Source organism: Delphinapterus leucas, chromosome 8 (assembly GCF_059928025.1).
Source record: "Delphinapterus leucas isolate spDelLeu-1000000601 "Yukka" chromosome 8, BTC_Dleu_Yukka2, whole genome shotgun sequence".
Lineage (NCBI taxonomy): Eukaryota > Metazoa > Chordata > Mammalia > Artiodactyla > Monodontidae > Delphinapterus > Delphinapterus leucas.
The window spans coordinates 57,264,273-57,395,000 of NC_143136.1; the positions used below are offsets into that span (position 1 = coordinate 57,264,273).

The window sequence follows — 130,728 nt, forward strand, 5'->3', positions numbered from 1 at the left end:
AATATTATTGTAAAAAATACTGTGCAACATAAACTTCTGTGTTAATTTATTAATTAAGATTATAGAAGAGAATCACAGTTGGTTACACTTAGTAAAGTCAAAACTAAATCAGCTAATCTTTTGCCAGTTGCTTCTTCTGCAGTCCTTCTGCCTCCCCATACCCAAAGGCCCGCACGGTTTTCCCTGTGGTTCAGCAACCAGTACCCTTGTTCAGAACAATTACATGCAATATTTTTGGGCCCCCAAAAGATGTCACTCTTCGGTGCTTTAGAATCCATGATATCTTGTATTTGGAAAGGCTCTAAGTACCTGTGGGTTACCCAGTGCTGAGGTGTCGCTGAGCACTTTCGTTGCCCATTCTCTCTATTAACTTAACTGTATTCCCTTTATCTTCAAAGATCCAATTAGAAGACTGCTTTTATGAAGCTTAATTTGATAATATACAAGATACAAATGCATGCACTTTTTGAACAAATTGTAGATACCCACATCACAAAAGCTAAATTTATGTATATGAATGTACCCCTAGCAACAGAAATACACATTTTCATTTGTTTGTTTGTTTTTTTCCCACAGTAGTGGTGATAGCTGCTAGCTAAGTCATTCATACTTGTCCAAATACTCTTTTTGATCGTATGTGTGAAGCCACTGAAAATGATCCAGCACCTTTAACGCTTTACCTTGTGTCTTAGATTAGGTTTCCTAGAAGCAGATCATCAGATGAGGATTCATGTTCAAGTGATTTATTAAGAAAGTACTCTTGGGGGAAACCAAGAAGGGGATGTGGAAAGCAGGACAGGAAAGAGAAGACATCCAAGCAAGGATGACTCTCAGGCCAACTCCCATAGAGAGTAGCTTCAGCCTGTGCTTACATGGGAACTCTGAAATGTAAGTTATGCCTCAGAATCATCCTGACAGCAGAGGGTAAGGGGGCTGGTCTTTCATACTCTTGCACTCATCAGTTCCCCCTGGGTGAGGTAGAGTGGGGGGAGGTAAATTCCTAGAACTTTCCAATGCTCCTAGAGCATCTTCTGAGAAACAGTCCAGTGTTTGACATTGGAAGCAGAAACACATAAAGAGGTAAAACGGGATCTGAGGCTATTGGGGAGAAACATCGTGGAAGGAAGGGGTACTTACGGAGTTTGGGATTGACATGTACACATTGCTATATTTAAAAAGGATAACCAACAAGGACCTACTGTATAGCACAGGGAACTCTGCTCAATGTTATGTGGCAGCCTGGATGGGAGGGGAGTCTGGGGGAGTATGGATACATGTACATGTATGGCTGAGTCGCTTTGCTGTGCACCTGAAACTATCACAACATGGTTAATCAGCTATACTCCAATATAAAAAATATATATATATATATTTGCCTTGAAATATTTTTTATTAAATATAATCATGTATATGCATTGCATTGATAGGCAATTTTCCATTTTAATCGATTCTTTATTTTTTGAATTTGTTACAACTCAATGAAAATCTGAAAATATTTTCTTTTTCTCTTTGTCCTGGGAAATAAAAAATTCTTTATATTAAAAAAAAACCCCAAATCTACATTTTAAAAATATTTATTTGGCTGCATCAGGTCTTCACTGCGTCATGTGGGATCTTTTGTTGCATTGAGCAGGCTCTTCATTGTGGCGCGTGGGCTTCTCTTTAGTTGTGGTACGAGGGCTCCAGAGCGGGTGGGCTCAGTAGTTGGCAGCCCTTGGTAGTTGCAGCACACGAGCTTAGTAGCCCCATGGCATGTGGGGTCTCAGTTCCCTGACCAGGGATCGAACTTGCATCTGCATTGGAAGGTGGATTCTTAACCACTGGACCACCAGGGAAGTCTCAACGTTGACAGTGTTTGCAGCTCCCTATTTGGGCCCCCTGAAATCCATTCTCCTCTTCTTCATGGGCACATGTCTAGCCAGTCTCTCTTGCCAAGTGTGGCCCTGTAACTGTGTTCTCTTCATTGGAAAGGAGTGCAAGTGATGTGTGCCATTTCTGGGCCTGGGATAGCTTCATCCATACTGTCTTTCTCCTCTCTGCTGGCTGGAACTCTGGGTCACCCAGCTTATACTATAAAGATAGTGACAATGACCTAACGTTTGATGATGCAACATGATGGAAGGACTGGCATCCCTGAATGGCTTTATGGAGCAGAACTTCTTGATGACAAAGCAGTCAGGGTGGACTTTTGGTAAGAAACAAACCTCTTCTTCAAACCACTGAATTATTGTTGGGTCTCTATCACAGCAGCCTAGCTTTTTTCTAATTCATACAAGGTGCTTTATTCTTATCATAGCGTTATATTATATTACATTATAGATCCATTTTTAATTGCTTATTCTTGATTTCTTCTATTAGAATATATATTATATGAGAGCAGGAGATCTGCCTATCTTTTTCTTGCTGGCACAAAATATTCAATATTACTTATTTAGTGAATAAACAAAAGTGTTGTTACCTTATCCTACAATAATTAAAAATTTAAAAACCACATTACAATTAAAGAACTTACTATAATGTTAAATTAGGGGTGATATAGAACAAATGGAAAGAGTTTAATGATGGGCTTCCCTGGTGGCACAGTGGTTAAGAATCTACCTGCTGATGCAGGGGACATGGGTTCGAGCCCTGGTCCAGGAAGATCCCACATGCCATGGAGCAACTAAGCCCCGTGCACCACAACTACTGAGCCTGCATTCTAGAGCCCGCCAGTCACAATGTGAGCCCACGTGCCACAACTACTGAAGCCCGCGTGCCTACAGCCCATGCTCCACAACAAGAGAAGCCACCGCAATGACAAGCCCGCGCACCACAACGAAGCAACTAGAGAAAGCCCACGTGCAGCAACGAAGACCCAATGCAGCTAAAAAATAAAAAAAAAAATTTTTAAAAAGAGTTTAATGAAAAGTAAGCCAAATGGTTAATGAGACAAAATAGTGATATAGAGATAAAATATTGATATGTTAAAAATGGATAGAAGATAAATTGTGTAAACTTGAAAAAACAAGGCTGAAGGGCACCTTGTTAACTGTCTTTGCCTATTGGAAAGGTGATTATAAAGAGGTTGCTGACCAACTGTTTTCCATGTCTGCAGAGGAAAAACTAGCAGGAAAGAGCTTAAACTAACCTGACAGTAATAGTGATTAAACATTAGAAAAGGCTCCAGAGTAATACTGTAGAATCTCTGTCCCTGGTGAATTTTAAGGACAAACCATCTGTCTTAGACATTTCAGGCAGAGGCTTGCAGGAAGAGAGAGGTCTGGATTAAATGACTCCGCAAGCTGGCTCCTTTTCAATTCCAGGAGTCCGTGCCACTATACAGGTTATCAGGGGATCTGGCAGTGACATCTTTCACTCCAGTGACCAGCCGGATTGATTAATTGGCATCTCTTATCTGTAACTTGAGAGAGCTATTTCTCTGGTTGAGGATGATTGGGTGGGTGGAAAGTAGGGAGTAAGAAGACTGATTCCCCCCCACCCCGCCAAAAAAGATATTAAAAATACTAAGTATTTCCATACTATCAATACAAACTAACTAGAAAAGTTCTAAGATTTTTGATACATTTCAAGTGCTAGATTTTACTTAGTAAGACTAACTTCTATAACAATGATTAAAAGATAATGGTAGGGCTTCCCTGGTGGCGCAGTGGTTGAGAGTCCGCCTGCCGATGCAGGGGACACAGGTTTGTGCCCCAGTCTGGGAAGATCCCACATGCTGCAGAGCGGCTGGGCCCATGAACCATGGCCTCTGAGCCTGTGCGTCCGGAGCCTGTGCTCCTCAATGGGAAAGGCCACAACAGTGAGAGGCCTGCATACCGCAAAAAAAAAAAAAAAAAAAAAAGATAATGGTATACTACTATATATGAAATAGATAACTAATAAAGACCTACTGTATAGCACAGGGAACTCTACTCAATGCTCTGTAATGACCTATATGGGAAAAGAATCTAAAAAAGAGTGGATATATGTATATGCATATAACTGATTCACTTTGCTATACAGCAGAAACTAACACAACATTGTAAATCAACTACACTCCGATAAAACTTTTAAAAAATTAAAAAAAGAAAGAGAATGGTTTAATGCCAACAGTGAAATGACATAGAACAGAGGGAAACGTTACTATTGACATTCATTTATAATGTTTTTTTACATTGGTGTTACAACTTTAGCAACAATGTAAGAATGTTATTTATGGATACTGCATTAAAATTTATACTATACTTATGTTACTCATCAATAATCATGTTAGAAGGTCCCTAAAAGACAAGCTTTCATTAGAAGAGGGATTTTCTAAGTCTTAGAAGTTTACTTTTTATTACTGAATAATATCACAGCTATTGTTTTGAAGGAAAACATTTTTTATTGGTTTTTGGGTTTTTTTTTTTTGCATTTGTCATGGAATTGTGAAAAGCAATTCAAATTGAGCATTTATATACTGTGGGGATTTCCAACTTTACTAATAGATAATCTCAGTGAAATTTCACATCTTTGTTACAATCCAAAGATAAAGTTTTGAATTCTTCCAGAAAAGGTGGAAAAACTCTGCTTTTATATTCTAAAGTGTTGTAATGTTTTTATTTATTTATTTATCTATCTATCTATTTATTTTAATGGTAGCTGTTATAAAGCTACAACTCAGTAGGAGGGTTTTTTATTGCTTTTCATTGAAAGGAAAAATATCTAGTCAAATTTGGAAGGAAATATTGACTACTCTTTACATAATGAGCCTTGAAAGTAAATGTTGCTCTTAAACACATGAAGTGATGATCCACCACCCTCATAATTAGAAAAAATACAAAACTATGATGAGATACCATTTTTAAAAATTGAAGAATAGTTGATTTACAATGTTGTGAGATACCATTTTTTAAAACTATCATACTGTCAAAAAAATTTTTTTTAAATGGCTTTCCAATCTGGCTTCAACCTTTTATTTTTTTTTAATTTATTTATTTATGTTTGCTGTGTTGGGTCTTCGTTTCTGTGCGAGGGCTTTCTCTAGTTGTGGCAAGCGCGGGCCACTCTTCATCGCGGTGCGCGGGCCTCTCACTGTCGCGACCTCTCTTGTGGAGCACAGGTTCCAGACGCGCAGGCTCAGTAGTTATGGCTCACGGGCCTAGTTGCTCCGCGGCATGTGGGATCCTCCCAGACCAGGGCTCGAACACGTGTCCCCTGCATTGGCAGGCAGACTCTCAACCACTGCACCACCAGGGAAGCCCTTAGACTCTCCTTATACTTTCTACGTGGGCTATAATTATGGGTTATAATTAATATTTATAATATGAAAACACACCTCAAAACAATTTTAAAATATCACCCTATGTAAAGACCACAAGTTATTCTTTTCTCCTTCACCTTTAAAGTATGAGGTCCTTGAAGCCAGGGATCCTGTACTCTTTCACCTAGAAGGATAGAATGGGAAAAAAATACACTTAAAAATTATTATTTTAATTATAAAAGTAATATGTGCCATGCATATTTCAAATTTGGCGGTTATGTTAGAATTGACCTTAAGCAAGTACAGATTTATGCTTTCACCAACAGTGTATGAGAGTACACATTACAGAGCATATCTCAAGTAGACTATCTGAAGTGTTTTACTCCATCACCTCAGAGAAATAGTCATAAATAAATTTGGCTAAATAATTTAGATGGAAAATAAGAACAACTTACTGTATATAGGTAGAATTCCTAAAGGAAACATAAGATCTCTGAAGTACTCTGAAATGAGTCATTTTGCAAAAGGTTGAGAGTGAAATTTAAATAGCTTCAGTGTAGGAAAAAATGGAGTAGATCATTCTAGAGTGAGGTTATCTGTAATAGAAATTGATTTCCAAAACAGTAACCTACTTTTCAATAGAGCAAACAATATTTCTAAGGTAAAACAAAGATAATTTGTTCATAATCATCTATTGTGGAGGGCTAAGGTTTGATGCTAGAAAAATTAATACTGGAGGTATTGAAATATGGCATCTGTAAAAACAACTGAATATAAAGAGAATAATTTAAATGCTATGCATAGTTATAAAAAATAATCTTCCAAATTCTTCCATCAAGTTTTGATCACCAGTTCCAATGTGAGTCATATTGGAGCCTAACGCAAAGGAAAAATCAGTAGTACTGATCCCATCGTTAAAAAAATTTTTGATATTTTGTTCATTATGGATTTTTTTGCACTGATTTTTTTAAAAATATTGAATTTATATTGATTACTGAGTTTTTTGACACCTCCCTATAGTTTGGACCTAAGGCAAATGTCTCACTCACTTCATCCTAGTTCCAGTTCTTTTGATCACCCAAATAATAAAATAATGCTAAAAGAAGAGAAACAAATAATTTAAAGCCTCTCTTAAGCACCATTTTCTCAATGTTTCCAATATTCTATGCAGAGATATTAAAATGAGAAAAAATAGAATTGATGAAATTGCTAAATTTTAAAAAATTCTTACAAGTCAGCAATGTATATATATTTTATCTGTATGTTATATATGAAGAAATTGAGGCTCAAAGAAGTTAGTACTTTGGTTGTGACACACAAAGAACATGAAGCCCAGCCAAGATTGAAACCCTCTATCTGTCTTTTATCAGAACCCAAATTCTTTCCAATACACTGGGTTCTTTCTCAGGGAATTAATGACATTTGAATTAAGCTGTGAAAGAAGAGTAGGGATTTGCTAGGAGTAGAAGAAGAGATAATACATTTCAGGCAGTTGGGGAAATTGTGGATAAAGCCTGGAAGTAATGTCCAGAGGCAGATTTACCAAGAAGCTAAGGAGGTTGATGTGTCATGACTCCTTGGAAGAAAATGTTAATAAAGCTTCTTGATAGGGACTCTAATGACGTGCTCCCCAAATTATTTATTTTCACAAAATTTGCCCAAGTGAGATATTTTAACTCCAACCAGTGAAGACTGCTGTGTCTTTCCTTTCTGGCTTTCCCTTCATCACACTTCCCCTTGTGTTAGGTGGCTTTGCAATTGCTTAGGCAGTTTTGGGATCCAGCTTAGAGGTAGTTGATTTGGAGATATGCTATTTTAGGTTTAGTGGGATATATTTACGTGGTTCACAGCCACTCCTATGGTTATTGCTAAGCACTCAGGGTAAGAATAACCTCTCAGCATACTTCAATTGCCTGTTCTACCTGCTCACTTGGCATGGTGGTATGAAGGTGCAAGGCCAGAGGCTAACACAAGATGAGTGGTACCTGGATGGTGGGAATAGGCTGTTAGTGGAGGAGAAACAAGGTTTGCAACATATGGAGCTAGAAGATAGTCTGTGGAAAATTCTTTCAATCATCAGATGAGTAAAATTATAAGTGGAAAATTGAGTTCTCATGAAGAGAGTATCCTTTTGGAAGCAAAAAATTTAAACTGAAGATTCACAAAAGCTTCAAAATATCAAAAACTTTCTTATTAGCTTGGAATGTATACTAAAACTGCCAAAATCATGAAGAAAAGAAAGCACTCATTAGAGCCAAGAAAATTTAGATGATTAAAATGACAACAGAAGAGATAAAGATTATGAGAATCAGGGCACTCCCAAAGAGGAAATGAAAAAGCAGGAGAAATAGAAAATAGTCAAGCAAAATACAATCTGTATAGTCAACAAAGGTTCGCAGCAGTTTCATGTTGATGACTTCATTGACCTTAATAAGGACTGTGGTCTTTTATTATGGCCCTATTGCAAAAAGTAATAATGTCATTCAGTACTTTAATTAAAGAAAATTTTTTCCTTCAAAATTGTGATTCCAATAACATTTATACAGAATCAAACAGAACATAAAAAGGGCAAGAGAGATGTTTCTCAAAAAGATATTTTGAAAAAAAAAGTTTTAAATAGTCATACTCTTATGAGATTCTAGCTAGTTTATGCCAAGGCAAAAAGAAGATCATAAACATTGTTTTGTTTGTAAATTATTTTCAACAAGACAGACATTACTTACACGGGATGGGTTTTCAGACTAAACGAATATATCGAAAGCCCTCAAAAGCTGTGACTATTCTATGGAGCACAAGACAACTATCTTTTCTTAGATTACCCATAAATCAAAAAACAGCTGAGTAAGAACATTCCATATTATTTTGAAAAGCTGAAAAGAGTAGTTGAGGTTATTGCATTTTTAAGGGAACTTTCAGAGGTCATGATGAAACAATAATCATGATTCAACTAACAGAAATTTAATGGGAATCCTAGAAATAATTGTTAAATTTAATTAATTTTTGCATGAGAACTTGGAAAAATGCCCAAAATAGGAAAAAAAAGTAACAGTTTGTGAAGAATGAATAGAAGTAATGGGAAAATATTTATATAATGGAAGGGTTAACAGATAAATAAACCAGAAACCAAATACTACTCCGTTAGTTGGCCATTATTGTGCTCTACTGCTGTTATTGAAAACTCTACGTATAGTTTTAAATTTTTTCACTGACTGAAAACCAGCTTGTGGCTTTATCCAACAGTGTAAAATAACTTTTGGAAATAGTAACCTGTGGTTGAAAACATTCATGGAGTGTTGTCCAACAAAGGTGAGGAAAAGGGCTCCCAGCAGCCTTTAAAGAATGTTAATAAGTGTGCAGGATATACACCACATGCAGCTCATTCCTTTAATCTGGTAAGAGAAAAAGCTGCTTCACAGTTGTTAACCACCTCGGCATTTTACAACAGTTATTTTCATTTCAGGTTCCTCTCACAAATGGAGTATTTTACATAAACATATCAACATGGATTTAAAAAAAAGTCTAAGAGTAATATAATGGGTTATCCATCATAAAGCTGTTCAAGCTTTACAACATGGGTCAAGGATATTTTACAGACGCTAAAATATATTTTCAAAGATTTGGAAGAAAAACCCCAACACACAAGAAAAACCAAAAATCTTATTCAAAAAATTGACAACCAGCAAATACATCATTATAACTGTAATACAGAAAGACACTTTGAAATGCTTCTATATTTAAGAAATTGCAATCACCTTATTTGAATTACATAAAGGGGACCATCTTTCTTCATCTTTAAATCTATTTATAAAGAACTGAGAAAAAATTCAGATAAAAAAAAATTCAGATAATTCACCAGGCTTCCCTAGTGGCCCAGTGGTTAAGAATCCACCTGCCAATGCAGGGGACGTGGGTTCGAGCCGTGGTCTGGGAAGATCCCACATGCTGTGGGTCAACTAAGCCCGTGCGCCACAACTACTGAGCCTTCGCTCTAGAGCCCACGAGGCACAACTACTGAGCCCATGTGCCACAACTACGGAAGCCCGCACATCTAGAGCCTGTGATCCGCAACAAGAGAAGCCACCTTAATGAGAGGCCTGCGCACCACAACGAAGAGTAGCCCTTGCTCACTGCAACTGAAAAGAAAGCCTGAGCACAGCAACTAAGACCTAATGAAGCCAAAAATAAATAAATTTATTAAAAAAATTAATGGAATATGAAACAAAAGTGGAAAAGGTAAGCAATTAAATTAATAGAAATTGTTCTGACATCAAGAAGTATTTGCAACAAAAAAGGTGTCAAATCATCACCAAAAGCAGGAATTCACTAAAGGAAGAGATACATTTCAAATAGAAGTGATGAGTAGGCTCTTGGATAGTTTGATAATGCAGTTAATGAGAGGAAGGGATCATATGAACACACTGGAAAACGATTTAAAACTCTTTTTGATTAGACACAAAATGATTACTTTGAAAAAAGTAATATAAAACTCATAATGTGCTATTACAACAAGGACATCAAGAATGAGTAATAACTGCTATTGATTCAAAGAATATTTTCAATTACTGCACAAAGAGACATGAAAACCCTGACATCTTACAATGCCTATATGAAAAAACTAACAATCTGATAGTAATTTTCCCACACTTGACAGCCATTCTTAAGATTCACATATCGGGCTTCCCTGGTGGCACAGCAGTTAAGAATCTGCCTGCCAATGAGGGGGCCTGGGTTCGAGCCCTGGTCTGGGAAGATCCCACATGCCACAGAGCAACTAAGCCCATGAGCCACAACTACTGAGCCCTCGTGTCACAACTACTGAAGCCCACATGCCTAGAGCCCATGTTCTGCAACAGGAGAAGCCACTGCAATAAGAAGCACGCATACCGCAATGAAGAGTAGCCCCCGCTCGCCGCAACTAGAGAAAGCCTGTGTGCAGCAACGAAGACCCAACACAGCCAAAAATAAATAAATAAATAAATTTATTTTAAAAAATAGTACCAAAGCCATGAAATAGTTATAAATCTAACAAAAATATGCAGGATCTATATGCTGAAAACTATAAAATAATGATGAAAGAAATCAAAGATCTAAATAGATGGAGAAATACTCTGTCCTTGGATTAGAAGACTCAATATTGTTAATATGCCAATTTTCCTCAAAATAATATATATATTCAATGCAATCCCAATAAAAATTACAGCAAAATTTTTTCTATAAACTGATACATTTACTTAAAACTTCATATAGAACTAGGATAGCCAAAACAATTTTTAAAAAGAGCAAAGTTGGAGGACTCACACCACCTCATTTACTTACTGTAAAGGTAGAGTAGTCAAGATGGTGTGGTAAACAGCAAAAATATAGAAAGAAGAGGGAGCCCAGAAATAGACACACAAATATATAGTGAACTGATTCTTGACAGAAGTGCAAAGGCAATTCAATGGAAAAAAGATAATCTTTTTAACAGTTGGTGCTGAAACTCTTTGACATCTATATGCAAAGAAAATTTTTAAAATGAACTTCAACTCATATCTCACACGTTATATATAAAATTAACTCACTATGGATCATAGACCTAAAAGCAAAACCTTAAAGCATAAAACTTGTTGATGAAAACTTAGGAGAAAATTTTTGTGATCTTGGGTTAGATAAAGATTTCTTAGATATGATACTAAAGGCACAACCCATAAAAGAAAAAAAATGATAAATTCCCTTCATTAAAATTAAGAACTCATTCCTTTTGCAAGACACTTAAGAGAATGAATAGACAGGCCACAGACTGGGAGAAATATTTGAAAGCCACATATCTGAAAAGGAATACCCAGAATTTATAAAGAATGCCCAAAACTCATTAATAAAAAGACAATGTCATTTAAAGATGCGCAAATTTTTTGAACAGATAATTTCCTGAGTATGACCTATTTGGTGAATGAAGAGAAAACTGTACACCTGCTGTGTCCACAAAGGTAGCACATGGAGATGGTGTGCGCCCTGAGTACACTGCACAGGAAGTTGGCCTTTATCTTGGAGAGAAATATTGGGTCTGATTTCAGTATTGCCATAGCATTGGGACTTTCCTAGAACATATGTATATATAAAGAAAACTACTGCTTTTGAATATATAGTCTAAAGTGAAGTTCCTTTTACATTATAGCTAAAAAATATTCTTAAGCTTTTAAGTTGTTCACAATTCAGCTGCATACAGAGTTGCATGGAATCTTATTTATATATACATATGTTATAGATGGAATAATTTGGCTTGAACAAGAAGTTTGGTTCAGTATCTACTGTTTGGGAAAATTAGCTCTTAAACTTTATAAGAAATGAATTGTATAGTTAGGATTTCCAGTTGTCTAATTTCAGAGGTTTGTCAAGCAAATCAATCCTACGTTTTTTCTCATGTATTGGTTCATGCCTCACAGTGGCAAGTCTTTTCTTCTATCTTTATCTTCAGTTTTTTCTCCTTCCTCATTTCTTAGACCCTTGTCTTTCATTTCTCACATCTCTTTTTCATTCTTCCTTCGAGCTTTTGCAATCTTTTTTCAAATCCCTGGCATTTCCCAATTCTCTGTTTTTATGACATCTTTTTTTTTTATACCCAGTCTCCCATTGGTGATCACTTGTAAATCATCATGACTTAATATTTTTCCTGTTAGCTACTGCCTACACATGTTTTACTAAGCTCCTCAGGCCAGAAAATTTGTCTTCCATATTTTATGCTTTGTAAAATCCCATGTACTCTTATGACTCCTATTAACAATAAATCTCAGTATGAATTAGCTAAAGCTACATCTTCCTTGTTTTATGTGTAAGCTTTACATGCATACAAGTGAAGACTCAAGTTTCATTAGCTCCCTGATTTGTCATGTGTGTCATTATTTTTCAGGTAGCATTAGAATGCCATCTTTTAGAATTACTGGGCAGCAAGCCAATAATTTATTTTAGCTTAGTTTATATATATATTTTTCCAGAACAAGCAAAGTTTTTTTTTTTTCGTTTTAAGAAGGAAATGTTTCTTTCTTTTTCAGTAACTAAATTGAGCTCACATGGAACTATCTACATGCCAGGATACTTTGTGTTCTAATTTTAAATTATGCCTTTCAGACACAAATGGTCTCTGGAATTATGCATTATTTATGATAATGGATGAATTTTTAATGTTAGACTTGATAAATGTCAATCTTTATTTTCAGTTATTTCACAGCAATCTAGCCTTTAATCTTTCTTCACTTTTTTATTAGGACATGGGAACTACATTTAGCATGCATTTGCTTCCAGAGCATGGGCTGGACGAATCTAAATGTGAAGTGAGCAAACAGGTTGAGGAGCTGCAGTGTTCCTTCTGCTGCACCGCAAGCTCTTGGCTTTTGTTGCTGTGCTTTCCCCGCCTTGTCATCCCTCTCCTCCCAAGTACTATCAATCTACCAAACCCAGCTTCAGAGGCAGGTGAGAGTAGCTTCAAGTGCCACCTTCAGTAGATATATGTGCATTTTTAGTCTGGATTCTAAAAGGTGAAGTGATCTCAGCTATAGGACTTGAGTAGTGTGACCTCCCTGGTATCATCCTACTTCGAGTAAAGGCTTACTTGATGAGCCAAAAAGATTTTTGCTTAATAAGAAAGGTGTGTATTAATTTTCTTTTGCTGCCATAACACATTACTGAAACACTTGCATCTTAAAACAACACTCATTTATTATCTCGCAGTTCTGTAGATCAGAAATCCAGGCATGTTGTGGCTCATCTCGAGTAATGGCATGTGGTTAGCCTGGTGCGGGGCCCAGGCACGGCAGTATCTGCCTCCTGCGTCCCCCAAGGATGCACAAGCACAGCCTGGGGCTAGAAAGGCCACTCTAGAGGCTGGTTCTGGACGGAACCTGGTCCCCTCCTGGTCCACACGTGCGTCCTCCAACCTGAACATGCCCTTCAAGGCCCAGTTCCTGGAGCTCGGGGTTGCCTCTTTTACATCCGTAAAAGGCCTTCACAGCAGGACTATTGTTTTACTGGCTAACCAGGGGATGGGAATCTTGGAGGGCCATCTTTAGAATTCTACCTATTATAACGTATGAGACTCATATGATGAAAATGAAAAAAATTTTTGGAAAATACGTGAGGACACTTGAACAAATGTAGAGTTATACAACATTCCAGAAAGGGAAGGCTCATGTGGAAGGATATTATTCTCCCTGAAATTAATACATACAGTTAAAGAAATTTTAATAAAAATCTATAGCGACATCCACATGGATGAATCTTAACTTTGATTAAAAATATTCAAGACGTGAAAAAAACCTTACTCTATGATTCTATTTACATAGAGTTGAAAGACAGGCATAAGCTATATTGTTTGAGTAATTAGTCGATAAAACTATAAAGAAAAGCAAGAAAGTGAATATGTTAATAATCATGACAGTGGTTATTAACCCTAGGTACTTGGGGGTTATAAGGGAAGGGGCACTTTGGGGCCTTTTGGGATGTTGATAATGTTCTACTTTCTGACCCAGTGGGGGTTACATGAGTGTTTAGGTTATATTCTGTTTCATGAACTATTCTGTGTGTTTGCTGTAGTTCCCATCACAAAAAATATTTTTAGAGGCTTCCCTGGCCGTCCAGTGGTTGAGGCTCCACACTTCCACTGCAGAGAGTGTGGAGTGTGGGTTCGATCCCTGGTAAGGGAACTAATATCCCGCATGCCACGTGGCACAGCCAAAAAAAAAAAAAAATTCTAATCTTCTCTTTTCCCCCCATACTTTCTGATTCTTCCTCTACATCTACAGTACCTCACAGAGAAATAGAGATGTTACAGTGACACTAACAATTCAGTCTTTAAAAACAAAACGCTTACAAAGTAGGTTCTTGAGAATAAAAAAAACTTTGCTGAGAGTGAAACATAGCATTTGAACGTATTTCTCTCCCAACCCTGGCCAGATTAGCTAAAAGAAACCTCTGAACTGGGAGGGGTATATGGAGCATGACACGCACAACACCTTCCCCTGGAAGGGAAGGATGAGGTTTGATAGGAGTGGCAGAAAAAGAGAGCATCGGAATAGGCTGAGCACCATTTCAATGGACAGGGCGGGAGGCCTGGGCTAGAAGCCAGGAAAGCTGTTATCATACCAGCCTGCCAGGGCTGCCTGCTGCCTACATTTGCATCATACAACAAAGGACACCAGCTCTCCTCTGAACTGCCTGGTGGAGGGCCTAGGACACCTCTGCCATAGATGGTGAAATCTTGGACAACCTGGTACTGTACCATCTTCCTTTCTCCAGTCCTCCCATCCCTAGAGATTTTAGTCTGCAGGGCCCAAGAGTCTATATTTTAATAAGCACTTAGGATAACTCTCATGCAGGGGGCCTCTGGCACTGGAGTACCATTGCCCAGAGAAAATCACTGAGAGGAAGAATCACCGGTGGCACTTGTTAAAAAATCCAAATTTTGAGGCTTCATACTAGACATGCATAATCAGAATCTATAGGGTATAAGCCTGAGAACTTGTTTTCTTCAAAATGAAGTCCCCAGGTAATTTGAAAGGAAGTTTGGGAAACAGCTCTAGAGACTTCTTTTTCTTTCGTTTTTCCACAATATTTATAATATTTGCATTTTGAAAAAATAAGCACCTTGTGGAAAAGAACATATTACAAACCGTAAAATACTTTTTCTCTGGCCCAGACTTCTCCTCAGTGCTGCAGACCCATAGATGTTTACATGACATCTCTCCTTGAAGTCCCGAAAACATCTGAGACTCAACATGTTTCAATTGAAATCATCATCTTCCCCCAAATCCGACTCTCCTTCAGTGTTCCCCACACCTCAGTGAGCATTGTTATCCACCCACTGGGCCTGCCAGAAATCCCATCATTTCTGACTCCTTCCTCTCCCTCAATCCCCATTCATTCCACTCTGCCTTATCTAAATCCATTCCCAAGACCTCCTATTTCACTTCCTAAATCGTTCCATTTTCTGCACTCGTCTCCATCTCCTTGTGCCCATCCCAGTCCACTTGAACTACTTACTACCAACGCTAACCATGACCCATAGGTCCTAACTGGTCCAAGGCTGATCCTGTTCATGTTCCCACACTGCATCTGGAATGATCTTTTCAAAACACAGATCTGATCAGGTCATATCCCTTCCCCACTTTGCTCTGAAGAAAAAGATGAAGGTTCTCAGTATGGCCAACCAAGTCCTGCTTAGTTTGGTCTCCCTGCAAACTATGCTCTAGCCACAATGGCCTCCTTTCAGTCCCTCGGGTTTGCACTGTTCACTCCTGACAAAATACACGATGTTCCCTGTTTCCTTTCCTCCTTTCTTGTCTCTCAGCCTTCAGATCTCTCTTCCAGGAGACCTCCTCAAGCATGCCTTACCTAACTTTTCTGACCAGATCAGTGAGTGACCCTAATGTAAGCTCTCAGAGCACCTATCTCTTGCAACTTTCATTTATTTATCTAAATAAATGTGGCTCACTTATTTGTTGAATTAGATATTTTCGAATTCCTTTGCCTAGAATAGTTTGTTTCCTTGCTCATCTTCTCTCATTTGATTTCACTTCCTTAGAACCTATTCCAGAACAATTTTTAGGGTGAATATTTGGACTCAACTGAAGAACCACCTTCATTGGCTTTCCCACATCCCCTCTGGCTCTTGTTGCCTAATGATTTTCCAATCTTTTGAAATTTGCCTCTATCACAACACTTATTTACCTTATATTGTATTTTTGTTGTTGTTGTTTTCTTGAAGGTTTCTCTCACTAGCATCAGTTGCTTTAGGACAGCTGTTTTACTTATCTCTGTATCCCTAGCACTTAACACAGGGTCTTGTCCTCAGTAAATATTTGGAATGACCGTTGTAGCTTGTAGTACAGCCATATAGTGCATATGCTGATTTCTCTGCTTCTAATGTCTTCCCTCACTGTGCCTACAAACTCTTACCACTTGGTAGAGGCAGTGTTAGCATTACCTTCAACGATATATGTATAATTTTTCTACTTTTCAGTTTCTTCATTTGAATACTGATACCTTAAAACGTTGCTGGGAGGATTAAAAAAGTTAATTATTTAATACTCTTCTCTCTCCCCTTGCCAGGCCAAATCTCTTCTCTTGTAGATCAATTACCTAGGGAATTTTGTCTCAGGGTTAGGTTTTTGGAATCTCTTGCACCCAGTTAGCTCTTTCCTGTTTCCCTCTCCTGTTTTTGTCCCCTTTACAGTAGATCTTGATGGCTCAATTAAAACTAGAGAACAGGGACTTCCCTGGTGGCACAGTGGATAAGACTCTGCACTCCCAATGCAGGGGGCCTGGGTTCGATCCCTGGTCAGGGAACTAGATCTCTCATGCATGCCGCAAATAAGGAGCCTGCGTGCTGTAACTAAGGAGGCTGTGAGCCACAACTAAGATCTGGTGCAACCAAATAAATAAATATTTTAAAACCCCAAAAAACTAGAGAACAAATCATTAGCAAGTAGAAAACATTTCTTCCTTGTTCTCTTAGGAAAAGAGATTGTCCTGAGGTGAGGAGATTCATCTGCAAAACTGCACAGGCCTTTTTTTTTTTTTTTTTTAACATATACATGTATCTTTTTCAAATTCTTTTCACATTTAGGTTGTTATATAATATTGAGCAGAGTTCCCTGTGCTATACAGTAGGTCCTTGTTGGTTATCCATTTTAAATATAGTAGTGTGTACATGTCAATCCCAAACTCCCTAGCTATCCCTCCCCCCCCCAACCCTTCCCCCTGGTAACCATTAGTTTGGCCTTTAAGTCTTGCACAGGCCTTTTTTTTTTTTTTTTAAAAAAAAACAACAACTTTGAAAAAGCAAAGGCTGAAAAAACAAAATGATTAAATTTCCATACCAGAATAGGTGAAATGTTTCTTTTCATTTTCTTTTAGATTTGTAAAGTGTCTGACCCAGAGTACCAGAAAAAACTTTGGTTCCCTTCCCTTCTTTTCAAGTTTACAAAGCTATAACTAAAGATTTTAGCAGTTAAGCAACTCTACAGTGAATTATCTGGTAGCTTCCAGTATAATAAATTATTCTTACCAACTAGATACTATGCTCACTTTCTTTTCTTACTTTACCTGTTTGGTTGTCAAAGTTTAAACGTAGCATATTAAAACGATTATACTCTTTAAATACTATGGACACTTTTCATTATTTTAAAATGTGTATGTAACTAAATAAAATAGAAAAATGTTTGCACACAGGGGTAAAATGGGACAAAAGCTTTTACTGAGGTTTCTCTACCCTTCTCCAACATTACCTTGTGTGGTTCAAGTACCATTTGTTATTTAGACTTGTCATTCCCAGTTGACTAGGAGATTTAACACTCTTTAGCCAATGTTTCAAATCTGAGGCAAATAAAACCTAGGTGGTTTATTCGTGGGCCTAGTACCAGGACCTGTGAAGGGAGTGTTCTTAAGGTAAGAGATAGAAAACTCAGCTTATGTTGTTATCCACAAGTTTGAAATCAACATCCTTGGACATTCGACGTTTACCACACAATGGTAAGCGCCCAGATATCAAATGACCCTTTTTGGCGTCCAAGAGTCATAAAAGCCTCAAGCACTCCTGGAGTCTAGGCTGAATTTCTCCACTGGCTTGTTTGGGAACCCGTCTCTTTTAATCGGTGTAGCATTAACTCGCTCTGCTGCCGGCTGGATGGCAGCTGGTCGGGCACTCTTCAGGGCGGACTCCTTTCCAGGTGCATCCATCTCCACCCAAGCGCACTCTTCTCTCCCGCGGCAGTCTAGGACCATCAGGACCAATTTCGGGGTTTTCTTTCGCCTGTAAGACTTGGCAGAACGGGCTCTAAAAGAAAAGAAGGAGGCAGAGGAGGAGTAAGAAGTAACTGTACTGTTAAAGAGTCATAATAAATGACAGTCCACCTGTGAGACGCGAAGACGAGCACCCTATTTTGCCGCGGAAGCCACAGAGACAGAAGTCCTCGGGCCAACCGCCGGCCTCGCCCCTCAGCTGCCCGCCCCGGTCACGGTTACGTGACGGGGGAGCGCCGCGCGCCGGCTGCGGCGCCGATTGGCCGGCGGCGGGAGCGCGGGGTTTGATGGGAAGTTGGCTGAGCCCATCGCTCTGTCAGTGGCGGCTGCTGCCTGCTCCGGAGGCGGGCTGCGCTGTGGCGGCCGAAGCTGGCAGAGCTGGGCGCCAGCGCCGGGCTTTGCCCGCTTCTACTTGAAGGTAGAGGGGTCAAAATGAGGGCCGTTGGAAGGGTTCGGCAGAGGGGAGATGCGCTGAGCTTTTCCCTGGGAAATACGCTTCGGGTTCCCCCGCTTGCCTCTCCCGGGCGCCTCCGCCCCATGCCGAGTGGCCTACGAGCTCTGCGGCGGCGGCTAGTTGAGCTCCTGCCCGGCTGCGTGCTGATCCTTTCTCGCCCCCTGATCCCCTTGGTTTCCCAGCACAGTGGCAGGGGTGGCTCTGGAGTGCTGGAGACCCCTTTCTGTTTCCCGAGGGGAGTTGGTTCCCCAGCCTTTTCTTGGAGATTCGGGGCGGGGAAGGGGGGCAGTGACTGGGTTGAGCTGAGCATCGTCTCTTTGGCCCACCTCCCTGTTCGGTCGAAGGGTCAGAAAGTCTTGCACTAAGCCATCGCTTTGAGTGGGTTCTACCCTTGTCGTCTTTTGCTGAGTTGTGCGGAGGCACCACGAGTTGGTGAGATCGGGAGGGACCGAAAACTGTCAGTGTCACGCTTCTCGGCCCAGGCGTGTGGGCGTGGATTGTATGCTGCTTAGAGAAGCCTCTCTTCGGCTGTAGTCCTTTTTTGAGCAATGGTGGGGTGGAGGGAAGGGCCAGATTGCGTGGGTGTCATAGGCATGGCAGAAGGAGAAGAGCAAATCTAAACTACATCATAGTTTTAATTCTTGAATACAGTGTAAGGGGATTGAGAGAGAGTTGGGATTGGTGCACGCAGTTTTGCTGATGGTGCCCTCACTCTACTAAGTAAAATTTGTGACTCACTGAATTTTCCATGTTCCGCTTTTCCCAGTAGGCTTCTGGTTTGTGGTGCCTAGTGTCGACTTTCTTCTCCTTTCTCAGTGGCCTGGGTGTCACCATTGACAAAATTGTCACCACACAAAATTCAACAGCTTGTGTGGATGTGAGTAAACTTGGTTTTAGGCATATGTTCAAACTGGCAGGGAATGCTAATCTCTTGTCTTCAACAGCCCCCGTAGTTTCATTTTAGGAGGACTAAGTTGATTTTCAACACATTTTTTTAAACATTTAAAATTAGAATTTCAAGTTTCTCCGTCATCTACTGGCATCAACCCATTGCTGTTAAAAACCTTAGTGTTTACATATTATTAACTTGAAAGAATAAAAAAAGGAAGAAATTATATGGCTTACAACAGGTATGATTTATAGGAGAAATCTTTACAATCAAATAGTCATTTTTGGGTAGTATTTAGTTCAGAATGAGCATTGACTTACCATGAAGACCAGAACTTAATCGTTGTATAATAAAAGTGCTTTTAGAGATGTACTTCTTTTCAGTAATTTTATTTTTGAGCAGTAAATGTGGTAGTTTGGAATATTTCAGAATTGTCTTTTCTGTTAGGATATTTGAAAGTTAGAGTTATAGAACAAACACTTTTAATCTCAAATTGAATTGTCCAGTGTGTTATAGAGGTACTGTTGATGGTGACAATAGTTTCTACTTAAGTTTGGAACTTGATAAACATAAAACTAAACTTCCTTTGCTGTTAAAGTTTATTTTAATGTAAGAGTCTTCAGAGTATTTTGTTTTATTTTTTATACTGGAGAAAATGAGAGCAATACAATTTCAGTTAAAATACAAACTAACTTTATTTTCCAATTTTCAAATTATGAAACAGTTTCTTTATAAGAAGTTAGAAAGAAATGTGTTCCATATGAGAAGTATTGCCGTACTACATGTGCTTTCTGGTAATAGTAGTAATAATGTCTATAATTTATTATACACTTATTATTTCATTACCAAGTGATATATAATTTCATTTAACTCATGCAGCAATTCTGTGAAGCGTAGATGTAGATATTTTCACCGCTTTACAAATGCTGAACTGAGGCTTAGAGAGTTTAGTTTATACAAGATCACGTAGCTAGTATGTGGTTGAGTCATATTTTGAATCAAGACCTTTTTTATTCCATTATTTCAATATGACTTGAAGTAAGCTCAAAATTTAAGAATAACACATCCCAAGATTTCAAATTCTGACACCTAAACCTGAGTGTGAATAGCAGTTAATAGAAAACATTCAAATAATATGGTGGGTGTTATTATTTAGTGAAAAACACATTAGATGCACCCAGCTCTTAAGGTCATGTCAGGTCCCATAGTGATAGCAGAGTGGAAAGAGACTCTTTATACACGTTCACGGAAGATTTCTTGGAACAGGCCACTTGAGATTGAACCATCTGTCCACTCAAGAGCAAGCAAATTGATTTATGCTTCAGAAAGAAATGCTAGTTATTTGATTCCCATGTATTTTCCATGTGTTGAAAGGAAGCAGAGATGGACTAGAAAAGGGCAGCAACCACAGCAGTAAAAAGAACCATTTGTATTGAGAAATTAGTATGTGTCAGGCACTGTTGTAAGTACTTTAGAATACATTATGTTGTTTAAGCTTTTCAACATTTGAGAGGGTTCTTAACTATCGCTCTTTTGCAGATGAAGATAATGAGTAACTTGAGAGGTTAATTTATTTATTTGCCCAAGGTTTCGTAGTAATGGGCCACAGGAATTGGAGTTAAGATGTTCAGGTGGCAAGGAGGGAAAAAGTGTTTGGAAATAGAAGAGGTATGAAATTAAAGTTGTAGAGAAATAGTTGATTTATTTAATTTTGTTATGCTTTCGTATCTGTTGGAAAGTACTACTTATACATGTGTATTATAGTAAATCAGGCTTCCCTAACAAATACCAGAATTTGATAGAAAAAAAGTTGGGACAATGAGGGTTGATTGGCTTTTTGATTATGAACCTGAAAGGATGAATATGGCATTTAATGACTATTACCATAGTGTGTTGTTCTAGAGGACAAATTTAGAAGCACAGTTCTCTGCTTCAGGGATCTTATGTAATTTGTTTCATTAACATCAAAACAATTCTCCAAGCAAATAATTGATGTCAAAGTTGGTATTAATTGTAATATTATGCATACATTTCATATTACATGAATTTTAAAAGTGCAGTAAACAAGTAGAGGCAGTACTTGCAGACTTCTAGCACCAGTTCTGCCCCTAGCTGGACCTGCATGATTTTGGCATGTCATTTAGCTTCTCTTCCATGCAGATTTAAGCATTCAGATTTAAGCAAATGAAGGAATTGGGCTACATGATAAACTGTACTAACCCTGTGTCTTATGTTTATAACTTTCCACTTCAGTAGCTCTGTTTACCAGCTATTTGAGAATGTCTGAGGTGCTTTTATATGTTTTATATATAAATATTCCAATCTAATCTACAGAAAGACTTAATTTCTGATTTTGAGTTATTAGAAGTAACTTGTTGCTTTTTTTTGCCTTTTTTATTGAGCTATAATTGATTTACAATATCATATAAGTTTCAGGTGTATAACATAGTGATTTACAATTTTTAAAGATTATACTCCATTTATAGTTATAAATGTTGGCTATATTCCCTGTGCTGTACAATATATCCTTCTAACTTATTTGTTTTATACATAGTAGTTTTATCTCTTAAGCCACTACCGCTAACTTGTTGCTTTTTAAAAAATCAAAACTAAAATACTGGGTCTGGCTCTGTTACTTACTGTCTTTGGGAACTTAGCAAATTACTTCACTTCTGTAGACTCAGTTTTGCCATTTGTAAAATAGAGTGATGGTAGTATCTAAATGATAAAATTCATGAAAAGCATTTGTTTTAGGGCCTGCTAGAAGATTAAGTCCTTTCCAAGTGTTTAAATGATATTATTGTTATTACTTTCAAATATTAAAAATTCTGATTTGTGAGCTATAAACTGTTTCAAACCAAAATGTGTAGGTCAGTTGTGTACAAAACACTGTGCTATACACCATACATAGTGGTGTATAGCACATGCATTCATCGTATACATGGGATAATGTATACTTTGAGAATATACAGGGCTTCCCTGGTGGCGCAGTGGTTGAGAGTCCGCCTGCCAATGCAGGGGACACGGGTTCATGCCCCGGTCCGGGAAGATCCCACATGCCGCGGAGCGGCTGGGCCCGTGGGCCATGGCCGCTGAGCCTGCGCGTCCGGAGCCTGTGCTCCGCAATGGGAGAGGCCACAGCAGTGAGAGGCCCGCATACAGGAAAAAAAAAAAAAAAAGAAAATATACAAGTTAAGTGGTTCATCTGAATCTTCCCTTCCCAGCCACCTTTCTTGGTGATTTTTAGCATCTTAAGGTTTTAAGATCTATTTAATGTCTTAACTCAGAAATTTATACTTTTATTCATTAAAGTTCCTGGATTTCCTACAACCACACTTTAGAAATTTGAATACTGATTTACTATTGAAGGATTAATAATATTTAGATTGCAACTTAAATGTGGCTTATAACATTGATTACATTTATAAACTTCAGAAGTTTTCAGTACAGATTATAGGTATTTCTGTTGGTAAAAATCACTTTGTGTGTTTCATAATTAGACTTTTTGTTACTTCTCTAACCAAGAAAGTTCAAGATAGGCATGCCTGATGCTAATTTCAACCTAAAAATAGTATTGCAGAGTGAATGTACTTACTTTGTACTGGCATTATTTTGTGATTACATTTATGAGTTTAAAAAAATGTAAGAATTATGGCCTAACTTTTTTTAGGTGGAAATGAAGCAGTTTTATACATTGGTAGTATATAACTGTAACCTGGTAAAACTATGTAAGTTTGAAAATATACTTTCACTATTTCAGTTTAAAAGAATTAAAAATTATATAACTTGACTGGTAAATTGATTTAGGATATAATATTGCTGATACATTTTTATATGTATGGTAATATTTAATACATTTAAGAGTCATAGAAAAACAACTAAAAAAAGGGGATATGAGATACAACTAGCTGACATGACAGTTTAACTTGAGGGACTTAGACACAATTTCAGAAAGAAATGTTTATTTGGGTGTTGAACAGTAGTGAACAGACCAGAAGTCTGAAGATAGAGTGGCTTTGGGTAATGTTTCTTCTGAGCTATTGGGTGAATCACTAAACTTCTTTCCACTTAATTTTCTTGTCTGTAAAATGGTAATAATAAAGGCTATCCTGTGAAAAGTGGTAGTATTATTAACTTTAATATACAGAAAAGAAAATTATGGCTCAGAAACATTGAATGATATGCTCACTGTCACAGGTAACCTTATAACCCTTATTTTCTTACTCAAAATCCTGTTGGCTTTCTATTATTGTAAGGTGATATTATTCTAAACATTGTAGAGCACCCCTAATTCCAAATAACTAGTTTAGTTGGAAGACAGCTGAATGATAGAAATGTACTACAGCAGAATATTTCTTAGAAGAACAATATAGGGGACCTACTTTAAGGAACAGAAAATTGCAAAGTGGTATGAATATACACTTTTAAAATGCCTTGCTACTTAAAAAGTCTTTCCAGCTTTATTTTCACTTTTAAATATGTTTTGGCTTGGAAGAAAGGAATTTTTAAAAGGTGGGCTGTCTGCAAGACTGTTTGAATTAAAATTCCACATAAGTGGAGTCCAAATAAATTAATATTTTATAGTATTTTTGGGTAGTATTGCAACATCTAAATTTGATAGTGAATATGCTGTATATTTAACTTAAGTTTTAAAAATAATTGCTTTATTTCTAGCTGTGAATTCCTTTGGACAACTGATGATATTTATCATTGTGCCCAGTTTCTACAAATAAAAAAATGGGTGGATTATTTTCTCGATGGAGGGTAAGTTACTTTTCTTTACAGCCAGTTCTTAGTCTAATATAAAAGTGTCACATAAAGCTATTTGTAAGGGTCTCCTTTGTGGTGTAGACTTGAGGAGTAGTTTAATATTATCCCTAACTCTATTTAATTTTTGTTCTTTCTTCTCTTATGAATTATTTTTTTATTTGGACTTTAATGGTTCTACTTGCTATATAGGTGTCTGATGTCTCTGTTTAACAGAATTATTTCACGTTGACCTATGAATTATTTTTATTTCTCTGTTTATACATTTGTGTACAAATGGTTATCTTTTCTTGTTTTCATACTGCCTAAATTTCAATCTTACTTGAAAGATAGTTGAATTTAAGTATTCTATACAATATTTATGTTTTTATAGGATGTATCTTTTTGCTTAAAGCTTGTCACAAATATTTACTAAAGTCACACTAGGTATACTTTTAGGAATTAATAGGTTAAACAAAATTAAAAATATAGTTTGATTTTATTGGCTAAGTCTTTAGAGGAAGTATCTCAAATTTAGAGCTGTAAAATATAAAATATTCTGGTCAATGCTCTTCTCTAATATAAGAGGAGGTAATGTAGTCTAGGACAACTACTTTGCTTATTTCTTGACTCCTTTTTACCATAACAATGGAGTCTAGCAATACTTGGTACACAATTTAGTTTTTGACCTATTGCTGGAGATGCTTTGTTTTGGATTGGCATTACATTGACACCCTCCACCCACCTTTAAAACCTTATTAAAGTTCTGCCTGAGAATCAAATTTATCTGTTCTTCCTTTGTCTTTCTTGTTAGGTTGAACCATATGAAACTGCCAGTTTTGACTACATAAACAGCAATTGCATATGGTTCAACCTAATATTAACAACACCTGTTGGCCCTACAATGCATTGATAATCATTACCCTCTTAGATGGTTGAGTATATAATTGGTAATTACTTTTTTCAAATGTTGTATGAGGCATTTTGGCTGGTTTTTATTCTAGGTGATATAAAAAATATCTTTGACAAACAAGCTCTGCAATAGTGAAGTATTCTTAGATGCCGTTTAAAAATCTGATATTCAGAAAAGTACTTTAGGAATTCAGAATGAAGGTAGCCTATTGATTTTTGACCTCCAGAGTCCTAAGTGAACTTTTAGCAATAGTAAATCAGACCATATTTAGTCTTGAATTTTTAAATAGAATTTATAATTATAATAGTTTAATAGAATTATTATAGAATTAATAATTTATAATAGCTTAATAGAATTCTTTTGAATAATCATATCTAAGAAAATTTTTCTTGGAGGAAAATTTAAACAAATTTTCTCTCAGTAAAAGTATGTTCTATTGGGGTTGGTTAAGGATGGTAAAAATTGAGCTATCAGAGTTGAAAGTACTTCTAGAACTAAAAATTTAAGTTAAGTAGGTACATCTTATTTCTTATTTCTTTAGTCTTGTGTAATTTTGTTTATAGTTATAATTTTTATTTAAGTCTAAATCTCATTTGTAAAAAGACAGGAATACATATTGCTTAATAACATTGAAAAAACTTAATTTTGGATTAAAATGTTCTTGTATGATTATATAAGTCAAAGTGTTTCTAAGTTAGCGATAACAGGTTTTAATGCTGTCTCTTATTTCTGTTTCTATAACAGACAAAACCTTCAACTGTAGAGGTTCTGGAAAATATAGATAAGGTATGTTCTTTGGCTCTGGGGTGTTTTAATTCATTTTAGGTGTTACATAAATATTATTTTAGTACATATTACTTTGGAGACTAGATCTGGTATGGGAATTTAGAGGTGATATAGAGTAAGCCTGAGAACTTCAATGTTAAAATCCAAAGTCTATCAGTGACCTAAGAAGTCTGTGTCAGGTAATAGTGAATGTTAGAATGAAATTTGATCTACAGCATGGTGTAAATCAATGTTACAGATAGGACAAAGTAGATTATAAAATAGTCTGCAACTATTTGTATCAGTTTGCAAACTTCACAGCTTTTTATACTTTCTATCATAAAAAAATGGTTATTCTTTGAGAATATTGAGAGTGATGAATGGATTGAAAGAATCTAGTATGGGTCACTGTTTCAATTTTTATTCTTTTTATAGTCAGTTTTTTTTTTTTAGGCCTTATACAGGGAGAATTATTACTTGTTTGATTTAACAAAGACTATTGATGCCAATTTTATACCTCTGATCTTTGCTAATTTGATAGGTTATCAAACATTATTTTTAAATATCTTAATTTTTAATTTAAAAAAGATTTGTCAAATCATAATAGACATTTTTCATATGTTTTGACTTCATTTAAAATTTTCTTTTTCATATTATGTTCTGTTTAAAATATTAAGGTATTATGTTTCATTGAATTTTTAAGAGTTCTTTATAACCTCTCTGTCATGTAAAAATTTTTTTACCATTTTAATTTCTTTATGAATTTGATTTAATAATACATAATAACTATCTCTTCACAGGAAATTCAAGCATTGGAAGAATTTAGGGAAAAAAATCAGAGATTACAAAAATTATGGGTTGGAAGATTAATTCTCTACTCTTCAATTCTCTATCTGTTTACATGTTTAATTGTATACTTATGGTACCTTCCCGATGAACTTACAGCAAGACTTGCCATGACACTCCCATTTTTTGCTTTCCCATTAATGTAAGTAAAATGTTCTTTTTGTTGACTTTTCCTCTTCCTGACTAGATAGTTTTAATATAGTCAGTTTCTTTTTATTATGAAATAATAATGTTGCAGAGTGAATAAATTTGCATTTTTTTGCAGTTTGAAAACTGTTTCTTTAAAAAGTAGAACAATTGTTTTAAACCTTTATTTATAATCCAACATACTTGAAGAATATGACCCAGTGACATTAGTAATAATGGCTCTGTACAGTAATCTTTTGTGATTCTCTAACACATGTTCATGCTCCCTAGGAGTATTGGGCATGGAGTAGGCATTTCAGATTGTGGGTAGTGGCAAGTGAGGAAGGACTTGTAAAACAAAAAGGACATCTGCCCCATGTTGAATGTATTCCATTCATCCCACCCTTCCCCTCTTTTTAGTAACTGCTATAAAGCAATTGACCCTTACTACAGAAATATTTTGTAATACAGCACTTTACGGGAGGTGTGAATTGAGATGAGAATGATTGCGAATTTTGAGAGAAAGTTGAATGAAAAATTTGTTCATTCAATCAACAAACATTTATAGGTACCAATTGTGTGCATGTTGGATTATAATGGTGTATGGTACACAAAAATACAGAACCTTTGACTGTAGATCTTAGACTGCATACATTAAATTAAGTAATAAGTATAATGAATATTATAATGGGTCCTTAACACAGTCTGGAGTGGACATGGGAGTCAGGGAAGGGCCTTTGTATTCTTTACTACTGTTGCCACAAATTTAGTGACTTAACACCCATTTATTATATCACAGGTGTGGAGGTCAGAAGTCCAGGTAGTTTGACTGGGTTTTTTGCTTAGGGTCTTGCAGGCTTAAATCATAGTTATTAGCTGGCCTGGAGTCTCTGGGGGCGGAGAATCTGCTTCCAGGCTCAAACAGGGTGTTGGCTGACTTCTGCTGTATCTCTCTGATTTCCTATTTTGCCCTTGGCTGAGAGAAACCTCTGTTTATAAGGGCTTAACTGATGGTATTAGACCCACCAGGATAATCTAGGTTAATCTGCCTATCTTAAAATCAACTGAGTAGTAATTATATCTGCAAAGTCCCTTCATAGTAGTACCTAGATTACTGTTTGATAATATAACCAGAGAATGGAAATCTTGGGGAGAGAGAGGGGGATATCTTTAGAATTCTGCCTACCACAGTCTTCCTGAGGAAGTGATTTTTGAGTTTGAGACCTGAAGGATGAGTTATGTGTAGCAAGGGTGGTGTGACATGGTAGGTAGTGTTTTAGGCAGAAGGAAGAGCATATTTGAAGACTCTGAAGGAGGATAGAGCATGGTAGGTTTAAAGAATTGAAAGAAGGCCAAAGACTGGATTATGGAGAAAAGTCTGGATAGTTAGACGAAGGATATTTCTTGTGGGCCTTATAGTCCATGATAAGGATTTTAGGTTTTAATCTAAGAATAGTGGGAAGCCACTGAAGATTTTTAAGGAGTATGACATGATCATATCATCTTGAAGATACCACTGAGGCTACAGCATGGAGAGTAAATTAGAGGGGAGTAAGAATGGATCTGGAGCAGCAAGTTAGAAGGTTATTGTAGTTGTCTAGGGGAGAAACGATTGATGGTGATTTGCACTTGAGTGGTGGTCGCAGCATTGAAGAGAAACAGATGGGCTGAATGAAGTGGATGGGTTGAAGAGATTTAAGAGGTAGAATTGAGGTAATATGGAGAGGCTCTTGGTGATTGGTTAAATGTGGGGTGAAGAGGAAGAATTGCATCAAGGATAAAATTCAAGTTCATGGCTTGGGAAATTTGGTTGATGGTAGCATCATTCATCTAAATAGGGAACAACATGAGGAGGAGCAGGTAGTTGACCCACTGAGACCAAAATACCTATGGTCTATCCAGATAGAGCTGCCAAGTGGGATGGTTAAGTATGACTATGAAGCTCAGGAGAGAAATTTGAATGGGAGATATAAATTTAGGATTTGGCAGCTTATAAATATTAGTCAAAGCCATCATCTGTTCATTCAGTAGATATTTGGCACCTGTGTTAGGTTTTGGGCTAGCCTGTTGTGATTGAGAAAGTAGGGAGCTTACATTCAGTTGGGATTGGACAGACAAAAAACGAGACAAGTAAACAAACATAGTTAATTTAGAGAGAGATAAGTGCAATGAAGAAAATAAACAGGTGATGTGATAGAGAAGAATAGGATGCTTTAGGATGGTCCTGGAAGGCCTCTTTTGAGGAAGTATTTGAATTGAGAACTAAAGTATGAGAAAGAACCAGTATGGAAGGAGTTGGAATATATGGAAGAGTATTTATATATACAGTGTGTAATAGCACATATATCCATAGAGAGATATAGGAAAGGATTATCCTCAAAATAATAATGGTAATTTTCTCAGGTGTTGGAATTTTAAGTAGTCGTTTCTTTCCATGTGCTTTTTTTTGGTATTGTTAGAATTTTTTCCATCAGTGTGTTCTTCAAATTAAAAAAAAAAAAATTCCAAGAAGAAAGAACGGAAAATGCAAAGTCTGTGAAGTAGGAGAGAGCGTGACTTACGCGAGGGTCAAAAACATAGGTATATCTGGAGTGTGATGGAGAGGAAGAGTGATGTAAGGTGAGCTTGCACAATCTAGGTCATGGAGGGTCACAGAGAGGAGTCTGAATTTTATTTTGGGTGAAATGGAAAGAGTGTAAAGGTTTTAGTAGAAGAATGGCATGATGAGATCTAAGAAGATCATGTGTGATGTTTTATGGAGATGGAGTAAGAGGAGGACAAGAATAGAAACCAGGAGATCAGCTAGGAGGCTGTTGTAGAAGTTTAATAAAAAATGAAGACGGATTGGACTGCCCAGTGGCAGAAGAGATGAACAGATGATTTGGAAATATTTTGGAAGTAAAACTGAGACAACTTGATGGGAGGAAATGGAAGGTAAGGGAAAAGGAGGAATCAGGGTGATGCTTAGGTTTTTTGGTTTGACATTGGTGGGTGGGGTAGGATCTTTTTCATTGGGACTACTATAGTAAACATTTTTGGTTTAGTCTTTAGGAACTCCTGGTGCTGATACAATTTTAACTTTATATGTAGGTAAAGAGCCAAAAATCAAGTATATGCATATTACAAAATAATTGTCTCTGCCATTTAAAAAATGTTTCTTCTCTTTTGAAATCTTTTGGAATGCTTCTTATCCCAGGTGTAGTCTCAGATTTCATAATGCAGAGCCCCTTTCCCTTGTTAACCTTCTATTTTTTTTTTTATGAAAAGAAGGGAGAAAAATTTAGAAAGGGAATAAGTGTGAGATGTTTAGTTGATTTAAATGTCTTTAAATCCTTAAAAAAACTCCATTTGACATCCATTTCCATATCAAAATTGATTTTCTGATTATAGAAGATTTTAATCTAGTTGTAAAAGAATACCTGACAGGGAACTCTCTGTGCTAATTCTAATGCCTAAGCACAGATTGTGATTGGCTATTGTGACTCAGAAGATTTTTTTTGTTTGTTTTTTTGCACATAAATCGTATACTAATTGTTTTTAAAAGTATAAAAAACTGGGGCTTCCCTGGTGGCGCAGTGGTTGAGAGTCCACCTGCCGATGCAGGGGACACGCGTTCGTGCCCTGGTCCGGGAAGATCCCACATGCCGCGGAGTGGCTGGGCCCGTGAGCCATGGCCACTGAGCCTGCGCGTCCGGAGCCTGTGCTCCGCAACGGGAGAGGCCACAGCAGTGAGAGGCCCGTGTACCGCAAAAAAAAAAAAAGTAAAAAAACTTAGTTTCTTTAAAAATGTTTTTTATTTCTTCAGTTTGATCTTTCCACTCTTTTGAGTGTGAAGCTTTGTTATCCTTACTGTGTCCTTCTGCCTGTTCTGCATCACCTGCATCTAGTATTTCTTGGCTTGTTAAGCTTCAGAGCCATTTCTCACTTTGTCTCATTCACATCTGTGACCTGGTTCTCAACTGCTGCAGTTTCTATTTCAGTGAGCTGTTGTTCACTTTTGGAAGCATAGACCAGTTATCCAACAAAGAATAGAATTGTCCTACTGATTGATGACAATCAAAAAAGCATGAAATAGAATACAACAACATGAGAGTGGATGTCGTGGTGAACAGAAAGAAGACTTACCACAGGACATTGCCTTTTGTGTGTAATGTGAGCTCTTGCTCAAGCTTACCCCTGGACTTTTTTTCTTTGGAAACAAAGTTTTGATGTCTAGACCAGGGTTTGCTTAAAGAAATGGAGGCAGAAGGAGCAAGAAAAGGTATTGCTTTACTCATCACTGTCTACATTAATTATAAAGTTTGGAAATCTACCTGATAATGACAAAAAGCGACTGTTGTCTCTGCATTTCCAGTTTCCCAAATGCTTTTACTGGCAGAGAGGTCATGGATTCAGGACTGAGCATATATTGCCTAATCATAACTATTCCCAAATTATCTTTTTTGGTAGAATATCAATACCTGAGAAGATTTGAGATTTTATTTTGTCTTCTTTTTAGGATGTAATAGGGAGGAACTTGGTGAGATTCCAGTCTATTGGTTTTCTGCTTTTCAGATTTGATAATATATTTATATCTCTCTGATCTTTTCAACTGTTACTGAAACTGAAATTATGGTGAACTGATTTCGTAGGAATTATTAAGATTGTGCTCCATAGTGAGGGAAGGTTTGGTTTACATTAAATTTTTGTATTTCTGCATTATGCTGGCAGATAGGCATTACCTTGGGAGTTGGCTCATTTTCTAAGAAGGAACAACCATAAACTTTGTCTCTACCCTTAACTGACTCTGCAAGCAATCTTACAAACTTTTATTCCTGGATACCTTATTCTTACAAATAATAACTTTCTAGAAATTCCATTCTCTATAAGGTCATTTCAGAGACCAATTAGCATAAAATGTTAACCTTCCCAGAGGGTTTCGCCATATTTTCTTTCTGTGTTTATGTGTGTTTTCCTCTTAAAATGAGATTTGAGGGGAAAAAATTTAAGCAAAGGAACTGAGGAAGGTGGTTTTGTCTCCTGTTTCCTTCCTCCTGTTTTTTGTTTTCTTGCTTTTCTACTTGAATTGAAAGCTGTTTGAGGTTAGAGCTTTGACTTTATACAATTTTTTTTTTTTTTTTCTGCACTACGCAGCATGTGGGATCTTAGTTCCCAACCAGGGATTGAACCCGGGCCCCCTTCATTGGAAGGCAGAGCCTTAACCACTGGACTGTCAGGGAATGCCTCCTTCCCACTTCTCCTCCTCCCAACCAGTTTGTGGTATATATTTCCTCAATCCAGCTAGGCAGCTAACAGACATAATTTGTAGCCTTTTCAGGAAAGTTAAAAGTTTGTTTCATGGCACTCTAATAAATACAAAGTATCTCCCATCAACTATAGTTGGCTCTTAAAGGAGAAGATATCTGAACATCTCTTGATATTTACTCAAGGGGAGTATTTACTCTTAGTTTTTGTAGGTAAGAAAATCATTTTGCAAGCATCCCTTTTATAATCATATTAAAATACAGATATTCACTTGATATAATTCTGTACTTAAAAAATTATGTACTGAGACATAATTAAGAGACAAATCCTATTCTTGGATGGGAAGACAAATCCTATTCTGAGATTAGTTCTCCCTAAATTAATCTAAAAATGTGTGATCACAATAAAAATACTAACAATACTTTAAAAATCTTGGCACACTTATTCCATAATTTTTAATGGAAAAATAAGCACATAAGAATAGTCTTGAAAAGTCTAAAAAAGGAGTGGAATGAGAAGCAGAGGTCTACCAGGCATCAAATGCATTGTAAAACTTCATTAATTAAAAGTTTGATAGTGTCTAAATAGAGACACAGACCAAAGGAAGAGATACAAGAATCCAGAAATAAATCCCAAACGGAATTTTTATTATATATGGTTTTTATATATGATAAAGATAGCATTTCAAATCATTGGGGGAAAACAGTATTGAGTTATATCTCTCCTCCACCCAAATAATAAAAATAAATAAATAAAGCTTGTTCCTTATACCAAAATAAATCATTGTTACTTGTCTAAATGTGAAGGTAATTCTCCCTAAAGCCTTTGATGGTTAAATAAACTGACAAAATTGTCAACATAGTTATAAATATTGAGACCTGTAATCTTTTCATTTTTAGCTTTATATATTGTTAAGTCTCATCTTAAAAACATTTCAATAAATTGGATTGGGCTTGTATAGTTGTTGGAAAGAAAGCACTTAAATTTGGCAGAAAGGACGAAATAAGTAAAAATTCCTTTTTATATGAAGGTTGGTGAAAAATCATCAGAGGTTTATGGAATGTTAATCCTTTAGTAAAAGTGAGGAAGGGTTTATTATATTGATTGGGTTTTAGGTATTCTGCTACATTTTAACTTTTAGCATTTTTAACTTTAGTACAGTAAAAACACTTAGTATTAAGGATTTAAAATGTTTACTGAATCTAAAGTATGATTCTGTTTTATTGAGGCTCCAGTTATTCCTGTTAGAACACCTTTATAATTTTATAGTGCAAGTCACTGGATAATATTTAACAGAAATTCATGCTGTACTTACATTTCACATAGCATCAGTTTCATTCAGAAAAGAGCAACAGGAATGATTACATGAATGTGCGTTAGGATATTTAGTATGTCTTAGAACTGATAGTATATATGAATTTATCGATTTTCTATACTAATTTTGTATTCAACTATAATAATTGTCTGATTGTTTCTAATAAGTTTTTTAGTTGATTCTTTGAGAGTTTCTAAGTATGCAATCATATTATTTGTAAATAGCAATAATTTTACCACCTCCTTTCAGATATTTTGACTCCTTTCAGATTTTTTTTTCCTCTTTGGTAATTGTATTGGCTAATACTTTCAGGACAATGTTAAGTTACAGAGAAAATAGTCAACATCCTTAACTTGTTCCTTGGGAATGCTTCTAATGTTTCCCCATTGGGCATTATCCTGACTTTTGGATTGAGACAGGTATATTTTATGTTAAGGAACCTTCTAGCTATTTATATTTTATTTAGTTTTTTTTTTTATATCAAGAAAGATTGTTGAATTTTGTTAAATGCTGTTTCATCATCTATGGAGATAGCCGTGTGATTTTTCATCTCTTGATAATGATAGATTATATTAAATATTGAAATCAAATGTTGAAATCTTGAATTCTAGGAAAATTTCTACTTTCTTAGTTGTAGTCATTTTATAAGAACATCAGGAAGCTTTCCTTTCTTTTTTAATGCTCTGGAACAGTTTTAATAGTACTAGCATTATCTGTCCTTTACAGGTTTAGTAGTATTCCATTTGAAATCTTTTGGGCTTGGTGTTTTTTATAGAGGGTAGCTCTTAACAACTTCTAAAATTCAACAGTAGTTCATTTTTTAGGCTTTCTGTCTCTTCCAAGGTTAGTTTTGTTAACCATTCTACAGTTTTAAAGTGTATTTGCATAGTGTTGTAATAGCAGTAATCATTGTCTCATTGATTTTTAAAATTTTCTTTGTAGCTATGATTATTGCTTCCTTATTATCTCTTATTTTGTATATTTGTAATTCTTTTCTGATTGTTTTTATTAGCTGTTTCTTCCAAAGAACCAGCTTAAAAAATTACTTCTTTTTATTACTTCTTTTTTTTTCCATAGGCTTACTTTATTCTTGTAACTCAAAATGGATGCTTTAATGTATTTATTTTCATTTTTATTTCTTAACACAATACACCACACATGTATTTGAGGCCATGGTATTTTTATGACTGCTTTAGTTTTATCCCACAGGTCTTGATAGGTAGTGATATGTATTTACTTTGGTTATTTTTAAAACTTCATTACATTTTTTAAAAGTTTTTTTTTAAGTTTTTATAATCTAAGAGTTATTTCCAGGTGGCAATGTGTGTTTGTATGTTTGTTTTTTTGGCTTAGTTACTATTTCTAGTTTTATTATATTGCTTTCAGAGAATGTTGTTTAATAATATTTCTACTTCTTTGGTTTTATTGAGACCTGTTTTGGTGGCATGCTATTTGATCAGTTGCTGTGTTCCATGAACACTTGAAGATATATATATATATTTTTTTCAGAGTTTAATATTACCATTGTAAACTACCTTACTGTGTTATATAGGTCTTCTGTATCCTAATAACAGTGTATTTCTACTTTTCCCTATATTTCCTTTAGTTTTGCTTTATGAATGTTATGCTTTTCTATTTGATGAGTAAATATTCTTGTAATATCTTCATTGTAGGCACATCCTTTAAAAAAATACTTTTTAATCTTGAAATAATTATAGATTCACAGGGAATTGGAGAAAACAGATGTACAAGCAGGTCCTGTGTACCCTTCACCTAGCCTTCCCCAGTGGTAACATCTTGCATGACTACAATTAAATATCACAACAGGAAATAGACACTGGTTCAATTCATAGAGCATATTCAGATTTCACTAGTTTTCCATACACTCATTTGTGTGTATGTGTTTTATATTTCTATGCAGTTTTATCATATGTGTAGCTTCATGTAAGTACCCCACAATTTAGATCCAGAATTGTTCACGGAGTTCCTTTTTGCTACCCCTTTGCAGTCATACCAACCCTCTTCCACATGCCCCATTCCTAACCCCTTCCACCCCATCTGTTTTCCATCTCTATAATTTTATTTCAAGAATGTTATAAAATGGGATCACATAGTATGTAACCTTTTGAAGTTGGCTTTTTAAACTCAGCATATTCTTGAGATACATCCAAGATGTTAAGTGTAACAGTAATTACTTTTTATTGCTGAGTAGTATTTCATGGCATTAATGTAGCACAGTTTGTTTAGCCATACACCTGTTAAAGGACATTAGGATGGTTTCCAGTTTCTGGCTCTAACAAATGAGACTGCCATGAATATTTGTGTACAGGTTTTTGTCTGAATGTAAGTTTTTATTTCTCTGGGGTATATGCCCAAGAGTGTAATTTCTGAGGCGCTTGTAAGTACATGTTTACTTTTATAAGAAACTGCTAAACCTTTTTTCAGAGTAGAGGTACCATTTTATATTTCCACTAGTGATGTTTGAGTGATCTTGTTTCTCTGCATCCTTGGCAACATTTGGTATTATCACTATTTTGTGATTTGATCATTCTGATAGGTGTGTATTGATAGCTCATTGTGGTTTTAATTTTCATTTCCCTGATGGCTGTGATGCTGAACATCTTTTCATGTGCTTATTTTCCATCTGTATCTTTTCTTCATTGAAATGTCTATTCAGGTCTGCTGTCTAATTTTCTAATTGGATAATTAGTCTTTTTACTGTTGAGTTTTGAGAGTTCTTTATATATTGTAGATACAAGTTCTTTGCTGGATATATGGTTTGCAGATATTTTTTTTCAGTCTGTAATTTAGGTTTTCATCCTTATAAAGGGTTTTTCACAGAGCCAAATTTATTATTTAAATTTTTCCTTTTATGGATTGTGCTTTTGTTGTTAAGAACCCCTCTGTATCTATAGGTCCTAAAGACTTTCTTCTTTGTTTTTTTGCTATGCTTTTTTCCTTCTAACATTTTACATTTAAGTTCATAAGCCATTTTGAGCCAATTTTTTATATAAGATGTGAGGTTCACATTGAGATCCATCCTTCCTTCCTTCCTTCCTTCCTTCCTTCCTTCCTTCCTTCCTTCCTTTCTTTCTTTCTTCCTCCCTCCCTCCCTCCCTCCCTCCCTCTCTCTCTCTCTCTCTCTCTCCCTCTCTCCCTCTCTCCCTCTCTCTCTCTCTCTCTCCCTCTCTCCCTCTCTCCCTCCCTCCCTCTCTCTCTCTCTTTCTTTCTTCTGCCTGTGGATGTGCAGTTGCTCCAGCTCTATTTGTTGGAAAGAAACTGCATCCTTTTTAATACTATAAAATGACCTTCTTTTTCTAGTTTAAAGCTTTTTTTGGTGGGGGTGTAGTCTTGAATTCAGTCTTGTGGCATATTAAGATCACAACCTTTATTTTGTGTGTATTTGCCTACTATATTTTTTTGCCCATTGTTTTATTTTCAACCTTCAAAAACAGTTTTAGGTGTCAGTTTACATTATAGGGTTGGTTTTTATTTTATGATCCAGTCTGAAAGTCTTTTTCTTTTGCTCTAGTGAGTTTAGCTCATTTACATTCATTGAGATGAAAGATGTTGGTCTAAGTTTTGAAACTAATTTTCTATTTTGCTTTTGGTTTTTATACCTTAAATAGAAAATCTCTAGCTATGTGGTATGTTTACTTTGCTTTGGCCCAGTTATTTGTAAGAGGTTTATGTGAGAGTATAGAGGCAAGTCTTCCTACATTTAGGCTATCTAGAATTTTCCTTACGATCCAGGATTTAGTATGTTAGTTTGTTCAGCTTTTATCTTTCTCCAGCCAACAGGGTTAGGCAACTGTGTATAAAATTTTTCATAGTACAAAACTTTTCTCCCCTGCTGCCATAGAAACAGAATATTCTTTGTAAATAGGGCATTTCTGAGTGATTTCTCTTTAAGCCCTGCCTTTTCAGTTTCATTGTTGGAACCAAACTTAGGAGTTTCTGCCTGTAGCGTGTGTATCTTATTCTCACTGTAATAAACATGAGTTTTAGGCTTTGCACTTTGAGAAGTTTATCTTCCTACCTTTTAGTGAGATAAGCAGTTTTCCTTCTCTGCTTTTACTCTTTTGAGCCCTTGCATGATCTCCATTGTTTTGGAGAACACTTCCACATATTTTGAGGGTTGAGTTTTAGCTTATCTTAATTTTATCAGAAAAGGAATTTGTGTTTTTGTTTTTGTATCCTTGCTGTTTGGATGATTTCTACGAAGAGAAGGGGGAAATGGAGATTATGCCAGTATTCTCAAAGTAGGAGTCAATAGTAATATCTTTAATATCTTCACAAAACATGTTGCTGTATTTTCATAAATTATATTTAATTATTGGGAGAGCAACATCTTTGTTGGGATAAGTAGAACACATATTCCTGAAGTACTTTAATTCTTTTCCTAAATTTTATTTTAAAGAATTATGTAAAAGAATTTCATTTAATTTAGCCTTAAGGAATAACTAACTCTATTATATTCTACCTTTTCAAGTCTTGAAGGCTTGACACTTAGAAATGTGTATTATTTGATAGCTCATTTTCTCCACCAGTAGTTCTGATAAAAACCAAAAGAAGAATTTGTTGTGCACAAAGGGAAGTTAGTGAGTTTTATTGTGAAGTAAGGGAGTATATTTCCATTCGTGTACTTTTTACACTTCGAAAATTATATATGCTTTAAAAAAATATACCATTTAAGAAAATTTACTGATTTTCTTCAGAATTTTAGTCATTATCTCTGCAACTCCTTCTCTTGTGTTCTCAGTTTTCTTTCCCTATACTTTTTTTCCTAAATCATCTCTCTCAGCTTGCCACTGTTTCAGGGGGTTTGCAATGGGGAAATATTATGGGACTTTTCTACTGTTGTAGGATCATTTAGGGTTGTGAGCTGTATGTTTAACCTCTTTTCTCATCTCCCTTCCCTTGGTAAGGACAATGACCAGTGTCTTCTTTTTAGTGCTTAGATAGTTGTCCAAGTACCATGTAGGAATCTGGTACTGGTTATTTTGGTATTTTCATATCATAAAAATAAATCATCACCATGTAAAAACATGTAGGGGCTTCACTGGTGGCACAATGGTTAAGAACCCGCCTGCCAATGCAGGGGGCATGGGTTGGAGCCCTGGTCCAGGAAGATCCCACATGCCAAGGAGCAACTAAGCCTGTGCGCCACAACTACTGAGCCTGCACTCTAGAACCCATGAGCCACAACTACTGAGCCCATGCACCACAACTACTGAAGCCCGTGTGCCTAGAGCCTGTCTTCCACAGCAAGAGGAGCCACTGCAATGAGAAGCCTGCGCACCACAACAAAGAGTAACCCCCGCTCACTGCAACTAGAGAAAGCCCGCGTGCAGCAACGAAGACCCAACGCAGCCAAAAATAAATAAATAAACAAACAAACAACCCCCAAAACATGTACAAGTTATCTATTGCTATGTAACAAGTTGCCCCAGAGCTTAGTAGCTTAAAACAACAAATGTTTATTCTCTCTCACAGTTCTTCAGGGACAGAATATGGGAGCAGCTTAGCTGATGATTCTGGCCCAGGGTCTTTTTTCATATATAAATTGCAGTTAAGCTATTGGCTGGGCCTATAGTCATCTCAAGGCTTACCTAAGGCTGGAGAATTTACTTCTAAGCTCACACATGCAGTTGTTGGCAGGCATCAGCTCCTCACTGGCTGTTTGCCAGAGACCTCGGTTCCTCACCAAATGGGCTTTTCTGTGGAGTTCCTTGAATGTCCTCATGTCATAGCAGCTTCTCTCAGAGCGAATAATCCAAGAGAGAGAAAGAAAGCAAGTGGAAGAAGAGGCCTGAGATGGAAACTGCATATTTTTATAACCTAATCTTGAAGTGACATGCTATTGGTCACACAGACCAACACTGTTGAGAGAGAACTACATAAAGTTATGAATACCAGGAGACAGGGTTCACTGGTGATGACCTTGCAGGCTAATTCCTAAGAATAGCAATGAAATATTTCAGAGTGAAGAACTAATTTTCATACCTATTATCTGAATTTGCATTTAGATACAATGTATTTCTTTTATAAAATGATGGATAATGTTTGTATACTTATTCGGCCATGCTCTATGGAGAAGGGATTTTTGTTTTATTTACATTGAATTTAAGAGATGACCTGGACAAGTTTGTGATTAGGATCATTCTTTGATTTTCTTTTAATTCTTTTAGTATCATTTGACGACTTACTAATGCAAGGCCTAAAGAATTACCTTCATAAAATCTTTGAAAGGCGATGTTTAGCTAAATTTACTTATCAGTTATTTACTTGATGGTAAGATTTTATTTTTTTCTCCAGATAGCTTATCCTATTTAGTAGAGAAGATCCCTCTAATATTAAATAACAGGGAAAGGGCTTCCCTGGTGGTGCAGTGGTTGAGAGTCCGCCTGCCGATACAGGGGACACGGGTTCGTGCCCTGGTCTGGGAAGATCCCACATGCTGCGGAGCGGCTGGGCCTGTGAGCCGTGGCTGCTGAGCCTGCGTGTCCGGAGCCTGTGCTTCGTGATGGGAGAGGCCACAACAGTGAGAGGCCCACGTACCGCAAAAAAAAAAAAAAAAAAACCAGGGAAGGAGTAGCAACTTACATTTGTATAATGGTTTGGATTTGTAAAACATGTTTTTCCCTAACGTATGGGAATAGATAAAGTTTTAGAGTTGATGCTTACCTAGTAAGAAGGAATTTTTAAATTTGTTCTTAATCTTTTGGAGGATTCATAGACTCCTTTGAGAATGATGAGGGTAATGGTCTCTCCAGAGAAATGCACTTATGCACACAAAGGCAATTTCACAATTTGGAGGGACTCTCAGGAGGTCCATGGATTTTAGATTGAGAACTCCTTTGAAAGCACAGGTAAACTTCTGGTGGATTCTGAAAGAAAAGAGTGCTTTTTGATTTTCAAAATACAAAGGGATACAATGTCCCTAACTCTAATTGGAAATGTGTGTTTGTTTTCATTTTATGTGGCTTCTAATTCATGTATCCTAATGATGGTTTTTGTTTTTGAATTTTGCTTGTTCTGTAGCATCTGGAGCATAAGAACGGTGCTTATTTTCTTCTTTTCCAAGAGAACAGAAAGAAATAGTAAGTTTAATTTTGAAGTTTTTATAAATACATTAAAAAACCCATCTTATGGTACATTAGTTTGTAATTGAATAACAGGTTGTGAAATGGTATATTGAAATGACAACGTGGTAAATATTGAAGAGCTGTTTACTGTAAAGTATAAGAAAGGTTATGAATGATCAAACTGGTTCTGTTTTTCTGTTGTGTTATTTCTGTCTTGTCCATTTAGAATTTTTTTTTACACAATACACAAAACAATTCATTTCTTTAAATGAAGAGAAATTATATTTATTAAATTATCTGTATAGAAAACATGTTATTATGGAGTAAAATATAGTTAAACATCTTTTGATTTATTCTATTAATTGCATCATTCTCTTCAGGCTCACAGCCCCTAGGCTTTTGTTTTTATTGTATGTAAATACAATATGTATGTAAATTATGACAATTTTCCTGTATTCTGTGTATGTGCAGATTTTAAAGACATTCAGGTCTTAAAACTATGAGTTCTAATTAACCCAAGATATGCAAATTTCATTTTAAATGAACTTTACATGTGTTTTTTTTTCTTGTTTTAACTTTTCATTATTGAATATTTCAAGCATATACAAAAGTAGACTGAATAGTATAATGAACACTCATATTACCTATCACACAACCTAAACAATCATCAACTCCTGGTCAATCTTATTTCATTTTTACCCCCACCCACTTCTCCATCTCTGTTATTTTGAAGTATATCCCAGATATATCTATCCATAATGTACTTAAAAAATGTGTAAACAATGTACATTATTATACTTAAAAAAGAATTCTTAAAATTATAGAATATTAAATATAAAAATAATAAATTTCCAGTTATCTTACAAATGTCATTTGCTTTAAAAAATATTTTGTTTGTTTGACTTAGGATCCAAGCAAGGTTCACACAGATACATGACTTTCAAACTGCCCTCCTCATGTATAACTTATCTTTGACCCAGTTAAGGTTCTGTGATCTAGACCAATGACCATCCCTTTTAGACACCCTTGACTCCTTTGCCTCTCTTTCCCATTCTGCTTGTCTGGCAAACCATACCTTGTTTAAATACAGTTATATGCTTAATCTGTGACTGGAGAAACCATATCCTGGTTAAAGACATTTATGTGCTTAGTCTATATGTGCATCAGGAAAACTAAATTTGTTAGAGGAAAATCATACAACATGCTGACTAGACTCACTTTAAATCTATGATTGCAAATACCAAATGTACACTCAACACTGCTACAAAACCCTATTATAGTTCCCTAGTAAATTTACTTTTTTCTCTTTGAGAGTATTATTTGACACTGTATTTCTCCTCAAATCACTACTACCCACCACCATACCAAAACCCCAAAACCAAAACCAAACCAAACCAAAATAAAACCAACCAACCAAATCAAAATTCAGAAGCCACAAATAAACAAAACTTCACAAAATCTACCTGGCCACTCTGACCTGATAGTCTCACTTCATGAAGAAAATAGATGTAAGCAGGTGAGCGCTATCTTCACCACCAAAAACATAGAGTTAGCCCCATCTGTTACTCAGTATGCTGTCATCCATCATGGTAATTTGGAAGACTGACCTTGATCCCATCTCTGGCTAAGCCTTTCATTTATGCTCTGGATTCTAGATACTCTGACCATTTCATGAACTTTGCTCTTATAGTTATCCCTACCTGCATCTCTTTTGCATTATCTATTTGTATTGGCTTGTCCCTATTTGGCATATAATCCTGTCTCAATACAATCATCTGGGGGAAAAATCCCATCCTGACTCCGTATTCCCTTTAATTTACAATGCATTTCTCCCTCCCCTTCAAAGTTCTCTCATTTTTACCTCCAAAATTATCTTGAAAATGACCACTTATAACTTTCTTTACTACTACTACAATTCTAATTCAGGTCATCATCATCTGTTGCTGGCACTATTGCAGTGGTTTCCTAACTAGTCTATTTTTAAGGTATAAATCAGGTCTTGTATCTCTCCTACTTAAATTCTTCTAGTGGCTTCCCATTGCAACCAGAGTAAAATCTGACCTTAACCCCAACTTTCTGGCTTATGTCTACTTCTCTAACTTCATCTCTTTCCCCTCTCCTTTTTTCACCTTTGCTCCAGCCACACTAGCCATCTTTTTGTCCTACAAATAAGGTTAAGTCCTCTAAACCTCAGTTTGCTAGTTTATAAACTAGAAACAAATATTTGTTTTGGCAAGACTGTTATGAGTTTTAACTGATAATATTATGTGTGAAAGCATATAAAAATTGTAAAGTGTTACAGACATGTGGGCTGATGGTACTGATTTTTCTTTTCCAATTCCTATTATTTTTTGTTTTTCTTGCCTTTAAAATTTTACTTGCCTTGTTTAATGGGTTAGGACCCAGTATAATATTGAGTTGAAGTGGGAATAGCAGGTGTCTTTGTCTAGCACCTGATTTTGGTGCAAAAGCTTTTAATTTTTACCATCAAGTATGATGTTTGCTGTGGTTTTAAAAAATATTGATACTTTTAATCAGATTAGAGAAATTAAGCTTATGGCATTGTTTCCAGTGATATTTAGTAATATAGTAGATGCTGGGAAGACAGGAAGAAGTTTAAAACAAATATGATCTTGGACCTCATGGAACCAACAAAATAGTGAAAAATATAAGAAAATTTATTTTAAAAGAGCCCTTGGAAACACTTCTCTAAGGAAAATGTGTGAATATTTTGACTTGCAAGTAGGCACATTAGGACATGCTTATTATATAAAGGAGATTTTTGCTTTAAATTTTTATTTTACAGATCCTTTCATTAAAAAAAATTGTACGAATTCATTTGCATAGGTATTGCATGTAGATAAAATAGACTTCATAAGAGATTGTCTTGCAGTTTTATACTTCTTTTTAGCATAAAGTTAGGTACCATATATATTTATGTGTGTGTATATATATATGTACATATATATATTTTTTAAGTCTGAAGCTACTGATCATGTCTTGCTTTTTGTTCTGTTAGTTGTATTTCCTTTGTTTTACAAGTTGAACCTAGTATAGATTCAAGTAAGGATTGGCAAACTACAGCCTGTGAGCCAAGTCCTGCCCACCACCTTGTACATCTCATGAGCTAACTAACAATGGTTTTTACATTTTTAAATTATTGAAAAAATTCAAAGAGTAATATTTTGTGACATGTTAAATTTGAATGAAGTTCAAATTTCTGTTTTATTGGAACACAGCCACGTCCATTCATTTATATGTTATCTGTAGCTGCTTTCATTCAATGATGGCAGAATTGAGTAGTTGTGACAGACTGTATGGTGCTCTCAACATTTCAGCCTATGGTAGGATGCACAACAAATCACAGTGACACTGTTATAACTTGACAGCATTTCACGTGCCATGTATATTGCTGTATTGTGACTATTTTATTTATTATTACCAGTGTACACTCATTATGTAAAAACAAGAAGAGAAAATTGGACTTTGAATGTTGCACTTTTTTTTTTTTTTTTTTTTTTTTACGGTACGCAGGCCTCTCACTGTTGTGGCCTCTCCTGTTGCAGAGCACAGGCTCCGGATGCGCAGGCTCAGCGGCCATGGCTCACGGGCCCAGCCGCTCCGCGGCATGTGGGATCTTCCCGGACCGGGGCACGAACCCCTGTCCCCTGCATCGGCAGGCGGACTCTCAACCACTGTGCCACCAGGGAAGCCCTGAATGTTGCACTTTTAAGGCACAATGGATTGTGGACTATTTTATTATCAAAACACAAAGCATTGTGCTTATTATGCAATGCCATTATAAATGTACTAAAAGAATACAAATATACATTGACTATCATGCTACGTACTCATCATGATACTCCCAATGCACAGAAAAGCAATGTTAGAAAAATTAGAACTTTTGTTTTTTTTTTTGTTTTTTTGCGGTACACGGGCCTCTCACTGCTGTGGCCTCTCCCGTTGCGGAGCACAGCTCCGGACGCGCAGGCTCAGCGGCCATGGCTCACGGGCCCAGCCGCTCCGCGGCATGTGGGATCCTCCTGGACCGGGGCACCAACCCGTGTCCCCTGCATCGTCAGGCGCCACCAGGGAAGTCCTTAGAACATTTTAAATGGAATATCTCATCATAGCAGAATTTCTTCATAAAAATAAAAAGTGAAAATGGAACTTAAAAGTAAGTTTCTGAGTGGCTTATTTGTGAAGCAAAGAAAGCTATTTACCAATGGTGAGTTAATTAAATTGTGTAATTGCAGCAGCTGAAAAAATGTGTTTAGAGAAAATACTTGCTTGGCTAGTAGCCTTTTTAGCAAGAACAATTGCTTGAAGAATTAAGAACACTGGAAGCAACATAATTAACTTAAAAACAAGATCATTTAAAAAAAATTATTTCAAGTGATTGTCATTGGCTCTTTTTTTTGGTTTTTTGGCCATGCTGCGAGGCTTACAGGATCTTAGTTCCCTGACCAGGGCTTGAACACGGGCCATCACAGTGAAAGTGCCGAGTCCTAACCACTGGAGTGCCAGGGAATTCCCTGTCATTGACTCTTGATGAGTTGACAGATGTTACTGATACAGCTCAATTGTAATTTATTTCAGAAGTCAGTACTGAACTTGAAATGACTAAAGAATTAGCCTCTGTCAACAGTCTGTGTAGAACACTCTGGGAGAGAATATTTTTAAAGAAGTTGAAAAAACACTAATTTAGTACAACCTGAAGTGGAATCTACTGAGATGTATTTACAACTATTGGTGGTAAAAATATGTGTGAAGCAGAAAGAGGCTTAGTGGATTAATTTACAAAGCTCATGAAACTGTAAGGTGTTTAAATTCTGTGGTTATCCACTGTGTTATTCAACAGCAATGGACTTAATCATCATCAATTATGTGAACTTTTATCAGAAATACAAGCAGTTGGATGGATTAGTAGTAGTAGTAAACTTTTATTGTGATGTTTTGAGCTCAGAGCCAAGACTAAAATGTTTCTGAATGAGAAGAACCACCTTCAACCATTATGAATGAACTGCTTTGGAAATTAGATTTTGCTGCAGACTTGATAATGGTTCTTAATGAATTCAACCTAAGAGTACGAGACAAGACAGTCTTTATATGTGAAACCTATACTGCTATAAAGTGATTTAGAAAAGCAAATAACAATTTGCTTTTGATGACGAAAGGTAATTTTTTAAAAAGTGCTATGAGAAGTTAAGAAACAACATCTCCATTCCCACCCCGATTTGCAGCAGATACATTATCTGAGCTCAAACTGCGATTCCAGCAGTGTTTTTCAGACCTCATGCAAGTACAAAGGAAATTTCCGTATTTCAAAATCCATTTAACTGGAAGTGATTAATTTGCAATGACATGATAAAAGGCAAACATCAAGAGAAGAATCTAAAGAATTTTATAAATGCCTTTCACACAATGAATATGCTCAATTGAAATCATGTGATTGTGGATTGATTTCAATATTTAGCAGCACCTATCTGTGAAAAAAATTTTTCAGAAATAAAATGTGTGAAATCTCATTACAGATAAACTAACAGATTGACATTTGTGATCAATTTTGAGGATGGGGGACACTAATTTTGAATCTCAAGTGAAATGTTATCCCCCACCTACCCCTGCAGATTCCATTCCTTTTATTGGTAGACCTATGTTACAAAAAATTGAACTCAATTATTATAATATTTGAATTATGTCAATGAAAGTTTTGTGGAAATTTGTTTACTCCTTTAAAAGTGCTCACCTAATTTTGCCTTTTGGCCCATAAAGCCTAAAATATTTACTATCTGGCCCTTTATAGAAAAAGTTTGCTGATCTCTGCATTAAAGGTTAGATATTTGGCTTGGTCTTATCTAACTAAAGATGACTATTCTCTTTAAAGAGGTCAGCAGTTTTTTTCCCCTTTCAGTAATAAGTCTGCTAGAACACTTTGAAAAAAATATATAGTAAAATCATCTTTTCATAAGTTTGTATTTCTTTGGATTTTTACGTAAATAGTACTTTTGAATTGGGTATTCAGATGTTTGCTACTCCAGAACTTCAATGAAAAGATAATTTTATTTGTAAATTTAATTAAACATTAAGAACAATTATTTGAATTCTATTTGGTAAAATGTTTAAATCAAGTTATAAGTCTTTGCATCTGGAATAGTATTCTTATTTATACTAGTTCAGTATTTCTAGGGAAAAACTAGAAATCTAAAATAAATGTGTAAAGCAGATATTGACATTCATAAATTATATCATTTGAAATGATTCTTTATGTTCTACCAATGCAACCTAACTAAACAGGCAAATCTTGGAAAAGTTTAATTTTGAAAAGTAATTAGTATCCTCTTCCTTTCCAAGTCCCTCTTCAGGTATATAATACTATAGATTTTCAAAGGTTTCTTTATTAGTGCTCAATATCTTGAAGATCAAATAACTTAATAAAATATGTACTTCTTTATTCATAAATAAAGAGAACATTTTTATTACCAATGTATAAAAAAATAATTGGTTTTAATTTTGTAAATTAATGTGGGTGGGATGTTGAAGGAGAAATAATAAAAAGTAATATTTCTGAAAACATTTAAAAAATATGTATCTTTTAAAATTTGGAAACGTGTTTTATTCTATGTAAAGTCCATTTTTCCACTCCTGAGCTTGTAATATCTAATATAAGCAAACATATAAAATATATATGGGTAAAAATTGAGATGACTTCTGTCTGTACACATCTGTGAGAAATTCTAAAATGAGACTGTTTTCTTGCAGTTGCTTAATGTATATCATTTGACATGATTTTTTTTCTTGTATCTTAATATCTGATTTAGTTTTGGTTTAAATCTTGTTTTCTAGATGAAGCATTGGATGATTTAAAATCCCAGAAGAAAAAAATAGTAAGTTAACTTTTATTTAAGTTAATTTATATAAAACTAATAAATTCAGAACTGAATAATTAATGGTTTATATGTTGTAAGTAATGACTCTCCAAGGAACAAGTATGTTTTTAGATAACAGTTTAATGGTGAAGCTAAGCTGTGAATATTTTTGCTAGTTAATAATGATCGACAGGAAAAAGTAGTTAGATGAACTTTTGAGAGTCTGAGTGCCTATGTCAGTTGGAAGCTGAGAAGTAAGTAAATGAATCATTTTGGAGGACTAAATGAGGCAGAGTGGTAAAAAGTGGGTATCCAGATTTATTATTAGGGCCAAAAAAACACCAAACATCATATGTCAGTTCTCAGATTTTCTTGACATAATAAAGCGAGGAGAGAGGGAATCAAGAAGATTGGTTGTAAAAAACAAATTTAACATGCAGAAAAAAAAAAGGGCCAAAGAAAACTGGGGAGAGAGAAAGAGAGTATTTTTTCTTTGGTTTCTTTCATTTTCTATCAGCAGTTCTGATCACATGGGTGTCTGTTGTGGGGCCAGTTAAATGCATCCTTCAGATGGGTTGGAAAGAGGAGGATCAAGAGAGAGGAAGGACTCTAGATGTTTAGAGGTTGATATGTAATAGTTTTTTGGGGGTTTTTTTGCGGTACGTGGGCCTCTCACTGTTGTGGCCTCTCCCGTTGCGGAGCACAGGCTCCGGACGGGCAGGCTCAGCGGCCATGGCTCACGGGCCCAGCCGCTCCATGGCATGTGGGATCTTCCCGGACCGGGGCACGAACCCATGTCCCCAGCATCGGCAGACGGACTCCCAACCACTGCACCACCAGGGAAGCCCTGTAATAGTTTTTAATAAGTGGGTTGAACTTGGTGTTTGGCTTGAATTTACATATACTTTTTTCATGTAATTATTTTTGAAGTATAAAAATGATAATTGATAGGAGTATCATGTTATATGGAAACTTAATGAAATTTGATCAGATGCAAAATCAATTTAATGTATTTTAGTCTGACATAATGAGTAACAATTATGGATGAAACTAATAAAAATTATGAAGGTTAAGATTAATATTAAAAATTGTTCTGTGAATTGGTAAGAAAAGACACGGTCCTGAGGGATTTAAGTACCTGAAAAATAAAGAAACCTTAGTTCTGAAAGGATTCCTTATCTTTTTTATTTGATGCCTCTTCAGTATTCTGTGAGGTATTTATCAAAATTGCATTGAGGGCTTCCCTGGTGGCGCAGTGGTTGAGAGTCTGCCGTTGCAGAGGACATGGGTTCGTGCCCCGGTCCAGGAAGATCCCACATGCTGTGGAGCAGCTAGGCCTGTGAGCCATGGCCGCTGGGCTTGTGCGTCTGGAGCCTGTGTTCCGCAATGGGAGAGGCCACAACAGTGAGAGGCCCGCGTACCGCAAAAAAAAAAAAAAAAAAAATCGCATTGATATTTTTGATGGTCCTAAATTGAAACGTAGAAATGTTTCCATTGTATCTTATTATATTTCTGGCATTCTACACATTATGGAACAGCCAGAAATTCAAAGTGAGGAAATACTGATGGTTCTCAATAATATAGAAGTTGTGATATGATTGGTTTGGTTTGCTGATGTGATAAAAATAGAAGAGCTGGTAGCCAAGCCTCACTTGTTGTACCAAAATGGAGAAATATTGATTAAAGTAGATAAGACAAGGAGGAAGACAAAAGAAAAAAGAGAGAGAAAAAAAGGAGAAAATAAAAAAATTCTAAGTGATGAGAAGCTGATTCAATGTCAGTGGCATCACATGAACAGAAAACAGAATCTTAGAGAACATATGATTGGTGAAGAACTCTCAGTAGAGTAACAGAACAGACTTAGAAAATTCTTTGACAGGACAAACCAAGCTATTTACTTCTTTAATAGCCCTTGATGGAATCACAACATAAACGCTGCTCCATCTAGGTCTGACAGTTGGGAAACTCAGTTCAAGGTTCAATAGTTTTGTATATCTAAATGGTTCATGAGACATCAATATTACAGAATACTTCAGTATGGCATTTCTCTTGCAATGTATAATTAAAGAAAAATAAGTTGGCTGCTTTAACTCATTTTGTTAATTAGGGAACACAATTTGCATTGACTTGATTGTTTCTGGTTTCAGTACTGTTGCTGTTGGGAACTAGTCCCTTGCCTTTATTGCTCAAGCCCTTAACAGAGCTGCTTTGTTTGCGTTATACTTTGTTTAGAACAATAGGTGTTAAGGGTGAATTTGTAAGGAGTACAATGCTAGCTAATGATTGTACTGGTAATGAGAGGAAAAAGAAGGGACATTACTTTTGAGCAAAAGCAAAATGTAATCAAAACTGATTTTGTTCCTTGATGTTTAACTCTACATTTATAGCTTTAAAAATGATGGCAGGAAGAATAGCCATTAGTTTAAAAGTACCCAACTCCTAACCCTTCTCTTTCACTAAAAAAATGAATGTAAATTGTATTTACTACTTGAGGTGTCATTAAAGGTGGTTTCCTCAGGGATGCCTCTCTTTAATCTGGATAGATTTGTAATGTAATTTGTAATTTGTCAAAGTGTAATTTGTAACAATAAACATGAATTATCAATTAATTAAAAAGTTAAATTACTTAGAAAGGAAAATGAGTGACAATGTTTTAAATGTTTTAAAACAATGTTTTAAATCTAAGAACTTAATGTAAGTATTTACTTACTAAAATAAAGCTAGGAATTAATCTTTAGTTACCAAAAAAACCTCCCAAGTCTGGTTGTGTACATTTTGCCACTCACATTTTTTTTTTTTAACTTTTAGTTTAAAACATGTCACTATTCAATAGATAATCGCTTTGTATCCATGAGCATCCCATCAAAACAGTTCAAAATCAAAATCCATCAAAACTCGAGTCAAAATGACCTCTTTAAGTGGCTTCATGAAAATGCTGTGCTTTTTTCAGAATAGTACAGGTGTTTCTCTGTGGTAATTCCTTTCTGGCATTTCTCAGGCAATTTATATTTTTCCAAGTCCTGAGGAAAATTGGTTGAGAAATTGGGAACCTGGGAAAGAATTATTATAATTCTCTGAGAATTAAAACTTAACAATCACTACAAATGTTACTGGTTCAAAAGAATACACTAGTGTCAGTAGAAAGCAAGAGCAAGAAATGCTGACATGCTGAGCTGTAGGTTAATGTGCACATTTTAGGCAACAGGACAGGAGCACATAGAGGAGAAGTGGCACAATCTAATTAGTCAGTCTTGCTTTTGTGGCCGTAAGTCTGTTTTATGGGCCCTGTCTCTTATTAATGGTGACTTATTCTTACAAATAAATGTTAATAAGTTTATATATATAGAATACTGTATACAAAATCCTGTGAGTGATATTCCATGAAATAAATTTTGGAAGCAAAATAAGTCCTTAAATTGGCAATTTTAGCATGTGATTCTGTGTGGGGCTGTTAACCTCACTAGAAGTTTCATGTTACATTTTTATATTACCCAGTAATATCTGCTGGTGTTTTCCAGTGTTTGAATACTCACTGTAGGCTACAGATCTTTGTAAATACTTTAACAGAAGAAATGCTGAGAGAGATGTTATTGTTATTGTAGAATACTCCTATGTAAAGTCAGAAAATGATTTAAAATCTGAATTAGTAAAAAAATATTGATTTCAATAGCAAAACAAAATCAGGATAAGCAGACAGTATTTTCATCATTTTAAAAATATGAGTTTAAATAATGCAACATGTACCCTAAAGCTGTGAATTGAAGATTCTTTTAATAATTTGACCAAAGTCAGCACAAAACACAAGACATTTTTCTACATCTGGAATATTTGTTATGAAACAAGGATCAAGAGTATTGGATAGGGCTTCCCTGGTGGCACAGTGGTTGAGAGTCTGCCTGCCGATGCAGGGGACGTGGGTTTGTGCCCCGGTCTGGGAAGATCCCACATGCCGCGGAGCGGCTGGGCCCGTGAGCCATGGCCGCTGAGCCTGCGCGTCCGGAGCCTGTGCTCCACAATGGGAGAGGCCACAGCAGTGAGGGGCCCGCGTACTGCAAAAAAAAAAAAAAAAAAAAAAAAAAAGTATTGGATAGGGCAATTAATGCTTTGTGTGTTTTAAAATTTTATTTCAAGAGTTATAATTTAAATATTGTATAATTATCTTTCAAAATTAAAAAAATTGATGTTTATTTTGTGTTAGTGTTCCCTTCTTTTAGTATTCTCTGTGATGAAATTCTATATCAGGTAGAAATAATTTTTATATGTTCTCAAAATATATAATCTTGCCAAAATAATGTTGATTCATAATAAATAAGCAACCATGTGTTTATTATTCTTTTTTATTTTTATTTCTTTAATTTATTTATTTTATTTTTAAAATTTTGGCTGTGTTGGGTGTTCATTGCTGCACGCTAGCTTTCTCTAGTTGCGGCGAGCAGGGGCTACTCTTGTGGTGCGCGGGCTTCTCGTTGCGGTGGCTTCTCTTGTTGCAGAGCACGGGCTCTAGGCGCACGGGCTTCAGTTGTTGCAGCACACAGGCTCAGTAGTTATGGCGCACAGGCTTAGTTGCTCTGTGGCATGTGGAATCTTCCCGGACCAGGGCTCGAACCCGTGTCCCCTGCATTGGCAGGTGGGTTCTTAACCACTGCACCACTAGGGAAGTCCCTATTATTCTCTTTTTTAAATAAAAAACTTTTAAACTTTTAGTATACTCATATCACAGAAAAATAATTCACTCTTTGTTACATCATTCATTATTATTTGAAATATGTAAAATATTAGGAAGAATACAGAGTAATTTGTAATTTAGGGAATTCTGAGAATTCAATTTCTCATTCCTGAATCCTGATATTAATACGGTGGGTATTTGAAAACACTGCTTGTTTCAGATCCACTCTGAATAACTGAGGTATCATTGAAGATTATGCGTTTTTGTGTTAGGTACTGTTATAGACTCTCCTACGTTATTTAAATTGCATAACAGTGCTACAAGAAAGTGTTAATGTTTATGCTCTACAAAAGGAGAAACTGAGACTAACAGACCTGCTCAGTCTTTCTACAGCTAATTAACAATGGAGATGTACTTTGAACCCAGATCTTTTCTGATGTCATGGTTTCAAGTTTGTATTCTTCCCACTGATCAGATGTCTCCCTATTTATAAAACAAATTATTCACTTAAAATGTAGTAGGAATATATGTGTTAATTAAGCTATTACGTGAAAAAAGAATTTTTCAAAGTAAATGCAAAAGAAAAAGAGAATGGATTTGTATCTTTTGCTTTTTAAAATGTTTTTATTTAAGATACTTTACATGTACATAGACATAAACGTGAATACTTGCTGAATGATGTACTAGGAATGGCAATCGTTTAATAAAATGGCATTTCAGTTTTGACTTTTGTGTATTGTTTTAAAGATCACAGTTGTATCTAATCTTCTTTTTAAACCTACCAATAGTCTTACTCTAGAATTGTGCTGTACAAGTCAGTAGCCACTAGACCCATGTAGCTTTTAAAGTTTACATTATTTAAAGTGGAATAAAAGTAGCTACAGTTGGGTTCCTCAGTTGCACAAGCAATATTTTAAGGGATCATTTATCATATATGGCATTGTAGCTACTCTATTGTGCAGATATAAACCACTTCCATCATTACATGTAGTTCTATTTTTACAGCACTGGTCTGGACCATCAAAAATTAATTTGTAGAGATCAGGGATTCAGTTCTTTGCTGTTTCATGTAGATTATGTTGATTTGGGGATAGATTCTATCATGCCCTCTCTCTGTCCCCATCCCAAGTTTTTCCCCAACCCTAAAGTAGTAATGTTACAAACATTTTCTTTACATCAGAAATTTAAACTTGCTTGTTTGAGAATTTATCATAATTTTGAAATAATTAGAAAAATATTTTAGTTTCACTAAACCAAGGTTAGTAAATCATTCATCTAAGCACTTCTTAAGTGTTATATTGAGATTTTAATGAGGAATCTATTAACTATTGTGGCAGCATATTTTAAATTGTATTTTAATTTGGTAAATGTTCTCTGCTTTGCATTTTAAAATAAATGTCCTTTGGAATAAACATGACATTTAATGAATCTAAGTGGCTCTCAGTGGTCACTGAGAAGGAGAAGGTCCTCTTCCAAGTTTTGCAAAAGCATTTTTATTCTATATATTAGCTATTTGTCACAACTATGACTGTCTTGTACTAAAGTTAAACTTTTTCTGATATTGGGCTGTAACTGCTAAAATGATACTTTACTAGTGATTACTTTTTAAATTAAACCCACATATTAAGCCATAAAGTGACTTGAGTGCATTGTAAATAAAATTCTATAATAATGAAGTGCTTTAATTACAGTCCCTAGTGTGAGCATAGAACTCAGTAAAATCTTTACTTAAATTCTTATTATGTTCAGTTTTTCCCTCTAAAGTTGTTTGAATCTAAGTAAAAAATGGGGAGCTTCAGCTTTTAAAGTCATTTGAGCAAATTCCGTGAGAGAGCATGGCTGTTCTCCCAGTTAAGTGAGTTTTCACTGCATTTTGCAGCAAGCTAATTGCTTCTGCTAATAAATAATCTAAAATCGATGCTGACAGCAGCTAATTGGCACAGAGATTTTATTTTGTAAAGCTCTTGGCTAACGACCTTCTTTAAATTAATAGCATTAAGTGCTAGGAGGAAATAAATCTGAGGAATTGCCTGTCATTTGCTTGTCATGTCTAATAACTTCCAATAATGATGGCTGATAGATTTTTGCACATTCCATTATTGAAGTTGGTGCATGTAATTATTCTCCTCATTATATGTAAACAATTAGCAATATTTGGTATTTCCTTGCAGTAAAGCTGTTAAATACAAGTAACATATTAGAGGTTAGAAGCCATTTTAAAATCTGGATTTTAATTATTTGAATGTGGAAGTCTTTCGTGCTATCTGGGTATATTATGTGCTGTTTATTTTAAGCCTTGCAGTTGAATACTTTTTGAATAGGACTTATAAAAGCAAGTCGTGTATGTGTGTTTTAAAATGTGACAACTTGTGGAAATTTTTGTTTGCAGCTTGAAGAAGTCATGGAAAAAGAAACTTATAAAACAGCTAAATTAATTCTTGAAAGGTTTGATCCAGACTCAAAGAAAGCAAAGGTAAGGCTGTAATAGCACTACTATTTTATTTTAAATCGCACATTGTAGTAGGTCACTGTAATAACATTATTGTATTTGACAGGAGTTGGAGCCGCCATCTGCTGGAGCAACTATAACTGCAAGACCTGGACAAGGTAAATAACTTTGTAGAAACTCCTGCTGCTGTTGGAAAGATCCATATTTATCCAAGTGAGTTCAAAAGTGTGATAGAGGTGTGAAAAACTTATGTAGGATGCTTTTATGTTAATTTGTATTTGGTAATTTGGGATATGACTTAAAATAGATGGCAATAAGTTTATTTCATTTTGATTTTATAAAAATATGTTGATGAGTAAAGATGTTATTATCTTTTGAGATTAAATATATAATTAGTTTTAATCTTTTGAAATTTAAGTGATTTCACCAATATTTTGTAAGGTTTTTTTCCCCCCTTTAAATAAGAGTCTCCTGGAATATCTGCTATTATGAAAATTCTTACATTTTTATGATTTATTTTTTGAGGAATTTAATGAAGATTTTTGTCAAACTTGAGTTCCTTCTAAAGTAACACTGTTAGAAAGAAAAAAAATGTAATTTAGAAATGAGAAAAAAAATTGAATTACTGCTATATAATAACATTAACTCTTTCTTTTTGAGGTTATATTGCCAGATTACTATTATGTTATTATTTTAAGTGGTTACATAAAGTATGCCCAAGACTGGCATGTGAAAAGATATTTTTGAGTTTGCATTGGCTTCCTTTTTTGTTCTCTTCTCTAGAGTATAATAAAATAACAGGCATACCTCAGATATTGCAGGTTTGGTTCCAGACCACCCCAATAAAGTGAATATCGCAATAAAGTGAGTCACACACACTTTTTGGTTTCCCAGTGTGTATTAAAGTTATGTTTACACTATACTGTAGTCTATTAAGTGTGTAATAGCATTATGTCTAAAAAAATGTACATACCTTAATTAAAAAATACTTTATTGCTAAAAAGTGCTAACCATCATCTGACAATGCAGGGTTGCCATAAACCTTCAATTTGTAAAATTCATTTTGTGAAAAAACTAAGTATTCCCAAAGTACAATAAAATGAAGCAAATAAAACGAGGTATGCCTGTAGTTTGTAAGGCTTTTGTTGCTATATGGAATATACTTACAAAAATTTAACTTCTACTCTTATAAATCATCAGAATTGGAGCCTGGTTTATAAAGTTAGGGTGACATTTAGAACTTCGAGAAGTCAGTTCTTTTATAAATATCCACAAAGACCATGGGTACTAAATAAGCCATAATAGTTTTAGGTATTCTAATTGGCGGAGGTATGTGGGAAGAATCCCACTGTTTCCCATCTTTTATAAGTAGGATTCTGGTTTATAGAAATATTAGCCTGCTCTTTTGATAAATGTAAAAGTCTATCAAAAGTTATGTAAAAGTTTAAATATGATTAAAATAAATTAGTCGTAGAGAATTCCCTGGAGGTCCAGTGATTAGGACTCTGCCCTTCCAACTGCACGGGGTGCGAATTCAACCCCTGGTCAGAGAACTAAGATCCCACAAGCCACGCTGTGCTTCCAAAAAAAAGAAAATTAGTCATAGATACTTGCAGTGTAACACCTACTTTCATAATCAGTTTAAATTTTTCTATAATTTATACTTCTTACTAGTAATTATAAAAATTTTTTTGGCCTGAAGGCCAGGTTACTATACTTTCTACTTGTATGACTGGTAGTAACTTTTTTGAATAACCTTAGTGAATATATTTTTAAAATGTGATATTTTGCAGAAAGCTGTTGCTGTTACTTTAACAAAAATCTGTTCTCTCTTATTAAAAAAGAACAGATGTATGATGCCCTTTATTGACATTCTTAAGCATTTATTAATATTAGGCAACATTAGTTCCTTTAAGAATCTAAACTTATCTTTCCTTAGAAACTTTTGAAGCCCCAATTTTTTTCTTCTGCTGTCATATTGTAACTATAGAAAAACCACTTCTGGTCTCTCTACTTTGGATTCCTGCAGCACTGCTTTTGGATATTCTTTTAGGGAGAATTAACATTTAGCTATAATATAAATGAATCATTCACTTCAAAGAATGTATTAAATAACTCTTATGTGTAGACATCATGGGGAATAAAGAGATGAATGTAATATGGTTTTTGACCTTAAGAAGCTTATAACCTATTTTTTAAAAATATTTCTTCTGGGGTACACTATTCTAGTATTCCTAACTTTTCTGGGTCTGTAAATATTAATTGCTATTTGGAATTTTTTTCCCTATTTAAAAAAATTCTAAACTGTATCTCAACTTTATTCTACTTTTTGAGAATTATAATTTAGTTCCTTGTTTAATTTGATCTTGTTATTATAGGTAAGTTCGTCATACATTTTATTTATGTTTAAGTTCTGTGTTTCTGTGAGTTTTAAATTGTCTTTATTTCTTTGCTTTGAACCATTGTTAGTCCGTCAGTCCCTCCCTCCCTTCTCTCCTTCCTTCCTTCCTTCCTCACTCCCTTTCTCCCCAACACCTTCTTCTCTCCCTCCCCCTTTCTTTCCTTTTTGTTTCTTTCACCTATTTCTGAACTTAAATAAAAGAAAAGGGAAAAAAATTCTAAAGGATGTATGTATGTACATATGTGGCTCTCCAAACTGAATCTAATTGTGGTGTCCTTATTTTACTAGCTCTCTTGCATGTTTTCTGAACCAGAACTTGGATTCATGTGTAGTAGATAGCTTTCTTTTATTTTTTATTATTTACATGTTAATGATATATATTGCACTAAGAATGATTATAAAATTTGAGAATAGTATTCTTTGATTTGCTTATGTTTAGCTCTAAAAGGAGTATAATATTTACTGAACATAATACTAACCTGACTGCCAGCCTCTCACGGCCACCCCACCCCCACCAATTTTTTATCTCTTGTTTTTCTTTATTTTTTAAAAACATTATTGAAGTATAGTTGACACACAATATTGGTTTCAGGTGTACAACATAGTGATTCAACATTTACATGCATTACAAAATGATCTCCACAATAAGTATAGTAACCATTTGTCACCATACAAAGTTATTACAATATTATTGACTATATTCCCCATGCTGTACACTATATTATATCCCCTTAACTTATTTTTTGTGTCACTGGAAGTTTGTACCTTTTAATCCCCTTCATCTATTTCACCCATTCCTCAACTCCCCTCCCCTCTGGCAGCTACCAGTTTGTTCTCTGTATCTGTGAGTCTGTTTCCGTTTTGTTTTGTTTTGGTTTTTGGATTCCACATATAAGTGAAATCATTTGGTTTTTGTCTTTCTTTGCCTGACTTATTTCACTTAGCAAAATACCCCCTAGGTCCATCTGTGTTGTTGCATATGGCAAGATTTCATTCTGTTTTATGGCTGAGTAATACTCCATTGTATACATGAATACATACCACATCTTCTTTACCTATCTATGGGTGGACACTTGCTATTGTAAATAATGCTGAAATGAACACAGGGGTGCATATATCTTTTCAAATTCGTATTTTTGTTTTCTTCAGATAGAAACCCAGGAGTGGAATTGCTGGATCTTCTGGTAGTTCTATTTTTATTATTTGAGCCAGCTCCATACTGTTTTCCATCGTGGCCGTACCAATTTACATTCCCACCAACAATGTATGAGGGTTCCTTTTTTCTCCTTGCCAACACTTGCTTTTTGTTGTCTTTTTGGTAATGGCCATTCTGACAGGTGTGAGGTGATATCTCACTGTGATTTTGTTTTGCATTTCCCTGATAGTTAGTGATATTGAGCATCTTTTCATGTGTCTGTTGGTTGTCTGTATGTCTTCTCTGGAAAAATGTCTATTCAAGTCCTCTGCCTATTGTTTAATCAGATTGCTTGGTTTTTTTGATATTGAGTTGTGTATGTTCTTTGGATATTTTGGATATTAACCCCTTATTCGATATATCATTTGCAAATATCTTTTCCCACTCAGTAGGTTGCCTTTGTGTTTTGTTGTTGGTTTCCTTCTCTGTGCAAAAGCTTTTTAGTTTGATTAGTCCCATTTGTTTATTCTTGCTTTTGTTTCTTTTGCCTGAGGAGATAGATTCAAAAAGACATTGCTAAGACTAATGTCAAGTGTTTATTGCCTATGTTTTCTTCTAGGGGTTTTATAGTTTCAGGTTTTGCACTTAAGACTTTAACCCATTTTGAGTTTATTTTTGTATATGGTATTTAATACTTTTGCATGTAGCTGTCCAATTTTCCCAACACTATTTATTGAAGAGACTATCTTTCTCCACTTTATATTTTTGCCTCCTTTGTCATAGATTAATTGACTATAAGCATGGGCTTATTTCTGGGCTGTGTTCTGTTCCATTGATCAATGTGACTGTTTTTGTGCTAGTACAATACTATTCTGATTACTATAGCTTTGTAGTATAGTTTGAACTCTGGGAGCACAGTAACTCTGGCTTTGTTCTTCTTTGGATATTTGGAGTCTTTTGTGGTTCCTACCAGTTTTAGGATTATTTGTTCTAGTTCTGTTAAAAACGCTGTTGGTATTTTGATACGGATTGCACTGAATTTGTAGATTGCTTTGGATAGTATGGACATTTTAACAGTATTAATTTTCAACCCATGATCATGGTATATCTTTCCATTTATTTGTGTCATTATCAATTTCTTTCATCAGTGTCTTATAGTTTTCAGAGTATAGGTCTTTCACCTTCTTGGTTAAATTTATTCCTAGCTATTTTATTCTTGTTGATGCAATTATAAATGGGATTGTTTTCTCTTTTTTTCCCCTTTATGCTAGTTATTAGTGAATAGAAATGAAACAGATTTCTGTATATTAATTTTGTATCCTTCAACTTTCCTGAATTCATTAATGAGTTCTAAAAGTTTTCTGGTGATGTCTTTAGGGTTTTGTATATACAATATCATGTTATCTGCAAATAGTGACAGTGACTTCTTCCTTTCCAATTTGGATGCTTTTTTCTTTATTTTTTTATAGAGCAAGTCAGTAGAGCAACTACTCCTAATCTCTTTATTTCTATTTATTATTTTTTTTGAACTTTATTTTATTTGTTTCTTTATACAGCAGGTTCTTATTAGCCATCAGTTTTATACACATCAGTGTATACATGTCAATCCCAATCTCCCAGTTCATCACACCACCACCCCACCCCCCAGCCACGTTCCCCCCATGGTGTCCATATGTTTGTTCTATGCATCTGTGTCTCAATTTCTGCCCTGCAAACCAGTTCATCTGTACCATTTTTCTAGGTTCCACATATATGCATTAATATACGATATTTGTTTTTCTCTTTCTGACTTACTTCATTCTGTATGACAGTCTCTAGATCCATCCACGTCTCTACAAATGACTCCATTTCGTTCCTTTTTATGGCTGAGTAATATTCCATTGTATATATGTACCACATCTTCTTTATCCATTCATCTGTCGATGGGCATTTAGGTTGCTTCCATGTCCTGGCTATGTCCTGCAATGAACATTGGGGTGTGTGTGTCTTTTTGAATTATGGTTTTCTCTGGGTATACGCCCAGTAGCGGGATTGCTGGGTCATATGGTAATTCTATTTTTAGTTTTTTAAGGAATCTCCGTACTGTTCTCCATAGTGACTGTATCAATTTATATTCCCACCAACAGTGCAAGAGGGTTCCCTTTTCTCCACACCCTCTCCAGCATTTGTTGTTTGTAGATTTCCTGATGATGCCCATTCTAACTAGTGTGAGGTGATAAATCATTGTAGTTTTGATTTGCATTTCTCTAATAATTAGTGATGTTGAGCAGCTTTTCATGTGCTTCTTGGCCATCTGTATGTGTTCCTTGGAGAAATGTCTATTTAGGTCTTCTGCCCATTTTTTTTTTTTTTTTTTGCGGTAAACGGACCTCTCACTTTTGTGGCCTCTCCTGTTGCGGAGCACAGGCTCTGGACATGCAGGCTCAGCCACCATGGCTCACAGGCCTAGCCGCTCCGCGGCATGTGAGATCTTCCTGGACCGGAGCACGAACTTGTGTCCCCTGCATCGGCAGGCGGACTCTCAACCACTGTGCCACCAGGGAAGCCCTTCTGCCCATTTTTTGATGGGGTTGTTTGTCTTTTTAATATTGAGCTGCATGAGCTGTTTATATATTTTGGAGATTAATCCTTTGTCCATTGATTTGTTTTCAAATATTTTCTCCCATTCTGAGGGTTGTCTTTTCATTGTGTTTGTAGCTTCCTTTGCTGTGTAAAAACTTTTAAGTTTCATTAGGTCCCATTTGTTTATTTTTGTTTTTATTTCCATTACTCTAGGAGGTGGATCAGAAAAGATCTTGCTGTGATTTATGTCAAAGAGTGAGTGTTCTTCCTATGTTTTCCTGTAAGAGTTTTATACTGTCCAGTCTTACATTTAGGTCTCTAATCCACTTTGAGTTTAGTTTTGTATATGGTGTTAAGGACTGTTCTAATTTCATTCTTTTACATGTAGCTGTCCAGTTTTCCCAGCACCACTTACTGAAGAGACTGTCTTTTCCATTGTATATTCTTGCCTCCTTTATCAAAAGTAAGGTGACCATATGTGTGTGGGTTTATCTCTGGGCTTTCTATCCTGTTCCATTGGTCTATATTTCTGTTTTTGTGCCAGTACCATATTATCTTGATTACTGTAGCTTTGTAGTATAGTCTGAAGTCCGGAAGCCTGATTCCTCCATCTCCGTTTTTTTTCCCTCAAGACTGTTTTGGCTATTTGGGGTCTTTTGTTTCTCCATACAGATTTTATGATTTTTTGTTCTAGTTCTGTAAAAAATGCCATTGGTAATTTGAGAGGGATTGCATTGAATCTGTAGATTGCATTGGATAGTATAGTCATTTTCACAGTATTGATTCTTCCAATCCAAGAACATGTATATCTCTCCATCTGTTTGTTTCATCTTTAATTTCTTTCTTCAGTGTCTCATAGTTTTCTGCATACAGGTCTTTGTCTCCCTAGGTATGTTTATTCCTAGGTATTTTATTCTTTTTGGTGCAGTGGTAAACGGGAGTGTTTCCTTAATTTCCCTTTCAGATTTTTCATCATTAGTGTGTAGGAATGCAAGAGATTTCTGTGCATTAATTTTGTATCCTGCAACTTTACCAAATTCATTGATTAGCTCTAGTAGTTTTCTGGTGGCATCTTTACGGTTCTCTAGGTATAGTATCATGTCATCTGCAAAGAGTGACAGTGTTACTTCTTCTTTTCCAATTTGTATTCCTTTTATTTATTTTTCTTCTCTGATTGCCATGGCTAGGACTTCCAAAACTATGTTGAATAATAGTGGTGAGAGTGGACATTCTTGTCTTGTTCCTGATCTTAGAGCAAATGCTTTCAGTTTTTCACCATCAAGAATGATGTTTGGGGCTTCCCTGGTGGTGCAGTGGTTGGGAGTCCGCCTGCCGTTGCAGGGGACATGGGTTCATGCCCTGGTCCAGGAGGATCCCACGTGCTGCGGAGCAGCTGGGCCCGTGAGCCATGGCCGCTGAGCCTGCGCGTCCAGAGCCTGTGCTCTGCAGCGGGAGAGACCACAAGAGTGAGAGGCCCACGTACCGAAAAAAAAAAAAGAATGGTGTTTGCTGTGGGTTTGTCATATATGGCCTTATTATGTTGAGGTAAGTTCCCTCTGTGCCCACTTTCTGGAGAGTTTTTATCATAAATGGGTGTTGAATTTTGTCAAAAGCTTTTTCTGCATCTATTGAGATGATCATACGGTTTTTCTTCTTCAGTTTGTTAATATGGTGTATCACATTGATTGATTTGCGTGTATTGAAGAATCCTTGCATCCCTGGGATAAATCCCACTTGATCATGGTGTATGAGCCTTTTAATATGTTGTTGGATTCTGTTTGCTAGTATTTTGTTGAGGATTTTTGCATCTGTGTTCATCAGTGATATTGGTCTGTAATTTTCTTCTTTTGTAGTATCTTTGTCTAGTTTTAGTATCAGGGTGATGATAGTGGCCTCTTAGAATGAGTTTGGGAGTGTTCCTTCCTCTGCAAATTTTTGGAAGAGTTTGAGAAGGATGGGTGTTAGCTCTTCTCTAAATGTTTGATAGAATTCACCTGTGAAGCCATCTGGTCCTGGACTTTTGTTTGTTGGAAGATTTTATATCACAGTTTCAATTTCATTACTTGTGATTGGTCTGTTCATATTTTCTGTTTCTTCCTGGTTCAGTCTTGGAAGGTTATACCTTTCTAAGAATTTGTCCATTTCTTCCAGGTTGTCCATTTTATTGGCATAGAGTTGCTTGTAGTAGTCTCTTAGGATGCTTTGTACTTCTGCGGTGTCTGTTCTAACTTCATTTTCATTTCTAATTTTTTTAATTTGAGTCCTCTCTTTTTCATGATGAGTCTGGCTAATGGTTTATCAATTTTGTTTATCTTGTCAAAGAACCAGCTTTTAGTTTTATTGATATTTGCTATTGTTTTCTTTGTTTCTATTTTATTAATTTCTGCTTTGATCATTATGATTTCTTTCCTTCTGCTAAGTTTGGGTTTTGTTTGTTCTTCTTTCTCTAGTTCTTTTAGGTGTAAGGTTAGATTGTTTATTTGAAATATTTGTTGTTTCTTGAGGTAGGATTGTATTACTATAAACTTCCCTCTTACAACTGTTTTTGCTGCATGCCATAGGTTTTGGATCATCGTGTTTTCGTTGTCATTTGTCTCTAGGTATTTTTTGATTTCCTCTCTGATTTCTTCAGTGATCTCTTGGTTATTTAGTAACGTATTGTTTAGCCTCCATGTGTTTGTGTTTTTTACGTTTTTTTCCCTGTAACTGATTTCTAATCTCATAGCATTGTGGTCAGAAAAGATGCTTAATATGATTTCAGTTTTCTTAAATTTACCGAGGCTTGGTTTGTGACCCAAGACGTGATCTGTCCTGGAGAATGTTCCATGCGTACTTGAGAAGAAAGTGTAATCTGCTGTTTTTGGATGGAATGTCCTATAAATATCAATTAAATCTATCTGGTCTATTGTGTTATTTAAAGCTTGTGTTTCCTTAGTAATTTTCTGTTTGGATGATCTGTCCATTGATGTAAGTGAGGTGTTAAAGTCCCCACTATTATTGTGTTACTGTCGATTTCCTCTTTTAGAGCTGTTAGCAGTTGCCTTATGTATTGAGGTGCTCCTATGTTGGGTGCATATATATTTATAATTGTTATATCTTCTTCTTGGATTTATCCCTTGATCATATGTAGGGTCCTTTCTTGTCTCTTGTAACATTTTTAATTTAAAGTCTATTTTATCTGATATGAGTAACGCTACTCCAGCTTTCTTTTGATTTCCATTTGCATGGAATATCTTTTTTCCATCCCCTCACTTTCAGTCTGTATGTGTCCCTAGGTCTGAAGTGGGTCTCTTGTAGACAGCATATATATGCGTCTTGTTTTTGTATCCATTCAGTGAGCCTGTGTCTTTTGGTTGGAGCATTTAATCCATTCACCTTTAAGGTAATTATTGATATGTATGTTCCTATTACCATTTTCTTAATTGTTTTGGGTTTGTTTTTGTAGGTCCTTTTCTTCTCTTGTGTTTCCCACTTAGAGAAGTTCCTTTAGCATTTATTGTAGAGCTTGTTTGGTGGTGCTGAATTCTCTTAGCTTTTGCTTGTCTGTAAAGCTTTTGATTTCTCCATCGAATCTGAATGAGATCCTTGCAGGGTAGAGTAATCTGGTTGTAGTTTCTTCCCTTTCATCACTTTAAATATGTCATTCCACTCCCTTCTGGCTTATAGAGTTTCCGCTGAGAAATTAACTGTTAACCTTATGGGAGTTCCCTTGTATGTTATTTGTCGCTTTTCCCTTGTTGCTTTCAACAATTTTTCTATGTCTTTAATTTTTGCCAATTTGATTACTATGTGTCTTGGTGTGTGTCTTCCTTGAGTTTATCCTGTATGGGACTCTCTGCACTTCCTGGACTTGGGTGGCTATTTCCTTTCCCATGTTAGGGAAGTTTTCGACTATAATCTCTTCAGATATTTTCTTGGGTCCTTTCTCTCTCTCTTCTCCTTCTGAGACCCCTATAATGCGAATGTTGTTGCACTTAATGTTGTCTTAGAAGTCTCTTAGGCTGTCTTCATTTCTTTTCATTCTTTTTTCTTTATTCTGTTCTGCAGCAGTGAATTCCACCATTCTGTTTTCCAGGTCATTTATTTGTTCTTCTGCCTCAGTTATTCTGCTATTGATTCCTTCCACTGTATTTTTCATTTCAGTTATTGTATTGTTCATCTCTGTTTGTTTGTTCTTTAATTCTTCTAGGTCTTTGTTAAACATTTCTTGCATCTTTTGAGTCTGCCTCCATTCTTTTTGGTCCTTGATCATCTTCACTATCATTATTCTGAATTCTTTTTCTGGAAGGTTGCCTATCTCCACTTCATTTAGTTGTTTTTCTGGAGTCTTATGTTGTTCCTTTATCTGGTACATAGCCCTCTGCCTTTTCATCTTTTCTATCTTTCTGTGAATGTGGTTTTTGTTCCACAGGCTGCAGGATTGTAATTCTTCTTGCTTCTGCTGTCTTTCCTCTCCTAATCTCTTTATTTTTAAACCAGGATTTTTCTAGTCTATAACACCCTGCTAGTGTTGGATGGTCTCCTGCAGAGGCGGGAGGTGGCTGTGTCTCACCTTGAGGACAAGTTCACTGGCAGCAGCCTGGATGCTTTTTATTTCTTTTTCTTGTCTGCTTGCTGTGGCTAGGACTTCCAATACATGTTGAGTAAGTATGATGAGAGTGGGCATTTTTGTCTTATTCCTGATCTTAGAGGCAAAGCTTTCAGCTTTCTCTGTTGAGTCTTAGCTCTGGGTTTGTCATATATGGAATTTATTATGTTGAGGTATGTTCCCACTATACCCACTTTGTTGAGAGTTTTTATCATAAATGGATGTTGGGTTTTGTCAAATGCTTTTTCTACATGTATTGAGATAATCAGGATTTTTATCTTTCGTCTTGTTAACATGGTGTGTCAGATTAATTGATTTGTGGATATTGAACCATCCTTGCATCCTTGGTTTAAACCCCACTTGGTCATGGTTTATGATCCTTCTAATGTATTGTTCAATTTGGTTGCTAGTATTCTTTTTTTTAATTATTTTTTGACTGCATTGGGTCTTTGTTGCTGCATGCAGGCTTTCTCTGGTTGCGTTGAGTGGGGGCTACTCTTCGTTGTGGTGCATGGGCTTCTCATTACAGTGGCTTCTCTTCTTGCAGAGCACAGGCTCTAGGCGCGTGGGCTTCAGTAGTTGTGGCGCATGGGCAAGTAGTTGTGGCTCGCAGGCTCTGGAGCACAGGCTCAGTAGTTGTGGCGCACGGGCTTAGTTGCTTCGCGGCACGTGGGACCTTCCCGGAACAGGGATTGAACCTGTGTCCCCTGCATTGACAGGTGGATTCTTAACCACTGCACCACCAGGGAAGTCCTGGTCTTGATTTTTTGATCCATTCAGACATCCATTGTCTTTTGATTAGAGCACTTTGTCCATTTACATTTAAAGTAATTATTAATAGGTATGTACTGATTTCCATTCTGTTTATTGTTTTCTGGTTGTTTTTGTAGTTCTTCTTTGTTTCTTTCTTCTTTTCTTGCTTTCTTCCCTTATGATTTGATGAATATCTTTAATGTTATGTTTGGATTCCTTTGTTTTGTGTGTGTGTTTTTGTTTTAGGTACTATGAGGTTCATATATAATGACCTGTGTATATAGCTGTTTTAAGCTGATGATCTTGTTTTAAGTTCAGACACTTTCTAAAATCCCTACATGTTTAGCCCCCCATCATGTTTTATGTTTTGAATTTACATCCTTTTATTTTGTGTATCCCTTAACTACATAGATATAGATGATTTTACTACTTTTGCCTTTCATCATTTCTACTAGCTTTATAAGTGATTGATCCACTACTTTCACTATATGTTCGTCTGTAGTGGTGAGATTGTTTCCTCAGAATTTTCTTACTTCTAGTTGTGGCTTTTTCTTTTCCACTTAGAGAAGTCCCTTTAACATTTCTCGTAAGGTTGGTTTAGTGGTGATGAACTCCTCTAGCTTTTGCTGTGTATAAAACTCTACCTCTACTTCAATTCTGAATGATAACCTTGATGGGTAGAGTATTCTTGGTTGTTTCTTTTTTTCTCCAGTACTTTAAATATATTGTGCCACTCCCGTTTGGCCTGCGAAGTTTCTGCTGAAAAGTCAGCTGATAGTCTTATGGGGGCTCTCTTATGTATAACTAGTTGTTTTTCTCTGCTGCTTTTAAGATTCTCTCCTTATCTTTCCCTTTTGACATTTTAAGTATAATGTGTCTTGATGTGGACCTCTTTGGGTTCGTCTTGTTTGGGACTGTCTGTGCTTCCAGGACCTGGGTGTCTGTTTCCTTCCTCACATTGGGGAAGTTTTCAGCTATTATTTCTTGAGATAACTTCTCTGCCCCTTTCTCTCTCTCTCTTCCTTCTGGAATTCATGTAATGTGAATGTTAGTATGCTTGATGTTGTCCCAGAGGTCCCTTAAACTATTCTCTTTTTTCTGAGTTCTTTTTCTTTTTTCTGTTCAGTTTGGGTGATTTCCACTACTCTGTCTTTCAGATCACTAGTCTATTCTTCTGTATCATCTAATCTTCCATTGATTCCCTCTAGTGTGTTTTTCATCTCAGTTATTGTATTCTTCAGCTCTGATTTTTTTAAGTATTTTCTTACTCTGCTGAAGTTTGCACTGTGGTCATCCATTCTTCTCCTGAGTTTCATGAGCATCTTTATGATCATTACCTTGAACTCTTTATCAGATAGATTGTTTATCTCCATTTCATTTAGTTTCTGAGATTGGTCTTGTTCTTTCATTTGGAACATACTTTTCTGTCTTCTCACTTTGCCTAATTCTCTGTGTTTATTTCTTTGTATTAGGTAGGCCCGTTACATTTCCTGATCTTGGAGAAGCGGTCTTATGTAGGTGGTGTCCTGTGGGGCCCAGGCACATGCTCTCTTCTGTGCACCAGAGCCAGATGCTTCAGGGGTGTATCCGGTGTGGGCTGTGTGCGCCTTTCTTTTGTTGCAGGGCTAACTGCCGTGGGTTTGCTGGTATGCAGGGCTGGCCCCTGGGCCCAGCTGGCTGAGAGGACCTGCTTTGTGCTATTACAGGGGATACATTGGTGGGTGGTGCAGGCCCCCCAGCACATCGGGCTGTGAGGCCTGGTGGCAGGCAACTGATGTGAGCACACTGGTAGGCGAGGCAGGCCCCTGGTGCTAATAGGCTCGAGGGAGGATTCCAGAGCATGCCTGCCAGTTCTGGTGTCATCTAGGTAATATGAGATCACATTAGTGGCTGCTGCCAACATCTCAGTCCCCAAGGGGAGTCCCAGCAGGAGGCTTTCTAAGATCGGCAAGTAGGTCTGACCCTGGCACCTTTCACACTGCTGCCTTTCTGCTTGAATTCAGATTGAGTGATTTTTTGCCTGCACTCTTTAAGAGCAGTCTCAGTTTCCTATAGCCCTCTGACTCTCCAAAATGTGAACCCTGCTGGTTTTCAAAGTCAGACATTTTGGGGGCTCATTTTGGTGCAGGACCCCTGGGCTGGGGAGCCCAGTGTGGGGATTGGACTCCTCAGTCCTTGAGGAGGACCTCCTTTTTAAGGTTTTAATTGGTATGGGAATAAATTTGACTTCTATATACTAATTTCTGATTTATTCATTTGTTTTTGTTTTTTCCAGTAAATGTTTATTGTGTATGTGCTGTCAGGCATTGTTTTAGGCCCTGAGGTTATAGTAGTAAAACAAAAGAGACCAAAAAAAAAATCTCCCTTTGTGCATGTTGTGGGGGTAGACAATTTTATCTATCAGTTTATCTGTATAGTGTTAGATGGAGGAAAATGAAGAAAGGATGATGTATAGGGACTGTCTTGAGTGAGGGTGGGTTGAAGCGTTAAATAGGGTTGTCAGGGAAGGCCACATTGATAAGGTGACCTTTGATCAAAGTCATGAAAGAGGTGAGGGAATGAGTCATGCAGATATCTGAGGGAAGTACATTCCAGACAGAAGGATCAGTAAGTGCAGAGATTGAGTAGAGAGTATGCCCAGATTACTAGAAATAGCATGGAGGCCAATATGGCTGGACTGGATTGAACAATGGGGAGAATAGTAGGAGAGACAGTAAGAGAGGTAGCAAAGGATCATATCATGTGGGGTCTTGTAGAATGTAGACCACTGTAAGAACTTCAGTTTTCAATTTTTAAAAAATTTTGTTTTTTGTTTTGAGCAGAGGATTGACATGATTTAAATTATGTTTTAAAAGGAAGGTGACTGTGTTGAGGCTGCAAAGGAAGCAAAGGTGGAAGCGGGGAAAGTACTTAGGAAGCTCTTGCAGTTATCTAGGAAAGCACTGATGGTGGCTTGAACCTTTGTTTAGTAACATAAGAGGTGGTTTAAGATTCTGCATATATTTTAAATTTGGAACCTAAAAGATTTCCTGATGGATTGGATATTGGGTCAGAGACAGAGGACTCAGAGGTGACCTTCAGGATTTTGGCCTGAGTAACTGGGAAGATAGAGTTTCCATTTATTGAGATGGTAGAAATTACAAGAGGAGCACTTTTTGGATGGGGTTTCAGGTGAGGTGGTGAAGAACAGGGTTTGATTTTGGATATGTATGTTTGAGATGCCTATTAGACAGATGTCCAAGTGGGGATTCTAAGGACGTAGTTGAATATGAGTCTGGCAAACAGGAATTATGTGGATTGGAGATATAAATTTGGGTGTCATCAGTATTTGGATGGTATCTACTAAAACCATGAAACCGGATGAGATTATCAAGGATGTAAATGTGGAGAAAGAAGAGAAAAGGACCAAGGCCACCCTAGGGTACTCTAACATTAAGATATTTGGAGTAATGAAGAAGAACCAGAAAAAGAAAGTGAGAAGAAGTGGTCAGTGAGATAGGAAATCCCAAGAGTGTGTGGTGTCCTGGACACTAATTGAAGTTTCTGGGTCATGGTCATCTGTGACACATACTGCTGCCAAGTAAGTTGAGGGTCGAAAATTGACCATAGGTTTTAGCAATGTTGAAGAACTTGGTGACCTTGAGAAGAATAGTTTTGGTAGAGGAATGGAGTTAAAAGCCTGTTTAGAGTAGATTTAAGAAAGTAAGGGAGTAGAGAAGTGGTAGACAATGAGAAGAGGCAGTTCTTTTGAGTAAAGGGAATTGAGAAAATGGGTAGCTGGAGGGGGAAGCATTTTGTGTGTATGAGTGAGCAGGATGTATGAAAGAAATGATAGCATGTGCATGTTTATGTGCTACTGGGAATGGCCTAGAAGACATGGAATAATTGATGATGGAGAGAGTGGGGACAATTGATGGAGAACCATCCATGAGGAGGCAAGAAGGGATGGGATTTAGTGTACAAGTGCATCTTGTACTAGTGAAATTAACAAAAGGAAAGTCAGTTATATCCTGCCACAGCTAAGTTTGAAATCAAAAAGTATTGAAAAAAAGTTAATGGTCCTAGCAAATGGATTACAACTTCTTATTTAAGTAGGTTTTTAGAGTTTACTCACTTGTGTTCCATGGCAGATATGGAAGATTAAAGTAGAAGTCATGAATCTTTTTTGCTCTTGATAGTAAATGGAATGATACTTCATACTTTGCTGTTTTGGGGGATGTACATTTGATAAAGAAAATCTGCGAAAACATAAAATAGCAAATGCACTTTTTTGGGTGTTCTTACGTGTTATAGCTATACTGTTGTAGTTATCTATTGTATTACAAACCACTCCAAAACTTAGTGGCTTAAAACAGCATTCATTTGTTTTGCTCATGAATTTACAATTTCAGCGAATTTGGTAGAAACATCTCATCTCTACCCCACATGGGTTGGAGCTACCTGATTGGGGATGGAGGATCTACTACCAGGACGGCTTACTCACATGACTGACAAATTGGTGCTGGCCACTGGTTCCTTTCCACATGGACCTCTCTAATGGAGCCACTTGGACTTGCTTCTAATGTGGTGCTGGGTTCTAAGAGCAAGCCACCCAGAAGACAGAAAGTAGTTTTGAAAGCTGGCACACCTATATTCTCTTGGTCAAACAGCAGTATTACAGATTCAAGGGAGGGGACATAGGCATTCTCCTTCTCCCATTTGAATGGAGGTGACTCAAATAATTGTGGACTCTTATTTTAAAACTGTCACATATACCTTAATACAGGTAACAAAGGCATTTCTATCCCCATCCATTTTTCTGTGTTCATATTAAATGCCAACATTACCATGAAACCTTTCTTCATCCCATCACTGATTTTAATATCCCCCTTCCTGAACCCTTCATGGTACTTTGTTGTTTCCTTTTTTGTGGCACTTACCTTGTATTAGTGTATGTTATAATTTTGTGTTACCTTTGCTTGCCACCTTTATATTGCAACTCTGAATTCCACTCAGTAGTGCTTTACTCATAGTGGTTGCTTAATAAGTGTGTTGTCAAAAGAAATAAAAGGAAACTTTTTTTAAGAATTCATAAATTTTGTTTAAATGTTGTAAAAAAGTGATTAACCAAATGAGATGTTGGTGAACTGCAAGGTGCAGGTTGTTTAAAATTGAGAGAGGTAGGAGACATACTAGAGTAGAAATAAGTCATCAAGGTGATGAAGAAAAATGTTTCGATAAATTAAGAGTACATTTTGCTTAATAGTTCTTTAAAAAGCAGAGCAACAAAAAAGTAAACTCAACTAAAGGCTGGCAAGTGGTGTGTGTTATTAGAAAATTTTCTGCTTGAAGATAGCTTTTTTGTATGGTCTTCTGAAATTAGGCTGAAATTCTCAATGTAGCAGGCAACAAAAATTCAGTTGATTAACCGTCTTATTCCATGTACAGCCTTGCTTATTCTTGCATGTAACGTAAGATATTTATATTTTCTGGGGATGAGGACATGGATGTGTTTGGGAGGCCTTTATTCTGCCTACTGTACCACGTAAGTTGGGTAATAGGCAGTTGGAAGTTCGTTATTAAAGTGCAGGAGGAACATAAATTTGTTTCATAGACTTTATTAAGCTCATACTCTGTGCCAGTACCTTGCCACATCCTGGGGCTATAAAGATGCAGTTCCTGTCTATTAGCTCTTGGTTAAAAAAGTTATGCATATGTAAATAATCTTAACATACCAAGGACCACGGTGAAGGTTGTCACGAATCACAATGCATATGTTTTAATAACAATTTGCTTTGAGAACATGGTGGGAAAGGACTCTTCAGGTCTACTCTAAGGTACCAGGAAGAGACCTTGGTACCTTGAGGGACTGCAAATAGTGCCATATGCCTGAAAAAGGGGGGTAGGGTTTATGTGAGGGAGGGATAATTATGAAGGATTTTGTATGCAGCATTACAGAGTTTGAGACTTTATCTTATATGCAATATGGGAACCACTGGAGGCTTTTCATTTTAGAAAGAACAGCTTTTGTTTTTTTGGTTTTGGTTTTTTCTTTTTTGTAACATGGAGAATGGATTGGAGAGAGCAAGGCTGAACACATGGGTATCAATTAGGATACCAACTAATATAGGTAAGAGACAAGGGCCTACACTAGATAGCTTATTGCAAAGAAGTTGAAAAGGGAAGAGATTTAAGAGATAATTCAGATTTAAGAATAGATTGATAGGACTTGATGGCTATTAGATTTGGAAAGTGTGGAGTCGAAGGAGGAGTAAAGATTTTTAGCTTGAGCAACTGGTTAGATGTTAGTGTTATAAGCAAGATAAGGAACATAAGAATCAGAGTAGTAGGTTTGTGTTGAAGATAATGACTTTGCTTTTGGATCTGTTGAGTGAGAGTTAAATCCAGGTGATATGGTTTATAGGTAGTTAATTATTTCAAATGGAGCTTAGAAAAAAGTTGAGGTTATAGATACAGATTAGGAGTCATTGGGAAGCATAGGTGATATTTATTGAAACCATGGGATCGAGTGAAATTGTCCAGGGAGAGAAAATAGAGTAAGAGGACCTATAAGAACAGCTGTCCCCAACCTTTTTGGCACCAGGGACAGGTTTCGTGGAAGACAATTTTTCCACAGACCGGGGTAGGATAGGGGGTCGGGGTATGGTTCAGGCGGTAACGCAAGCGATGGGGAGCGGCAGATGAAGCTTCACTCGCTCGCCCGCCACTCACCTCCTGCTGTGCGGCCCGGTTCCTAACAGGCCGTGGACCGATACTGGTCTGCGACCCTGTGGTTGGGGACCCCTGTATAAGGACATTAACATTTAAGTGTAGATGGAGAAAGAGGAGCCCAGGAAAAAGAAGAAATGATCAAAGTTAAAAGCAGAACTAAACTGGCATCTAGAAAGCTGAAGTGTAAGTAGGGATGATATCCATTGTCATATTCTGCAAAGGGTCAAGTAAGTAGAAGACAGATGAGGCCCTTGTTCTTTGTAACAACCATGGAGGTAAGTATTCTCATTATGTGAGGAAGCTGAACTGAGAGATGTCAACTTGGAAAAGGCTGCATGCACATCTAATAAACAGGGTGGAGCTAAAATTTAAATCAAGACAGTTTGATTTCAGAATCTATGCTTTTAACAACTATCTTATTTTATTATTTTAAACTTTTTTTCTTCCTTTTGTTTATGATAAAATAGTAGTTTTTGATCTCATTTTGAGTCCGCTTCATTTTGAATTTAAAATTATAGACATGTCCTCATACTTGGTATGATTTTTATTGAATAGTTGATTGATCATTGATAAGGATGTTAAAACATCCTCTGGCCAAGAGGTGGCTTTATGGGACAGTCCTTATACTTAACCAGACTGACATAGAATGCTTGCTAAATCTTTTTGGGGGATGGTATTTTACATTTAAATGTGGGAAATGTTCAATATAACCGATATGACTACTTTGTTGAGTACTAGAAACTTTTTAAGAGAATTATAATACAAAGCATTTGTAAGTGCCATGTAGCTAAAAGTAGATAAATCTTACATATTTTAAATTGAGACTACCAGAATATTCCATAACACTTTACCAAATATAGATTTGGTATTGTATTGCTAGCTATTTTCAACCATTGTCATGGTAACTCTTTGTTACCTGCTTTTCCTTTGTAAACATTGAAACTATTTCTCCCTTTCCTGACTCTTCTGTATCAGTTTTCCCTTTCATCTGCCTAATTTTAGATTTAGAAATTATTAAGCCACATCTCTTTTATGGAATGCTAGATATGGTGTTCTTTGTTGAATAGTTAGTTATAGACCTTACCTTTCAGTAGCATATGAGTGATGTTAAAAAAAAGAGTGCCTTAGTTAATTTTCACTGGGTAAATGCACACTCAGAGGATGCAGTCTCAAGTCTTTGTTCAAGAAGTGAAAGGATAATAGTAACTTTTAAGATAGTCTAATAAATGTTAAGCATTTATTTATCTGGAGGAAAAATGTAATTTTTGAGTTATGTTTTACCTACCTAAAAATCTGCTAAAGAAATGATTTACAATATTTGATGCCTTGTTTTTTTAAATTAATTCCAGTGACCAGATCTTTATATGATTTCATTGATCTCAGTACCTTTTGCAGCATTTAATGGCTTTTCTTATGTGTAACCATCTTTTAAGGTGTTCCTTGTGAATAAAAGATAATTAAGTGAGCAGCTAATTTGCAGGAGTTATTAAGATACACTTAGTCTAGGTAAAATCTGAAGTCTTCTATAAACTGTAAGGAAAATAGCCAAATATAAGGGCAGTTCCATTTATATAATGATGACATGCTTGTAATTTATTATTGCAGTGGCTAGGTTAGAGATTAAATTAAGAACCAATGGAAAATTAGTTGGTCCCACTAATTACAGATAAATGGTGATTTGAAATACTTAGCTGTATGAAAACACTGTCATCTGAAATATGTATTCAATAAATGTGAACTATCAACTTACAGATATTATCTTATTTAATTCTCATAACAATTCTGAGTTAGGATATTATTATCCTAATTTTACAGATAAAGAGACAGAGACTTAGTGAAGTTAGCCCATCTGTGGTCTTGTAGCTGCAGCCAGGATTCTAACCAAACCTTTTGGACCGCAGGGCCCAGGTTCTTAACTAGTAGACTAGATTATAGTAAACTGAAATCTGATGCTCAAGCTGTACTTTTGATTGCGATGAACTTTTCATGAAAATCTTTAACTGTCAAATAGAGTCCAAACCTAAACTATTTTGCTTCTGGAAGTATGCATTTTTTACCAGTCATGCCAATTAAAATTTAACTTCTTTAATTTTCGCCTACAGTTTCAGGATTTGTGATAATTTAAGGTGATATGTAGAATTAAAAAGGTAGAAGTGCATCTTTATTTGAGCTCTTACCATCGACATTCAAGTAAGATATTGGTGGGTATGGGGAATGACAGAATTGAATATTATGTTATCGAGTAGGCAGGGGATCATGAAACTTTCTGTAAAGCACCGGATAGTAAATATAGTAAATGGCTTTGAGAGCCATATGGTCTCTGTTGTAACTACGCAACTCTTCTACAGTAGCCATAGACAGTATGTAAACAACAGCGTTACTGTGTTTCAAAAAGAGGCAGCAGCCTGGATTTGGCACATTTGTCCACTTCTTGTAATTTTTGCAAGAAAAAGATAAGATTTGTTTATGATAATATATTGTTTATGCAGAGTGGAAGTTTTCCTTTGTAAACTGTATTGGCAAAAAAAGTTTACCCAAAAAGATAGCAATAGTATAAAGGAGAATTGGAAGCTAATGGTACCTAATAGTAAAGAATATTTTTTCAGCATTTCAATGACTACTTTAATTACCTCATAAATACTTGATAATTACAGAATATACTTATTTAGTCATTTCTTAGCATTACCATTTTTTTATCTTGAAAAAACAATTTTACAGTTTTCACTGGCGTTTTCACTAATTCTGATAAACTTTCTTTATCATAACTTGGGAAGGATTATTGTAAAAAGATATGATGCATAACTGGGTGACGATTTTATTTTATTTGAATTTATTTTGAAAAATAATATCAGCAGGTAGACTTAGATCAAGGCTTGTTGTGTAAATATATACGTGTAGTTGAATTGTAGGTTCAGAAGTGGAGTACTCTACAGCCAGCTTTCAGTGTCACATTTTATAGATTTCTTATTACAAGTAGTTTTGACCCTACGGATGCCTTCTAGTGCCACAAAACATTATTAAATGTAAGTCATTTGATATTGACTAATGGTGGTATGTTGGATGTTGAACCTAATACATACTTTTCATTCTTATTCTCAGAGATTCGTCAGCGACCTGCAGCTCAAAGAAACCTTTCTCCAGCACCAGCAGGCTCTAGCCAGGGCTCTCCCCGCAAAGTTCCAGTATCTCCTGGACCACCAAAGGACACTTCGGCCCCTGGTGGACCCCCAGAAAGAACTGTTATTCCAGCCCTATCGTCAAATGTGTTACCAAGACGTTTTGGATCCCCTGCTACTTCAGTGCCTGGAATGGGTAAACAGAGCACTTAATGTTATTTACAGTTTATATTGTTTTCTCTGGTTACCAATAAAATGGACCATTTTCAGACCGTATGGAAATGGCATTTCATTTGGAAATAGCAGAGCAGTTATCTGATTAAGCAGGAGTTCCATATTCAATTAGCCATAACTCTTTACAGCTGGCACCTTGTGATACTGAAACCTATTTCTTGAGCTCATTTAACTGTTATGGCTTCTTTGTTTAAATGGCAATAAAACTTTGTAGTATTCTGTAGTCAACAGTATAGCATATCTTTTTATATTCAGCTTTAGAATGGTCCCAGATTTATATAAAATGACGATAGAAGAGAACATTTTTGGAATATATTCGTGCTTTTTGCTAGCCCCTTCATATATATTTTTAAATATGACAATTACTTAACATATTTCAGGAAGAATATTCATGTGTTGTGGTGTATAATACTACTAATGTTAATGTGGGCTTGGTAGATTTTTCTTTTTTTAAGCCATAGAACCTTAGTATCTTCTGACAGATACTTTAACATAAAGTTCTATTGAATTAATAACAATAATTCAATAGAATTACTACTATTACCCTTTACTACTATTTCATTTCTTTGGATTCTCTTTTTTCAGTGCTGTAGATCTCTAGGGGAAGACCCCATTTTTGGAGTGTAATAGATTATATTACCCTGCAGCTTTCTTTTGGAGTGTGATTGGGACATGGAAGTCCACTATATCAGCAGATCACATTAGTTTATGTAGATTTCCATGTCTGATTATTGAATATGATAGTAAATTATTTATCTTATTTTAGAATATTTAATTTTAATTTAGATTACTTTCATATTTCGTGACTAATTACATATAATTTATAATGATTTTGAGGCTAGTTAGTAGTTGATATCAGGTATTCAGGGCACTTATGTAATAAAATCAATAAACAATCTAAATGTTACTAATGCAGTAGACTTTTTTTCCTGCTTTTTCTTCAAAAAAAGCAGCATAAGATTTTAGAAAACTAGAAAACTATTAATTTATAAATACATTAAGAAAGCTAGCTACAAATGAAATGAATACAAAACATAACTTTTAATTATTGGTTATTGAAAAAATACTTTTAAACTTGACATATAATGATGTCACTAAAGGCAGCCATATATTTTGTGAAGTTGAGTAAATTAAAGTGATTGAAAATTATTCATCTTTCAGTTGTTATTTAGTTGATCCAAGATACCCATATTTGTAAAGTAAAGCTCCTAGTTGTTTAATGAAAGAACATTTTTTGTGAGAATGCATGAGTTATATACATTTGTATAACTGGTTTTAAAGAAATTAAAGTTTAGCAATTTATATAAAATAATAAAAATTATATACTAGCACATGTAAGAACAGGATTATAGCAGGAGCAATGGCCTACCATTTCATGATCATGTAAATATAACATATTTTACTGAAGTTTTTAATTAGTTTCTGTGTAAAAGACTTTGTATTTAAGTTGTACATTGCCAAAAGTATGAATGAGTTAAGTGATTTCTTACAGAGAAGATTAATAATTCATATTTTCATTATGCCATATTTGTGGAAGAGAATCAATTTAATGTGTATTACCACAGGGCTCCCATATGTTTGGAAATTAATAACCAGCAGGTACTTGATAATTTGCCAAGCTGTGTAAAAATGACCAGTATTCCTACAATGATTGCTCTTGATGTTTTTATTAATTACTGTTACCCGTAACAGCATGAATACAAAGATGTGTTATTTTAAAAGTTATTAGTATGCAAGGGAGTTAAGATAGTTTTATGAAATCTGTTGTTTTGTTTATCCAGATTCCTTTCTGGACATTTTCCTTTTAAACATGTAGAGGTAAAATACTCCAGCAAAAGTTAAGTTGGCTTAAATGCTTTCAAAATCTAATTTGGCATGTTTATTCAAGTTGAAAATTTGGTAATGAGGGATGACACTTAATGTCTACATTCAAGTTAATGTTTTGATGATAATGATTGAATGTTGTTAGTACGACTATACCAATAACTGATGAAATCTGAAAAATGTACTTGATTTGTAATACTAAAAACTTATTCTAGAACCTAAATTTCATTTACTAGCTATAATTCTACATCATTTGCCTTTTTAAAGATGGTAACAACCTTTAGATTTGTGATTATTTACAAAGCAAATCTCTTTCTTATCTTTTAACATATTAATATCATATTACTGCCCTAAAGCCATTTTTTAATGCTTTAAAGTATTTGTCACAGCCATTTTGAAAACCTTTTATGCATGTATTGCAGGGTTTATTCCAACAAGACCGCATTTTGTTTCAAAGTCTTCTACGAGGTCTCCACGTAACCTCCATTGCTGCCTATCTTACTCTTATCTGGCCTTGTTTTACAAAGGCAAACATCACATCTTATTTATTTTATTCTCTCACTTTCTTCTCAGTGCCTTCTGTGTAGTCTCTCAGTTCAGAGTATCTCCTGCACACAGTTCTGTTTCAGTTTTCAGAGACTGTGGAGTTAACAATTCATAAAGTTTGAATGTGCAATCTTTGTTTTTGTTGCTACTGTTTTTATATGATGTAATCATTAACTAAATTCTGGGTTATTCCTCCACTCCCCATTCTCCATTCATCTCCTCTGATACTGGCTAATTTATTACACGAACACAATGTATCTCTCTATTTATTTAGATCTTCTCTAGTTTCTCTCAACATTAGTGTTTTGCAGTGTTCAGTATATAGGTTTTGCACCTTTTGGGGTTAAACGTACATCTAATTTTTTCATGTTTTTATCATATTTTAAATGATATTTTATTAACTATTTCCATTGTTCATTGCTAACATATATAGAAATAGAGTTGATTTTTGTATATTGATCTTGTATCTTGTAATATTGCTAAACTCACTCGTTAGTTCTGATAGCTTTTTTTTCTTATAGGTTCCATAGCATTTTCTACATAGGCTGTCAGATTGTAAGTAAGGACAATTTTACTTCTTCTTTTAAAATCTGGATTCCTTTCATTTCTTTTTCTTGCCTTATTATACTAGCTAGAACCTTTAGTGCAGTGTTAAATAGAAGTGGTGAGAGCAGACATCCTTGCCTTATTGCTGATCTTAGGAGGAGAGCATTTACTTTTTCTTCATTCAGCCTGATGTAAGCTATAGGGTTTTTTTTTTTTTTTTTTTTTTTTTTTGCGGTACGCGGGCCTCTCACTGTTGTGGCCTCTTCCGTTGCGGAGCACAGGTTCCGGACACACAGGCTCAGCAGCCATGGCTCACGGGCCCAGCCACTCCGCAGCACGTGGGATCCTCCCGGACCGGGGCACAAACCCGCGTCCCCTGCATAGGCAGGCGGACTCTCAACCACTGCGCCACCAGGGAAGCCCTGTTTTTTTCTTAATAGATACCCTTTGTCAGATTGAGGAAGTACCCTTCCAATCCTAGTTACAAAGGTTTTTATCAGTAAAAGATGATGGATTTTGTCAAATGCTTTTTCTGCATCTATTGAGATGCTCATGTAGGGTTTTAGTTTGTTTTTTTGTTTTAACATCACTGTTTTAACATTCACTATTTCATATGGTGAAATACACTGATTGATTTTTTAAAAATAAATTTATTTATTTATTTTTGGCTGCGTTGGGTCTTTGTTGCTGTGTGTGGACTTTCTCTAGTTGCGGCAAGCGAGGGCTACTCTTCGTTGCAGTGTATGGGCTTCTCATTGTGGTGGTTTCTCTTGCTGCGGAGCACAGGCTCTAGGTTGTTTTTTGTTTGTTTGTTTGTTTTGTTTTTTGCGGTATGCGGGCCTCTCACTGCCGTGGCCTCTCCCGTCGCGGAGCACAGGCTCCGGACGTGCAGGCTCAGCGGCCATGGCCCACGGGCCCAGGCGCTCCACGGCACGCGGGATCCTCCCGGACCGGGGCACGAACCCGTGCCCCCTGCATCGGCAAGCGGACTCCCAACCACTGCGCCACCAGGGAAGCCCCCTGATTGGTTTTTTTAACATTGATTTTTAGATGTTAAACCACTAGCTTTCCTGAGGTAAATTTCACTTGGTCATGATGTTTTATTATTTTATATATATTGTTGGGTTCAATTTGCTAAAATTTTGTTAGAAATATTTACATCAATTTTCCTTAGGGATATTGGTCTGTAGTTTTGTTTTTGTTTTTTCTTGTAATTTTTTTTTCTGGTTTTGGTATCATAGTAATGCTGGCCTCCCTATGAGAAGGTATTTTCTTATCTTTAATTTTATGGACAAGTTTGTGTAGAAATGGTATTATTTCTTTCTTCGAATTTTATTTTATTTTTTAATAGAGCGGGTTCTATTAGTTACCTGTTTTATACATATTAGTGTGTATATGTCAATTCCAATCTCCCAATTCATCACACCCCCTCCCCCACACCGGCTTTCCCCCCTTGGTGTCCATACATTTGTTCTGTACATCTGTGTCTCTATTTCTGCCATGCAAACCAGTTCATCTGTACCATTTTGCTAGATTCCACATATATACGTTAATATACGATATTTGTTTTTCTTTTTCTGACTTACTTCACTCTGTATAAAAGTCTCTAGGTCCATCCACGTCTCTACAAATGACCAAATTTCGTTCCTTTTTATGGCTGATATTCCATTCTATATATGTACCACATTTTCTTTATCCATTTGTCTGTCAGTGGGCATTTAGGTACTTCCATGACCTGGCTATTGTAAATAGTGCTGCAGTGAACATTGGGGTGCATGTATCTTTTTGAGTTACGGTTTTCTCTGGGTATATGCCCAATAGTGGTATTGCTGGGTCATATGGTAATTCTATTTTTAGTTTTTTAAGGAACCTCCGTACTGTTCTCCATAGTGGCTGTATTGATTTACATTCCCACCAACAGTGCAAGAGGGTTCCCTTTTCTCCACACCCTCTCCAGCATTTGTTGTTTGTAGATTTTCTGATGATGCCCATTCTAACTGGTGTGAGGTGATACCTCATTGTAGTTTTGATTTGCATTTCTCTAATAATTAGTGATGTTGAGCAACTTTTCATGTGCTACTTGGCCATCTGTATGTCATCTTTGGAGAAATGTCTATCTGGTCTTTTGCCCATTTTTTTATTGGGTTGTTTGTTTTTTGTAATATTGAGCTGCATGAGCTGTTTATATATTTTGGAGATTAATCCTTTTCTGTTGATTCGTTTGCAAATATTTTCTCCCATTCTGAAGGTTGTCTTTTCATCTTGTTTTGTAGTTTCCTTTGATTTGCAAAAACTTTTAAGTTTCATTAAGTCCCATTTGTTTATTTTTGTTTTTATTTCCATTACTCTAGGAGGTGGATCAAAAAAGATCTTGCTGTGATTTATGTCATAGAGTATTCTTGCTATGTTTTCCTGTAAGAGTTTTATAGTCTCTGGGCTTATATTTAGGTCTCTAATCCATTTTGAGTTTATTTTTGTGTATGGTGTTAAGGAGTGTTCTAATTTCATTCTTTTACATGTAGCTGTCCAGTTTTCCCAGCACCACTTATTGAAGAGACTGTCTTTTCTCCATTGTATATTCCTGCCTCCTTTATCAAAAATAAGGTGACCATATGTGCGTGGGGTTTATCTCTGGGCTTTCTATCCTGTTCCATTGATCTATATTTCCATTTTTGTGCCAGTACCATATTGTCTTGATTACTATAGCTTTGTAGTATAGTCTGAAGTCAGGAAGTCTGATTCCTCCAGCTCCGTTTTTTTCCCTCATGACTGCTTTGGCTATTCGGGGTCTTTTGTGTCTCCATACAAATTTTAAGATGATTTGTTCTTGTTCTGTAAAAAATGCCATTGGTAATTTGATAGGGATTGCATTGAATATGTAGATGGCTTTGGGTAGTATAGTCATTTTCACAATATTGATTCTTCCAATCCAAGAACATAGTATATCTCTCCATCTGTTGGTATCATCTTTAATTTCTTTCATCAGTGTTTTATAGTTTTCTGCATACAGGTCTTTTGTCTCCCTAGGAAGGTTTATTCCTAGGTACTTTATTCTTTTTGTTGCAGTGGTAAATGGGGGTGTATCCTTAATTTCTCTTTCAGATTTTCCATCATTAGTATATAGGAATGCAAGAGATTTCTGTGCATTAACTTTGTATCCTGCAACTTTACCATATTCATTGATTAGCTCTAGTAGTTTTCTGGTGGCATCTTTAGGATTCTCTAGGTATAGTATCATGTCATCTTCAAACAGTGACAGTTTTACTTCTTCTTTTCCTGTTTGTATTCCTTTTATTTCTTTTTCTTCTCTGATTTCCATAGCTAGGACTTCCAAAACTATGTTGAATGATAGTGGCAAGAGCGGACATCTTGTCTTGTTCCTGATCTTAGAGCAAATGCTTTCAGTTTTTCACCATTGAGAATGATGTTTGCTGTGGGTTTGTCGTATACGGCCTTTATTATGTTGAGGTAAGTTCCCTCTGTGCCCACTTTCTGGAGAGTTTTTATCATAAATGGGTGTTGAATTTTGTCAAAAGCTCTTTCTGCATCTATTGCGATGATCATATGGTTTTTATTCTTCAATTTGTTAATATGGTGTACTACATTGATTGATTTGCGTATATTGAAGAATCCTTGCATTCCTTGGGTAAACCCCAGTTGATCACGGTGTATGATCCTTTTAATGTGCTGTTGGATTCTGTTTGCTAGTATTTTGTTTGAGGATTTTTGCATCTGTGCTCATCGTTGATATTGGCCTGTAGTTTTCTTTCCTTGTGACATCTTTGTCTGGTTTTGGTATCAGGGTGATGGTGGCCTCATAGAATGAGTTTGGGAGTGTTCCTTCCTCTGCAAATTTTTGGAAGAGTTTGAGAAGGATGGGTGTTAGCTCTTCTCTAAATGTTTGATAGAATTCACCTGTGAAGCCATCTGGTCCTGGACTTTTGTTTGTTGGAAGATTTTATATCACAGTTTCAATTTCATTACTTGTGATTGGTCTGTTCATATTTTCTATTTCTTCCTGGTTCAGTCTTGGAAGGTTATACCTTTTTAAGAATTTGTCAGTTTCTTCCAAGTTGTCCATTTTATTGGCACAGAGTTGCTTATAATAGTCTCTTAGGATGCTTTGTATTTCTGCAGTGTCTGTTGTAACTTCTCCTTTTTCATTTCTATTTTTATTGATTTGAGTCCTCTCCCTCTTTTGCTTGATGAGTCTGGCTAATGGTTTATCGGTTTTGTTTATCTTCTCAAAGAACGAGCTTTTAGTTTTATTGATCTTTGCTGTTGTTTTCTTTGTTTCTATTTCATTTATTTCTGCTCTGATCTTTATGATTTCTTTCCTTGTAGTAACTGTGGGTTTTGTTTGTTCTTCTTACTCTAGTTACTTTAGTTGTAAGGTTAGATTGTTTATTTGAGATTTTTCTTGTTTCTTGAGGTAGCATTGTATTGCTATAACCTTCCCTCTTAGAACTGCTTTTGCTGCATGCCATAGGTTTTGGATCATCGTGTTTTCGTTGTCATTTGTCTCTAGGTATTTTTTGATTTTCTCTTTGATTTCTTCAGTGATCTCTTGGTTATTTAGTAACGTATTGTGTAGCCTCCATGTGTCTGTGTTTTTTACGTTTTTTCCCCTTTAATTGATTTCTAATCTCATAGCGTTGTGGTCAGAAAAGATGCTTGATATAATTCCAGTTTTCTTAAATTTACCAAGGCTTGATTTGTGACCCAAGATGTGATCTATCCTGGAGAATGTTCCATGTGCATTTGAGAAGAAACTGTAATCTGCTGTGTTTGGATGGAATGTCCTATAAATATCAATTAAATCTATCTGGTCTATTATGTCATTTAAAGCTTGTGTTTCCTTATTAATTTTCTGTCTGAATGATCTTTCCTTTGGTGTAAATAAGGTGTTAAGTTCCCCCACTATTATTGTGTTACTGTCGATTTCCTCTTTTAGAGCTGTTAGCAGTTGCCTTATGTATTGAGGTGCTCCTATGTTGGTTGCATACATATTTATAATTGTTATATCTTCTTCTTGGATTGATCCCTTTCGTAGTGTCCTTCCTTGTCTCTTGTAACATTCTTTATTTAAAGTCTATTTTATCTGATATGAGTATAGCTACTCCAGCTTTCTTTTGATTTCCATTTGCATTGAATATATTTTTCCATCCCCTCGCTTTCAGTCTGTTTGTGTCCCTAGGTCTGAAGTGGGTCTCTTGTAGACAGTTTATATACGGGTCTTGTTTTTGTGTCCCTTCAGCAAGCCTGTGTCTTTTGGTTGGAGCATTTAATCCATTCACATTTAAGGTAATTATTGATATGTATATTCCTATTACCATTTTCTTAATTGTTTTGGGTTTGTTTTTGTAGGTCCTTTTCTTCTCTTGTGTTTCCCACTTAGGCAAGTTCCTCTGGCATTTGTTTTAGCTCTGGTTTGGTGGTGCTGAACTCTCTTAGCCTTTGCTTGTCTGTAAAGTTTTTGATTTCTCAGTTGAATCTGAATGAGATCCTTGCCGGATAGAATAATCTTTGTTGTAGGTTATTCCCTTTACTCACTTTAAATACATCATGCCACTGCCTTCTGGCTTGTAGGGTTTCTGCTGAGAAATCAGCTGTTAACCTTATGGGAGTTCCCTTGTATGTTATTTGTCGTTTTTGCCTTGTTGCTTTTAATAATTTTTCTTTGTCTTTAGTTTTTGTCAATTTGATTACTATGTGTATTGGCATGTTTCTCCTTGGGTTTTTCCTGTATGGGACTCTCTGCACTTCCTGGACATGGGTGGCTATTTCCTTTCCCATTTTAGTGACGTTTCCAACTGTAATCTCTTCAGATATTTTCTCGCATCCTTTCTCTCTCTCTTCTTTTTCTGGGACCCCTATAATGCGAGTGTTGGTGTGTTTAATGTTGTCCCAGGGGTCCCTTAGGCTGTCTTCATTTCTTTTCATTTTTTTTTCTTTATTCTGTTCTGTGGCAGTGAATTCCACCATTCTCTCTTCCAGGTCACTTATCTGTTCTTCTGCCTCAGTTTTTCTGCTATTGATTCCTTCCACTGTATTTTTCATTTCAGTTATTGTATTGTTCATCTCTGTTTGTTTGTTCTTTAATTCTTCTAGGTCTTTGTTAAACATTTCTTTCATCTTCTGAGTCTTTGCCTCCATTCTTTTTCCGAGGTCCTGGATCATCTTTGCTATCATTATTCTGAATTCTTTTTCTGGATGGTTGCCTATCTCCACTTTATTTAATTGTTTTTCTGGGGTTTTATTTTGTTCCTTCATCTGGTACATAGTCCTCTGCCTTTTCATTTTGTCTTTCTGTGAATGTGGTTTTTGTTCCACAGGCTGCAGGATTGTAGTTCTTCTTGCTTCTTCTGTCTGTCCTGTGGTCTGGTATTATTTCTTAATAATAAATTAAAATTTTACAGGTTAAAGTACCTGGGCTTGGTGTTTTCTTTGTGGAAGGTTTTTTTTTTCAACTAAAAATTCAGTTTTTTAAAGGGAAAACTACAGACTAATATCCCTCATGAACATGGATGCAAAAATTCTTAACAAAATTTTAACAAATTAAATAGTTATCTAATTCTTGTTGAGTGAGTTGTGGTAGTTTGGTAGTCTTTCGAGGAATTTATTTCATCTAACTTATAGAATTTATTGGCATAAAGTTATTCATAATATACCCTTCTTATTCTTTTAATATCTTTACTATCTCGATTTATGTCATTTGTCTCATTTTGTTTTTTATAAATTTATTTATTTATTCATTTATTTATTTTTGGCTGCATTGGGTCTTCGTTGCTACGCACAAGCTTTCTCTAGTTGCAGCAAGTGGGGGCTGCTCTTCGTTGCAGTGTGCAGGCTCCTCACTGCAGTGGCTTTCTTGTTGTGTAGCATGGGCTTTTAGGTGCCTGGGCTTCGGTAGTTGTGGCGCATGGGCTCAGTAGTTTTGGCTCACGCGCTCTAGACCGCAGGCTCAGTAGTTGGGGCTCACGAGCTTAGTTGCTTCTTGGCATGTGGGATCTTCCTGGTTCAGGGCTGGAACCTGTGGCCCCTGCATTGTCAGATGGATTCTTAACCACTGCACCACCAGGGAAGTCTGTCTCATTCTTAACGTTAGTATTTTGTATCTTCCTTTTTTTTTTCCCTGATTAGTCTGGCTAGAGGTTTATCAATGCAATTGGTCTTCTGAAAGAGCTAGCTTTTCTCTATTATTTTTGTATTTCCTCTTTTATTAATTCCCCCTCTGATCTTTATTATTTCCTTTATTCTGTTTACTTCAGGTTTCATTTGCTGTTTCCTTTGTGGTTCTTAAGGTGGAAGCTGAATTCACGGATTTTAGGCCTATCCTGTTTTGTAGGTGTTTAGTGGTATAGTGTTTAGTGTTATAAATTTTCCTCTAAGTATTGCTTCAGGTGCATGTCATAAATTTGACATGTTTTTTTGTTTGTTTTCATTCAGTTAAAAATGCTTTCTAATTTCTTTTTTGATTTTTCTTTAAAGCCTGGATTTTTTATATGTCTATTATTTAGTCTCCAAAAATTTGGATATTTTCGTGATGTCTTTTTGTTGCTGATTTCTAATTTAATTCTATTGTTATCAGAAAACATACTTTGTATTATTGAATCTTCTTAAATGTATTGAGACTTGTTTTATACCTCATACTATCATTTGTCTTGGTGTATATTTTATGTTCACTTGAAAGGAATATATATTCTGTTCCTGTTGGGTAGAATGGCTATAAATGTCAATTAGGTCAAGTTGGTAGTAGATAGTATTCTATGTCATCAATGATTTTCTGTCTGTTTGTTCTGTCAATTATTGAGAGAATGCTGTTGAAATCTCTGACTATAATTGTGTCTTTGTTTCTTTTTGTAGTTCTGTTAGTTTTTGAAACTCTGTTATGATGCACATATATGTTTAGGATTATTATGTCTTCTTGATGAATTGACTCCTTGTCATTATGCAATTACCCTTTTTATCCCTGATTATATTCTTTGCTCCAGAATCTACTCTGATTGCTATTAATACAAGTGCTCCAGGTTTCTTTTGATTAGTGTTAGTGTATTTATATATTTTTCCTGTCATTTACTTTTAACCGGTTTGTGTCCTTATATTTAAAATGGGGTTTTTGTAAGTGGCATCTATTGGGTCTTGCTTTTTTATCCATTCTGGCAATATTTGCCTTATAATGAGGATGTTCAGGCCACATAAATTTAATGTAATGATTAGTATGTTTAGGTTTGAGTTTAAATCTTTTATTGTGCTATTTTTTTTTTCTATTTGTCCCATCTGTTCTGCTACCTTTCTCCTGTTTTCTGCCTTCTTGTGGGTTGAGTGTCTTTTATGATTCCATTTAATTCTTTTTGTTGCCTTATCAGCTGTAGTGCTTTTTTGTTTTTGTTATTTTAGCAGGTATTTTAGAGTTTGCAGTATGTATCTTTAATTTGTCATAGTTCATCTCAAGTAATATGATACCAGTTCTCACATAGTTTACGAATCAAACTACAGTGTACTTATGTTTCTCTCCTTCTGGCCTTTGTGCTATTGTTGTCATACATTTTGCTTATATATGTATTATAAACCCCAGAAGAAATTACAGATATCCCCCACATTTTGAAAGTTCACTTTACACCACTTCGCTTTTATGAAAGATCTACATTAGTACCTGTTTTCACTAACTGAAAGAAATCGGAAGAGGGTTTTCGCTTTTACAAAAACAGGTGGAAAGCAAAAATAGCGTTTAGCGTTTGTTTTGCAGTGAGCTGTTATAGAGGCAGCGCACATCCTGAGCAGCAAGAGTGGCACCGCCAAGCTACTTCCCTGGGAACTACACTCAGCATCTCAGCATCAAGCCGCCATAGCTTTGAACTTTGTCTGTGAACATCTTCTGTGTTTTATCTCAATTTATTTTGTGCATCCATTAGCAAGATGTATCCTAAGGTAATTGCTTCTTCACTTTATGCCATTTTGGCTTACAAAAGCTTTCATGGGAAATTTTGGACAGGAAGGGAAGTCATGTATTACTTTTTCTTTAAGCCACCGATTATTTTTTAAAGTGATTTAAATAATAAATTTTATGTGTTTACCCACATGGTAACCATTTCAGCTACTCCTCTTTCTTTTGTGTAGATCCAGCTTTCTGTCTGATGTCATTTTTCTTCTGCCTGAAGGATTTCTTTTAACATTTCTTGTAGTACAGTTCTGCTAGTGATGAATTCTTTCAGTTTTGTATGTCCAAAAAAAGCCTTCATTTTTAAAAGATGTTTTCATTAATACAGAGTTCTAATTTGATAGTTTTTCTTTCAGAACTTTAAAGATACTGTTTCACTGTCTTCTGGCTTGCTTATATTCTGATGAGAAATCTGTCATTCTTATCTCTGATTCTCTGTATATAATGTATCTTTTTCTGACTGCTTTTTTTTTTTTCGGTACACGGGCCTCTCACTGTTGTGGCCTCTCCCGTTGCGGAGCACAGGCTCCAGACGCACAGGCCCAGCGGCCATGGCTCACGGGCCCAGCCGCTCCACGGCATGTGGGATCTTCCTGGACCAGGGCACGACCCCATGTCCCCTGCATTGGCAGGTGGACTCTCAACCGCTGCGCCACAGCTGACTGCTTTTAAGATTTTCCCTCTATCACTGGTTTTAAGCAGTTTGAGTATGCTGTGCCTTGGCACAATATTATTTATATTTGTTGTGCTTGTTGATATTCTTGGGTCTGTGTGTTTGTTTACAGTTTTCATCCAATTTGGAAAATTTTTGTGCATTATTTCTTCTAATATATTTTTCTTTCCCTCTCTCTCCTCTTCTGAACTTCAGTTATATGTATACTAGGTGCTTGAGGATGTTCCACGGCTCACTGATGATTTGTTCATTTAAAAATCTTTTTGGACTTTGTGTTTCATTTGGTATGGTTTCTGTTGCTCTGTCTTCAAGTTTACTAATTTTTTCTTGTAATGTCCAAACTGCTATTCATTTCACCTGTGGATTTTTAAATCCAGATATTATAGATTTCATCTGTAGAGATTCAATTCGGATCTTTTAAATTTTTTTCATGTCTCTACTTAACATATTAAGTCTTTCCTCTGGATTCTCAAGCATATGGAATATAGTCATAATAAGTGTTTTAGTATATTTGTCTATTAATGGTGTCATCTTTGTCATTTCTGGATCACTTTTGATTGATTTTTCTCATATGGGTTGTATTTTCCTGCTAATTTGCATGTCTAATAATTTTTTATCTGATGTCAGACATTGTAGATCTAACCTTATTGGGTACAGGATGTTTTCATATTCCTATACAAAGCTTCTCTGAATACTTACCCGATGACCTGTGAGTTATGAAGTTTTCCACCCTGGCTGGTGGGAACATGTGATATTTTTGATCCCATGTGAGCACTGGTAGCTTTAGTATTTTGGGGCAGTTATTTCTCTGTCCTCAGGTAGTCTTCCTCATAGGTATCCTGGGCAGATCTTTGGTGTTCTTGCTCCGTGCATTCTCTCCTCTCTGGTACTCTTTCCAGTGAACTCAACCTGTCTTGGCCTCCCCAGAGTTCCAGCTTTATCTCCTCAACTCAAGGAGACTGATGAACTTCACCTGGATTTACCCTGCCTGAGTTGCTACCTGGAAACTCTCTCCAGGCAACAGGTTGGGGGCAGTTGGCTGTTGGGAGTTGGCAGTGGGCTCATCTTATTTGCTTTTTGTCTTTCAGGGATCTTTATCTTACATTGCCTGATATCCAGTGTCTTTAAAACCATTGCATCATATATTTTACACAGTATTTTAGTTGTTTTAGGTGGGAAGATTAAATCTGACCCTGGTTATTCTATTGTGGTACAAAGTGGAAGCCCCCTAGTTTATTATTACATAAACTTTTAAGAGTCTGAGCATTTTAAAAATTAATTTGTACAGAACTCAACATAGCTTTATTCCTTAATAGATTATGTTCCTGGTTCTAATATAGAACATGTATAAATATATTTTTTGTAGTGCAGTATTTTCAATGAAAATTTGAACACAGAGGTTAATAACAATATTATTTTTGTTTTGTTAAAATCATTTAAAAGTTCTGACAAGCATACATAGTTTTTGGCAACTGAATTCAAGTTTAAATGTATTTTATACATATAAGTTATATATATATTTATTTATTTACTAGGTCTTCATCCTCCTGGTCCACCTTTAGCAAGACCTATTCTGCCCCGAGAACGAGGTGCTCTGGATAGAATTGTTGAATATTTAGTTGGTGATGGTCCACAGAACAGGTAATGTTTACTAGGGTGGTAGAAAAATGAAAATGAAGGAAAGCTTATTGGTTAGGGTATGTGTGTGTGCACACGCACTAGATGTTCTACAACTTTGTGGTTCTTGTTTCCTGATTTTAGAACATAATGGAGTATTTTATAGCCCTGCAAAAGAGTACATATTCAATTATTTTTCAGTAGTAGCTTAAAGTATCTAGATAAAACATTTAAAAATGTATTATATATAACAGAAAAAATACTGTAACTCTGCTCTGTTATAACCATACTGTAAGGTAATTTTTAGAGAAATGGAATCATTTCATTGACTCTTTTGAACTTGAAGAGCATGTAAATAGTGAAAAGTTGGTAGGTTGTAAGAAATGGAGTTTTATAAATGTGAGTACTGGACTTGATGGTGATAATTTTAATAACAGTGAGGATAATTTCATGTATTTGGCACTTACAGTTCCAAAATGCTTTTCCAGGTATTATCTTAATTGATCCTTATAATAACTCTGGGATTATAGGTATGATGTGAGCAGAGAAATTGTCATAGTATAGACTTTTAAGTAATTCTTAGGATATTCTTAGAGTAGATATTTGACAAGGTTATTGGTTAATATTATCGTTTTAATAAAGGGACTAGAATTTAATGTTAATGTAAAAAATTATATGTTATTCAAAACAGATAGAATGTTGTTTGATAGGGCCAAGTATTTGTTAAGTACATATGCAGAGAACAGAAAGATTACATAAGTAGAAAATGCAGAAGATGTTTAAGTGTAACTGGGATAGATACAGGAATCATGATGTATAGAAATTAACCTTTGGACTGGACTAAACAAGATTAAATTAATTTCTTTACTACAAGACATCTCAGAGGTTTTAATAATACTCACTGTGAATCTCTAAGAGGTTTCATCTTTTCCAGTCTTAATCTGACCACAGATTTGGGGTCTGTCATCCCCAGGAATATATGTTAGAAAACATTAAAATTTAAGTGTTCTGTTATCAAATATGTTTCTGCTTACTTAGTAAGAATATTTTCATTTGAGTGTTTCTTAGTTTATTTTTAATTTGATGTATAAATTATATTAGTTGAAATTTTGACTGTTAGCATGTTTAAAGAGTATTGTTTATTGTTTTATAAGTAATATCTAATCTATTATGACATGTTTAGCTATATTAAATGCTATGTACTGTGTACTTTAGCTGTGATGGCTAAAGTAGCCTCTCCCATGGGTTTTATCTGCATTTGTAACTTTTCTATTCATTTTTCCTTTTGATGTAGGTATGCCCTTATATGTCAGCAGTGTTTTTCTCACAATGGCATGGCTTTGAAAGAAGAATTTGAATACATTGGTAAGAATTATTTGGCAGTTAGATTTAAATGTTTTAAATATTTCATTCTATGCCAATTCCCATGTAATGCCATTTTATTTTAGGTATTACTGTTTATATGTTGTTCAGGCATATTGTAGAACACAGAGCAAAGTAGGAAAGACAACTCAGGTTTTTTTCTTCATACAGTATACAGTTGTTCTTTTTTTTTTTTTTTTTTTTTTTTTGCCATGCGGTACGGCATGTGAGATCTTAGTTCCCCGACCAGGGATCGAACCCACTTCCCCTGCATTGGAAGCATGGAGTCTTAACTACTGGACCGTCAGGGAAGTCCCTAGGCCAGTTGTTCTTAAACTTCACTGTGCATCAGAATCACATGAAGAGCTTTTAAAAATTGTGATGCCCAGGTCCCACCTACAAATAATCTGCTTTAATTGATCTGGGGTGGGGTCCAGGAATCAGCATTTTTTTTAAAGCTCCTCAGAATATTTTTATGTGCAGCTACTAGTACTTAAAAATATTGAACTAAATTAATTATGCTTCTCAAGTATGACATACTACATTTTTTGGGTCAAGTGAGCAAAATTCTGGATTTTAAGATACCTAATGATTCCGGTGACTAGAAATGTAATTTCTGTAACACATTTAGATCATTATTAATATTGTTTTGCTATTAGTTAACCTGCTATGTAATTTATTATCTTTTCTGCTTTAAATTGATATTATAATTTTAATAATTAGAAAGTATGCTTTAAAATAAATTTTGGTTAGAACACCTGCCATAATATTATTAAAACCACGAGTAATTTCACAAGGGCTAAGTAACTTTTGAAGGTTTCTTTGACTGCTTGTAAAAGTAATCTTGAGAGTTACTTGATTAGTCCTTAAAATTTCTTTGGTTTTATGATTTTTGTTTTGTTTTTTAAAATTCTCTGCAGCTTTTCGTTGTGCCTACTGTTTTTTCTTGAATCCTGCAAGAAAAACCAGACCCCAGGCTCCAAGACTTCCAGAGTTTAGTTTTGAGAAGGGGCAGACTTTAGAAGGCTCAAGCACAGTTGGTTCCTTGCCCTCAGGAAGTGTGATTTCATCAGAGAACCAGATAAGTGAAGGTATGAATATGTTAATTAAAAAGTTTTGTCTCTTAATAATGTTTTAGACGAGAATGGATCAGATTTTGCAGCATGCGTATATCAGCTGTTGTTCTGATACTGTGGCCTCCTGTGCAACTGGTATGATGTGTTTCAGTTTTTTGTTTTTTTTTTTTTGCGGTATGCGGGCCTCTCACTGTTGTGGCCTCTCCCGTTGCGGAACACAGGCTCCAGACATGCAGGGTTCAGCGGCCATGGCTCACGGGCCCAGCCGCTCCGCGGCATGTGGGATCTTCCCAGACTGGGGCACGAACCCGTGTCCCCTGCATCGGCAGGCGGACTCTCAACCACTGCACCACCAGGGAAGCCCCTGATGTGTTTCAGTTTTAAAATACAGGTTATATTGTGTTAAGCAGCATCTAGAAATAGCTAGGTAAATATTATTTATGGAGTTACCTCTTTTTTTTTTTAGATGTTGGGGGTAGGAGTTTATTAATTAATTAATTTATTTTTGCTGTGTTGGGTCTTCGTTTCTGTGCGAGGGCTTTCTCTAGTTGTGGCAAGCAGGGGCCACTCTTCATTGCGGTGCGCGGGCCTCTCACTATCGTGGCCTCTCTTGTTGCGGATCACAGGCTCCAGACGCGCAGGCTCAGTAGTTGTGGCTCACGGGCCCAGTTGCTCCACGGCATGTGGGATCCTCCCAGACCAGGGCTCGAACCCGTGTCCCCTGCATTAGCAGGTGGTTTCTCAACCACTGTGCCACCAGGGAAGCCCTATGGAGTTACCTCTTTTAATAACTGTTGGGACATTTAACTAGTAATGTTTTCATGGAATTATTTTTCAATTTACTTAAATGAAGCAGATTATGAGAATTATGAAACTACTACTCATAAGGGTAAATTTCTTATAAGCTTTGTAATTAACATTGATAAAAATAGGTTTGTGCCTACTATTTCAATGAATGGAAGTTACTCGAAAGCCAGAAACTTTGGAGTTGGAAAGTCAGCCTTACACTCTTTGGAAGACTATGTTGATAGGACTGGTGTTCCTTTGAAACAAACAATTTATTGAGGTCCACAAGATTTAACACTGATGATGAATGCCTTTGTTGTAAAACAACCTTATTTTACTTTTTTTTTTTTTTGCGGTACGCGGGCCTCTCTCTGTTGTGGCCTCTCCCGTTGCGGAGCACAGGCTCCGACACGCAGGCTCAGCGGCCATGGCTCACGGGCGCAGCCGCTCCGCGGCATGTGGGATCTTCCCAGACCGGGGCACGAACCCGTGTCCCCTGCATCGGCAGGCGGACTCTCAACACTGCGCCACCAGGGAAGCCCAAAACAACCTTATTTTAGAGAAACTGAAGTTATCAGGATTCATTGAGTTTTAGAACTTATCTTTTAATTCTGTTTTAGGAATTCTTGAGGAAGTTTTCATGAAGAAATGGAAAAGATGAGATAGAAAATCTGACTATTAATGGCCAGCTATTTCTTGTTATTAATATTGAGTGAGGAGCTGCTTGTTAAGCAGCTCTGAATTATGAAGATTGCTAAAATTATGTCAAAGGCCCTGATATTTTTGTGCTTTACCTGGTACAGAAAAAAGAAATCCATATGGGAAGTTTAGTTCACATAGTTTAAGTAGTAGTCAGTATGCATCTTTTTAACTTCTTGAAATTATCAGCTACATATATTTGATTTCTTTATAAAATCACTGAGTAGTAGGAAAAGTGCTTGAACTGAGAATAATATATGAGGCAGTGAATTTTCACATATCTAAAGTTTAGCATGAAACTTTGAGTATCTTTTTTTTTTTTTTTTTAACTTCGAAGAATGGACCTAAAATATGTGTGTTGACTTGGGCTTGGCTTTTGGCTTACTAACAAATATCAAAATGAATTTGAATACAGATAGCCATGACAAGAGGCCTGTGTACTTCCAACACTGAATCAGTGCATTCGTCTTCTCCAAGTCTGCAACATCGACTCCAAACACAATATCAGATTTTTTCTTTTGCTTAAGTCATGCTCTGAGCTGCATGCTGTCACATGCAAATCATCTGCTTTGCCATTGCAAGCCTCTTGGAACTGAAAATTAAAGAATTCCGTACTGAAGATGCCTAGAGGAAAAATTGGAGTACTTTCCATGAGTAACCTTGCTTATGAAAGCTAAAGTGAATATTTGAAAGCCAATAGTTGGGACAAAAGAAAAGAAAAAACAGCCAACAAAATAGATATCTTGATAATGAGTCCCATACTTTATATCTTCTGCTAAGGTCAAGATGCACAGTTAGCAAAACAACACCCAGCTATACCGTTCCTTCTCATCTAATCTAGGAGGAGCAATACCCCAGATGTCTAATTTTCTGTCAGAAATCTCCGGAATGAAGTCTAACTGTCTCAGAGCCAACCCTAATAAGGTAACGTTAATAGGTGAAGACATTGAGGCAGGGTCTGATAGCTCCACAGTGCTAGAAACTGAAGAGATTCCATTTGGTTAAGGTAGTCTGTAGAGTAGTAACTTCTTCATTCTTCTGTTTGGATTCATCAAAATGGCTATTATGAGCACCTTTTTACTTCTTTGGCTTTCCAGAAGACTGAAAATTTTTTCGAAGACTCCTGTCTCAACACTGTTGATATACAGTTATCAATTCCAAGCTGGATTCTATTAGTAAATGACAGGAAGTATTTCTGATGAACGGATGAAGCTGCATTCATTTGAACGCTGGTAGCGTACCTTTATGATTAAATTGAACTATGAAGTAAGGAGCATATCATCTCAATCAGCTACTCTCTCTGCTGACAGCCAATGTGATTAAGGGCTTAGATTGCTGATTTCTACACTTTTGACGTAGAAACTTGAGGTCTGAAAGAAAAACTTTCCTGTTTTAATATTTATATATTTTTAAAGTATTGAAATAGCTCCTTGAAATTGCATTACTGAATTTACAGATGGAACCAAAAGGTAACTTTCTTCCATCTGAATTTTTTTTCAAAAAATATTCCACAACCATTTATATAAATTTAGAGTTAATAGAAGAAACCTTTTTTTTTTTTTTCAATTTATGATGCAAGACTTTGAAATTAAGTTTTGTCTTGATCCTGCTACTGGAAGATTTTGCGTTTAGGATGAGGCACAAGGCTTTTGAAATTTTTGGACCACTCTTTAGAACAACATATGAAACCTTGGAAAGTTGTCATCAAAGAAGGAGACCTAGAAGAAATTCCTCCCATTAATTGCTCATTTGAATTCCTAGTATTTTTTCTAGAACTGTGTATACAGATGCTTTGGTAATAGACTATTAGAGAAAGCAAGATACTAGGATTGTCATTTTATCTAAAAGCATACTAGATGTGGTATGCCAAACTAATGAACTGGTTTTTGGTTCCTCGGTTTCTTTTACTGTGAAATGAATAGTACAGTAATATTTGAGTCTCTGCTAAGCCATGTTAAAGTGGGTTTATTAGTTTTGGTTTTTTTAAAAGTGTATTTTCCAAAATAACTGATACATAGCATTCTTTTTGTTAGATATGGTAATGATTAGAGTACAAGGTTTCTACACTGTTAGTATTTTAGTAAAGTGATTTGGAGTTAGCATGTTTGAAAAATGTTAATATCGTTTTCATTGTTCAGTTATATTTGGCTAGACTTTATGTAATTATTTTAGTAGAATATAGCTTTTATTCAACTGGAAATAACTTGCTAATAATAAAACTCATGGCATCTAATCAGTACTATCAAAAATAGTGATTAAAATTTATATAAGGTGAAATTTATCTTGATAATCTGATTTCTACTCTTCCTTTCTTTTAAGCAATATACTGTTACCATTAGGTTATGTTGAACTAGGGAAAATTCTATTTTTAGTATTGCTTATTATGATGCTCTAGGAAATTGAACTATTTGATAATATAAATTTTATTGAATTCTGTGTATTTATCAGATCAAAAAAACTTATACCTTTATTTATATTTAGCTATGTATAGCTTACTCAAGATGTAAACTTGCCTGTAGTATGGTTTTGCATGTTTGTTTTAGACATATAGATCTTTTAGCCTTTTGATTCCTTTTTCTAAAACACCTTCACCTAATAGTGTTACATTATTACTTAATAATGACATTCTAAAGTCTCATCTAATGGATTTGTTCACCAATGGTAAATAATTACACAACATTCTGTGTGTTAAAGATAAGCTGTTTTTTCATGGGTGGTTATCATTTATTTGAATTTTGTTCGTTGAACCATTGAGTTTAGTTTTGGGATGAAATTCATGTCTTTGATCCTCAAATATAAGTTGGCCATTTTTCTTAAGGCAGAAAAATCTTGCAAAAACTGTTTGTTTAAAATCTGTGAGTTCAAAGACAAATTGGCCATCTTAATTTAACCAATTTCCTTTGGGTAAGTTTTATAGTCTGTGCATATAGTAGGTACTGATGTATTAGCAAGGCAAAAAAAAAAATTTAAGTTATTGTAAAGAGGAATAAGAAGTAAGAATCTAAATCACTAAAATATGAGGGGTTTTGGAAGGCATAATCTAAATAGAATCATGTATTTTGCTGTGGAAGTTATGTGTTTCTTTTGGAGATATATGAAATTGTTTTGCTAGACCATTCTTTAATTTTCTTGGAAAGTTATTCTTTTAAGAGCTAGAATAAAAACCTAAAGGTAAGGTGATCTTAGATGTTTTTGCATGTGTGTGGTTTACAGGTGAGGCAGTGGTATTCACTGTACAGTTACACTCAGTTTTACGAGTTTGAGCTCTGTTTAGCTGAACTTAAGCTTTGCCCAGACAAGTGGAAGCCAGTTGTTACAATTTTGTGGAAAAAGCTTCTCTCTCAAGGATATTGGGGTGGGAGTTGGGCAGGGGTAGGAGTCAGGTAAGGAGCAAATCCCTTGGGTAATTTTTGTTTTATCACATTGTGATCTATTGTTTCCTTGGCATTACAGATATCAAAGGTGATTTTTAAAATTTTCTTACAGATTGAATTAGGTCATTCATATAACTTGCATCAATTTTAGTCTTAACTGGTGCTGCACAGGGAGAGAGTAGGCCTGTTTTATTAGTGTGAACATAAAAGCTGGTTTCTCTTTTGGTATTTTATGCCCAAATATTGACATATACTATAATGTATTTTATACCACCAAGCTATTTTAAACTTCACAGAAAAAATTCACTGTTTTTATTAGAATAGGCAAATGATACCCCCCACACACAGAAATAAAGTAAGTACTTTTGGAATATATTTAATAAACTTGTTATAAAGCTCTGTGGTTTAGTTATTAAACTGATATGTAATTAATTCTCTGTTAATCTTGCACACCTAGTTTACTTCAAGCTTATTGGGATACCTCTCACAAAATGGCATTGGCATCCAGGCACTGAATATCTATGTCATTTAGACTAGCTGATATCTGCATTATAGATACTATGACACATACCAAATTTTTGTAGTGTTAACTGCTATTAAAATTACTTTTCTAAAAATTAACCTGGGGGAAGAAAAGTAGTCATTACTAGGCTTTTTGATTGTTCTCCAGCCCTACTCATCATTTCACCAGTTTTTAGTCCTCTCTATATTTTTTGAAATACAGTGCAGTATTGATGAGCAAGTTTTGTATATAATGCTATTTTCTAATTATGACAGCACATGGTATTTCTTAGAATTCACCTCCATAGACATTAAAAAGTTAAGTATTATAGTTCTTCTCTTTGTATTAACTACTTCTTTAAGATCCCAGAATTTTTAAATTAAATCGGATTTGACTAGGGATGTATCTGTTTCTGAAAATAGTTACATCACAGAGCTTTAATACGATAAATCATGAACTTTGATACCTCTCCTGTTTTTTGTTTTGTTTTTTGTGGTACGCAGGCCTCTCACTGCTGTGGCATCTCCCGCTACGGAGCACAGGCTCCGGACGCGCAGGCTCAGCGGCCATGGCTCACGGGCCCAGCCGTTCTGCGGCATGTGGGATCCTCCCGGACCGGGGCACGAACCCGTGTCCCCTGCATCGGCAGGCGGACTCTCAACCACTGCGCCACCAGGGAAGCCCATCCTCTCCTGTTTTAAATTTAGTACTGAGGCAATCTGTCAAACAGAATATGACAAACTGGTCCTATGTTCACTTAAGCATGTTTATTGATGAGTCCTGAACTTTGAGCTTTTTGTTTTTTCATTTCATGTGACTTTATTGGAGGGCTTACTAAATTATAACCACTTGTAAAGTTCTTGGCAAGTAAGTATTGCTCTATGGCCAGAGAGTTGTGGAAAACCATGACTCTTAAAATTCTACTCTGGATAAATATGTGAAAGTAGAATTACAAATGGTTAGTGACTCCTGAAATTTTCCACTGAAGAGCTTGCTTGACCTTATAGCAGAAATGATCTGTACATGTCCATAGAGTTTCATTTCACTTTCTGCTTTTTCTTTGAGCGCTGGAACATTCAGGTAACACAACTCAAATGACCTACTGCTTTTCTGCTTTGGATTTTTGTAAGATTCCAAGTGGTGCAGCAATGCCATTTTAAGTTCCTTTTAAGATAAAACTAGCATTTTTGTGACATGTGAACATTCCTCACTACTTTTTGTGAGCATGTAAAATTTTCATACAGTAGAAACTCATTAACTTGGATGTCCCTAACTATGCAATTTTGGCCTTTTGTTCTATATATAAAAAGAGAGAGGGCTTCCCTGGTGGCGCAGTGGTTGAGAGTCCGCCTGCCGATGCAGGGGACACAGGTTCGTGCCCCGGTCCGGGAGGATCCCACATGCCGCGGAGCAGCTGGGCCCGTGAGCCATGGCCGCTGAGCCTGTGCATCCGGAGCCTGTGCTCCGCAACGGGAGAGGCCACAACAGTGAGAGGCCCGTGTACTGCAAAAAAAAAAAAAAAAGAGAGAGAAAGAGATTGTAATTAATTCTGTAAATGCGTCTAAGATATCTGTTTTAAATATAATTTAAAAAATATTTTTCGACTCTTGGCATAGAGTGTGTGATATATAGATAATTTGTATTTATTAAAACTGATATGATAAAACCATGAATTTGTAAGACCTCCATGTCAGTATGTGTGCATATAGCACATAATTTCTTTGCAAAACTATTAATTAATTTTATTTAGCAAAATTCTGGCCTGTACTGTGTAAGGAACAAAACTAGAACTTTTTACTAGTGTAGACTGACCTATCCTCCAGATTTTTTGAATCAGTAACATTTGTAGTTTATTGTAAGGGATCTTCTGTGATGGTGTGAAAATCGGCTTATTTGCTTAGCCAATGTAGTTTAACCATATTTCTCCTAACAATAATATTAGTTGCTGTTTATTACACAAACACAACAAAGAAACACCTCAAAGTTAGGTTTTTATCTTTGATTTGGAAATTGGGTGGCTCGAAGCTTTCTGCTCCTGTCATTCCCTTTCCTATCCCTTTCTATAAACTTTGAAGAATTAAAGTTGTTATTATTGTTATTATTAAATTATTATTAAGAGATTTGAATTTAATGAAACTCAAAAGAGAGTTTGAAGGGAGTAAGTTTTCAGGTAGGAACCAAGACCTTACTTGGCCTCCGCTGTGGAGACAGGGAGGGGCAAAAGACCCTTCCCTTTCTCTCCCTAGCATTCAAGGTATGTAGCATATTCTGACCCAGAGGTTTAAATCCTGAGGACTTGTCTTGCAGAGGGATGAGGGAAGATTTGTCATGCCTTTGGAAAAGGTGGATCCAGACCTCCCCAGCCATGGATAATAGAGATGTAAATCAGTGTGGGAAATCACACCACATACACACACACAAAGGTACACATTTACACATTGGTCACAGCGTTGCCTGGACGCAAGGGAGACCAGTTCCTTCAGGAAACATAATCTGGGAGTTAATACATTTGCTTTCTTTGCTGGGATGTTGTCTTATAGCACATAATTCTGTTGGGACTTTGATATATTTGGACATTCAACTTTCAAATCCATCTTGAAGTTCTTAAATATTATGAAAGTTCATATATATCATGAACTATGGGTCTTTAGGTAAAAGTATGTTTATGGGTTTGTTTCCCCCGAATTTTTTTTTTCCTTCATTCATACCAATTCATATATGGTATGCTGTAGGGAGTTAAGTACATATTTTTTAAGATTTTAAGGTTAATGTTAGACCATTCTACTGTTTCTTAGTCCATGTTTGCATGTGCTTATCTTATTTAGTAGTTTTAACATTTGGGTATACCTAAAGTCTTGACTCTTTATCTTTTCAGAATCTTTAGAAGAACAAGACGTTCTAGATAACAGTACAGAGCAGACAGATGACAAAATACCGGATACAGAGCAGACAGACCCAGTGATTGAACAAGCATCTGGCACAGAGAAACCAGAGGAGAAGCAAGAAGAGACCGAGAATGGGGAAACCTCAATGAATAAAGCCAAATCAACAGTTCCCAGAGCTGATGCTATTCCTAATCCTGAACTAAGTGGAGAATCTTTGACAATATAGTAAATGCTTCCACGTGCCTTCAACTGGATATTTGTAGTCTTGTTGATGTCAGTTATTGCTTTCTTAGGTGGTGCTTTCTTTTTATTTTCCCCCTCTAAAGACATGCTTGATGTCATCTGAATTTCAGATTGCCTAGCTATTTCAATATGTCAAAGTTATGTCTACTGGCTATTAAAATTAAAAGCAAGTGATATCAGTAAAGTAAAATCCTTTTTAATGTATAAAACCCACACTGTTTAGACAGGTTTTAGGTATTTTTTTCCATTCTAAATGTAAACAAATATGATAGCAGTTTTTTTTTTTATTTGTGACCTGTAAATACTATCCATTTTGACATAGGAAGAACTTTGGTTAGTAATAAGTTCTAATAGCGTTTGTTTTAAGGAATGAAACTCAATTAAGATTTTTAATACTACATCATTAAAATGGATAGAATTTTAACTCTTGAGATATTTTCCAGGGGGTAAAATGTCTATTTAGGCATTTATATTAAGAGCTATGAAAGTTATTACAGTAACAATATAGGCATTGGTATGAATTCTCAGTAAGAATGCAGTCGAACAGTCAAGTGCAGTGTTACTTTTGATGTTTCTTTTTTTGCACCTGGGCCAGAGGTACCTGATATTTATAATTAGCTTATGTTTACATATTAACATATAGGAACTATCTCTGCACTTAACTGTACTTGAATTTTGAGCATTATTTATATTTGTAAAATAATGATGATATTATAAGTGAATTTTGTGCTCTCTTGTGTATTTTGTTAAGGAAAATAAAGATGATGTGGCAGCAATTTCTTTTTGTTAAATACCTAGACTTCTTCAGACAGTATCTTCGTGGCTGACATGGCTACCTGAAAAGTCTTAGGAGGAAAAGCTCACAATTCAATAAATCAATAGATTCTGTTAAGAGCAAATTATGATCTTTTTATTCAGACTCGTTGCCGTTCAAATTCAGAGAAATAGTGACATTTAGAGGTTCTAATCAGAGGTTAGATTTTTCTGATTCATGAAATCCTTAGGCCATTTGTAGTTTTTAATTTTGAGAGACATAGTTTTGTGAGAATAGGCAGTTAATTATAGTAGTTCATTGGATTTAATATGTGTATTAAGGATTAACTGGGGAATTTTTTGACCCAGAATAGTAATACTTGTACTTTAAGTACAGTGTTGTTATTTTTTCTCTCTTGCTTTTATCTCTCTTCTCTATTATTAAAAAAAATTGAAATCAAGTTATGCCAAAGGGAGGAATATATAGGAATGGTGTATATGGCAAGTATTTCTAAGTTGTACACAGTTTATTAAAAATTTAATAAAATACCATTTGTTATCATTTAAAAATTCATCTTTATGATTTAATATCTTATATCTGATAGGTATTTTTAAGGAACCTAAATCTGTTAATAGTCTGAGGCATCATGGTATAGTGACCAGAGTTTTCAAGATTACAGGACTGGGCTTAAATTCCAGCTCTTCAGTCTTGGGCAAGTCAGCTGATCTCTTTGAGACTGTTTTTTCATCTGTAAAATTGGAAGAATAATACCTACTTTTTCAGGTATGGGGACAATTAAAAATAATTTATGTAGTGTGCCTAGCTCACTGCCTGATAATTAATAGATATTAAGTAAATGGTAGCATTTTATACTATTGATATCCTTGTGAAATATGGAAGGGCTATAAATTCTTCCTCTTGCAGATAAGGAAATGAAAAAACAATATGCACATATAATTCAGCTGTTCAAAATCAAGCCTAAGTTTTCTGCATCAGCTTTTCTTTATCATATACATGTATATAAATGCATAGGTTAAGGAAATAGGAACCTGAAACTGTGGAATATAATACTACAGAATATAGACAGTCTCTCTCTTTTTTTTTTTTTTTTTGATGAAGCCCATCAGATTTTTTGTGCGTTATTGGCCCATAACACTTTAGTAACACCTTGCTGAGTCTACTTGTTATAAAACATTCAAATTCTGATGTACATTACTAGAAAATGAGGAGTACCTCAGAGAAATATAATTTAATGATAGAATTAAGCAGATATTATGAGAAGTATCTATGGAAGAAGGTTAAAAGGTAAATTAATGCAACAGGTAACATACTGTAATCATATAGTACCCTTTAAAATAGAAAAGTTTATCCTGACATTCTAATAAACAGCTAATGGTTGAAAGAGTGGTAAAATGTCCTATTTCTGATTATTAAGACTAGTATAAATGAGGAAAAGCAAACTAATAAGTGCCGTTAGTTAGAGTGATCTTAACTTCCCTACATACTAATGCTCAACAGGTCATCATCTAACTTTTTCTCACTATACCCTCAGCATAATCTACAGTCATGACCTGGCTTCTCTCTCCTTGGCTCTTCTACCATTATACTGCAGTCTCAGGGCCTCTTTCAGTTCTCTGACCAAGCTAAACCCTTTCCCATCTTAGGTCTCAGCTTAAATGTTCTTTCTTCAGAGAGATGCCCTCCTAAGCTCCGCATCTAAAGCTGGCCTCTGCCTTTTACTCTGTCATGTTACTTTATTATCATAATGTGTCAGTATTTTATCTGTTTACTAGTTTACTGTATCTCTTCAAGACTTAGAGTCTGTGTGTGCAAGGCTCTTGTCTTATTTACCTCTGTTTCTCCAGGGCCTAGCACAATGTTTGACACATTTACTATGTGAATGAATAACTTTGTTGCTAAATCCAGTGAAAACTCTCAGTCCTTAACTTATTCCACTGCTTGGCAGTATTGACGCTGTTGAGTACTTCCTTTAGTTTGAAACACTTTTTTTCTTTTGGCTTTTGACTTCTCACACTATTGTTCTTATTCCTCTGGCCCCTTTCTCTCAGTGTCCTTTGCAGGCTTCTCTTCCCCTGCCCATCCTTTAAATGTTGGTGTTTCATACTTTTTACCTTGTCAGCATTTCTTCACTCTATGTATTCTCTCTCTAGAGGTTCTGGTCAACCCCAATGGATTTAATTACTATCTGTCTCTCTCATTCTCAGATCTTCACCCTTGATCTGTTTCCTTCACTTTGGAGCGATATATTCACCTGCCTGTTGGAATGTCTTTCTCAATCAACTTATTAAAAAACAAACACTTCAAACTTTCTGTGTTTCTCATCTCATCAAATAGTGCCACTATTCAAGCCAGAAACTAGAATCTGTTCACTCATTCCTTTACCCTTTTTCCTGTACCTTAACTGTCAGTTTCTGTATCCTAAACATCTTTCAGTTATATTCTCATTTCTCCATCCCATTAACATTACTTAATGATAGTAAACATTTGCATTCTAACTATGTGCCAGTCAACATGCCAACTGTTGTATGAGTATTATTTTTATTTGTTCTTTGGCAAGAATCCTGTGAGGATTTTTTCCTCTGGATTATAGATGAGAAAACAGGTGTAGGGAGTAAGCAGCTTGGTAAGTGGAAAATCTGGGGTTTGAATGCAGGCAAATGACTTCAGAAGTCTTATTTCTTATTACTGTTGTGTTGCCTTCTAATTCAAGCCTCCTTTGTCTCAAAACTGTCACTTAACTGGTTTTCTTGTCTCCAGTCTTGCCCACAGCTATCTATTCTGTGCACTGTAGCCTGAAAGAGTTTTCACAATTGGAAAGCAAATCATGTCATACCATTGCTTAAACCCTTTAATTATTCCTCATTGTTCTTGGAAGGGGGTCCAAACTTACCATATGGCCCACAAAGCCTGTGTAATTTTGCTCCTAGTTAACTCTGGCATTTCTCACCACAGCAACTGCCACTGTTCCTCTCCCCTTGTTCCCCCACGCTTTTAATATAGCTATACCGTTTTCTGTGGTTTGCATATGCAGTGTTTTTTTCTCTAATCCCCCAGTCTCCTGGTACTCTTTCTCTGCCTGGGGTATCTTCCCACTCACATAGATATGGGGACACTCAGTAAGTAGTTGTTGAATTCAATTGAAATAGTTCCAGTTAGAACCCAAGTTTAGAAATTTTGCTAATTATTGTTATTGAGCTTTGCCCTTTATTCTTGTAATTGGTCTTTCTCATTGTATGCATTAGACACAATCACTACTATTTGGTGAACATAATTGAATCAGAAGAGCTACCGTTTCATGAGGTGGGGGGGAAGATTCTAATTATATAATGATTTTTTCATTAAATATTGTATGCTGAGTGTTGGAAATACTAAATGACTTATACAAAGTCATAGGGAGAGCTAGCACCTAAGCCAAGTCAGAACTCAGATCTCAGCTCTTAATATAGGATGCTTTATATTAAACCACCATTTTTATACATTTTACACACCATTTATATACAATCAATATTGGTGTTAGAGATTAAGATTATTTAAAATATGTAACATGTTTACTTCTATTTCCAGCTGACAGTAACTACTTAACTATCTTAAAACTTTTTCCTTATTTTTTTTTCCTATACCACTTTACAGTATTACTCTACAGTACTACCTCTTGGCTTGTGTGCAGATCAGTTAGCGGAAGGGTCGAAGAATGAGGATAATTTATGGAATTATGGTAGCTATTTTGAAACAATTATGGAGGACAGAGCTGCTTTAGAAAATTGAAAGAAAAATAATGTGGTAAGTCATCTAGTATAACTTCAATTCATTGTAAAAATTATAGAAGGGATTTAGATATAGTTTATGAACTCCCAAAGAGCTATTAAAAATAATAAAAGTACTTATGTAAAGATAGACCAAGTTAGAGATAGTTGTGAATCAATGATCTGCTAAATCTTACAATTTGTAATTTGACTTGTTTCAAAGTTATTAAAGACCTAAATATATTAACTCTATCAAGTTAATAAGTAAAATGTGGACATAAAACAAACATTTTGTGTTGTTGCTGTTACTGCAAACAATTTTAATACAACAAACTAGTGTCTTATTTTTAAACAATTCAGTGATAGAGCTTCAGTTTATTCTTGATTAAAACCAATTGAGATAATCACACAACAACATGGTCAGAGCTGAAGAGGAACAGCTGCTAAAAAACAGGAGCCCCAGTCAGTCTCTGTTCATGGTCACTTGGTCAGGTGACTTTATTATGCATAAAAAAAGATGGAAGCCAATGAGACTGGTTAGCAAGTTTGCTGGTGACCTCCTTTGATTAATGTCCACAGATTCAGGCTCTGAGTTTGGAAAGATAAACATAAATATAGAAAAGTACATTTATGAGAATATAATCATAATAAAAATTAAAATGAGTACAGAATTAAACCTTATTAAATTGTATCAATCCATAAACTATTTATTTGTCTAATTTCTTTCCTCCTTAGAAACTAATCTACATTTCCTACTTTAATACTATTTAAAAATTCCTTTAAAAAAATTGTTGCATTTATTGGATAGTAGATATCCCTCCAGTTACCTTTATCAGTTTGCCTTTGTATGAAACTTAGATTCCATTTAATTTCCCATTCTTTCTCCTTCAAAGGTCCTGTTATATGTAGTTTAATTTATACTACTCATGTAGTTTTAGTAGAAGAAAATACTATCCACTTATATAGTTCTGTATTATTTGATGTTTTTTAAAACCTAGAGTTTCTGCTTTATGCATTTTTCTCTTTTTAAAAAGATATTTATGCCTTCCTTTTTTCTTTGGCAACACAACTGATAGAATCTGGAAGCACTCTGAGAAGATTAAAAAGAGTTCTCAAAAATCTCCCTCATAAATTAGTTTTTTAAGTTCTTATTCCAGGATTATATGAGAATAGGCCAAATCTTCAACTGCCGAAGCCTTTTACCAGATCCCTGGCACTTGATTTAGGAAATGTGGGAAAAATCATTTATTTTTGTGGAAATAAATATTTCTATCTTAGTCTGATTTTGAAGGATAAAGAAAGTGGGGAATTAAATGAACATTTTTTTGAATACCTATTCTTGGTCAGGCACTGTGCTCTGGGTACTTTCATATACATTCCCTTACAGTCTGTGTGAGACTATGAGCTATGTGAGAGGATGGAATCCTGTCAAGCAGGGATTAAATTAATTTCCCCAAATCGCTTAGTTTATGGATATTTTAAATGGAACTGGAACCTAGGATCTTTAAGTCCTGTCCTTTTCGTTACTACCTACGAGCCCTCTACTTCCTTTTCTTTGGTAGCTGAAAGAAATAGACCCAGGCTCCTGGGTTTCTCATTTTTGTGATAACTCAGTTGTTACTTCTTCAGGGCAATCTTCTCTTAGCCTAACACTTGTCAGACTTTCCACTCACACACACCCTCCCCTTGAAATTCTTTCATAATATTATCTTTTGCACCAGACTATGAACTCCTTGAAGGCAAGGACATGTCTGGTTTTGCTTATTATATTCCTAGTGCCTGGCATATAGAAGAGATAATAAATTATCTGTTGAATGGTAGTATGCGTGCATGTACACACACACATAATGGGAAATACCACTGCAGTCTTAATGCAGATTTTATAGTGTGAAGAATTTTGCAAATCTCAAATTATTTGAATTATTGAGAAGGGAAAGGGCCAGAAAGCTTGTTTCTCACAATTTAGGAAAATTCCAGTTGACACTTTTGCCTTTTTTTTTTTTTTTAATACACTGTCCACATTGCTGTTGGAGTTTTCTAAAACACAGACTTTAAATATTATTGTAAGGCTCCTTTGTGTATGGCCAACTCCTTAGGTGGCTTGTAAGCATGACTTCAGAATCTAAATCACTTCTCCGGCCTGGTCTCTCACTATTCTCCCTCGTGCTCTGACCACAGGTGAGTCTTTCATACCTCTGAGAGATGCCCTGCACTGATCTTGCATGACGCTACTCTTGTCAACTCTCTTTTCTTTAAGAACTAACTGTCTGTAATCTGAGTGATTTCCTCAGCCTTCCTAAGCAGTCACTTGCCTTTTGTTCCCATTGTACTTTATATACCAGGTGTAACTTGTAGTCTCCTGATGTTTGCCTCCCTCACTTGATTGTAAACACTGAAGAAAGGCCATGTTTTCTCAGTTTTTATTTTCTCACTTTCTCTTCAAACAAAACAGCACAAATTAAAACAAAACTAAAACCTGGCATGGTCTCTGCTACATGTACGTTTAGAGAGTGGGTTTCTATAAGTGATAGACCTGAGTTGATCAGCACTAGTGGTTGGTGTGCTACTTCCTTCTGAAACTCCTACAAATATAATAATTGGGGCTAGAAAGTGAGAAGGACTGGCTCAAGATATAAGAAAATGGAAACTGTGAGCACACTGAGGGTGGGGAGGATTCATTTGTTTTGAATTCTTAATGCCTGATACAGATGCTCAATAACTGTGAATGAACAGACCTGAAGAAGGCCTAAGAACTGGTGTGCTGGGGGGGGACCACAGTGTCAGAGCTCTTCCTTGACTCATGTGAGTCCGTTATTTGGGTATGATTTCTAAATTGTATGTATAATTTGTGTTCTTTAGCAAACTCCCATTCTTGAAGATCCCTATACTCCCCCCACCCCGATCCCATATTTTACTTACCTGTGGAATGGGGTTTTTAAAAATACCTCGTTTTGGGCTTCCCTGGTGGCGCAGTGTTTGAGAGTCCGCCTGCCGATGCAGGGAATACGGGTTCGTGACCCGGTCCGGGAGGATCCCACATGCCGCGGAGCGGCTGGGCCCGTGAGCCATGGCCGCTGAGCCTGCGCGTCCGGAGCCTGTGCTCCGCAACGGGAGAGGCCACGATAGTGAGAGGCCCGCGTACCGCAAAAAACAAAATTTTTTTTTTAAATAAAAATACCTTGTTTTTATGTTTATTTTTATTCATTATCTCATTTCTGACCATTTAATGTTGCAACTGACATTAAGTTAGGAATTTTCTGGATTAAGTTGCTGCTTTTTGGACATTGGTGGAGCCTGGACACACACACACACGCACACACACGCACACACGCACTCTCTATATACATATATATATAATTTAAGGATATTTCCTCTTTCAATATATAAGCTATAGGAATTCAGACCTTAAAATTGAGTGCTTTCATCAAAAAATCATTAAAGGCAAAGTTTGTAGTACATGGCAAGTATAATTAAAACTTACATTAGTGTGGTATATTTTATGAATTATAGTCAGCTATGTTATTTTTTTCTGAAAGTGAGAAAGGCTATTTGTGCCTTATTGTCTATAGCAAGAATTCTAAAGGCTTGGCCTACCTGCCAAGAGTTGACATATTTTATTAAATTATAGTGGTATGCTTAAAAAAAATCTTTTCCTAGGAACAAGAAGGAATCAAATTTTGGAGTGAATTTGTATTCTCAATTATGAGTGTTCATACAGCCAAAGAATACATGAGTTTTCAGTATAGGATGTTTTGAATTTTATAAAGTAATCTAACCTGAGAATTGGCTGAAATAAAATTGATATGCTTGAAACATGTTTTGGGTGGACGTTGTGTATTCTTTTCAGAATGATTTTTTTTTCTTTTGGTTTTTGAAGACCTGGATTCTTTTTGTATGTTTGTATGATCTTTCTTCTCTTCAATAAGGCAGTCTCCTGTAGTTGGGCTTGATGGAATTAAATGGCGTTTTATTTATTTAAAGACAGCCACAATCCTTACTGAAGAGTGGGGATTCTTCCTTCCCTGCTGCCTGATGCCCCACCCTGCCACACCTCCTCCCCTCCCCCAACCAGCAAAGGCAAGAGCAGCAGCTGTTCAGGTTTTAGGAGATTCTGATAAAACCAATTTCTCCTATCAGCAAACAATTGTAAGCAATAGTTTGAAGCAAGCATGAATGTTCAGCACTCCTTTTAGGTCAGGATGGCACAGGACTACTAAATTGGACAGTAGTGTTGTGTGTTTGGAGCAGGAAGAGGAGAAGGGGAGCAGATGACTTGCCTGCTAATGAAGAAGTGGAATTCAGGGCTCCTGTGTTGCAGATGAGTAACAAGAGGTATGGCAGCCAACACTTCTGTTTTTAGCAGTGTCTCCAATAGACATGTAAACAATTCAATTTGTGCATTATAGGTTTTATTGTCTTTAAAGGGTGATTTATGTCCTTATCTCTGCATAATTGTCCACAAGATACTGCCCTCTATCAGAGGGCCTGTGCTAAGTTTGTAGACCTTTGTCTTCATTAGTACAGCAATTTTAGCTTGTGATCATTGTACTAGACCTCACTGATAAGCTAAGACACTGAGAGGTTCATGGTGCTGATATCTAACCTCGCCACTGGCTTTTTGACCCTTCTGCTTCCGAAACATGGGTCATTTTTTTTTTTTTTAAACCCAAGGTAGAACTCCATCAATTTTTCACACACATTGTGGGCAGTTTAAAGGTTGGTCAGAATCAAATATTGTGCTTTCAGATTTGATAATGTATGAGTACGGAAGGATGACCTTTGATACATGGTCATACATCAACATGACATGAGCAGTAAATGCAGCAATTACCTTTACTACATTGAAATGGTGCTTTAGTTTTCATCTTCAGAGCAATTATTGCAAAAACAACAAAAATACATTTAAGTTCTTATTATAACATTTGTAAAGTTAAGTGTCTTTTGAAAACAGTCCTAATTTATGCACTTATTTTCAACATGAATTTGGTTTTCATAAGATGCAATAGTTCACTATCAAAAGATGTTGTTGACATGATAACAATAGGCAGGTTTGTTGTAAAGCTACTTTGTGTTTTATAAATAGGTTATTTTTCAAAAGGCTTAAATGCTGGTTCTTTACAAGAGTTTTACCATTTGTAGTTTAAAATGTATTGAAGTCTGTGCCCAGTGGTCATCTAAAGGAATATTTAGTGATGATAAGGATCTTTGTGATCACACACAGCTGCATGTAGCTTCTCCCACTGTCTAAGGGATTGTTGCCCCAGGGTGTTTATATATTCATTTCTCCTTTGATGAGTGCCTTCTGTGTGTCAGGCACTGGAGATATAAAATGAGTGAGACATGGACCCTACTCTCAGGGAGTTCATAGTCTACTAGGTGGTTATTCTAATAGGTCAGTTCTATCTTAGGAAGTCCAAGATGAAAAAGCAATAAGTTGACTTATTAAGTCCTAAGTGAAATGTACATGGGACTTAAAAAGTCAGGAGACCAGGCTTGCATTTTGACTGCCACTTTCCAGCAGTATGACCTTGTGGGGAAGTTAGGTAACCTCTCTGAACCTTGGTTTCCTTGACCATAGAAAATGATATGTAGTACACAGAGCTGCTGTGAAAAGTAAATACGGAAAGTCTAGGCCAAGTCTGGACTAGAATGGGAAACTTCCTTGTCTACTTTCCATCCTTCCTTTATCTCCCTTTACACCTCTCAGCCTGTTTACTATTTCTCTATAAATTCTTCTCTTTCTGGCATAGAGGTTAACAGGGATTCAGGGAGTCCAAGGACCTCTGGAAATTTTCTGCAGAATTTTATATGTGTGCATGCACATTTTTCCATGAAGAGAATACATAGCTCTCATCTAATTTTCAAACGGGACCATGAGTCAGTAGAGCAGGAACTCGTAGCTCTCTTCTAGGAGAACAGCTAACTATCAAAGATACCAGTTAACATTACTGTAATATTTAAATTAATGATGTTAAAAAAAACACAATTGACGGGCTTCCATGGTGGCGCAGTGGTTGAGAGTCCCTCTGCCGATGCAGGGACGCGGGTTCGTGCCGCGGAGCGGCTGGGCCCGTGAGCCATGGCCGCTGGGCCTGCGCGTCCGGAGCCTGTGCTCCGCAAAGGGAGAGGCCGCAGCAGTGAGGGGCCCGCGTACGCAAAAAAAAACAACAACAACACAGAAACCCACAATTGAATCTCAAGTACCTTTTCTTTGGGCATTAAAGAACCCATCAAATTATCCCCATGGCCAGAAGCTATATGCCAGGTACAAAGCAGCAATGGCCACAGCAGTGGCAAAATTAGTATAAAAAAGGAACTATAGTTTAGTGTGTGGGTCTTGAGTGTTTTTAGATTGCTGATAGCTTTATCAGTGATCACTTTTAGACAGGAGAATTGCTTAAAACTTGACAGTGTTAGTGAGATTAGTGAGATTGCATTTTGAAAATAAGGTAGGGGTATTGTAAGGAATCCCAAAGTATCTTACTGGATTTTGATGTTATAAATGTTAAAAGTCTCACCACCCTCCCCCCAACCCCCTACTTGTTCCCTCCCCATAACCCAGGAACTTCTGCTCATGCAATGATGTCATAAAATTAGTTTTTTCACCAATACTTGTCTATTTCTCTCTTGGTTTTTAATATAAGAAATCTAAAGCACAATGATAAAAATTTTAGAAGCTATTTCACTGCATTCTATCATTGTAATGCATTAACTGCTTTCTCTTCCTTAGGTTCCCTTTTAGTCTTTAGTCCTTTTAGCTTACATGCTTTATAAATTGATAGGTACACAGTTGTATTCTTAAACCAAACTGTGTCTGAGCAAGGTGGTCTGTGTGGGGTCCCACTTGCCTCCTGTAGCTTCTCTCACATGAACTGTCATCAAAATCGTGAGTCAATTACTGACTGTTCCATAGCACCTGAAGCCATGGGCATCTGGTCACTGGGAAGAGGTTTGAACCCTAACTTTTATAAACCACGAAGCAGCTGTCAAGTGGTAATGAGTTTTTTTTCCCTTACACACAGGCAAACGCAGGCTGAACGCTTGAATGTCTGGTCTCCCTCCTTCCCCTAGTATCTCCTCTTCCATTTCTCCTTCAGAATATACCTTAAGTTTGAGTTTGTACATTTGCCTTGTAGGTCTAAACCTGTTGCATTGTAAAATGAAGTTCATCACAGAATTATTTATGATAATGAAAAAAATAGATGATCAAAATGCTCAGAAGTTGGTGAGTATTTAAATAATGCATTTAAATATTTTTGAAGTATTTTTAATAATGTGAGAAAATGCTGAAGATTTAATATTAAGAGAAAAGTGGATATGAGGTTACATGGTATATATAGTCTGGTCTCATATACAAGGATGTGGAGATAAATCTATATATAAATATATAAATATAGATCTATCTACAAATATATAGATATATGAGAGAGAAGAATTTATAAAAATATAATAATATAACAAATGTTATAAAAATATAAGAAATTTTAACTAATTATAGTTGGGTTGTAGTATATGTGTTACTTTGTTTTTTCACCTTTTCCCCCTGTACCTTGAATATCAAGAATGTGCATTACTTTTTAGCAAAAGTAAAAAATTAAAAATCTAGAATAATGAGCTACAACAAATCACTGTGTTACAGAAAGATTTCTAAATTCAAATTAATAGTTCAGTTATTTCCAAATTCAGAACATTTTCGTATATGCAAAGTCTTGGGAAAGAGTTCAACTTCAAAAGGCAGAGAAAAAAATGAGTTTATCTGGGCAGTAAAAATATAGAGGGACTCCCCTGGTGGTGCAGTGGTTGAGAATCTGCCTGCCATTGCAGGGGACACAGGTTCAAGCCCTGGTCCAGGAAGATCCCACATGCCACCGAACAACTAAGCCCGTGCGCCACAACTACTGAGCCTACACTTGAGAGCCTGCGAGCCACAACTACTGAAGCTCGCGCACCTAGGGCCCGTGCTCCGCAGCAAGAGAAGCCACTGCAATGAGAAGCCCGCACACCACAAAGAAGAGTAGCCCCTGCTCGCCGCAACTAGAAAAAGCCTGTGCACAGCAACGAAGACCCAATGCAGCCATAAATGAATGAATGAATAAATGAGAAAATAAAAATATAGAGACCTCTGTTACTTTGGAATAAAGAATAGAAATGAATGCTTTATGAAAAATATGGACTTAAAAATTAGGAAGGAATCTGGGAAACTCAGATAATTTTTTTCTTCCAGCAGCTTAAATAAAATACTCTCAGCCTGTAGATTTTTATGAAAGCCCCTGTTCATTTACATACTTTCTCCACCTTCCTTTCTTTGCACATAGGCATACATAGCTCATTAATTCCTTTAATTAAGAGGAATGAATCAAAGGTTTTTGTCTTCTAATAAGCAGTTGCTTCGTTTTATGCAATATAGCACCATAACCTTTGATCTTCCCTTAGTATATTTCTTTGGAAATCTCACAAGTTGTCGAGACGATAGTTAAATAATTTCCTAAATCTGCTTCTGATAAACATTTAGAAATAATCACAGTACAGTATGCAGTAATGTATCTTAGTGCAGATTGCTCTGGGATTGTCATATGATAGCAATCATAGCAAAATCTGACCCAAGCTTCCCAAACTGAGAATTTGTGGCAGTTTGTGATGGAGATGAGAATGAATTCATGATTTAGAAAATTAGATAGGTAAATTTAGAATACATTTAGGACTTTGTAGAAATATTTACTTTATGGGTAGTTATTTTAAATGTCTATTTATGTAGGCTAGTGTACCTGGAGGCCCCCCTGACGTGCTGGTTTCCTACTGGGGAAACCATAGTTGACTAAATACTTAATATATACCCAACCTGCTGTAAGACATATACACAGTGTCATTTGATCCTTAGAAGAATTCTTTGAAATAGAAAATAATTTATCTCTGTTCTTTAGGTAAGGAAACTGAAGTTCCAGGAAATTCAATCACGCATGTAAGGTCACACAGCTGCTAAGTGGGAAGGGCAGTATTTGAACCTAGGTTGATCCATAAATGTTTCACTGTATCATACCACCTCCAGTCTTATCCATTTGTTCAAGCTGACTTTTTACCAGCAATACTCTCGTTACTTTATATACTTAAAAGTGATTAAAATATCCTGTAAAAATGTTCCATAGTAATATTCTGAAGGAAATCTTGAAGAGTCCCTTTGGTAAGACACTCACTCCTTGGGTTGCCCAGATTTTGTGAAACAGTATCGGAGATGTTACTATTATTTTAGAAGCTAAAAAAGAATATGGTACTGCTTGCTGGCTCCTCCTCCACTTAGTAAGGAGCAGTGCGCATCCTTTCCGCTTTCACTGTTAGCTGTGTCTCTTCTGTGCTACCATACAGAGTTGACTTGATTTGTGACAACAGCAGAAAAGGTGATTATAAGTTGCTCAGTACATAAATTACCTTTCTATTCTTGGTACTAAGTGAATTTCTAAAACCAACATCTAAATTCTTTGATTCTGTGCCATTAAAAAATTTGTCTTTCCAATGAGATTTTTACTGAAAGTACTGAAAAATATCTAATATTTCTTGTCTATAAAAATGCTTTTCTGAGTACATGTCAAATGCTGGTTTGGTTTATACAAAGGATGCAGATTTCCTCCTGGATTGCACTTTCACTGAGGGACTAATTGTCTCTTATGTACCTTCAACTCTCCACTTAGAACAGTTCTTGGCAAACAGTACACTCTCCATGCGTGTTTGTTGAATTGGAATTGTTTCTAGCAGGACACTGTGCCCCTGATATAGATGCTTACCTTCTCTGAAATTTAAGATTTTTGAATGAAATGAAGAAACCTTGATTTTGGATTTCTTTGTGCATCTAAGTCTTCATCTGAAGCCAGGGAGGGAAGGGTACGGACTGCTGCTGTCCACAGCTCCCATGCCTTTGGGCTTTACCTAGGGGTCTAGGCATTGATGACCAGCTGCCTTTCTCCACTTAACCTTTGGTTACAGGCACTGGCCCCACAAAGGTCCTCACACTAGTCAGCTGCCTTGTCTGGCCCCTCTCCCCTTCCTTCCTCTCCTATCCTTCCTCTGTGATAATCCTGTGCTCACCCAGCACCTGCATCCCCAGTACTTTGCATGTTCTTCTATTGAATTTGGGGTTGGTATCAACCTTTCTCCTAGTCCTTTATGGCTTTTGCATGTAGTTTTCATGACTCTTGATTCTTATGTGTAATTCATGCATTGTGATGGCTCTATTCCCAAAGAACATGTGTTCTACACAAATTTCTACTAACACATGTTGCTGTCAAACATTATCGCCAGATGTTTGGGAAGGCAAGTAAGGAAGTAGTTCAGGGCTGTGAGACTCAGGCCCTCCCAGAAAAGTGATGAGGAACTGGGATGTCCTATTGCTTCCGGTCACTTCAACAGCCCCCGCCTCTCCTGATGCCTCCCAGGAGTGTTCTGAGGCCACCTCCGTCAGTTTTCACAGGATATGGCATCTTTCCTAGCAGCCTAGGGAGTTCTAGTTTTCATGTTGTGCTCCACAGATCCCCTATATTCCACAGGTCCTTCTGTCATTCCTCGAACATTTGACTCAACTTCTAATGCAGATGTGTAGTGACTTTAAAGAATGTACACACAATGTATTTTATAACAAATTTTAACACTGGAGGCCACTAAGTTGTATTCTCACTGATGGATTGATTTCACAGTGCATAAATTTTATGAATTAGAATTTATAAAATAAATTCATTTGTAACCTAGATGTTGGCTGTCTCTGTGAGAAGTCTCTAACATGCTGTTCAGACCTGAGCTCTGTGTCTGTTCTTCTTTCAGACCCCAGGCCCTCTCATCTCTCCTCTGGGTTATTGTAACAGGCACTCATCCACTTGCTTCACAGTCCATTCCCAGCAGCAGCCAAAGTAAGCCTGTTCATAGGGTCTGATGACTCCTCTACTCAAAAACCTTCCCATAGTTTCTCATCTTTTGTTGTTCTTCTTGTTGTTGTTGGGGGTTTTTCCAGGTTAATTGAGATATAATTGACACATAGCATTGTGTAAGTTTAAGATGCACACGTGTTGATTTTATATAACTATAAATTGTAAAATGGTTACCACCATAGTATTGGCTACCCCTCCATCCTATCACATGGTTACCATTTCTCTTTGTGGTGAGAAAGTTAAGATCTACTCTCTTAGCAATGTTCTAGTATATGATACAGTATTATTAGCTACAACCACCATGCTGTGTATTAGATCCCCCAAATTGTTAATCTTATAACTGGAAGTTTGTAACCTTTGACCAATATCTCCCCATTTCTCCCACCACCCCCCAATCCCTGGTAACAACCACTCTACTCTCTATTCCTCTGAGTTCATCTTTTTAAGACTCCACATACAAGTGATATCATACAGTATTTGTCTTTCTCTGGCTTATTTCACTTAGCACAATGCCCTCAGAGTCCATTCATGTTGTTGTAAAGGGCAGGATTTCTTCCTTTTTATGCTTGGATAATATTCCATTGTGTATATATCACATCTTCTTTTTCCATTCATCTGTTGACAGACATTTAAGTCCATAGTTTAGATTCACAGTTCTCCATATTATTTAGAGTAAAAGCCCAAGACATTGCAATGGCTTATAAAGTCCTACACTATCCACCCTCACCCCCTGCTTGATGTTCCTGTTCTTATTATCTCTCTTTGCCCTCACTGGCCTCCTTGGCCTTCCTCTAACATACCAGCCATACTCCTGCCTCAGAGCCTTTTCTCTTAATTGTCCCTCTGCCTTAGACATTTTTGCTTAGCTGGATCCCCCATCCCCACGTCTTTACTCAAATATCAACTTGCCTGACATAACCTGACAACACCTTCCTTAAGATATCCCTCCATTCCCTTTCCTGCTTTTTTCCTCTGTTAAAATTATCTAAAACTTCTCTATTATCCCTAATATTCAATAGCAATACTATCACCATCTAACGTGCGTATATTTTGCATCTTTGTTTATTGCACCCTTTCCCCCTGTAGAAAGTAATCCATGTTGCCAGAAGTTTCTGAAAGTTTTGTTCCCTGCTGTACTCCCAGTACACAGCAGTTGGTAGGTTATCAATAAATATTTGAGTTCTCCGGAAATAATCCATGAGCCCCAGAACATTAGTAAATAGACTAGATTTTTCTGGGACTTTTGCAGGGGAGATGGACAAGGTGGTTTATGTCCAAAGGGAGATTCTCCTTTCAATTATTCCTTTCCTAAGAATAGAGACCAAATTGTTTTGACTTAAGAGAGCTGCTCTCCCAGTGCCTTGGACATTACTATAAACATTTCCTTTTTAGGTCAGTACAACATTTAATCAAGCAGATTAAGTTATAATGTTTATGAGGATCTGAGAGTGAGATGTGCCATAATGCAAAAGTCAAGTGGATTTTGGAGGAAAATAGATTTATGAAAATTCTTTTTACTATTACCTGAATGCAATGATCTAGATAAGCTAAATAAGTAACTCGGGTTTTTTTCCTATTTTTCCTAACCCCCAACCACCAACTGCCTCCCCCCCTCATCTCCATCCCCATCCCCCAATAGATGAAGTAAAGCCAAACTTAGTGTCCAAATGGTGGATTACCCAAGCCTTTGCTTTTCCTCATGCCCTTTCTGTTTATAGACTTCTGGCCAATTCTATTGTTCCCCGCCTGGAATGACAATATGAAAAGAATTAAGGCAATTAATGTTATCACTTATGGTAAAAAGTTGGGTGAGGAAGGAAAGAACAATTATTGGCTAAAAGGAAATCTGAAGGGTCCATATGGATTGTCCCTCCATGTATTTTGTTAGCATATACAATTGATAACAATACTGATGCATTAAAAATGATATTCTTTACTTCCCAGTTTGCAGTTTTAGCTCATATGTATTTCATTGACACACATGAGCAGGAGCAATACACACGTAGCAACAAATGAGCTTTCTTTACCAGCCATTGTGCAAAGTTAACGAGTGGCTATTTTTAAGGCTGATCTACTAGTATATGTAAATGTAAACACCTCTGTATGCAGTGGTGACATCTTTAAGTAATTGAAAGCTCAGCATGAAAATTGTGTCCAGCCTTAAGATCATTCTCAGTTAAAAGGTTAATCCTTTTAATAGTTAAATAGGCTGCCCTCTCAGATATATCTCAGAGAAGAGAATTTATTATATAAGGTATAATCTCATTGGGTATGCAAGGTAAATAACCTCATTAAGACTGGAATGTGAAGGAGATACACTACTATTCAAATAGGGCAAAAGGGGGCCAACAAGTTAAAACAAAAGGCAGTTATGGAAAGTCAAGCACTGCTTTTATTTTGTGTTTCATATTTTGTGCTGAATAAGCAGATTAAAAGGGTGAGCTGCTTAGCTTCGAGAAGAGCCTAGAGAAAAGAGGCCTGCCCCGGCCACGGCGTTCAAGTTCACGGCCTTCTGCTACATGCTGGCGCTGCTGCTCACCGCTGCACTCATCTTCTCCGCCATTTGGCATATTATAGCATTTGATGAGCTGAAGACTGATTACAGGAATCCTATAGACCAGTGTAACACCCTGAACCCTCTTGTCCTTCCAGAGTACCTCATCCATGCTTTCTTCTGTGTCATGTTTCTTTGTGCAGCAGAGTGGCTTACTCTGGGTCTCAATATGCCCCTCTTGGCATATCATATTTGGAGGTATATGAGTAGACCAGTGATGAGTGGACCAGGACTCTATGACCCTACAACCATCATGAATGCAGATATTCTAGCATATTGTCAGAAAGAAGGATGGTGCAAATTAGCTTTTCATCTTCTAGCAGTTTTTTACTACCTATATGGCATGATCTATGTTTTGGTGAGCTCTTAGAACAACTCTCAGAAGAACTGGTCCGGTTAAGTGCATGCAAAAAGCCACCAAACGAAGGGATTCTATCCAGCAAGATCCTGTTTCCAAGAGTAGCCTATGGAATCTGATCAGTTACTTTAAAAAATGTCTCCTTATTTTTTAAATGTTTACACATTTTTTGCTTGTGGAAAGACTGTTTTCATATGTTATACTTGGATAAAGAATTTAAATGGAATGACATATAAATTAATAAGAAATGATACCTCTGGTGTTGACAGGTTTGAACTTGCACTCCTTAAGGAACAGCCATAATCCCTTGAATGACTGCATTAATTACTGACTGTCCTTAGTCCATTGGAAGCTTTTGCTTATAGAAGTTGTAGGGCTCATTTTGGTTTTATTGAAATGCCATTTAATTAAAAATTAGCTGTAGATATCAGTGCTTCTGATGAATTGAAAATATATATCTGACCTGTGGAAACTTCATGGGTTTCCTCGTCTATCATGTAGGTGATTATATATGGATGCATTAAAAAAATGAGTGGGATTTTTTTCCCTTTGACTTGAAATATTATCCCTGTATATTGCATGAATGAGAGATTTCCCGTATTTCCACCAGAGTAATATACTTGCTTTAATTCTTAAGCATAAGTGAACATGATACAAAAATATATGCTGACTTACTTGTGAAGAATGCATTTAAAGCTATTTTAAATGTGTTTTGATTTGTAAGACATCACTTATTAAGAAATTGGTTATTATACTTAGTGTTCTAATCTGGTGGTAAAGATATTCTTAAGAGTTTGCAAGTACTTTAGATTTTCAAAACTGAATGAGAGAGAACATTGTATAACCGTCCTGCTGTTCCTTTAGTGCAATACAATAAAACTCTGAAATTAAGACTTAAAAAAAAAAAAAAAGAAAAGAGGCCTGGATAAATCCTTTTGGTGAAAAGCAACAGATTAGAGTATAGACTGTTGGTCATGCATTAGTTGAATAATCTCAAAGAGTGGAAATTTTGATTTCCACGAGTGTGTCTTCAAAGGGCTATAAACAAAGTGATCCTTCCTGGATCTAAAACCCTGATAGACCTTGGACACTTGTTTCCCCAAAGCATGGGTACCCCTGATGGCTGACTTGATTAACTGTCCTCTCATTTGACTAAGCTCCCTTGTTACGTTGGAATTTCAAAATCATTACGCTATGAAAAATTCCTCTTCCATGTAAGGTATTGGGCAATGATCTCCTACCAATTAGTATCTACATTTATTGTCATCCACATCTATTTCATCTACTGTTATTGTCATTTATGTATCATAAAAAAATTAAATTGCTCTTGCGCCTCCAAAATTGAATATTCCTAAAATGGAAGAGCTAGATGGGGCTTGGAAGTTATTTGGTTCAGGCTTCTGCCTCTAGATGGTTAAAGAAGTAATGCATAGGATTCTCAGATGTCTTCTATGTTCTCAGAAAATACCATGTCAACACTTGGATGACAGCTTTTCCAGGGGAGTCTGTAGCATGTTTCTGTAACAGGAATTAGCTCTTATGCAACTGGTAATTAGGAGAATGAGGCCAGTATAAGTCAGAAGTCATGTTGGTCTTACATGATTTTCCTCAGATCATTAATGTTTTGCATCAGCAAACAACAGCAGCTGAATGCAGCAAGCTAGAAGAACACAGAATATAGAACCTACAGCCAAACTAAGTTAAAGAGAAGACCAACCTGTGAACATTGTGGCCATGTGCTTTGTCTTAGAAGTGCTGAGTGTGTGGTTCTCTCTGATCTTTGGGTATTTGGAACTTGTCTTCTCAAATCAGTAGCCTCTATCTTTCATTTCATCCCTTCCATCAAGCTGTCTTCTCTCCCTCTCCCTCTCTCTCTCTCTTTTTATTGTGGTGAAATATACATCTTTTTTCAAAAAAAGGTAAAAATTAGGGCTTCCCTGGTGGCGCAGTGGTTGAGAATCCGCCTGCCGATGCAGGGGACACGAGTTCGTGCCCTGATCTGGGAAGATCCCACATGCCGCGGAGCAGCTGGGCCCGTGAGCCATGGCCGCTGAGCCTGCGCATCCGGAGCCTGTGCTCCGCAACGGGAGAGGCCACAACAGTGAGAGGCCCGCATACAACAACAACAACAAAAAAAAGGTAAAAATTCCTGTGTTTGCAGTAGTCTTTTAAATTAGTAAGTTAACGACTTTTTAAAAAAAACTGAAAATATTTTTATTAGGTTTATTATTCTCTGTGTTGGTGTTTTCATTATAAAGTTGCTTAAGTTTTGAGTGGTTTGCTACTTTTTTTCCCTTTTTTCTGATTTTGCAGAATGCAAGTATCATTTGAAACACATATATATCTTATAGTAGAAGAGCTTGTATTTCATTTTCTTAATGCATGTTGCATGACTCTTATAACTGATCATGTTCAGGGTTTGTCCTAGGAAACTAAACTAATGTTGGAGCAGGATTATCTATAAAGAACGTAACAGGAGGAAGTTCCAAGATCAGCCAGGAGACTTGCTGAAGTTTTTGTGGGTTTCTTAGTGTCAAAGTTCAGAAGTCTCACAACCTATCAGTTTTGGTGCAATGTTCTTATTCCTCAACCTCTTCTACTTCCAATGAATGAGATATAAAATGCTGCCTAGGCTTATAGTGGTGACTTCTCTGAGCTTTCCCACAACCAGTAAAAATAATTTTTGTGTCAAGAATATAGTTTGTTCAGTATACAATGAAGCCTCTTTCTAAACCTTTTTCAGTTACATAAGAATTCTGTATTTTCAGGTGGGTGTTTTATTTTCTGCTCTCTTCTCTGCCCCCCACACAGCACTCAGGACTCGCTCTGTCCTGCAATGCTCTTGCTCGTTACTGATTGGGCAGATTACATGGACGTGATCTCATGGGTGCTATTTCAATTCAATGAGCAAGCATATATTCTTACTACATGTAGGGAACCCTGCTAATGAGTTCCTGTTAACTCTCCCAGATCAGAAATTGTTGTCTTACCAGAGACCTTCTAGAGGCAATGCCTTAAGCCAAGACAGCAACCGGACAGAATAGGGACTCAAGTATTCCTTAAGTGTCTCTTAAATCTCTTCAGGGACCAACCCTGATATTTTCCTGGATGACCTGTTCTCTATGGTGTCTGAAGACAAGCTAGGATCCAGAAGAAAGGTGTGGAGCTGATGGGCATCCATACCACAGAAGCTACCTTTATTTGATAACTGGTTTCATCCAAGATGTTAGTTTAATGACATGTGTGTGGTGGGTGTGTATGTGTTCAATTATTCCACAAAAGACTGTGAAAACTTCAGTGTCTCAACAACTAAATTCCTCTGCGCACAAAGCCACAGGGCTGGCCTGGCATGGTGAAATTCCCATGAAATTGAATTGATCCTCAAATTATTGCTTAAATGATAGGACAGTTAGAACTTAAGAGCATATTAATACTAATGGGAATTCTTTAGCTAATGCTGTGAGACCAGTTGCGAACTGCACTAGGCAAGCTACAAAAAAGAAGCCATTATGGTCTTCTTTTCATTGATGCATGATTTGTTTTATTTAAAACATTTGAGGCTTAAAGTTTTTATACCATGCTCTATGAATAGAAGTGTAATGAGGTTGAAAACCAAAATAGTGCTCACCACTATTAGAAAAAGAAAAAGGAAAAAGAAGCTTTAGCTGAATGCTGCCCATTTGAATCTCTTTTTCTAAAAATCCAATTTAATTTTTTATTTCTTGTCTCATTAACCCCAAGATTTAGAAAATAGAATGCTACCTGAGTAAAATAAGAGTGACAATGCAAAATATTTTTAAAGGGCTTAATTTTTCTATTGATCTTCTCTTAAACATTTTAAAATTAAAATGTTCTTACATTATAAAGCTATTTTGCAATATGTATGTGATTTATTCCTATGTTTGAATCTACCTGAATTAAGCGTATACTGAGCTTTTATTTATTCTTTGAAAATATAGTAGATAAAAAGCCTAAGTGTTTCTGATATTATGTTTTGTCATCTCCAGCGAAGAAGATTGAAATCTTGAGAAACAATTTCCTGAAGAAATGAAATCGTATGCCCTCCTGAACCCTTGGGGGAAAATAGCCTCTCTGTTTGCTCAGAATATGAAACAGTAAAACAGTGCAAGTAAAATGGACAGCCATGCCATGCATGTCACATTTCTATCTGTATTGTTTGAAATGATGTTTTAAAAAGATTTTCTAGGGTTTTATTTATTTGTTTAAGAAATAACTGGTACAAATAATATAGAATCTTGCTGATGTAAGAATTTCCAAATCAGATGTATTTATTTTCTGGGAAATTGCTTTGTAACCCTTGTGATCTATAACACAGAGAATATATAAAAAAAGGAAGATTTTGGAAGTATGAAGACAATCCTCCAGGATCTTTGTCTCCGGGACCATTAGGGGAGCTCTCAGTAGACTCAGTGGCCTCATAGGGTAGGCAAAAGAATAACTTATAGAGGAAGGAAACTTTTTAAAAGGAAAAAATTTAAAAAATATATCTTAATTGCTATATTTTTCAAAGAGAAAATTATCACATTTAGAGGGAAGAATTTAGAGTGAAGAATTGTCCCTTCTCATCCCCCAAGGTAATAAATGTCCCCCTTGGGCTTGATGATAGTCCAGATAATTCAGTATTGTTGAGGTTGGAATGGAGGATTCTGTAAAATCCAAAGTAATCTTCTTTTTAAAACAAGTTTGCATAATACATCCAAACACTTTTGGTGGCACATCTCTTGTCAGATCTTGGGCTTAGGGGGAGGAGATTTTTCCTTCTCATTTATGAATCTGATTAGATAAACCATAAAAGTAAGATTTTAAAATTTTATTTTGCAGTTAAACTATATTATAAAATTATAACAGTATATAACTGAGCAAAATCACTTGTCAGAAGCAGTTTGTCAATAATGAATGAAAAAATCTATCTCCATATTTATATTCAAGTGTTATTTCTGATGCCAAGTAGTTTTCTAAGCTGGATTACTCACCTTAATCAATAACCTTGGCTCCAAATATTTTGGCTCATTCCAAAGGACTAGACCTGCCTCCAATGATAAATATTTGGTACCATTAAGAATATTTAGAGGGACTTCCCTGGTGGCACAGTGGTTAAGAATCCGCCTGCCAATGTAGGAGACACGGGTTCGAGCCCTGGTCCGGGAAGATCCCACATGCCGTGGAGCAACTAAGTCGTGCGCCACAACTACTGAAGCCTGCGCGCCCTAGAGCCCGTGCTCTGCAACAAGAGAAGCCACTGCAATGAGAAGCCTGCACACCACAACAAAGGGTGGCCCCTGCTCGCCGCAACTAGAGAAAGCCTGCGTGCAGCAACAAAGACCCAGTACAGCCAAAAATAAATAAATAAGTAAAAAAAAAAAAAAAAGAATATTTAGAGCATAGGTGGTAAGCTGTGAAGGCCATCCCCCAAATGGAGTTCCAATGCTGCTTTGAGACATGGCAGCCTCAGAGACCAAGTGTGTGGTCCTAGGTTGATGGCTTTAAATGAAAAAGCACACATTTGGGCTCTAGACTCTGGTATATTTATTTAAAAATCAGTTGCTTTACTGTGGAGTCATAACTTGTGTACCATTTGACTTAGAAATGCATCTCTTTCAGATTCTTTGTGTACTCAGGAAACTGTTGGGAGGTGCCATGTTTTAAAGCACATAGGATCCCCTAGCCCTAAAATTTCTGGCGTCGGAGAAGAGGGATGGTCTCGATAAGTATGGGTGAAGATGAATCACTTGACAACATGAACTAAGTTATCTGTTGCCAATCTCTACCTTTAAGAAAGTGTCCCTTGGTCAAACTTTTTCCACTATGTATATGTCGATGATATTTTACATAGTGATACAGCAGCCCTTGCTTGCAGGTTGTTTATAAAGAGTTTCTGAGCATTTTTATGGAAATTAATTCTTTATGCTTGTGTTATTCAGGACCTTTTTGATTGCAAGTGGCAGAATTCCAGCTGGTTTAAGAAAGAGGTGAGTGTTTTGGAAGGCTACAGTTTTATCTTATATGACCTAAATTCAGGTCAGGGGGATACGTGGCTAGACCTTAGGGAAAATAGGATCTGGACATTCAAATGCCCTCAGAATTCCTGCTCTCTCCAACTCTCAGCTGTGTTTCTTTCTGCCTGTTGGTTTTGCCCTCAACCGCTGTAGATCACGTGGCTGAGAACACATGGCCGATGATGCCAAGTCTTGTATCTCACGGCTCCGGGCACTAGATTGGCCAACTCCCACTTCTCAGTTTTAGTTCAGTCAGGACCAGATAGGCACACCTCTAGATCCATCAGTGGTGGCTAAACATCTCATGTAAGATCATGGCAGCCCCCAGTGGGATCACATGGTTGAAAAGAAAGGGGGTGGGGAGACAAGTTCTCAAGACAAGGGAGGTTTGGAGCAGAAAACATGATAGCAGTCCATCACAATTTCCAGCCTAAACTATAAGAGCCCCAGGGACACAGGTGGAAGTGTCTCAAGTAGAATGTTCTGAGGGCTCAATGCATGTTTGAAACTGGCTGCCTGCCGGATAACTTTTAGGGCTTGAAAAATATAGCTGTTCCGACTATAGAATTGGTAAGAGTAAATCTCCCACATTTCCTTGACCTCACCACATGGGCTATCTGTGGTGACACTGCAGTCGAGGATGTGGGCTCTGGAGCCAGACACCCTGCATTGAAATCCTCCCTTCTGGCTCTGTGACCTTGGGCAAGTTACTTAACCCCCTGTATCTCAATTTCCTCATCGTTAAATGGAGATAGTACCTTCATCCGAAGGATATCTAAAGATTCAATGAGGTTTCAATACCTGTACCTGACAAATAGTTGAGTGTGAAGAGTTAGATGTTATTATCCTTCTTCTCATACTCACATAATTAGAAAAAGAAACAACAGGAAGAATGGTCTGTGTGTCTTTGCATGTGCTGCTCCTTCTGCTGGGATGGCCCTTTTCCTACTCTCTCAACATGCAAACCTCTAACTGAGCTAAAACTCCAGCTTCTCTCCTCTGGTTGCTCAAAATGTCCTAAAGGCAGAAAACACGGACACACTATTGTGGGGTTGCTGATGCTGCTCTTTCCATGTCCCATGAGAACTTTGAGAGTATGGACTGTTTCATTTCCATTATTTTAGAGTTTAGCAGATGAGAGAAGATCACTTTTTGGTGGGATTACTAAAAAACATGCACATTTCAATTTTCTGTTGTTGGTGTTGCCTCTGCCATTCTACCTGGCATTTCTTCCTTCAATTCTTGTCTTATTGAAATCCTACCAACCCTTCAAATCGCAGTTCAAATGCTGTATTTGGAGTCAGGCAGCCAGGTCTCTGCAATCTCTTAACACACTTTCCCCAGTCACATAGCACTGTTGTGTATCATACATGTTGGTTTACCTAAAAATACACAAGACATAGCGATTTTGTTCTTATAGTTGCATAAGGAAACAGTGTAGTCAAATAAATGTACCTCTTTGCTTATGGGTAGACTATATGTAGTCAACCCTGGCTTTCCAAGAGCCAGCTTAATATATTTTGGCCATGTCTCAGGGGCCTAGCCGCTCCGCGGCATGTGGGATCTTCCCGGACTGGGACACGAACGCATGTCCCCTGCATCGGCAGGCGGGCTCTCAACCACTGCACCACCAGGGAAGCCCCAGCTTAATATATTTTTAAACATAGCTTTGTGCCTTATAGCCAGGAAAGAGTCCTTTTATTTCCTAAATTCTTATACTTAATTTTAAAAGTTGTTTTCACATTCTTGGTAAAAACTGAGCCTATTAAAGTATTTATTCCATCATAAGATAAATTGGGAATTGATTCCTGATTCCATTAGATTTTAATTTAACTCAAACTGTTAACCATAGAGAAGCCAAATAATCTTAAGAAGCCAAAAGAACATTTGCAAACCAGAAGAAGAACTATGTGGGATTTATGCTATTTCATAGTAGGTGTCAGTGATAAGATTAAAAAGTAGCAAACAGTTTATGGAAAAAGACCAGCTGCCTCTTTTGTTTTTGTTTTTTATTTTTTAATTCTTTTTCAAATTCTTTTCCCATTTAGGTTATTACAGAATATTGAGCAGGGTTCCCTGTGCTATACAGTAGGTCCTTGTTGGTTATCTATTTTAAATATAGCAGTGCATACATGTCAATCACAAACTCCCAATCTATCTCTCCCCCCATCCTTCCCCCCGGTAACCATAAATTCATTCTCTAAGTTTGCGAGTCTGTTTTGTAAATAAGTTCATTTGTATCATTTTTTTAGATTCTGCATATAAGCGATATCATATGATATTTGTCTTTCTCTGACTTACTTCATTTAGTATCATACCAGATGCCTATTTTGGAACTGTGAATTACAACTGAGGATAGCCGTTGTCCTAGGTGCCCTGCATTGTGAATAATTATGGACAGAAGTATTCACAATATCAAGTTGTATAAAAGTGCTTGTCTGCACTTTTTATGGTTCAGGTGGTCATTTTGTTCCAAGAGGAGGTGCCATATTGGATGGAGATGGGAACAACTTGGCATTGTTTCTAGTTCCAGCTTGAGTCCCTTGTCCATAAACACAGAGGACATAATACCTGTGTTGGTTAGGATCCAAAGGCATGAGATCTGGGAGTGTGTGTCTGGGAGCCCCAATGTCCTTTCTGTTTCATTGTTGGCAAGCCTTTATTTTTCCACCCCACAAATAGCAAGTATTCATTCATGGGATATTTTATTTAGGTATTCATTAGTATTAAAAAACAATGTGCTGAGCTTCCCTGGTGGCGCAGTGGTTGAGAGTCCGCCTGCCGATGCAGGGAACACGGGTTCGTGCCCCGGTCCGGGAAGATCCCACATGCCGCGGAGCAGCTGGGCCTGTGAGCCGTCGCCGCTGAGCCTGTGCATCCGGAGCCTGTGCTCCGCAACGGGAGAGGCCGCAACTGTGAGAGGCCCACGTACCGCAAAAAAAAACCCACAAAAAAAATACAAAAATATCACAGTATCTTAAGCCGCTGTTTCTATTGGCTGGCTTCTAAATAGGTCACCATGGCTTTGTCTTCAAAAGTCCAACAGAACAGGCTGAAACATTTTAAAATGCAGGCATGCTGTGTCAAGTAACTTGCTAGACTGGTCTTTTTTCCTCCCGGTGACCTGATGGATTTCCAGAGCTGATCCTTTCATCTGATTACATCTCCCAGCCTCCATCTGAAGACTTCCTATCACCTGTTTTTCTCTTTCCAATTCTCTCCTCACTCTCTCTTCCCCTCCAGCATCTCTTCTTCACTAGCAGTTTCCTATTAGCCCAGAGACTCAGGCTTTTGACATCCCCAAAGAATCTTTCCTGCATCCCACCTCTCTTACACTTACCTCATTCCTTCCTCTTCCCAGCCAAGTAGCTGAAAAATAAAAGTCTATTCCTGATGCCTCCACTTTAACTCCAGAGTCTGGCTTCTATCTCCAGCATTTACTGCAACTACCCTTTCAAAAGTCACAGATGTTCAGCTAATGTCCAGCTCAATGGCCTTTCTCTACTGCCCCACTCCACTAGGCACTGTTGACACTAGGCACTCCACCCCCAACTGGTCCTTCGGCAAATTCACTTTCCTTATTCAAGATCACTGCTAGTTCTGGCCTCCTTTCTCAGTCCCCTTCAATGGCCGGCCTTCCTCTGCCCCGCCCACCATTAGTGGTCGACACTGCTGTTGGCCCTTTTCTTGCTTCTTTATACTTTTTTTACTGGTGAACTCAATCATCCCCATGGTTTTAGCTATAGCGTATACCCACATTCTGATAACTCCAAATTTCGTATTCCTGGAACTGAGATGGTCATAAGTGACATCTGATCCCATAACATTTTATTTCCAACTATTCATTCCCTGTATCACTACCAGTTATCTTTAAAAATTTTAATTCTAATTATGTCATTTCTCTGCTTAAGATTCTCCAGTGCCTCCTCACCATGCACAGGATAAAGGCCAAATCACACACATGGCACAGGCATGTAAAGTGCTTCCCAATCCCTACTTAAGCTTCAGTCACCCCAAACGCCAGGCTATCCTTGAACCCTCTGGGTCCTGGATGCCTCTAGGCCTCTGCTCCAGCTCATCCCTCTCCCTGATCTTCTCCTTCTTGGTTTGATGCTTGAGGACTCCTTATTTCTAAGGTCCAAGTTAATTTCAACTCCTCTGTGAAGCTTTCTCTGATTCTCCCTTCCCCGAAGCCTAGGATAGAATGAACCCACTCCTCTATCATGCTTTTCTCGCACTTGATTTATACTCTGTAGAGACAGTATATTGTCATTATTAATGTGTCTGTTTCCTGCTAGAATGTAAGGGCCCTGAAGGTAGGGATAATATCTCATTCATTTATCCATCCTATGTCCTTATTTCCTAACACAGTCTGGCATATACAAATGCTCAATAAATGTGTACTGATTGATGAGTGACTAACTTGACTAAACCAGTTGATGATTTTGGTGAAGTGTAGCCCCTGCCTATAATTATATTATGTCATATATCAAAGAGCACAAATAATAAGATAGCTTCCCTCAAAGTTATAATCACCCTGATATTTTCCCAATTATATAATCCCAGTGTTCTTGTGATTGTTATCAGCAATGAAGCATCTACAAGTACTGTTCATTTGATGATGATAGTTTTTGAAAACAGTTTTCGGTCTGTTCCAATTTTCATCCCTTAGCATCAACTCCCTACCTTTTTGTCCACCAATGTTAGCTCTTTGTTATTTCTGGTCATGTGGCTTTGCCTGTTTCCATGGACAGTTTTGTGAATGAGAACAGGCCCCACAACTGATCTTGTCATTTGGGAAATCAGTAACTAGAAACTGCTGAACCACTAGGAACAGAGTAAGAGTTGCTGGTACGTGACATGAACAGCATTGGCCTATTAGCCTGGCTCTAGTTTGTCTGGCTAAAGCCACTGGGGTCATGAAGATTGTCTTGTTTATAGAACCTTCCAGGAAGGAGATGTCACTTCCTCTATCCATACTATTTTTTATTAGCCTCTCTCTCTCCCTGTTCTGCCGTCTTGTTCCATAAAGGATTTAAGGTAGCTTCTTTGGTACCTAAATATATCCAGATAACATACATTAGAAGTAAATTTTAAAAGTTACTCTCTGTGAGAAAGAGAAATTGTTGGAAATAAAATGGAGCCAGGAATGAAGCTAATTCCAAAGTGCTTATTACAAATACCTAAATACTTCCTAGAGACAATATTTAGTATTTCCAATTTGACTTTGAGCTTTCCTGCTGCTAGTGAGAAGAGGAAACATTTGATAAGCTATGTAATTCATGATATCTATAAGAAAAAGCAAAACCAATTTCCCCACACAGCTATTCTTTGTGCTGAGACCTAAAAGACGTCTCATGAAGAGGATATTGGGGAAAATACACTGACTGATATCCTTAATTACATCTTTATCATAGATGAATATTTGCCTTTCT

The 130,728-nt window shown here is 36.4% G+C and overlaps 1 protein-coding gene and 1 pseudogene across 2 annotated transcripts; both read left to right on the forward strand.

The window, feature by feature from the left end:
- The first annotated feature begins 18,291 nt into the window (after positions 1-18,291).
- On the forward strand, positions 18,292-109,366 carry LNPK (lunapark, ER junction formation factor). Of its 2 annotated transcripts, none has more exons than XM_022570083.2 (13): positions 18,292-18,410; positions 24,010-24,099; positions 25,739-25,780; positions 26,560-26,747; positions 40,335-40,393; positions 47,225-47,265; positions 54,303-54,386; positions 54,469-54,520; positions 75,612-75,824; positions 89,928-90,033; positions 91,304-91,374; positions 92,292-92,462; positions 100,684-109,366. In XM_022570083.2, exons 2-13 carry the CDS (start codon positions 24,073-24,075, stop codon positions 100,917-100,919), a joined length of 1,290 nt encoding a protein of 429 aa, XP_022425791.1. In that variant the 5' UTR covers positions 18,292-18,410; positions 24,010-24,072; the 3' UTR covers positions 100,920-109,366. The 2 variants fall into 2 exon arrangements, with proteins under 2 accessions (XP_022425791.1, XP_089772763.1); XM_089916637.1 differs by lacking the exon at positions 18,292-18,410 and adding an exon at positions 18,495-21,003.
- An 8,094-nt stretch (positions 109,367-117,460) lies between these two features.
- On the forward strand, positions 117,461-121,395 carry LOC111172930 (protein cornichon homolog 1 pseudogene; annotated as a pseudogene).
- Positions 121,396-130,728: the final 9,333 nt, after the last annotated feature.

Bases quoted from the DNA above. Each gene is read 5' to 3' on its own strand.
- LNPK (XM_022570083.2), top strand. From the start codon at position 24,073: ATGGGTGGATTATTTTCTCGATGGAGG. The intron at 54,387-54,468 runs GTAAGGCTGTAA...TGTATTTGACAG, and splicing joins CAGACTCAAAGAAAGCAAAG to GAGTTGGAGCCGCCATCTGC. The intron at 90,034-91,303 runs GTAATGTTTACT...CTTTTGATGTAG, and splicing joins GGTGATGGTCCACAGAACAG to GTATGCCCTTATATGTCAGC.